Genomic DNA, 144,179 nt, shown 5'->3' with positions numbered 1-144,179 from the left:
TTGGGACGGGCGGGGGCTCGCCAATAAGCTTAGTTTGCAACGTGTCGGTTGTTAAATATCCAAAGCAGTTCCATAAACCGATGTTGAACAGTTTAGTCCAACTCCATGTTGTGATTTCAGCACATTAATGTTGTATGCGAGCACACACACACACACACACACACACACACACGCACACACACACACACACACACACACACACACACACACACACACACACACACACACACACACACACACACACACACACACACACACACACACAGTCCTCTACAGAGAGAGAGAGAGAGAGATAGACTATTCAACGCTGTATGAAATGAGCTAATCAACTGCTGCTAAGGAGAGGAGACACATCTAAAGGTGGAAAAGTAGATGTCAGCGAGGCAGAAGCATTATTATTATTGATTTTTTTTTATTGATTTTTATGTTGTTTTTTTATTTATTTTTACATTATGTTTTTTATTATTATATTTTGTTTTTACTGTCTTTATTAAGGATTGCACAATAAATAATTTACAAAGACAACAATAAAACAAAAACACATACAAAACACACACAAAGACAGAAAAAAAATAACATTGGGGTTTACACTTTTATCACCTTCATATCAGCATCTCACCTCTTCTGAATCTATCTATCTATATCAACCATTGTTCCCATCTTTTATTAAAATGTTCTTCAGTTTGAACGTTAACTGTTCCATATCCTGTATATTGTCCATAATTGTCCTCCATTGTTTATAGTCTGGAGTGATGTCCTTGAGCCAGTTCTTAGTAATTGCTTTTTTTTTTTTTTTTTTTTGCAGCGATCAGTAAAATATTAATTAGATATTTGTCCCCTGCTTGTACAGACTCCTCTATGAGATCCATGTATAATACTAGGCATGAATTAGGAATGTCATATCCCAATACTTCACAAATAACTGAGAGTATGACATACCAGAAAGGCCGGACCTTCTTACAGTTACAACCCCAGAATATATGCGTATGATTGGGGATTTGCCACATGGCGCTCCACCCTTCCTCAGGGATGTCCACACTCAGTTCTTTTTCCCATTTGTTCTTAACATAATACTGTTGAATCTCCTTTGGAGTCCATTAAGCAGGAGTAAAACTAAGAAATCGCTCTTGGTATGACCTCTCCATATGCCCATGTGAATATTTTTATTATGGGGTGAATTTCATTTTCTCTCCTTGTAATGTCTTTGTCATAATAGTCTCTTATCTGAAAGTATCTAAATAAATCTTGATTTGTCAAATTGTATTTGTTTTTTAGCTCTTCAAAACTCTTCATTTCCCCCTTTTCAATCAATAGGCACATAGCTGTTACACCATTACGATTCCATTGTTTAAATCTTGGGTCCATTCCTCCCGATTTAAATGCTTCATCATATGCAACCCATTTCAACAGACCAAGTTCTTTCCCTAGTTTCAGTCGTTTTACAATTGAATACCAGGTACTCAGGGTGAAGTTTGTTATCGGATCTAATTCCCTTTTACTTTTCACTTTTGCTGGAATTTCTTTATCACCTATAATTGTTTGAATTGGGAATGTAAGTCCAGGTGCTTCTATTGTACTGTATATCCTTCCATCGGGCAATATAGTCGTCACTACACCAGTTCAATAGCGGACACAGTTGAGCTGTATGATAATATTCTTTTAAAGTTATACCATGTAACTTTTTTTATAAAACAAATCTTAAAATTGTCCTAACTGTTAAATCGCTAAAGTTTTAGAACACCCACTCCGTTATTTTCAGCTTCTAAAGCCTTCTCTTTATATGTTTTCTATGAGCCGTGAGGGGGGGAGAATTTCGCGGCAAAATTGCGTCATCACACTACCGGCCAATCACAGCGAGGGTTATACACTGCCGGCCAATCACAGCGCATCTTGAAGTGGGGTCGCTATGGCGGCCATATTTGTAGTCGCCCGTGTGTCTCTATACTCAAAAGGTAACCTCGCCTACCAGGCAGGGTGAAGGAGTCCGTTTCTCCGGAATGCCTGAACGCACAGGAACCAGGGACCCCTCTAAAGATAGATCTCGGCGAGGTGGAGGCAGACGAGGTGGAGGCAGACGCGAAAAATGGCCGAAAGACGCGGACGCGACCGTGGTTTGCTATAGGGCTACTGACCACTAGTTGAGCATCTTACACAGTATAGCTTTTTCTTTGGTTAACTGCAAAGTACTATATCTCACTCTCGGTCGCTTTCCCTCCCAAACAAATCTAGATATTAGTTTATCCCAATTAGAGAACTGCTCCTTTGGAACTGGTATAGGTAGGGATTGGAAAATATATAAGAGGCGTGGCAAAATGTTCATTTTAACTGGATTCATCCTATCACTAAAACCCATCGGATATGTAGACCATCTTTCAATGTCTGTCTTTATATTGCTGTCACTTACTCCATAATTGCTTTTATACAGGTTTGATAGGTTCTTAGTATGTTTATACCTAAGTATTTGATAGACTTTGTCTCCCAATTCAATCCCGTCTCCTTAAGCTTTAGATTTGGCAAACAATTGAGCAATGTTCCGCCCTAGGATAATGGATGTTGGGGGTATTTTGATTATCATGATAATATTGTAAATCGCAATTTCTTTGGTCACAATAATCTTGACATGACATTTTCATATCATCCCATCTGTCTGTCTCTCTCTGTGTCTCTGTCTCTGTGTGTCTCTCTCTCTCTCTCTCTCTCTCTCTCTCTCTCTCTCTCTCTCTCTCTTCCTGCAATAACAAAGTACCGCATCGTTGCTGTCGTTACCATGACGACTGCTGCCCGAGAAACTTTGAGGAGCCACCTACCTACACGCACACACCATGCACGCGCACGCACACGCGCACGAGCGCGCACGCACACACGGAGCGTGAACACTCTGGTGAACAGGTGGTTCAGCTCTAAGTAAAGACAGACAGCGTGAAATGGAATTGTAATAGATTAGAGCGAGGCAGCCAGATTCCTGCACAGAGTCACAGACTGACAGTCACACTCCCACTCGCCCTGCACACGCACGCACGCACACACACAATCACACTCAAGGTGGACAGATGGTCACGCAGCACGTGCACACACATAGACATCAAAGGGGGCTTGAGCTCCTGCCGTTTTATCCGTCTGTAAAAGGGAATTTAAAAAAATGAATTCATTGATTTCATTTGTCTTTTTGTGTGTGTGTATATAATATATATATATATTTATATATACCGTGTATATATATATATATATATACTGTATATATATATATATATATATATATATATATATACATTGTTTCAGGATATACAGTATGTACGGTAGTAGTATTATCTTTTTAAATGTTGACCATATTCTATTCTTTTTTCTCTCTCTGAACTCCCCCCCCCCCCTCTCTCTCTCTCTCTCTCTCTCTCTCTCTCTCTCTCTCTCTCTCCCCTTCTCTGTCTGTCTTTCTGTTTCCCCTTCCGTCTCCTTCCCCCATCTCCCTCTCTCCTAGTTTCTCTCAAATTGTTCCAAGTAAAAATGTTAACATTACCATTTTGACACATTTACCATGACATACGTAGGTGTGTGTGTGTGTGTGTGTGTGTGTGTGTGTGTGTGTGTGTGTGTGTGTGTGTGTGTGTGTGTGTGTGTGTGTGCGTGCGTGCGCGTGCGTGTGCGTGCCTGCGCTCCCTATCAGCCCTGTCTGTGGAGGGAAGACGACCACATGTCTCCTCCGACACGCATGGAGTCACCTGTCTGTCCCGTGCTTTTCAACTGACAGAGACAGAGAAGACTTTCACCTCATACAGAATTTGTGCAAGTCTTTGAATATTTCAAATCCTTCTAAGGTTTTTTGAAAAACATGTTTCTTTGTCAGTGGTGCTCAAACATTTTCATGTGAAGCACCCCCAAAATGATGAAAAGGTTGCTTAAAAAACATATATTCAAAAGATCTGCACACGTTTTCACAACTTTAAAAAAATAGCACATCTACAAGCTCGCAGTGCGGCACTCTGTGCCACGCTGTGGCTCAGTCCCACTTTTCCCCCCCTTGTGACGCACCTGGACGGCGTCACTCCCACCTCCTCTCCTTGCTCAACCTCAACTTTCTCCAGATATCTTTTGGGCAGCAGTAGCACTAGTGAGCAGATTAGTGAAACATACAGATGTGTCCACTTTGCTGCACGTTTGGAGAGAGATAGAAAAGGGCGAGTTTATTGCGACCGTCAGGTCGCAGTTACAATCAAAACCTCCACCGGCTGTCCGTCAGTCCCTCCGTCAGTCAGTCTCTCCATCACGTCACGTCACGTCACATTTTTGGCCCTACTCTTATCTCCGACACTGTTTCCCCTATCCATGCCAAACTCCCCCCCTCATTTCTCACAGGGCCCTCTTCTAGCGCCACCATCAGGCTGCTTTTTGCTGACAACATTAATGGACTCTGCTCCTACAGATCTTGCCTAAAAATAACGCAAAGTGGTTCACACTATCTCGCAAATGCACCATTTCCCATATTCCCTCCCTCCTGATAGGCTACGATTGCCTTCTAAAGTTTGCTGGATTGCTCCCTTTTCAAAAAGAATCCGCAAAACATGAACACCACATGCCTTTTTCTTTGCAATTAGCCACGCACATTCCCTCAACACATAGTCATACATGCCACTTAAAATCTTCACAACTCCCTGCACATGGGCCCAGGGACATGCTGGGCCCCTGATTCAGCCCGGGAAAAATAGTTGGAGAGGCCCTCATTGCGCGCTATAGAGAGAGATCTCTCTATAGCGCTGCTGCTACTCAAAGATTTGCCATTTCAGATCATGACACGTGACAAGCCAGTGGGCCAATTACATGAGTTATATTTCGTCGTTGTCAGGTGGGAACCTTGTATGTCCAAAACCGTTTGTTTTGTATTTACCATTTAAAAAAATATTTAAACTAGTCTAAACAGCCGATCTACAAGCACACAACGCCTCGCACCGCGAGGCGTTGTGTGCTTGTAGATCTGCTGTTTTCACTACTTTTGTGCAAACAGTTTAATTTTTACTTTTGTGCAAACAGTTTAATCTTTTCCTAATGGCCGGCCTGGACCGGCCGGGAATGAACCGGCCATTCGGGAGTTGTCCCACTTTTCCCAATGGCCAGCACGTCCCTGCATGGGCCTCTTCTAGCGCCACCATGTAGCCGATTTTTGCAAAACACATATTTTGCCACTGCCCCACTGACTTTTCACATTTTTTTTTATCTCACTACTTAACGCACAGCCCAGAAAACAGTGCTGCTGATCTTAAAGGGAATGAAAACAGTGCTGCGTCTTGCACTGATCTTAAAGGGAATGGCAGCTGTGTGATGCATGTATCTGGAATGTCGTTGGGATACCAACTAATTCCTTCCCTACACTGGAGGCAAGGAGGGAGGAGGCCACTCAAAGAGAAGTCAGTCGACCACTGAGAGAAGGGACCGGTCATGATCCAGAGCCTGTCTACAAATATGTCCATCCATCCATCCATCCATCCATCTATCCATCTATCCATCTATCCATTTATCCATCTATCTATCTATCTATCTTAGGGACCGGTCATGATCCAGTGCCTGTCTACAAATACAAATTCATTTTAAGAATCATATTCTGTAATCATACTTGCGCCAGCAGTACTTGTGCGCTCTGCACAAGTACTGCGATCGGCTGGAATGTGTGATCCTTCTTTGTTTAGGCCTGTAGCCCAATCAGGGAGGCCATACATGGGCCATACCTCGACAGAGTGAAGTTGTAGTTCATATTGTTATGCAATGATATTTTCTAATAAAAACGTTGATGGATGTCTGCTTCGTAAGTTAATATTAGAGAAAAAGCGCTCCAGTTCTGCTGGCTTTTTAACCATACAAGTCAGCAGTAGGGACGGAGCTTATTAGTTTTTATTGATAATGAGCACCTTATCCATCCTGCTTATTGAGCCGGGCTTTTATCAAGCCCACTATTGAGCATTTTCTAATATTTTGTGGAAAGATATGAGACGACAAATTATATTTTTTATTGGCCAGTTAATGTGACCGAGTTTGTTGCTGACCACAATATGGAGATGACAATTGACATATGGAGACCCCTGGTACCCATATATAGAGGTCCATGTACTGAGATATGCTGTGAGACCCCAAACATGCTTACTCAGTTATTCGTTTTGTGAAAATCCTATGACGTCTAATCTATGACATCTGACATCATACATACAATCCCTTTTATGCCCATACATGGAGATCCCTGTCTGTAGAACCAGTCACCCAGATATAGGCTGTCTTGGCCATATATGGATTATGTTAGTGTGGTATGTGGCCGGTGTGGCATCCAATTCCCCCATATATGGGCATTCCCATATAAAGTCCTGTTAGATATGGACTTAATAAATATTAATGTCATCAGGGATCTCCATATAAGGGCATACAAGGGATTCTGTTAGTGTGGTTCCCCTGACATCTCAGTGGTGTCAGAGGGTGATGTCAGAGCATCAAACCGAGCGTAGACAAGATGTGACTGTTTTCATAAATTACCAGCTTGTAGCCGTGCTAATTTCATTATTTCTGAAAATGTCTGATTCTTTTTTGGAAATGTTCTAAAAACAGACCAGTAATGCATTGATATATTAAATATATCCTACTTTGTCCACAACTGCAAGGCTGTGCTTTCTCACTGACAGCATGCATATCGATGGCCAAAACACAAAACCTCCTATCTGAAAAATTCACTTTGTTGGGAAAATGAAAAAGAAAATGTGTGTTCAACATTATCTACTATTTCTAGTCACATGACAATTTTTGGCAAAATGAGGGGCAGAACGATCTTGCAGACAGACTGACCATGTGCAGCATAGCCTGTTGTCTTCATTTCAAGTGAAATCCAAAAATCATGAAATTTGCAGATAGGAGGTTTTGCGTTTTGGCCATCGATATACAGTAGGCCTATATACAGTATCCCTCATCATCGTAACTGCTGCATCACACTGGGTTTCAGTTGGGCTGTAATGTACTTTATTCTCCCCTTGGGGAGATGTGTCCTCTGTGTTTGACCCTGTCCTGAGCAGTGAGCAGAAACAGTGCAGCGCTCGGGGGCCATAACTCCACTTGTAATGCTTGTGCAATTTACAATGTAGGCATTCAGCAGACACTCTTACCCAGAGTGACCTATACTGTATGAGAGTCAATGACATGACCGATCGCATGCACACTCCCAAGGCCAAGGAAGATCCTCCAGCCCAGCGTTTTCAAATCCTATCTCATGGGTTTGTGTTGGCACTTTTTGTTATAGGCCTACTACTCCAAGAGATTTTGTCCAAAGCTCTGTTATCTCTGAATTGTTATTAAGATTCCATTCCCGGGCCTATTGGCACACCTGGCACATAGCACCTGGTTGGTTCTGGTTGCATCAAAGCTAGCCCTATAGGTAGAGTGTCTATGCCCTGGCCCTCACGTTAATGTCGGAACTGATATGTTAATTTCAGCTCTTAGAAATCCAAACATACAAACCTGCTTTAATTACTTCAGTCTAGCTTAATGACTATTACCAGTCTTTTTTTCATGCCCAAGTTAACATAAGAACATACAGTAAATGCATTTCAAATTATATAAAAAAATGTACTTTCCAATTAATAAATAGCTGAAAAAAAGTCAGGATTCCAATTCAAAAATAGCAAAAATAGCCAATCTACAAGCTCATTTGAGCTATTTTTGACTGTATATGCATTGTGGCCCTCTGGAGTGAGTGAAATATAGTGGCCCTCTCCATCATCAAAGTTGCCCACCCCTGCCCTATGTCAACACAATTGGCCCATGTTTGGGGTTGGAAGGCCAGACGGGGAGTATTCCTACAGGCTGGGTTGGGTTGGCACCTGCCTGGCACAGGCTGGGTTGGCACCCTTCTGCAGGGAGTGTTGGGTGGGAGGAGTAGGACTATGGTACTATGGGCTCCTCACTGGCAGGTGAGTCAGGAGTCAGACCAGTGGCAAAACTAGCCCCCGGCGTGCCCCGATGCAAGATTTTCCCCAAGTGACCCTCAACAACAAGAACCCCCCCCCCCCCCCCCCCCCCCCCCCCGACATTAGTCTTCACACTACAAACATCACAACGCTGTTTTTCCAAAACAGCATTATAAATATCATCCATTAAGACAAATATAGGCCTACATTAATGACAGCACACAGTTTAATTGACAACGATGCATCACTGCAAAACCTGCATTATTTATATTAATTACTTAACTCACCTGCTGAGTAAGGAGGATGACAACAACAACAGCAGTTGGGCACGTTTTGTTCCATATTCCACATGCATTGTCTTGGTTCCAGAGAGCATGGCAAATATTAACTGTTGCCCCAAAGTATTGTGTTGAAACTTTATATTCCACTAGCCCTTACCCGTTCAAAGATATGAGCTCCGAAATGATGTGCAGTGTGTGGGCTATGGGATGTGCACTGTGCACAGTATATGAGGGATGGAAAGTAACTTTAACTGGTGCTTGCATGATAATATGTAGGAGCATCAATGTAAGAAATACCCGTTTTGTTTAATGGCTACAGAGATACTGTGTACCCCCTACCTACCCCCCCCTGAAAGTGGTCGATGGATGTACAGTACATGCATGGTCGCACTGTTGCAGACAAGACAAGGTGTGTGTGTGTGTGTGTGTGTGTGTGTGTGTGTGTGTGTGTGTGTGTGTGTGTGAACTCACATTCCCCTGAGTCGGACCCAGACTCTGTCTTGGTTCTGGTGTTGGAAGGCCAGTCCATCCACCTCCAAGCAAAAAGGATCAGGTGATCAATGCATTATTCATTAGTTGGGACAACCCGTGGACCGGGTATTTCCGCTACTTTTTTTAACAGATGAATTCATGATTATCGTAACGATTCTGACAATCCTTAGAAGATAATTGCAAAAAAAAAAAAAAAATGTAAATAATTGCACGTATCTCAGATAATTCCAATTGGTGTGTAAATGTGTTAATAACAATCAAAAAAATCTATGTGTGCAAATATTTGAATAAAAACTCTATTTGTAAGATAATTCAGACTGTACCTCCATGTGGTGGATGTGAGCAGACATCTGAGAAGGGTTCACCTGAGGCCCATGCGGTGGTCTGGTCGCGCTGCCACACTCAATACACCCACAATGCTTTGCTTTGGTGCCAAATCTGTCCTGCCTGGTTGGTTGGTTTCAGAAGAAGATGTAGAACAGATGGAAGGTTGCTTGTCCAAACACAGACCTCAATGCTTGGCTCCACAACAAGTGCTCAAGTACAAGGACCGAGGACATCCGTTGACTTGAACCAGGAAAGAAGTGCCTCCATTTCCAGATACTTGGCTGTTTCGAAGAGTCTGACAGGTTTGTTGTGTCGGGGAAAAACAAAAACAAAGCTGCAAGTTTGATACTTGGATCGAATCTCCAAAAACCTCAGGACAGCAGTGCAGACAGAAGCAGTCAAATGTCCTCTTGCCCTGCAGATGTGATGCAAAGGCACACAAACAGGCTGCTCTCTCTCTCTCTCTCTCTCTCTCTCTCTCTCTCTCTCTCTCTCTCTCTCTCTCCCTCTCTCTCTCTCTTGCAGTAGAATATCCCCAAATGGTCTCCCTGGTTACTGGTCAGGAATGCAGTGATGTGTTGTCAATGCGACAGACAGACAGACAGACGGAGTGCAGCAGCAGCATATAATGGAGGTATATGAGAGTGAGAGACGAGTGGAGAGATGGAGAGAAACGGTCCTAAACGGTTACCGTGGTAACTCACCGCTGAAGGAATTCAAACGGAGGGAACTTTATCCTCCAGAATGATCTGAACACACGCCTGCTCCAAATATTTATATTTCACATTAAATACCTATGCAGGTATTCTGTCTACAGTATCTATCTGTTAACAGTACAGTACAGTATCTATCAGTTATCAGATAATACAGTCAAAGGTTATGTCAAAAGGATAACACGAAAAGCCCCAGCGGGCTTGTTTCCATTGTGCTCCATTGTACAGTTACGTTTGATCAAAGCATTATCTTTATTCATGGTTTTGGGTGAGATGTGAATGTGTGGCAGTGTTGTTGAAACAGCCGTTCAGCCCGTTCCAAATGTTGACAAAGGAAGGGTCCAGATATGAACAGCCATTTACCCCTTTTAAAGAGTCTCCCAGGGCTCTATAGGCTATACTGTGCATTTTGGCCATTTGAAAACAGCCGCTACTACAAGCTCACAATGTGTGTCAATGCCACACAAGGTAAACTTAACTACACAAGGTAAACCTACTACACAAGGTAAACTAACTACACAATCCAGACCTCTGCCATAGTGGTTAGTAAGTGTTCAGCTGGAACAAACATTCTCTGCATTCACAGCTTTTATATAGCAGTACAGTAAATGATTAGGGGGGCACGGTGGCATAGTCAGTGGTCTTTTATATAGCAGTACAGTAAATGATTAGGGGCACGGTGGCATAGTCAGTAGTCTTTTATATAGCAGTACAGTAAATGATTAGGGGCACGGTGGCATAGTCAGTAGTCTTTTATATAGCAGTACAGTAAATGATTAGGGGCACGGTGGCATAGTCAGTGGTCTTTTATATAGCAGTACAGTAAATGATTAGGGGGGCACGGTGGCAGTCAGTGGTCTTTTATATAGCAGTATAGTAAATGATTAGGGGGGCACGGTGGCATAGTCAGTGGTCTTTTATATAGCAGTACAGTAAATGATTATTTAGGGGCACGGTGGCATAGTCAGTAGTCTTTTATATTCATGGGTTGCAGTCACGTGACTTTTTTGTTGTGGTCGCCATCTTTAGGACCGCAGGCGAAGCAGCACAGCAGCGCATCTCGGTCCCACTCAATGAAAAATGCCAAAAATAGCGCATCTTACCGCAGACGAAAAGCAACGCTATTTCAACAAAATTTACATTATGGGTTGCGATCCTTATTTACTACCAAGTCAACTGTTGACTCCACTTACGTCCGCTGGAAACTTGCCAAATTTATCTTTTGGTGATATTTATATCTACCTGGTCCACAACCCCTCTCAATATACGGTAGTGAACAACTCAAGGCATTTAAGAGCACGGAAGCTTACCGTTTCTTCACTTCAGGATGGGTTAACGATGCTAACGTTTTTCATCTGGCGATACATTTTTTTTTTTCCTGATCATAGGAAGGGTACTTTTTTTTTTTTTTCAACAATATCACACAAGAGAAATGTATGTTGTGTGTGCTGAACGTGCATATCACTATCTACCTTTGTAACCATAACTAATGTAAACCTAGTTGTCCTTTATCATGTTATGAAATGTATAACATAATTATGGACATGTTGAAAGAAATGCACTATAGTATATAATACATGCATGTCTTAATCAAGATAGCTAACCTACACTACTTGTTTTGCAACTTGCAGGTAAAACATTCAATGAGCATCAATGAGACCCCAACACACCCCTGGATCACAGTGCAAGAGGATGGAACAGTCCTGATGGCTCATTGCACTTGTAAGGCAGGCTTAGGAGAGGTGTGCTCTCATGCTGCAGCTTTAATGTATGCTGTTGGCTGCTGTTGATAAAAAAGATGGGCTAGCTTGCACCCAGATGCCCTGTGCATGGACTCAGCCAAGCATGGAGTCTGTCCGAGGTGTCCCATATGAAGAGATCTGCAGCATTAGTTTCAGTCACAAACAAGAGTCCCATCATGTTCAAGGCCCTGACTTGCCTGATATTAGGCCATCAGATGAAGAGTGTAAGAACTTTTTTGAAATGCTTCATATTAGTGAAATGCAAGAGTCCAAGCCAAAGAAAAGTGCCATTCTTTCCGTCATTGATGGGCACTCAGATATCACCAAAAATTATGCAGCTGAACTTGCCCCCTCCTCTTACAACCTTGTACTCGAGCCCGGCTGGGGATGGACTTGCCCTCGCTATTAGTTGAGAGTATAAAGGTCTTTGATGACCTTCATCTAACACAGGAACAGGTAAATAATAGGAACATGCCTGTTTTAAACATAGCCTTGTTCCAATTTTTTCTTTTTTCTTTTTGTAAATAGCTACATTATAATGATCTGACATTCTGTTAAGTTTCATGGCAAGCTACAACATTAAAGTTGTACTAACTCACTTTTCCCCCAGTGTTCTGTAGTTGAGGAGGAAAGCAAAGTAAAGCTAAAGATAACATACAGTATGGTTTGATCAGAGAGCAGGAAGATTCACAGCATCAGGGGCATAGTTCCGCCGATTTAAAATGACTCCAATATGGAACTAAAACGTCCTATGATTGGCCGCTAGTTGCGCTGTTCACAGGCTAGGAAGTTTTCATCCAGCGGATCCCATATGATCCTGTCTTCTTCCACGATGCCTACTCCAAAGTGGTTGAAGTCATCAAGACTGGAGTACTACCAGAGCTGCTGGGGAAATGGTTCACAGCACCACGCCACAGTCCAGCAGCCACTGCAGCCACAGAACAGACACCTGGAATGGGATGCTATACTGCGGTAAAGCTGATGATACTGATATGAGCTGCATGTCTGGACACTGTAGACGGAAGCACTTCCATAGTTCTTGTCTTAAGTTTAAAAGAGTGCCCAAGTCATGGAAATGTGTGGAGTGCAGAAAACAAGTTCTGCTTATTTAACAAGGCCAAACATAATCAGTAACATGGATTAAAGAAATATAAAACCTCAGTATGAAAAGGAGCCCCCCACAAACGGTAGCGCTGCTTCCTAAACAATTAACACAATATGTAACATTTTAGTAATATTGTTGCAAGACCTCCTGATAACATAATATAAAACAAATAAAAAGGCCATGTATTTCACTGCCAACTGTTTTATTAAAAGATTAAATTAATATTGTTGCATTGATTTAAAACTTTCACATTTTTTAAACCCATGTTATTCTGAAGGGACAACAGATGGACAAATGTTGCACAATGTACAGCAAACTCTGACCATCTTGTCAAGTGCTGTAGGCTCTCCTGAGCAGTGTTGCCAGACGTACGATAATTATCGTATTTGTACGATAATTTGACCCTCTGTACGATCAATAATTCCAAAAATGCCCAAATGTACGATAATTTCGGCATATCACCAAAAAGAGCGTGAATTCGCTATTTTCCCTGGCTGCTGATCTGGGATCTGGTTTGGCTTCTCAAAATAAGCCAGGAAATCTGTCAATCTGACCCTAGATCTGTACTTGGAGGCATTAAAAACACCGGTTGCATCTTTCCAGACCAGTTTCAGGCTTTTATTTGTGTAAGCTCCAGGAAGTTGCCTACCTCCACGTAGCATATATCTGATGCGTTTTTGTCACGCAGGAGTCTCAAACAAGGTAGTTTCTTACACTAAAGACGCATTTTTTGGTGAAATTACGTTTTTACGCAAGTGATTTCTCTTTTTTTGGCTGTGTACGATAGTTTCATGTCAAATACGATAATTCTGAGGCTCCGGTACGATAATTCAACATTTCCCATCTGGCGACACTGCTGAGTTCAGTGTCTTGCTCAAGGACACTTCGACACAAACCCAAGAGGAACAGGTGATTGAAAAAAGAGACAACAAGGTATCTGCATATTTCCACATAGCATATCCATTCGAACAGTATGCACACAATGTATTAGTATTAGTAATAAGGTGCAAGCAGATGGTCTATACTATTCATAATTAAGGTGCAAGAAGGGTATCAGTGTGTTATGCATGATATTAAGGTGCAGAGTAACAGCGATTGTCAAGTTTAACCATAGTTTAATCCACAAAAGTTGCTTTTACAGGTAAAAGCCACAGGTCCATGAGGAAAGAAAATGTCCTAGGCCAGCCTTATGACAGTGGTGGTCCAGCGAGGCAGGTAGTGTGGAGTAGATGTATTATCTCAGCTTCTCAAAGCATTTGCTGACTAAAAGGTCTCATTCAGACATCTCAACTTGGATTTTTGCATCATTATCTCAGCCTCTCTTCCAAAGAAAGAGGAAGGAAGATTACATCTGAATTAACTAATGCAGAAGTTATAAAAACATGAGCTCATGCCTTGAAGTGTACTTCTCTCTTCCCCAGGCGTCCTCCCCCTCCCCTCTGCAGCAGTTACTTCAATAGGAAGTAGCTTTTCAGAGCCGTTCCTCACAGTAGAGGATGGATCGCACTCTGCCATATGTTCTACTCTGTGAGTACTAATTTCTCTATTATATCACTATTATAACTAATTATAGCTCTGGGCATATACCGGTATGAATATCAGCTGGTTGTCCAACCACGATCCAACCAATAGGCCCATACATGTCAATAATATACAGGTATGCAGCAGTGGCTACCTCCTGAGATAGAACAGTCGCTTGTGACATCAGGAATCTGCATATAAGGGCATAAAAGGGACACAGGTTAACAGACAGATAGAGATTTCCATTATGTGCACAAAAGGGACACAGTAAGACGGGTACAACAGGTAGGGGGAGAACGGGGTAAGATTAACCACTTTGTGCTTATGTTGCCCTGGAAGCAAGACAAAGTGAGATGGCAGTAAATTCAAAACATCTAGACATATTTCAGGATGACTGCTATCATTTGAAATTATAAGTAAGTGTCTATGACAAAGGACCATAAAAATATGACTTATTAAAAAAAGTGGTAATTTGGTTCAACTTGCCCCAGGTGAGGGGTAAGTTGATCCAAGTAAAGGGGTAAGTTGACCCATGTGATATTCTAAACTTTAACAGTTTAAACTTGAACAAAGAATGTATGTACTTATCAGAAATATTTTAATAACACATTTCCCTTTTGCAAATAGTCTTATTTCCTTTCTTACGGTTATTTAAACCGTAAGAAAAACTATTAAAACCAATTAAATGAAGTTTGTTATTCAGAACCTTTTAATATTTGCAATTATTAATATAATATTCTAAAACGGCTTGTTCCATTCCTTGATTCTGATTGGCTGGTTGCCGTGGTATCTGAGACGCCTCGTGTTTCCCAACGCCTCTCAGCCGGTGTATAATACCCCGGTAACCACTCGCCTCTTGTGGCTTATTGCTTTATTAAAAACTTCTCTTAAATTAGTGTATTCATCAAAATGAAAGATCATTCAGCATAATGTGAGTAGCAAAGACCTAATAAAAAATATGAATGGTGATTCACATAGTTCAATTTACCCCAAGGCATTTGGTTCATCTTGCCCCACGGCCACCATTTTGACAAAACCTGGCAAGCTTAATGCTTAAGGCTCATCTTTAGCTAATGATTCGCATAGTTTTATACATGCATGATATATAAGTTTAGACCTGGGTACATTTGCTTTAACATAAAAATCACTATACCATGAAAGTAAAAAAATTACTTCGACCAGCAAAAAACACTTTTTGGGGTAGAAATATGCTTTCCACTTTGCCCATGTGTCTGTCAACTCCACAGCCAGGTAGAAATGATGTTTGCGTTCTTATTTTAAAGCTATACTGTGTAAGTTGCTCAACTAGTGGTCAGTAGCGCTATAGCAAACCGCGGTCGCGTCTGCTTTTTTCGGCCGTTTTTCGCCGCGGACCGGGCCTTCAGACCCCCGCGTCCGCCTCGCCAAGTCGCCACGCATCCGTAGTGTCCCTCTGCGGACCGGCGTTGGGGAGGTTTACAGGCTAGACTTCTAGACCAGTGTAAACAAAGCTGTTGAAGCAAGCTATTTCCTGAAGAGACCTCAAGATGCACTGTCATTGGCCGGTAGTGTATCATGTGTGTATGATCTGCAATGTGATTGGCCAACGTATACACAACGTATACGGATGATGCAGATGACGTCATTTTGCCGCGAAATCCCGCCCCTGTCACGGCTAAGTAGAAAACATATAAAGAAAAGGCTTTTGGGGCTGAAATTAACGGAGTGGGGGTTCTAAAACTTTAGCGATTTAATAGTTAGGACAACTTTAAGATATGTTTTATAAAAAAAGTTACATAGTATAACTTTAAGGTCAAATGACAACTCATGTGTATAGTTTTAAAGATAAAGGGGGTGGTTCATCTTACCCAGAGGTTCATCTTACCCCGTTCTCCCCTACTCTGACAAAGCCCCCAACATCGGTTTGATGGGCATGGTGTTGGTGTGAGGGCCACATAGCGGCCCAAACCTCTAGTTTTGTAAAATAGGCCCCTTCCACAAACTGAAAATTAAGTCAATCTGATTAATACTGCTACTGTACATCACATGACTCCAGAGATAATGTGTTTTGAAGAAAAGTAGCCTAGAATAGACAAAATATGGTTTGTTATTTAAACTGTTTATGTTGATGCCATGTTCATAATGAATAAATAGAATGTCAATTATGAATAATTAAAATGCAGATATTTATGTTTAACTTGATATTGTCTCATTAAATGTGTTTCAGTGCTGAGCAGCTTCCTCTGCTATGGACACAGTCAAGGTGAAGATTAATTATTATTATTATTATTGTTGTTGTTATTATTACCCTTATTATTAAAATAATAATAACAACTAGGAAGATGGCCACAGGCTGACTAAATATTAAAATAATAATAACAACTAGGAAGATGGCCACAGGCTGACTAAATAAGCGGATTAAACGATTCTTTCAACCTGTGGCCGACATTTGCCGGTGCCGTCAACTGCCGGCACCCGAGAATGTGGGACCTATAGGAGCTATATCGGAGGGAGAGGTTCCAATTGGGGCTAACCCAGTATCATGTCAGTGATGAAAAGTAATTTGATTATGTAAGAAATGTTAATGTGAAACGTTATTGGGCAATGTTAATGTAAAATGTTTTGGGGTCCAGAATCCAGAAATGTTGATGTTCAATGAATCAGTTGTTTGCAGAAACGTATACAGTGTCAAAAATGTTGTCCGGCTGGGTTGAGTTGTTTGCATTTTGGTTTGATGCTACTTGTTTTGATGCTATGTTTGTTCTATGTGTTTGTGTAGAGAAACAACAAGCTGTTCTGACCCTGAAACCCAACCCGGCATTTACTGGAGAAATCGTCAAAATCACATGTGACATGAAAGAAAGAAAGAATACTGACTGGTGGTACCGGTACACTTACACCCAAAACGGTCACAAATTTGTAATTACCTCAAGTCTTGGTCATGAATACTTCAATCAGAATAACATAAATGTTCAAGCAGAGCCAGACTGTGTATACCAGTGTACTGGTGTTCTTAAAACTGATGACCGGGTTGAAAGGCATAGTAATAAGGTCGGATTGTTAATATCAGGTAAGTCATATCATACATACACATAACTTAGCCTGACTTCCGTCAGATGGTGGCAGTAGTGCGTAACGCCCTACTTTACCGTCTGAGTTCTCTCGGCAGAGAGTTGATAACACTCGTAAAGCCCCGGGCCGGACCAATCAGCGGCAGCTACGGGCGGGCTCTGAGCGGCTCTGAGCCAATAGAGTCTGATTGCAGACCACGTGGAAACCCAGGAGGCGGATTCTGGGTGTAACGTCATGCAGACAAGCCAATATGAGTGGTTGGAGTTGGCACTCCCAGACTGTGATAGACAGACGGCCCCATCCAATCACCTGCTTAACAATTCAAAAAAATGTTTTTTTTTCGACATCGAGTGTGCCGGAGCAGTACCAGATGCTAGTAGGCAGAGCGGACGCACTGCTACTATCATCTGGCGCAGTCAGGTTACACATAACTGACATTAGGTTTAAGATCATCTACAATGTTCATAAAACTTTCATTATGTAGGAAAGGAAATTAATATCCTGTTTCAAGGATGTGGGAATGGGACTTTCCCGCTGTATCTCTAATTGTTGTCACTGTCTAAGCACTTTGTAACAACTTCAAGTTATTTAATGGACAACTTTGTTTTTTTTATGAACCCTTGTTGTAAAAAAAACAAAGCTGTCCTTTAAGGAGCATGTTTTGTTCAAAAATGACCGCCATATGAAATTCATAAAGTCTTCAACCTGTTGAGCACTGGTTCAACATCTGAGACAGAATGAACATTAGTGAGGACCGGTTAGCCAATGACAATAGTTTGAAAATGGGTGAAGTGGTCCTTTAATATAGGCTACCCAAAACAAAAAACAAAAATCAAATAAACATTTTCTCAGTAGGCCTAGTCTTCTGTCTCTCTCTCTCTGTCTTTCTTGTGTGCTGTTAATTTACAGTACCGTTAGTATTACTATTAGACAGTTCATTTATTTGTTCATTTTGATGTGCACTGTTAATATCACTATCAGTTAATTTTCAGCATTATGACACAGTTCATTTTAACATGCACTATTGTACCATGCTATTTTGAAAACAGATAATTTACAGATAAACATGCGTTTGATCATGTGATAATTGTGTGTCCACAGCTCTGCCTACAGCTACTATGTGGTTTTCACCAGACCCTGTTTACACTGGAGAGACACTGACTGTTACATGTACAATACAGTCTCAGTCTCGATTATACTGGACTTATACATGGTTCAGAGGTGAGACTCAATCTGAAGTTATCACCTCTGGTAGACACAGTATAGTTAGAAACATCCTCACTATCAGTGAAGTAGAAGATTCTGACCAGGATGACTACTGGTGTCTGGGTGAGAGACTGGTCCATCCCAAATCCTCAAAACTCAGCAAGAAAAGACTTGCTGTTCTTGGTAAGAAACCACAACAATGACACATTATGATCTTTGGGTTTCCAAAAAGGCCTCTTACCTAAGTAGATCTTTCATATAAAATTTTCAAGATTTATTTTTTATATATTTGTATATAAATATTGTAGCCCTCATCAGTCACTATATTATTGTCCTGGGGTGTTTCCTTGCAGACAGACCCATTCGGTAACCCTTTACTTTCCGGTACAGTAATTACATGGTAGTTACCACGTAATTACAAGGTAATTACTTGGTAACCACCCCGTATTTACTGAGTAATAACTAGGTAATTACAAGGTAACTACAATGTATTTTACATAGTAATTACCTGGTGTTACCTGGTAATTCCCAGATACATTCCTGAGAACTACCAGGTAATTACTAGGTAATTTAAAGCATGTACCTGGTAATTCCATAGTAACTACCTGGTAATACACTTAGCAATTACTTAGTTTATTACCCGGTAGTTCCCTGGTATTTTCTTAGATACTACAAGGTAATTATTAGGTAATTATAAGTATTTTATTATGTATTTAGCATGTAATTATACTGCAACTACCTGGTAATACACTTAGCAATTACTAGGTTTATTACCCGGTAGTTACCTGGTATTTTCTTGTATACTACAAGGTAATTATTAGGTAATTATAAGTATTTTATTATGTATTTAGCATGTAATTATAGTGTAACTACCTGGTAATACACTTAGCAATTACTAGGTTTATTACCCGGTAGTTACCTGGTATTTTATTGTATACTACAAGGTAATTATTAGGTAATTATAAGTATTTTATTATGTATTTAGCATGTAATTATAGTGTAACTACCTGGTAATACACATAGTAATTACAAGGTATATTGCCTGGTATTTACCAGGTATTTTCTTTGATACTACCAGGAATTTATGAGTAGTTGCTTATGCAATTACTATATAATTACATGGTAACTACCATGTAATATACCTATTAATGTCTAGGTAATTCCTATGTATTTTCTTAGAAATTACTAGGTAATTACCGTTTAATTTCATGTTAACTATCATGTTATTTACCTGGTCCTTACCTTGATAGGTAAACCATTATAATCTGTGCATATACAAAGGTACTTACCTGGTATTTACCCAATAACTCCAAAAAGTATTTACAGGGAAATTACCCAGTAGTTACTGTTGGTTTGTACTGTAAAGTAAAGCGTGATCAATTCCATGACCTTACCTGGTAATTACTCAGTATTAACCCAATAACTACAAAAGTATTTACATGGAAATTACCCAGTAGTTACTGTTGGTTTGTACTGTAAAGTAAAGCGTGATCAATTCCATGACCTTACCTGGTAATTACTAAGTGTTTACCCTGTAACCAGAATAATTATGTGCCTTGCATTTAGCCAGTGTAAGTGCAACTACTGAAAAATAAGTACTTTTTTTTGGGACCAAATGGCATCATGGCCATGGGTGGATAAAATAACCAGGCCTCAAAAATGACCAGTGTCGTTCATTTGTGTTCAGTGAATGCTTCTCCGGTGTCCGTGAGTCTGCTTCTCCCCTGGACAGCACACTGCATCTGAAATCCAGTTCCCACCCCAAGCACCAGCAAGCAACCCCACCATAACCAAGGCATGATACAACACAAATATAAATTCATTACATTAACACCTCCTCAACCACCACCAACCTTGACATAACACGCAAAAAAACAGGTGAGCTGGCAAAGAGATTTCTTTATAAAATGCTGTAATGCTTTTCAATAAACAAACAAAAAAAATCACATGTTCGACAGTGCAATACTATAAAAAAACTATTTACAAGAAGTACACAAAATGACAGTTGATTCTTCACACATTGGTTGCCAACCCCGAGTTCCCCGAGTTTATAATGGTACCCCCCAATTGCCAACCCCGAGTTCCCCGACCAAAAAAGAAAAAAACATTTTTGGACCTCTAGAAATGTATTAGGCATGATCGCGATTTTGCATGTTTAACCCCCATACAACCCCCATACAACTCAGGTAGCAGACCTCCAAGCTCACAACAGTGTAAAACATAATGGCTGCTATCTCATGAATGCCTGAACGGATTTCCAATCGGATTCTTTGGGAGCATTGTGCACACACATGGTGCATGATCTAGGCATGGGCGTGCATGATCCGTGCACTATGAATTACATGGAGTCTATGGAGACCTTGGCAACTTGGACCCTCAAGAGATTTTTTTTAAGGCAACAAATGTGTTCATATATATATGAGTCGAACCGCTGAGATAATTTTAACACAGTTCTTATATGAAATATATGAAAAGGGTCTAGGGGAATTCAGAATGGGGGAAGAAAATGACGAACCAGCTAGGATGGGTAAATTACGTCACGCTTTACTGTTCTAAGGTTTAAGGCTGATGGCTCAGACAGGAACAGGGAGAACACAGCTGAAGGCACTCACCAGAGGGATATTAGGGTAAGACTTCGACACTTTAGAACTTGTATTTAATTATAACAGGGTTGGTCTCTGTGTTGAATTTAATTAGAACACTTTGTTAGCTTAGTATCTATGGGGGTTTTAGCAGCCACTCCACTGTTCTCACCTCTGCCTAAGCTGATTGGCTCACCACTGCACACTCCCCTAAATATGCTAACCAAGTGGCATATAAAGGGAGACAGTGGAGACACACTATCACTGATGGCTCAGACAGGAACAGGGAGAACACAGCTGAAGGCACTCACCAGAGGGATATTAGGGTAAGACTTCGACACTTTAGAACTTGTATTTAATTAGAACCATTCAGTGAGTTAAAACATCAGCATGCGAACCATTCAGATCCGGAAATCTGAGCTATCAGTCGGGGCGGGTGGGGCTCTTAGCCATGGTAGGCAACCCACCTAGGAGAAGGTCACTCTGAGGTAAAAACCAGGACTGTGAGAATTTGCGACCCCACAGTCCTTAAACTAGCATTGTAAAGCCAACCATGAAGAACAAAGTCATCCCAAATCCTATACTTCCAGCGGCGGGAGTCCGCAGGAGCATCGCGGCGGATGGTGGTGCTGGTCCGCCTTCCGGAGGACATCATGACGACAGGACCTCAAACCCACGGGAACGAGGGAGGGTTCTGTCTGACCACAGCATCCCACCCAATGCACTCATGCGTTGTCGGAGACCATTTGTAATGGGGACCTTCAACGCATGCACAGTGAGAGAAGAAGCTAGACTGGTGGAATTGGCACATTGTGCTGAAGAACAGGGGGTAGAGATCCTGGGAGTCCAGGAACACAGAAGAGTCCACACTGACGACCAGATAGTTTACCACACAGTGGAGAAACGCACGTTCATCACTGCATCTGCGGGGCGAAACGGGGCCCAGGCTGCAACAGGGGGAGTAGGGCTATTGCTAGGTTCTCTGGCGCGCAGGGCCCTCCGACGGGTCCACAAGCACACCGAAAGGATCCTCATGGCTGAATTCGCAGGTAACCCAGTAACAACAGTCTTAGTGGTGTACTCGCCCACTAACACGGCATTACCTGAGGAGGTTGAGAAGTTCTATGAGGACCTCACAACAGCAGTCCGAGGTGTCCCAGCGCACAACTTCCTGGCAATCCTTGGCGACTTCAACGCCAGGATTGGACAGGAGGATGCACCATTCCCATACCATGAGTCTACCAACCGCAACGGCGCATACCTCACAGCCCTTCTCATGGAACACCAGCTCCTGGCAGCGAACACCATGTTCCGGAAGAAAACAGGGAAGAGGTGGACCTTCCAGGACCGAGCCTCGGGTATGCAACGCCAGTTGGACTATATCCTAGTGAGGCAAAAGTGGAGGAATTCCATCCTGAACGCTGAGCCATACAGCACGTTCAGCTCTGTAGGCTCTGACCACCGTGTGGTCTCCATGAGGGTACGACTGAGCCTCAGGGTCCCCAAGCCAAGCCCCAAGATTCGGCATGACTGGAAGGCATTCACGACCAATCCGGGCCTCCAAACCAGGTACTCGGAGGAAGTCAGGAAGCGCTTTCGGCAGCTGGATAGGGGAGAGGAGCCCAGCCGTGAATATGGGAGATTCATCACAGCGAATGAGGAGGCGACCAGACTGTGCGTGCCAGTGCTGAACAGAGTAAGAGCACCACCACGGTCCAGACACCCGAGGGTTGTAGCAGCGCGAGGCAGGATGGAGGAAGCACGACTCAACTTTGAGCGTGAACCAACAGAGGAGGGTCGCGAGACACTGAACGAGGCCAAACAGTCTCTCTTCAGCACCTACGACGCCATCAAAGGGGAAGAAGTGATGGAAAGTGTGCGAAGAGTGCAGGCAGCGCAAGGTGAAAGGCAATACGGGGAGGCCTGGAAGGTAATAAATGAGATGACAGGGCGGAAGAGGGCCAAGGAGGGCCAGGTGGAGGGACACAGTCCAGAGGAGAGGGTGGCAACATGGTTCGACCACTTCCAGAGGCTCCTGGGAACATCAGTGGAAGAGGGAGAGGAGGAAAATATACCGACAGTCCTCCAGGGCCTGAACATCGACGATGGACCCTTCACAATCAGCGAGCTCGCCAGGGCAAAATCCACCCTAAGAGAGGGAAAGAGTGCTGGGCCGGATGGCATACCCCCAGAGGTCTTGAAGAACTGCGACCTAGACAACCTCATCCTAGACTTTTGCAACAATGCTCTACAGCACAACAAGCAACCTGAAATATGGTCTCTGTCTAATATCATCCCGGTGCCTAAAGCTGGAGACCTCTCAAAGCCAGACAACTACAGAGGCATCAGCCTGACATGTATCACTGCTAAGGTCTTCAACCGAATGATACTGAACAGGATACGGCATGCCATCGACCCTCACCTGAGAGAGAACCAAAATGGTTTTCGAGAGGAGAGAACAACCGTAGCACAGATCCTGGCATTAAGGAGATTAATAGAGGAGGTGAAAAAGAACAACCTAGCAGCTGTACTGTGCTTCATTGACTTCAAAAAGGCTTTTGATTCTATCCACAGAAGCAAGATGGTGAAGATCCTTGAGGCCTACAATGTCCCTCCCAACATTCTCCGGGCTATCGAGACCATGTACGCAAAAACAAGGGCCAAAGTGGTGACCCCAGATGGCAGCAGTGAGGTGTTTGACATCCGAGCTGGGGTAATGCAAGGAGACACCCTAGCCCCCTACCTCTTCATCATAGTTCTAGATTATGCGCTCAGGAAAGCCATAGGGGGACGGGAACAAGAGCTTGGCTTCACACTAACACCAAGGAGGTCAAGACGGCATCCCGCAGTAGTTCTGACAGACCTGGACTATGCGGACGACATCAGCCTGCTCTCCGACAGCATGGAACAAGCACAAGAACTCCTGAACAGGGTGGAGATAGAGTGTGCCAAAGTTGGTCTCAGGCTAAACGCTAAGAAAACTGAGGTTATCACCTATAACCTACCTGATCACTCACCTCTGACAACAACAGAAGGAGCTGTGTTGAAGGAAGTCAAGGACTTCAAGTACCTGGGCGCATGGGTCGACTCAACTGAGAAAGACCTTAAAGTAAGGAAGGCACTCGCTTGGAGGGCCCTGAACGGCATGAACAGTGTATGGAACTCTAACCTCCCCCGCCAAATCAAACTTAGCTTCTTCTTTGCAACGGTGGAGTCTGTTCTCCTCTATGGCAGTGAATGCTGGACCCTGAAGCCAACCCTGCAGAAGTCTCTAGACGGGTGCTACACTAGAATGTTGCGTGCAGTACTCAACATCAACAGGAGTGCACATGTTACAAACGAGAGCCTGTATGAGGGAATACCAAAGGTAAGCGAGAAAATTGCCACCAGAAGAATGAGACTAGCAGGACACTGCCAAAGACACCAGGAGCTTCCAGCCAGCAAATTGGTACTGTGGGAGCCAACACACGGGCACCGGCCGCGAGGACGTCCCACAAAAACATACGTGGACATACTCAAGGAAGACGTAGGGACACAGAACACCAATGAGCTGGCCAGATGTATGGAGAACCGAGATGACTGGAAACAACGATGGAGGGCTCGTCTGAGGACGACCTAGATAGTTTAAGGCGCTTATGAGACCAGATGAGACCAGATGCAAGTCACTTGAGTTGGCCGGCTCAATTTTATATTGAATGAAATATCATTAGTAGGAGTAGAAATAATAGAAAATAAAACAATGTGCACAAACATACAGTACAATAATGAATGGAGATAGGTATACCATGACTCAGTGAATCCGGTTTTCAAGATTTTCTTTTCTGAGGGTTTTAATTCCTAGGGTGCACCCAACTATACTGTATTACTGACTGAATAATACCTCTCTGCCCCTGCAGAGCAGAGAGAATGTGAGTGTGAGGGTACTAATTGAACCACTAATTGTCCAGTCCTGCACTGTTCCTCACAGGGCAGTGTATGTGGTGAGTATGCGTTTGTCAAAAAGTCCAGTTCTTCTGTGTGCAGTCTGTGTGTATCACCAACCAGTACTGCACTGCCAGGGCAGTTGGTGTGTGATAATTTCCTACCACGCTGGGGACACAGACTCTGGCTCACTGACTATGGCTCTGGGTCTGCCCAAGGAGAATTCTTAGATCAGGTCTGGGTCCTTCCAATCTTGGGTTGCTTGCCACTCCTTGGTTGACCAGAGTCAGGCTGAATCAAACAGATGTGTCAAAAAAAAAAAAAAAAAAAATGACCTGCATAAAGCAAGGCCAGAGGCATCTCTGTGTTAATGTCTAAAACAATATCAGTGACACAGTTGTCGTTACATAAGGTTTCACTTCAAATACTTAATACATAAATTCAACAGTTGTTCAAACAACAAAATAAAAAATAAATCTTCCAGTACAGGTGAAGGGCTGATAGATGTTAACACAGGCCTGTATTGAGTGGTAATTCTGTAAACAGAACAAGACAATAGAATCATTACTTAAACAGTACTTAAAAAATTACATCATTGAACAGGCTTTAAATGCATTAGTATTACAGATTACAGAATGCATTACATTAGAGAAAGAAATGCTTTACAGAAATGCATTAAAGTAAATTGCATTACACCAGGGAACTAGCATTCCATATTATGATAATGGCATAGAACAATCACAGGGCCATGGAAGTACTGCTGAGGCCTTTACAATAGAATGCTCCAAACTAGCTAGTTAGGCTAGCGAAGATTAGCATATGAACTAAACAACACAATAGCAACCCAGCAATTGACTACACATTGTAATGCTCCCAGCTAGCTGGCCAGGCTAGCGAAATTAGCATATGAGCTAAGCAACACAATAGTAGTACAGAAATTCCCATTAGACACATTATGGCCAAAACGTCATGTACTACATTATACAGCATTCTCTGCACATAGAAAACAATGCAGTAAGAACTTACTCTTCACAAACACACTCTTATTGAAAGTTGCAGGATTAAGGCACTGTGTTTATGTCCTGACTTGTCCTCACTCCTCACTGACCTCTGAAACATCAGGCCCCCCAAACACTCAGTAGAAAACTGAGCTGCCCAAAAAAATGCCTGAACAAAATAAACATAATAATAATAATAATAATAATAAACTGAGGACACAAGGAGGGGAATTTATAACATAGCCCATTTTACTAATTTATTGTAAAGGGTAATTCCGTCCATTTTAACCCATTTTCTGGAACTGGGCTAAATGATCCTTCAACCAGAAGGGGCCTCCCCAAACCTGTCTGCCCTGAATGACAGCCTGCTGCCTGTGCAGGGACACCAGGTGAAACTAATGCCAATCAATCAGAGTGAGAGCAGAGATCACAGCAGAGCACAGAGGAGAAGCTGCTGAGAAGCATTCAAATTTCAGATTAAGACTATTATTTTGTCAGTTGTGTGCAGGAAAGCACAACATTAATGACTTTATCTTGCTGTGAGGAGCAACACATAGTCATCTGAATAGCACTGGTGTGCTGGTGCTGAATTCATGTGCAGGCCTTGGTGAGTGACAAGCAGTGTTTTGCCTTAGCGGCTAGGTGGCTAACTTGTGCTGGTGTTTCAGAGGTCAGTGAGGACAAGTCAGGACATAAACACAGTGCCTTAATCCTGCAACTTTCAATAAGAGTGTGTTTGTGAAGAGTAAGTTCTTACTGCATTGTTTTCTATGTGCAGAGAATGCTGTATAATGTAGTACATGACGTTTTGGCCATAATGTGTCTAATGGGAATTTCTGTACTACTATTGTGTTGCTTAGCTCATATGCTAATTTCGCTAGCCTGGCCAGCTAGCTGGGAGCATTACAATGTGTAGTCAATTGCTGAGTTGCTATTGTGTTGTTTAGTTCATATGCTAATCTTCGCTAGCCTAACTAGCTAGTTTGGAGCATTCTATTGTAAAGGCCTCAGCAGTACTTCCATGGCCCTGTGATTGTTCTATGCCATTATCATAATATGGAATGCTAGTTCCCTGGTGTAATGCAATTTACTTTAATGCATTTCTGTAAAGCATTTCTTTCTCTAATGTAATGCATTCTGTAATCTGTAATACTAATGCATTTAAAGCCTGTTCAATGATGTAATTTTTTAAGTACTGTTTAAGTAATGATTCTATTGTCTTGTTCTGTTTACAGAATTACCACTCAATACAGGCCTGTGTTAACATCTATCAGCCCTTCACCTGTACTGGAAGATTTATTTTTAATTTTGTTGTTTGAACAACTGTTGAATTTATGTATTAAGTATTTGAAGTGAAACCTTATGTAACGACAACTGTGTCACTGATATTGTTTTAGACATTAACACAGAGATGCCTCTGGCCTTGCTTTATGCAGGTCATTTTTTTTTTTTTTTTTTGACACATCTGTTTGATTCAGCCTGACTCTGGTCAACCAAGGAGTGGCAAGCAACCCAAGATTGGAAGGACCCAGACCTGATCTAAGAATTCTCCTTGGGCAGACCCAGAGCCATAGTCAGTGAGCCAGAGTCTGTGTCCCCAGCGTGGTAGGAAATTATCACACACCAACTGCCCTGGCAGTGCAGTACTGGTCGGTGATACACACAGACTGCACACAGAAGAACTGGACTTTTTGACAAACGCATACTCACCACATACACTGCCCTGTGAGGAACAGTGCAGGACTGGACAATTAGTGGTTCAATTAGTACCCTCACACTCACATTCTCTCTGCTCTGCAGGGGCAGAGAGGTATTATTCAGTCAGTAATACAGTATAGTTGGGTGCACCCTAGGAATTAAAACCCTCAGAAAAGAAAATCTTGAAAACCGGATTCACTGAGTCATGGTATACCTATCTCCATTCATTATTGTACTGTATGTTTGTGCACATTGTTTTATTTTCTATTATTTCTACTCCTACTAATTATATTTCATTCAATATAAAATTGAGCCGGCCAACTCAAGTGACTTGCATCTGGTCTCATCTGGTCTCATAAGCGCCTTAAACCTTAGAACAGTAAAGCGTGACGTAATTTACCCATCCTAGCTGGTTCGTCATTTTCTTCCCCCATTCTGAATTCCCCTAGACCCTTTTCATATATTTCATATAAGAACTGTGTTAAAATTATCTCAGCGGTTCGACTCATATGTATATGAACACATTTGTTGCCTTAAAAAAAAATCTCTTGAGGGTCCAAGTTGCCAAGGTCTCCATAGACTCCATGTAATTCATAGTGCACGGATCATGCACGCCCATGCCTAGATCATGCACCATGTGTGTGCACAATGCTCCCAAAGAATCCGATTGGAAATCCGTTCAGGCATTCATGAGATAGCAGCCATTATGTTTTACACTGTTGTGAGCTTGGAGGTCTGCTACCTGAGTTGTATGGAGGTTAAACATGCAAAATCGCGATCATGCCTAATACATTTCTAGAGGTCCAAAAATGTTTTTTTCTTTTTTGGTCGGGGAACTCGGGGTTGGCAATTGGGGGGTACCATTATAAACTCGGGGAACTCGGGGTTGGCAACCAATGTGTGAAGAATCAACTGTCATTTTGTGTACTTCTTGTAAATAGTTTTTTTATAGTATTGCACTGTCGAACATGTGATTTTTTTTTTTTGTTTATTGAAAAGCATTACAGCATTTTATAAAGAAATCTCTTTGCCAGCTCACCTGTTTTTTTGCGTGTTATGTCAAGGTTGGTGGTGGTTGAGGAGGTGTTAATGTAATGAATTTATATTTGTGTTGTATCATGCCTTGGTTATGGTGGGGTTGCTTGCTGGTGCTTGGGGTGGGAACTGGATTTCAGATGCAGTGTGCTGTCCAGGGGAGAAGCAGACTCACGGACACCGGAGAAGCATGCACTGAACACAAATGAACGACACTGGTCATTTTTGAGGCCTGGTTATTTTATCCACCCATGGCCATGATGCCATTTGGTCCCAAAAAAAAAGTACTTATTTTTCAGTAGTTGCACTTACACTGGCTAAATGCAAGGCACATAATTATTCTGGTTACAGGGTAAACACTTAGTAATTACCAGGTAAGGTCATGGAATTGATCACGCTTTACTTTACAGTACAAACCAACAGTAACTACTGGGTAATTTCCCTGTAAATACTTTTTGTAGTTATTGGGTTAATACTGAGTAATTACCAGGTAAGGTCATGGAATTGATCACGCTTTACTTTACAGTACAAACCAACAGTAACTACTGGGTAATTTCCATGTAAATACCTTTTGTAGTTATTGGGTTAATACTGAGTAATTACCAGGTAAGGTCATGGAATTGATCACGCTTTACTTTACAGTACAAACCAACAGTAACTACTGGGTAATTTCCCTGTAAATACTTTTTGGAGTTATTGGTTAAATACCAGGTATGTACCTTTGTATATGCACAGATTATAATGGGTTACCTATCAAGGTAAGGACCAGGTAAATAACATGATAGTTAACATGAAATTAAACGGTAATTACCTAGTAATTTCTAAGAAAATACATAGGAATTACCTAGACATTAATAGGTATATTACATGGTAGTTACCATGTAATTATATAGTAATTGCATAAGCAACTACTCATAAATTCATGGTAGTATCAAAGAAGATACCTGGTAAATACCAGGCAATATACCTTGTAATTACTGTGTGTATTACCAGGTAGTTACACTATAATTACATGCTAAATACATAATAAAATACTTATAATTACCTTGTAGTATACAAGAAAATACCAGGTAACTACCGGGTAATAAACCTAGTAATTGCTAAGTGTATTACCAGGTAGTTACACTATAATTACATGCTAAATACACAATAAAATACTTATAATTACCTAATAATTACCTTGTAGTATACAAGAAAATACCAGGTAACTACCGGGTAATTAACCTAGTAATTGCTAAGTGTATTACCAGGTAGTTACAGTATAATTACATGCTAAATACATAATAAAATCCTTATAATTACCTAATAATTACCTTGTAGTATACAAGAAAATACCAGGTAACTACCGGGTAATAAACCTAGTAATTGCTAAGTGTATTACCAGGTAGTTACAGTATAATTACATGCTAAATACATAATAAAATCCTTATAATTACCTAATAATTACCTTGTAGTATCTAAGAAAATACCAGGGAACTACCGGGTAATAAACTAAGTAATTGCTAAGTGTATTACCAGGTAGTTACCATGGAATTACCAGGTACATGCTTTAAATTACCTAGTAATTACCTGGTAGTTCTCAGGAATGTATCTGGGAATTACCAGGTAACACCAGGTAATTACTATGTAAAATACATTGTAGTTACCTTGTAATTACCTAGTTATTACTCAGTAAATACGGGGTGGTTACCAAGTAATTACCTTGTAATTACGTGGTAACTACCATGTAATTACTGTACCGGAAAGTAAAGGGTTACCACACATTCCTCTGGCTGTATTTTGGTTTTGTTCCACTGTTTATGTTGAGCTCGGCAGGAGCTCTTATCAGTGTGGTTGCCCCTGCCCCCCTATAGTACTTGACTTTATTCCATCTTTCCAGATAAACTTTATTTTTTTGCCACACTACTCCTCCCACAGTTTGGGTGGCACGCACTTAAAGGCCCACTTCACCTCTGGGACAACCCTATCTTATTTTATTCTTGTTTGGGACACGATCAAGACAATCCTGAGTTATTTTTTGAGTTCAATCTGTGTTTTTAGATATTTTATTTCAGCATGTACTAGTGATGCATTTTGCATCATCAGTGATGCGTTTTGCATCATATGATGTAAAATGCATGACTAGTACATGCTGAAATACTAAAATATCTCAAAAAACACAAAAAATAACTCAGGATTGTGTTGATCGTGTCCCAAACAACAATAAAATAAGATAGGGTTGTCCCAGAGGTGAAGTGGCCATTTAAGCCATATGTCAATCGACCAGCTTTATGGGACAAGTATACGTTATATATATTATATTGTTTAATTTATATACATTTATCTGTGAATTAATTTTCTCCATTGAATTTAATTAAAAATGTAACTTTTCCCAAATATGGAGATGACTGACATCATTGACCACATGCGACTGACACAGTGGGCCCTATTTTGATTGTCTTACTTAAGACCTGGAGGCGTGGCAAATGATGTTTGGCCACTCAAAACAGCCAAATGGCATTGGCCACGCCTCCAGATCTTAAGTTAAGTCATAAGACCTGGTACTTAAGACAATCAAAATAGGGCCCAGTATGTCCATATATGGGCATTCCAAGATATGGGCTTAATATTGATGACATCAGGGATCTCCTTATATGGGCATAAAGGGGACAAGGACTGACACAGATATCTCCATATATAATAACAGGTAAACCAAAGGCCACACTAAAAGCTGAGCAGACAGTCATACCAGCAGGGGGCAGTGTACTGAACTGCTCTGTGGAGGTTTCATCTGGATGGAAATACTACTGGTTCCAAAACAACCAACCACTGATCCTACAAGATGATCAATACTCTACTGGACCAATCAGAGAGTCAGGAGGCGATCAATACTCCACTGGACCAATCAGAGTGTCAGTAGGAGGAGTCTACAGGTGCAGAGCAGGGAGAGGAGATCCAGTTTACTACACTGAATACAGTGATGCTCTGACCTTGATCTCTACTGATGGTGAGTAATACTGTGATCGCTACCAGACTGAGAGGCCAGGGGTAGGCGAATGTTTTCACCCCGTCCGTGATCTGTCTGTGCTCATACACCGCTGGACCAATCGGTTTGAAACGTTGTATTAAAAATGCCTAAAATCTGATCTGCCTCACATTGTAATTAGACATTGAGGAGCCTCTAAACAACACAGAGAAAAAACGCACAAATGTCCCCCTGTGTCATGTGACAATTATCATTTTTTTGTAATTGCCTTCAGATATTTATTTGTAAAAGAAATGTCATGAACACAACATCCATTATATATTCCATATAGGCCTATTTACAACATGGCTGAAGACCTTAAAGGACAGCTCCTCAATAAATAACATATAGGCTCCTTTTCCTACTTATATTGATCCTAAATGACCGTCGATTCGGTCTATTAGGCAGAAATGCCCCCGTCGTCCAGCAGCAGACCTCAGCAGCCCTCATAGCATATAGAGTGGAGCCCATTAGCCAATTACTACTTAACAATTTGTTGTGGTCAAAAGTTTGTATCTTTTTCATGAATCTGTTATTAGTTATTACACACACATCAATGCCTTGGTTGTCTCATACAAGCCACTGTAGTCTGCTAAACAGATGTTATGCTGTTATGTGTTTTGCCAAGTCCCGGAAAAGACTGTGTAAAAGCACGGTGCTGTGGTTAGCCAGTGACAACTGTGTCGAATACTCACCCTGAAACATAATTTCCGAAACTGTGGCGGCTCGTGTGGGACAACGAAGGCATGGATATGTGTACAATGACAACTAATAAGACATTCACACAGCAATAGGCTTATGGGCTCCACTTTATGCTATAACGGCTGCTGGGGTATCCTGGGGAAACTGGCCGACAGGGGCTTTCCTGCTTAATGGACTGTCATTTGGGATCAATATAAGTAGGAAAATGAGCCAAGATGTCATTTATTGGGGAGTTGTCCTTTAACAATCTAGAAATTGGTTACTTACATGCATATTTATTACATTTCATTTCGTTTTGTAGTCTCTATGGTATTTATATGGTAATTATAATGTGATTCTGGTTTCAGTGTCTGGATCAGAGGAACAGCATTCTCTAAATGTAGTGGCTCTGATTGTAGGGCTTCTGTTTGTCATTCTACTGGGCATCCTACTGGCCTTGTTTTGGCGATACAGAACATCTATAGGTGAGAAGAACCACACAATTATTAATTAGAGCTTTAAACAAAAATACTCTCTCCTACAAATTATGTTGTGACACTGACTGTACACAAGTAGGACTGAGTGTAAAACACTATTTAATATATTTTTACGGTGTACGCTCTTTATTACAGATCCATGTTGTGTCAGGTAGGTGCAACTCTCTGCCTCTAGGTGTGTGTGTGTGTGTGTGTGTGTGTGTGTGTGTGTGTGTGTGTGTGTGTGTGTGTGTGTGTGTGTGGTGCGTGCGTGCGTGCGTGCGTGCGTGCGTGCGTGCGTACATGCGTGCGTGCGTGCGTGCGTCTGGCGTGCGTGCGTGCGCATCATGTCAGCGTGTGTGTTTTACATTACATTAGGCTATAGTACTGCTTTGCTAAAACATTATCTTCAAATAGATCCATCGAGTCCCAGGGAACCAATCAGAACTCAGCAACAGACCAGACTACCAACCAGAGAGGACGTCCTGATGATGGACACATCCCACTTCAGCAGGGTCAGCCTTTCAACCAATCACATCAACCAATCAATCAATCAGTCAATCAATCAATCAGGCATTATTTTTTGCATAAGCAGAAAATGTAATATGTTTTATTTTGTTTAATGTGTTCTACTTAAGTCCATTTAAAATCATTCACCATGTTTACTGATATTGTCAACCAACTTCACGTGGATATGAAATGATCAAGTTTTCCTTCACCAGATGTGGCCCATGTCTATGAAGTAATCGAAGGCTTTCAAGTGACTGGACATGGTACAGTATTATATACAGTACTTCATGATAATGAGTTTTCAAAGCAGCTGTTGATTTGACTAACACGGTGGAGATTCATTTAATTGTTCATATGTTACATACTGTATGGCTACTGTGTACTTTCAGACAAGGCTGCAGATGAATCCAGTGATGTGACATATTCACAAATATGATGATTATGGTGCAAATGATGGACTGTACAGTCTTCTTGTTTTAACACATCCCACTTTCAGGTGTATATGAGTGGGTTCATGTGTGTGGTGTGTTGTCATTCATGCATATGAGAACATAAGACATACATTGTGTGAGTGAGCCTGCAGATTAGCTTCACAAAGTAGGTCATTGATCACACTGTCCATCACATACTGTAAAGCATGTGTTATGACAGACTGTGGATATGACAGTGATATGACCAATAGTCTAGTTCTCGAAACTTAATTTCTAGCGTTCTTAACAGAGAGTTTCATCTACAGAGAAACCTGTTGATCCAGTTAACAGCGCTTTGTATTCTGAAGTGAAGCCTGGACCATCTACAGGTAAATTATATTATTATGATTGTGTAGTTGTATAATATGGATGATGGATCCTATACAAGTACTTTATCATTATTATTAGTCACCAGCTATATGTGTTTGAATTTAGAATGGCTGCTGAAGTTGTTCAATGTATGATTCACTTCAGTAAGAAACCAATTATCTGACAGAGGTTGTCTGTCTGTCTGTCTGTCTGTCTGTCTGTCTGTCTGTCTGTCTGTCTGTCTGTCTGTCTGTCTGTCTGTCTGTCTGTCTGTCTGTCGGTCGTAGGCGCAGGAGAGCCAGATGTGACCTACGCCCAGGTTAACCACCAGAACAAAGGCAAAGCCAAGAATAAGAAGGGTAGGTTTAATATAAAAATCACACTCGTGTGAACTGAGCGGTGGTGTGTGTGTGTGTGTGTGTGTGTGTGTGTGTGTGTGTGTGTGTGTGTGTGTGTGTGTGTGTGTGCAACAGCGCCCCTCCCTTAACATGTGTGGTCAGAAAAGGTTACTGCAGGCTACAGACCCGGAGACAGACATACAGACAGACAGACAGACAGACAGACAAACAGACAGACAGACAGACCCACACACACGGCCACGTATAGGAGCGTTGTGACCACCGCTCAAAAACACATATAGCACAATAAGTAAGGTATAGGTCAAATACATGTTCATCTACCAAGTGTCAATCAAAAGGATGTTTTTTTCCTAAACAATGAATGTGTTGCATTGAAATAATTATGAAATGCTATCTATCTATTCGTGAAAGCTCACATAGGCACAGATGTGTGGTTGAAGACATAAGAATCAACATACTGTGGAGTGGGGATTCAAATGCACTACTTCATCATTTCTGCTAAAATATTTTCATTTACAGCATCAGCAGCTCCAGAAACCACTGAAGACACAGTCTATGCCCAAGTCAAACCAGGAACAAACCTTGGTAAGATTCTATTTTGAAACAAACAAATATAATCAATAAAATAATAGGTTTTTTAAATTGTAATTTATTTTCGAGTCAATAATCTTTTTTTAAACAAACCAAAGAAAATCAATTTGAAAGATTCTTCCTTAATTGAAAAAAATGTATAGACATAATAATGACTAAAAAGATAATAATAGATAGTTTCATGATTCGTCTGATGTTGTTTTGTTTCAGGATGATAATTGAAGATGTCAGGAAAACATGGTCAAGACAAGTTAACATGGAACAGAGTTTGTTTTTATATCCACACTCATATTAAGAGTTATCCTCACAAACTGGATCCTATTTGAACTAATTTAACCCATTAAAAGCGGAGAGCAAGCAGATATGCAAGCTCACAGTGCGTCACTTAATGCCGTGCTGCGAGCTTGTACATCTGAAAGTGTTTGAAGATTCAATTTGTACATTCGCAATTACAGATCTGTAAGGGTCCATTTAGTTCCATTTGTGCACTCTGAGTTACAGACCTGTAAGGGTCCATTTGGACCCCTAATGGATTTATATAGATACTGTAGATAGAATTATCCTCTATGTATGAATTCATTCTCTATGTATATACCGGTAGTTGTAGATAAAGGATTATAGTAATAATCTACTTTTGATAAACCCTCATAATTGATATACTGTACATTTGAAGGTATAGTGTAAGTGATATTGTTTGGTTAATGCACTGTTCTTTTTAGCTACTGTAAAAAGTTAAAGCTCTATATTAATATACTAGTTAGTAAAGAGAATGTACATTTTCAGGTTGGTCAGCATCAATTTTAAAATATTCCAGCTGCAATTTTATCTGCAAATTTGTTCTTTCATCACTTCTAATTTCACTTGTTTATCCTATATCCTGTTGGAGTTCTTTGTCCTGATTTGATGAAATTAGCAACCCACATGGAAATATATGTTATGTTTAGAACTGGAGAGATTGTCGGTGGAGAGACTACGACGGGTGCTGGACCAAAAAATAAGAGCAGCAAAAAAGAAGTGAAGGACCGCACACCGTCTCGAAGATCCCCAAATACATTTATTATAGAAAGTCAGCGGAATAAAACACGTTTCAGCCTACATTGGCCTTCTTCAGGTGTAAAACTGAACAATGAGTCACATTGAAGGTATAAATAGGGCATGCTGGGTAGAATTCAGAAATATCATGACTGAAACAAACCACGAGACCTATGGAAGTTGCTTAACAACCAATTAGGCTTAAAACCAAAAACCATATGCCACAGCATAAACATCAAAACGGACGCCGCTCTCATTTCTGACAAATGTGAAGTGGCTACCCATCTTAACAAAACCTTTACCACCATGGCCCGTTCACTGGTTGAAAGACTGGTCGCCCCATCTGGGCGGTACGGTGTAAAATTTGTTAAGAAATTCTACAATAAACTGGGCGTCAGTAAAGACAGTTTTAAACTTGCCACAATGACAACTGATGAAGTGTTTAAAAAACTGAGCGCCCTACCTCAACACAAGGCCACTGGCCTTGATAAAATTCCAGCTAGATTTCTCAGAGATTCAGCCGCCACCATTGCTCCAATCATTAACCACATAATTAACCTTTCCATCGAACAGGGTCATGTCCCACAGGACTTCAAACTAGCAAAAGTAACCCCCCTGCATAAAAAAGGTAGCAAACTAGACCCTGGAAACTACCGTCCCGTTTCCATTCTTAGCTCCATATCCAAAGTCATGGAGAAAATTGTCTACGAACAGATAGCAAGATATCTCGATGAGAATAATCTGATTTACGAGTTCCAATCTGGATTCAGAAAATCTCATTCCACTGACACATGCCTTCTCTATTTGACTGACCAAATCAAACGCGAAGCGGATGACGGCAAATATAGCGGCATGGTCATGATGGACCTCCAGAAGGCATTTGACACCGTAAATCATTCTATTCTGATTGAGAAACTAAAAGCCATCGGTCTTGACAGCGCAGCAGTGAGTTGGATGCAGTCTTACCTGGTGGGGAGGGAACAGGTGGTGGAGATTAACGGTACCCTGTCCCCCCCCCCTCCCAGTAAGCTGTGGTGTTCCTCAAGGTAGCATACTGGGACCTCTGTTGTTCCTAATATACGTGAACGACATGGCATCTGTTTGTGACTGCAACCTGTTCCTGTTCGCGGATGACTCGGCTCTCCTAGTCTCGGGCAAGGACCACTTGCAGGTTGAAAGGACACTTAACTCTGAACTAAGTAAGATCTGCACATGGCTTAATGACAACAAATTATCAATTCACCTGGGTAAAACTGAGTCCATCCTCTTTGGATCAAATCATAACCTCAAAAAAGTCGATAACTTCACAATCAAAGTGGGTGACAAGGTCATAACACGAAAAAACGAAATCTCTTACTTAGGATGTATCCTTGAAGCTAATCTTTCCAGTGAAAAGATGACTTCTAAAGTAATAAATAAAATCAATCAACGAACTCGTTTCCTACAGAGGATCGCCCCAATGGTCAATTTCAACACACTGAAGACCATAGCTGGTGCAATAATCCAGCCCCTCTTTGACTACGGAGTCCACGTATGGTATCGTGACGCCCCACAAGCCCTGAAAACAAAACTCCAAACAGCCCAAAATAAACTAATTAGGGTTCTGCTCAACCTTCCCTATCAGACTCACCTCACCGCTACACACCAGTTAAGAGTGGGGTGGCTCAGAGTAGATGATAGAGTACAGCAACTTGCAATGGGCCTGGTGTACAAGATACACTACACCACTATGATACCCAAGTACCTGTCAAAATACTTTATAAACATTAAGGATGTCCATAATTATAACACCAGAGGCAGCGCCACAGATCACTTCCAACCCAGAGTAAAAACCAACAAAGGGTCAAACTCGTTTTTCTGCTATACCACCAAAATGTGGAAAGCCTTACCGAAGGCCATAAAGGAGTGTGGATCACTAGCATCCTTTAAAATTGCCCTGAAAAACCACTTACAGGCAGCAGCCGTTCGCAACTGGTAAAAAAAAATCAACCTAGCCCAACCCTACCCTCCCCTGCCCCTTCTTTGTATATACTGTTTGTTTAGACTTACTGTTTTCTTTTTTGTTTTTCTTTACATATCTACTGCATAGTACTGTGTTCTATTTGTCTGTCATTCAATGTTATATGAGATACTTCAATGGTTTCCAGTGGAAATAAGCTTAGTCTTTTCATGGATCTCCTTTTAGTAGACCTTGTACCAGTGAACTGTACCGTCATGAAACTGTACCTTTTCCTATGCAAACTTCTAATAAAGTCTTCAATCAATCAATCAAATCAGCCAGGGACTAGAACTGGAGAGATCACTGTTACTATATTCTGATATAGCAATGATTGCTATCAGAATATAGAGCTATTTAACACTTATTAAAAAAAATATATATATATATACATATATATATATATATATTTGTCAGAGTAACAGACTTGTGTGGGTCCATTTAAACCTCCCTAAAGGAAACCACAGAGTCCCTGCCCACTCCCTGGAATCCACTTTGAGAACCACTGACCTACAACACCTGTAACTAGACATTAGCCTATGCTGAATTTAGCCTTTTTCTTTGTCAAAATTCAGTTACTATTTGAATACCCTAAAATAGCTGATCTACAAGAAGGGGGACAAGTACAGAGCCCTGGGGGTCGGGACCGTGATCAAGAATGTATAAAGGTATCAAGTGGTTAAAGAAGTATCTGTTGTAACCTGACTTTTACAAACAATAAATAAAGTTGACCACTAGATTTAATTCTATTGCTTTTTGTGTGATAAAAATGTTCATCTACATTCATTTTCTTAATATAGATGAAGGATTATAGAAATAATCTCCTTTTGATATAGAGCACATATTTATTTTATTTTTTTCCAACTTGGATTTAGCTGCCATGTCACCTTTAAGTTACATTTTGGGCAGAATTAGCATTGTTATGCCCTTGATTACATTGTATCTGTTGTATGCTGTCTTTTACTATTAATCAAAATAAAAATAATGTTGACTCCAGGATGACATTCTAATTTCTTAAGACCTACAGTAGTTGTTTCCTTGTGCATCACATTAAACAGCGAAAAACAGCAGATCTACAAGCTCACAACGCTTTGAGTTAAGAGCTTGACGATCTAGTGATGGCAGATTGTCGATTTATTACTTGTCCATCCTGTATACTGTAGTGTCAATGCATGCAATGATACTCTGTTAAACGTTTTCTGGGGGAGGGACCCCCAGACCCCTATGGAGGGCGGGAACGAGTGAGTGAATCTACAGTACATTATCATGCCAGGCTATGATTGACCATCCCTCCGCGGTATGGGACTTGTTGTCCCCGACATGCCTTCAATAACCCTGTCTGTCTGTCGGACTGCAGAAAAAGAGTTCTTGATATAGTCGAGATAGAACATCCACTTTTCATCAATTCAATTCCCATTAGCTGCTTTTCTGTTCACTAATGTCCTGCTCGTTGTTTATCCTGTTCTTCTATCACAGTGGTTCTCAAACTTGCAAGGACCCCCAAATTAATGTATTTGGCCCTCTGCCCATCATTGAAAAGATCTTGGCACTAGGGACCCATAAAAGATGTGTTGTTAAAATATTTTCATATATTTGAAAATAGCTGATCCACAAACCCACTATGCCACGCAGTCTTTGTTCATAGTCTACATACATCAATTATACTGCAGGCAGACAAAATGGGCTGCATTAAAATGTAGAAAACATCTCATTACAGTAATGAGAGTATTGTGATTAGTTACGTACAGTAAGTCGTGTAAGAACCCAGGTCATGCACTTCATTGTAATAGATCTATAATTATGATTATTTCGTGTATTTTTCCACAAACTCTTGTTGCCGCCCTAGGCCCAGTTTAACACACAGGTCTTCATTTGCATACAGTATAATAGGGTTACGTTTCCCCAAAGGTCCCGGATCATGGCAGGATGAACAAGAACATTCATAAGACTACAATAGGAGACACACAGCTGTCAAATGGGAGGATTTTGTACTTTCAGAGATGTTCATTAAAATGTAACCTGGAGTAAAAACGTCTATCCCATGTGGCAGCTTTTATAACTCAAACATGATCGTCACTGTTGGATGGGAACCTCGTATGTCAAAAACTGTCACTCTTCAGGGTTCAAAATTTACAAGCTCACAGACTATTCTTTGAAAAAACGTGAACGTTTGTGCAAGTCTTTGAATATTTTTGGACCAGATTCTAAATCCTTCTTCTAAATCAGTGGTTCTCAAACTTTTTCATGTCAAGGACCCCCAAAATTACATGTATTTGGCCACAGAGCCCCATCTGAAAATATGTTGTTCCAGGGACCCCCCACAAGCAAATATTTGAGTTACAAATGTTTGCTTTTAAAAAGATGTATTCAAAGATTTGCAAAAAAGATTTCTCAAAAATAGCTAAAGCATAAAATAATTCCAGGTCTGGGTTAAGCAAATAGCATGAGTCTGCATCAAACTAATCTCCCAAGACAGATTCAGAGCTCCGCAAAGTCAAAGGAATTTTTTTTTTTTGTTTTTGCCGATGGGTTCCCAGGTTGGCATCAAACCTACGGAATAATCTTCAGGCAGGAGTCACCTGGGGAGCGAGGTGTGCTTTGAGAGCCTTCCTGACACTTTATTACTTGGGAAAATGACTATCAAACTGCGTTTGATATTGATACACACAAAAACTAAAATACAATGAAACCACATTTATTGTCTTGACTGACTGTACTCAAAAAATAAAATGTATCGTCACAGTTTTATAAATCATTCAGTATGTTATTACAGTATATACACAGTAATATTCACAATTTTGGTTTCAGAAAGTTTTCAACCCGTGAGCTATATATTTTTTTAAATCTATCAGGTTTTAACTCAACATTAAAGGAAGGGAAATAAAAACACTAGCTTCAAGTTAGGCAATTTTACTAAATGTAAGAAATTAAACAACTAAATAATTGCATCAACAACTTGCTATTGCTGTAAATCCAAGATTAAAGCAGTACTCAGGGATGAAAAAATAAATGTACCAATATTCAATATGGTCTGGTAACCAAACAAGCAGTACCGCACACTGTGCTTCAAAGGAGCATAACAGCACACCTAATCAAAATGTAAAAAAATTTTTTTTTTTAAATCAGCTGTCTCAGCACTATGCTAAGCGGCAACTTCATGGGAAGTTCATAGCCTTGTAAACCACCAACTTAGGAAGTTCATGACATATAGCCGGGGATCCAGTCCCTCAAAATGGGAGAGGACCCGTGATGTTCTGCCGCACTTTTTATTTCTGTTTTATCTATTAGTTTGGTCATTAAGGTGCCGGAAACATCACGAAAAAAAGTTATGGCCATTTGTATATTCACTGTCCCATTGAATCCACTACACAGGAAAGGAAATATTTTATAAAAACGAAAAAATCTGCTTTAACTCATATGCTGCCAAAAAAATACCCCTTTGTACCCACTTCTCTGCCATGCCCGTAGAACCCGTAAATGTAATAAAAATTAATAAAAAAAAATGTTTTATCGAAGCGGAACTAAAATTCCGGAACTAATGTTCCGTGATCATCGTTTCTACACGGACACATTATTGAGCGGACCAGTTTAACATTGAGCCCTAAACCGGAAGCGGGTGGTCCGTCCTCTATTTTGGCCCGTTAGCTTACTGTGTGAACTCCGCGGCTTACAGATGGAGAACGGATTGATCAATTTTCAAAATTTCAACGGATTTGAGAAGCTGATGGAATACGCGAACACACGATGCATAGCAGTGTCCGATCGTGCACGATGGGAATTGGATGAGCGCCCGCGTTAACAGGTAGGAGAAGCCAGCAGTGAAAGACATAGAGAAATCTGCGGGATTTACGGGCGAAAACTACGAATGAGTTAAGTAGCATGTGAGGGGTCAAACTGGAGGGTTTTCATGATTCTGAATCCATTGCAAGCATTTGTTTTGCACAAAAACATTCCTTGGGCTAGAAAACGAAACAACAAAAGTGTGAAAAGTGATGAGTCATCACTTTTCACAGTCATCACAGTGATGAGTCTCTTTTCACCGTTTTTTTGGTTCGTTTTCTAGCCCAAGGAATGTTTTTTGTGCAAAACAAATGCTTGCAATGGATTCAGAATCATGAAAACCCTCCAGTTTGACCCCCCACATGCTACTTAAAGCAGACTTTTTCGTTTTTATAATATATTTCCTTTCCTGTGTAGTGGAGTCAATGGGACAGTGAATATACAAATGGCCATAACTTTTTTTTCGCGATGTTTCCGGCAGAGCAGGCCTCTCATTCTGTGGACCTTAATGACCAAACTAATAGATAAAACAGAAATAAAAAGTGCGGCAGAACATCACAGGTTCAACCCTATTCCTTGAGCTTTTGGGCATGTGGATCCCCGACTAATAGCATCTAAATTTGGCATTAAAACATTAAGAATTTCTATTGAATATCTTAATTACAATGAAATTGAGTAGATTTTTTAGGATAACTCTTTTATAAGCGCAATATTACATTCGGGGACGTGCTCTGCTCCGCCTTGTTCCCGCAGCAACAAGGTCCTGCCGATACCCCTCTCGTCTAATATTGCTTAATTAACCATTTAAACCCAATACACTCTGTCAATAAAAAATAAAGGAAAAAAATAAACCAAACCACAAGCTCACAGCGTGTCAAGATTTCAACTACTTTTGAAATTCACCTCAATAACATGCCCAAAATAGGAACGGCCATGAGTAATGAGGTTAGTGAATGTCTCGGTGCAGTGACCTACCAATGCCACCATTACTTCTGCGGGCTCTGATGTAGGGATGGGACGATACACGATATTATCGTTTATCGTGATAAAAAAACACTCACAATAATCGTTATCGTGGAGATTTAATTTATCGTGATATCCTCCTCCGTCATGCACTGGGATCAATTCAACTTTTATTTGCAGAGCTGCATATCCGGTACCACTTAAACCCTCTATAATAGGTAAAAGGTACTTATAATATACATACTCGATACAGTCTTTTTTTTTTCACTCTATAAAATGTATTTGCCAATAAATAGCAGATCTACAAGCTCACAACTGACACGTTGTGAGCTTGTAGATCGGCAATTTTTTGGTAAATGTTCCGGCCCAGGATAATGGATTTTGAATTGATTATCGTGATAATATCGTAACTCGCGATTTCTTTTGTCACAATAATTGTGATATGAAATTGTCATATCGTCCCATCCCTTCTCTGATGCAAGGACGCACAGTAGAGCAAGAATAACGGAAGATATAAAATGTGAATAATAATAATAATATAGCAGCAGCAGCTCTGTGAAATCTGTCCTTTTGCGAGCCATTTTTAGAAGTGAAAAGCTCTGCACAGTACCATGATGAAAGGTAATGTAATTTAACAAGCAAAGCAAAAAAAAGGGAAAGAAATCTGGAATTTAAAATGTAAACATAATCACTGTATATGTATACATTTGTCCTCATAGGTTTAACAGGTAGGCAACTGTCAGAAATAACTAAAGGCTACTGTACAATCCCAGACTTGTTCTAATGAATAAAACATACTTTAAACAAATCTGAAATCTGTATTTAATACAATATATTTGGCAAACATGCAGTGGTTGGAGGGGGTCTCCCTACTCTCCTATTGAGAGATTTCAACCCTGGTGTCGGTTTAGTATGTCAATTAAGTTATTTGAAGCAAATGAAGATGTGCACATCAAATGCCATTTACTGTAACTCAGACATCATTATTATTACCACCCCCCGTCAGCAGAGGGCGACAACGGATGTAAAACGAACATAGCTTTAGATTGTTAATGAAGCAAACTCCATGACAGTGACAGACTCCATCAGATTCATTTGAACTAGAATGGATGGATTAGTAAAGCAAATTAAAAAAGAAATCATGTTAGTTGTACCGCAAAGTTAAAGGGATAGTTCACCCCCAACATGACTTTATTTCTATTGATTACTCACCCAATCGAGTCTTGAATTCATGGATTTCTTTGTTGCATTCCTAAGCCAATAATTTGATGACCAGCAGTGGTTCCCTATGGAGACACAAAGAGCCTCCTTTGCTCCCTATGGAGACAACCTCTCCTCAAATGATTAGCTTAGGAATGCAACAAAAACAAAAAATATCCATGCATACTATTTCAGTTTACCTACTGAGGCTGAAACCATCAAATGATATGCTTTAAGAAAATGCTTTGCCCTTTTCTCCCATTCTTATTTGTTAATCAAGGGAGCATTGTATTAAAAGTAATCAAATCAAACGACAAAATGTTGTAATAAACGCAACGCCGTATATGTACCAGTGCGTCAAGGCGTACAGTACCTCTTAACAGACTTTTTTTTCCTCTTTTCCACCTTTAGATCAATAAAAATAAAAACACCCTTTGAGAAAGAAGTATCGTTTAAATGCCCTCATAAATCCTTACAGTGCAGTTACAGTAAGTAGTACCAACTAGTTCAAGTACCTTAAACCCTGAATTAACCCCTGTGGTTATTATTACTTTACGACACATTAGTTATCGCGCTGATATTCAGAAGCCAAAATCAGAAACCCACTGGTTATTATCATTATTGGCTGAATAGGAGGGGAATGCTACACATGCATGTTTTTTTGTTTGTTATTTTTTTTTAGTTTTTTTTTTCATCACGTTTTTTTATCTGAATAAAGAAGGCCACTGGAGCAACTCGGATGATTGGAGACTTTTTTCCTTTTAACCGTTAAAACCAGGAAAGTGCCTGTGATTTTTTTATTTTAGCAATATAATATTATATATAATATAATAAAATATATTCAACTTCTGCCTGACCAAAGGATGCCTGAGCACTAAGCAGGGCCGCCTGTCCCAGGGAGAAGCAGTTGGGAGGTCAACCAATATGTAAACACCACCGTGGGGAAATTGATGGTGAGGAATGATGAAGGGCATGATCCTGATTCCTGAACACATTTTTTTAACAAATCTTCTCTTCTTGGGGTCCCTGGCACGAAACAGAACAACCGATTCAGAGGGCATTTGTAGAATCAGCCTCAGGTCTTAATGGGTAAATACGGAACCGGGTGTAAGGCAGAAAACGTTTCAACATTTCAATGTCTGATTACATCTTCATCTGCCCCAATCCGAGTTGCTCCGGCGCCTTCTTCGTTCGTTCAGCTAAATGCGTCTTGCTCCTGAGATGCACCGGACCGGCCTGACTTAGGCTCGAGGTGAGCGGAGGAACCTCCCTTTTTATTATCTGCTGTACAGGATCTTGCATGGGTGTGTTTTTTTTATTATCTGTTGGATCTCCTGCTGTTGTAGAGGACCTTGCGCTGGTGCAGCTCCCCCAGAACCCGGGCTCTGAACTGGGTCCAGTCCTCGTCCTGCTCCTGCTGGAGGCCCAGGGCCGCGTGGAGCTCAGGACAGTCGCTCCGCAGGAACGGGTTGTACCGCTTCTCCTCCCCGATGGTGGAGGGACTCTGAAAAGCAGGGGTTGCAACAGTTAACCCATTATTACTTTAACCATTATTTTATGCTTTAGCAGATATACAAGCTCAAAGCACGGCACCGAGTGCCGCGCTGCGAGCTTGTAGATCTGCTATTTTTGGGGGGGGAAAGTATTTTGAAAAACGCATTTTTCTGTGTCAGTGCTTCTCAAAGTTTTTCACGTCAAGGAGAATTATATGTATTTGGCCGCCGACCCCCATCTCGAAATATTATGTATCAGGGATCCCCAATAACGTTCAAAAAATATTTTCAAAGATTTGCAAAAAATTACATGATTTTTCAAAAATAGCAGATCTACAAGCTCACAGTGCGGCACATAATCTGCTATTTTTTTTAATAGTAAAAGCATAAAATAATGGTTAAAGTGGTTCCAGGTCTTCGAACAACTCGATTTAATTGATTTGAAAAATATAGATATCGTTGCTGTCGGGCAGAAAGCTATCTCCGTATTTTAACTTGTGTTTTTTTCTTTTCGTAAATGAATGAATGAATGGGCACTCTGCGAATAGCAGGCCAGCCATTTGGTCTACAATCAGGTAGTGTCCCTCTCCACTGATCTCAACCAACTGAACAGAATATAAGCAATTGGTCAAGTCCCTTGTTTACAGGGTGGATTTGTGTGCAAACAACAAGGTCCTGGACTCCTGGCAAATGAAACACAGCTTTGCATCTCTATTCCCTCGCTGCTACACACCTAATCAAGTCTTTTCTGTGCGTGTGTGCGTGTCCTGCGGTCCGTGTTGCCACCAACCTCCACAGTCAGGCACTCGGTTCTCAACCAGTGGTCCTTGAGGGAGTTGCAGGTGAATTAAACGAACCAAATGCACCCTTACGTGTCCATTTGGTTTTATTCTACGCTCTCAAGAGTTAACATTGTTAAATATCTGTAGTTACTTAATTCACAAGAAGTCTACAAAAGAATTGTTATTGTTTATCAACGTTTGCCTGCTATCTCTCCTACCACATCAATACAACATGGAAGTGTGGACAAAATCGTAACCAACGACAAACAAAATATTTTAAGCCTTGCCCAAAAAATGGTGTTCCGTGGCTCAAATGCCCAATAAATAATGGACCTTGATATGAAAAGGGTTGAAGATAACAGACAACCCCATGCCACGTGGTGGCTTCTTCTTTTAAGCCGACAGCGAGGAGTTTCCCCCTGGGAGAATGAACGGCATGCAGAGGTTCACCACTACTCCACCTGCCGCCAGGAATCTGACCCACCACCCATATTCTAAACCACTTAAAACCTCTCTACACTTAATTAATTTGTTTCCCTTTCTTTTTAATTACTTCATTTTGTCCTTCCCTTGCAATTTGGCTGCGGACACCATCTCAAACATATTTTGCGCCAGGGACCTCCAGAAGCAAAGATTTTAGGTTAAATGTTCTCTTAGAAAATAAAAAATATAGGCTAATATAGGACCCCTGGGGGTCCCCATAACCCAATTTGATAGCGACTGCCCTGACAAGATCCACCAGATACTTCATTTGAACATTTCAGATAGTCTTTTGCCCAAATGTGAGACTAAGACAGGGGTCTTCAACAGGGGGCCCGGGACCCCTAGGGGGTCCTCAGAGTTACTACAGGGCGTCCTCCACATCTTTGTGTGATAGAAACTTTTTTTTTTCTCCTTTTTTATATTAACCACTTGAACCCAAGTTTTTATATTTGTATATACCATTGTAGATCGGCTATTTTTGGCAAAGAGCTTTGGTGTAGAGGGGGAAAAGAGCAGACTAAGTACAGAGAGAAAGGTCAAGTTTTTTTAAGTATTGACGGTTCAAGTGGTTAAATATCTGAAAACACAAATTGACATGATTCCAAAATACACTGATGATTGTGCTGGCAAAAGATGAAACTACTGTATAAGGAATCTATGAAAAGGTTGTGGGGTCCCTGCTTCATCTCTCTCTCAACTAAGGGGTCCTTGGCCTGAAAACGTTGAAGACCCCTGGACTAAGTTCCCCCCCCCCTACTATTATGTATTTGGAGAGTGAAAGCACAATGCATTCCGACAGAAGCATTCCAACAGCACACTATACGCTGTGGACGATGTGTTGTTAGCTCAATGTGATGAAAAGCCCTTTGGGAACAACGTGTTGCTGGAGTAGAATAACAAGGACGGCAGGTGGTTCTCAGTACCGTGCACAGCTTCTGGCCACGCTGCTGCGTGACCCACTGGTGTTTGTTCTCCCGGGCTGTGTTGCGTGGCTCCACCTCGGCCGCGAACAGCAGGTTATCCTCAGCATACTCGTGGCCTGTGGACAGTGGGCGGGGAGTTCCACCCATGCAAGCATGCATTGTACAAGCACGCACAGACACAGAAAGACAGACAGACACAATCCTTTCAGTATTGACTGATCTGTAAATGATCGGTCAAGAATGCCATCTTTATCACTAATGCTGCTAGTGGCGACAAAAGCTACAACACATGCAAGCGTGGTAATAATCTACACTGTTGATGCCGCTGAGATGCAGCTGAAGTTTTGCTCAGGCCACACGGCGTAAAATGGAAAAGTGTTAAATACTGCAGCACAGAGAACTGATAATGGCTATAATTTGTTTGTTTTTTCGACAAAAATGAAAGGCCGCAGACGCTTCATAAATGGTTGAATACTTGATTGCTTGGGAAGACGGTGGTTAAGTTCCGCTAGTCTGCTACCACGTTGATACACAGGACCACTTTCACCGTGTTTACATGTTGTGGCGAGGCTGTTGGCGAGTAGCAGACAGTATGAATGCTCAAATGTCAGAAAGTTGTGAGGCATCGCATGACACTTGTCGCTCCAAGCATCAGGCACGTGCACACATAGACATCAAAGGGGGCTTGAGCGCCTGCCCTTTCATCCGTCTGTAAAAAGTGCCCTCTCCAGAACCATGAATGCAGTTTTTACTATGGTGAAAGAAATGCAAATGCCCTCTTTCTATGCCATACCTGAAGGCAGCATTCAAGAGAATTGCCTTGTTCAAGCTCTCCTGAACTTTAATGCGGCATCTTATGTTGAAAGAATTGTCCTCTCTGTGTAGAAATCCATGCCGTTACAGCAACATTTCCAGTATTCACTTGATTATGATTAGTTCAGTGTGATATCACGCACCGAAAATAGCCGAACTCCAAGCTGCGACGTGTTGTGAGCTTGGAGGTCTGCTATTTTCAATATTTCCACCAAAAGGCCATTTTAGAAATTTCAGCCCCTGCCCCTCTAACATTCTCTGCACGTCCCTGCCAAGCATAGTGTGAATGCAGCATAACTGCTCTCTCTTTTTCACTCACATTAACAGCAAAGAGTTACACCCCCCACCAAAACATTAGAGTCACTCACCACGTCCAATCTCCCCCCCCCCACACACACACACACACACACACACATACCAGGCCACAGTAGCGTGTCATCACTCAAGGCTCCAACGCTGTCCAGAGATGACAGCATGGTCGGGGCAGAGCCCTCAAACATCCTGCCTGGAAACACAAGAGCATGATGGGAAATGTCAAACATGCAATCTAGGCCAAACTGGAGCTCCTCAAATTGACATGTATTTGGCTGCGGACCCCATGGGACCCCCAGAATAAATTATTCAACCCCCTCTGAAAATTAGGTTCATTAGTGTAGCCACTGTTCCTTTGACTTTTAACTTGTGAACAACCGTTATGCTCAAAACTGTACTATTAGGAACATTCAGTGCCTTTTGCAATTGTTTTATATCATTTTCCTCTTCCTTTTTGGAGCTGTGTGGAACACAAGCTCCCTATACGTGGCCGTGTGTGTGGGTCTGTCTCCGTCCGTGTCTGTCTGTCTGTCTGTATGTAGCCTGCAGTAACCTTTTCTGACCACACGTTAAGGGAGGGGCGCTGTTGCACACACACACACACACACACACACACACACACACACACACACACACACACACACACACACACACACACACACACACACACACACACACACACACAGCTCCGGTTCGATTTGTTAAAGCTCTTTAAAGGACAATGGGTCAAACTATTGACGCACTGATTAAAGGGATATTTCACTTTCAAAAAAACTTTTGGTCATTTTATTATTTTATTGTTTAGTCAGGGTTTTATGAACACCCTGAACAGTTTTTAGTTAGCTTGATTCAATATTTAGATATTTGATGTAAATGTTACCAGGCCCTCCTCCTGCAGGAGGCCTCCACATACACACCCATTGTAACTTCAAACTCCATTTTAACCATGATAGATTAATTAAAAACACCCATTATTTTTTCTGGTGACTCATAATACCCTCCTAATACGTGAGCAGGCTGTTTTTTCAATAACTTTTTTCATTTATTTTTTAATAATATTTTATTGTATTTAATTTTTTCCATTTTCCAAAATAATTATTAAAAATAAATGAAAAAAGTTATTGAAAAAACACGGCCTGCTCACGTATTAGGAGGGTAATATCAGTCACCAGAAAATATAATGGGTGTTTTTAATTAATCTATCATGGTTAAAATGGAGTTTGAAGTTACAATGGGTGTGTGTGGGGAGAGGCCCAGGAGGACGAGGGCCTGATAACATTTACATCAAATATCCAAATATTGAATCAAGCAAATTAAAAACGGTTCAGGGTGTTCATAAAAGCCTGATTAGACAATAAAATGACCAAAAGTTTTTTTGAAAGTGGAATACCCCTTTAAGTATCTTTATTTTTTGATTAAAATGATATGGCAACATTTTATTTTATTTTTTTACCCATTAAGACCTGAGGCCGATTCTACAAATATCTTCTAAGGTTCTCAAACTCTTTCATGCCAAGGACCCGCAAAATTATATGTATTTGGCTGTGGACCCCCATCTCAAAATATATTGTTCCAGGGACCCCCCTGAAGCAAAGATTTGAGTTACAAAAGCGAGCTCTAAAATATATAATGTATATTCAGAGAAATGTGACTAAGACTAAATTGAAATGCATTTAAAAGACTATGACCAAAACCAAATGAAAATGTGCTCACCACATCCGGACAGGAACACCATGTCTCCAGAGAACAGGCTGCAGGGCCCTCCCAGGGCGCGGCCGTCCAGCAGGTAGATCATGTGACCCACGGTGTGTCCGGGCGTGAACAGAGCCTTGAAGTGCATGAGGCCCACGCTGACCGTGTCCTTGTGTGAGAGGGGACTGCACGCCACGGTGACAACACAAAGAGAGTACTGAGCACTGACTGAGTACAGTGAGTGAGTGAGTGAGTGAGTGAGAACAAGGGCAGGAGCGATTTCATTGTTGCATGCTTGGTTTTTTTTTTAGGTGTTGCATGAATAACATAAGTCAGGTAGCTCAATTACACACGTTTTATGAAAAGGGTAAATTGTGTGATCTCAACTGTCAACAGAGGAATGTGGTGCCACCTTGTGGATTCATGTTTCAAGGAATGCTTCTTAAAAATATATAAATATGCAATGAGCCAAATGAGCCAGTCTTTTGAACGGTTCTTTTAAGTGAGCCAGATCTACGGCTCTGGCTCACTTCAAAGAGCCATAAATCCCATCTCTAGGACGGACCACTGTCTGAGATTTCTAATCTCAAGGGAACTATTCCTGCCAAAATAAAGCTGAAATAAAAATAAAGAAAGAATTCAACAAAACTGTTGAAAATAGCCAATCTGCAAGCTCTGGGTGGCAGCACGCTGTTGTCCCAAAAATGGAATGCGTGGCACTAGCACTAGCAATAATTATTAGGTCAGAATGTCCACCTGCACAAAAGATATCTCAAAGTCTACTGGGCACTGTGGGCAGACTGCCATGGAATTTGCAGAGCGCATTCTTGCAGAATGATATGACTGAAGCTAATCCAGCTAACCACTGGACCACTCATTGTCACATTTACTGTGCACACACTGCCAGTAGGGCTAACTTTAGCACCTCCCCATAAATATTTATTTAACTTTAATTGTATAATTGATGTGAAAAGGGGGCTTTGATCGGGCTGAAACCTTGCCCATATTTGGAGTCATACATCATAGGCTGACCAGTGGCCGCATGAAGATCCACATTGAAGACACACCGTTCTGATGCAACGCATTGTGAGCTTGTAGATCTGCCATTTTCAAAAAGATTTGTATACATTTGAAAAGTTGTGAAACAGGACATTCTGCATAACGATGCTATTGGTACTTCAAGTACATTTTGATACAAATAACTTTGTACGTTTACTCAAGTGCATTCCGTTTACTTGTAACAGAGCATTTCTACATTACAGTATTGATAATGTTATTAACTCAAGCAAAAAGCATGAATACACTGCAGTTAGGGTGTATCGGCTGGCACAGGTTTTAGACTTCATGTGGTTGGGATATCGTCATGTTCATAGTGTCATAGTTAAGACATGTGACCGTGGATAGATGAACCAAGCAAATCCTCTCTATCGGGTGGAAACCTCATATGTTCAAAGCTGTTGCTTAGATCTACAAGCGTTTCGAGCTTGTGGATCAACTACTTTGGATGCTTTTGTGTGACGCTTTAGTGTGCGTGATCAAGTAGTAGGGTATTCATTTACAGGGAGAAGAAAACACAAAATTTGAATATGGAGATGAAGTAAGAGGTTTCTGACCGACATACCATGACAGAGCTGATCAGAATGCTACACTAGCCCTGATGTTATCCATGAATTTTTTTCCCAGTGGGACACAGAGTATGGGCGATGCTCAGAGAAGAGTCTCAGTGAATATTATTCTATCGATAATGATGGATCACAATGATTAAATCCATTTAGTTCCATTAACTGTTGGAGCCCTGCTTATACTGTATTATCGTTGCTGTTCGGCAGAAACTCATCTCCATACTATTCAAATATTTTGTGTAATTTTACTTCTACTCCACTACATCTCTGATCCAAACATTGTACTTTTATTCCACATTTATTTGAAAACTTTAGTTACTAGCAGTGTTGGGCAATATTACTTAGGAGAGTAATCGTTACTTATTACTCCTTGGAAAAAGTAATAATATTATATTACTTATTACTTGGAATCAAGAGTAATATGTAATATATTAAGTTATATTACTTTTTTTTTTTCCTCCTGCAAAATCTGTTTAGCCAGCTCCTTTTAGAACTGAATCCAATTTATTGGAACAATAAGAGTCTCTGGGATGCGATTAAAGAAATTATAATTGCAGGCTTTGTAATTAATTCATCTCAATGAATCACATTTTAATCACACATCAATATTTGACCTGGGAACAGTTAGAAACTTTTTTTAATGGATTTTGGTATAGGCCTACAAGCGAATCAATTAATAATTAAGACATATAATATATAACCCAACAAAACATTGCTTATTTTTTATTACATTTAAAACTCTCAGCTCTGTTGAAGACGCCTGCCTATATTATCCTTAAATAATATGCTACATATTTTCTTTTCTGCCTAAAAAGTGTAGGCTATTTTAGACGTGAGGTGCAGGGGCTCTGGGTGTTCCCACTAAGGAAAGTAGGCTTTCAACTCCCTGAGGGTGCTGAGGCCTGCTTTGCACCCTCATTTTGGCCAGGGAGCACCCCCACCTCAGTAATTCCCGAAATTTACATTATAATACAGTAGATCAGCATTGGCTGGCCACAACTGGTTTGGCACACACTCCCATTGGTATGCAAATTTACTACTACTACTACTACTACTCGTTACTGGAAAAAGTAATAATATTACAGTAATATATTATTAGTAATTCGTTACTGCCCAACACTGGTTACTAGTTACTTAGTTTGTAGATTTTGATTATTATTACAAAACATACATTAACCACTTAAGGCCGCCGTACACTACAAAATGGCCTCTGACTGAAACGGGCCCGACAATCGGGCGTCAATGTCGTCTAGCGTGAGGGCTCACAGATTCAATCTGAGCCCCGCCGAGTGGCTCGGAGGGCGATCGGGGCCAGCCCGATTCTTTTCAAAAATGTTTGATATTTTTCTGGGATCCCTACTACTCGTCTGGAACAGCAGCGGGTGACCGAGAGAAAGACAGCTGCTGATCGACAGATCTCTCTCTCTTTTTCTCTTTTATACTATTTTTTATACTACTCAAGTCAATTTTGAATTCTAGACTTTTACTTTGTATAGTAAGTGGTAGTACTTTTTCCACCACAGAGTGTTCGGCAGCCTGGGACTTACTGCGTGAGGCCAGGGATGTTATCCGTTGCATTTCCATAGACCGGGCACGAACTGTGGAGCTTTTTCAGCCCTTTGTTTCCCCCACTGTGGTCCCTATAAGAAAAGAAAAGTATTATGGAAAGGTTTTATCATGGCACAAAAATATGAGCCACAGGACATTTTGATCATAGTCTTTTGATTAAAATGTGAATAGTTTTAGTCATCTGAAATGTTTTAGTAGTTTCAGTCTAGTTTTAGTAGACTGAATATGATAACATCTGCTAAATCTACAGTTTATTATGTCGACAAAAATGTATTTCGGCAGGCCTTGATGGCGTCATAATGGCTGATTTTACACTTGGTTGCATGCTGAAAATAGCCGATCCACAAGCTTGCGAAGTTGCGAGTGTGGTGAGCTTGTAGATCTGCTATTTTCAACACCCGAGCGCAACCAAACATAAAATGACTTGTCTTGTAGTTCTACTGGATCTGTCCCTCCCTAACAAGTTAGCTTTTATTTGTTGACAAATTGTCAGTATATTTAGTCTACTTTTACTCATCATAGTTTTTATTAAAAAAAAGGTAGTCGTCGACGAACATTTTTCATCATACTTTTAGTAGGAGAAATGGCTCCAGATATGTGAGAAAACTGAATGCTGCTTCCCCCACGTTTATCTTTGGTTTTCAGGGACAGAAAGCAGACCTCCCCCAGATGACCCAGCAGTAGGGATGGAACGATATGAAAATTTCCTATCACGATTATTGTGTCAACAGAAATCGCGATTTACGATATTATCACGACAATCAAAATCCATTATGCTGGGGGCGGAACATTTGCCAAAAGCTCACAACGCGTCACGGCGTGACGCGTTGTTGTAGATCGGCTATTTTTTGGCAAAGACATTTGATAGAGAGTGGAAAAAAGACTGTATCAAGTACGTATATTATAAGTACCTTTTACCAATTATAGAGGGTTTAAGTGGTACCGGATATGCAGCTCGGCAAATGAAAGGTGAATTGATCCCAGTACATGACGGAGCACAATATCACGATAAATGAAATCTCCACGATACGATTATAGTGTTTTTTATCGCGATAAACGATAATATCACGTATCGTCCCATCCCTACCCAGCAGATCTGTTCTCATCTTCATACAGTATGCATCCCTCCACCAATGCATGCATGCCAAATGCGTGCACAATGCACATTTCTGTCATATTTCACATAATCACCCACCCACCCATGTCGTTCACTGTGGAATTTGCTAATGGCCCTGAACGTTCTCTACATTAACCCTGGCGTCCCCATTTTAGGCATGTCATTATAAGCAAAGATAATTAAAAAAAAGAAGAGCCTAGGCCTATTATCCAAACATAATCATTTATACTAAATCGTATGGAGGTGTCGGTTAGTGGTTAGAACGTACAACAGAATGCACTCGTGCATTAAAGCAAAGTAAAATCCCACGACTTGCTTGTATGACCACCAAGTCTGAAACTCTGAATGTGTGATTTGTGAGACAGCCCCACACACCAGCACTGATTCCTATAAACAATTAACATAAACTAGTAAGACGCCTCAGGGTGACAAGCGCCCTGAGGCTAAAAGGCAAGGTCGCGCCATGTCTTGGCCATCTGGCCAGTGATGTATATCGGACCAGTTACCTCCATATATGGGCATTCCCATATGAAGTCCAGTTATGGGCTTAATATTGATGACATCAGAGAACCTCATATATGGGCATAAAGGGATTATGTTATTGTGGTTCCCCTGACATCACAGTGAAGTCAGAGCACGAGTCAGAGCGGCAAACCCATAGTCCTTACAAAAGTGACACAACCACAGTGTCAGGCGTGACAGAGATACGGACACGATGTGCCGGGTTTTCATAGTTAACTGCGACAATTATGTAAAATGATGCTTTAGTAATATTGTTCCTGCTGTTGAAGGGTACATACTGCCTGCCAACCAAGGTGAAGAAATCACAGATCGAGGCTTTAACCTTTGCTTTTATGACATTCCCCAGACCAAAGACGATTCTATCATTCTTCAAATGCTCTAATCTTAAAATAATAACCGACAATTAGCCCATCTACAAGCTGCATTGAGAGCCTGTAGATGGAATGAAGTATATGGAATCCAAATGACTGAAATATGTTGTGGCAACTGAAACTTGACAGTATTCCCATGTGTACAGCCGGTGCAAACTGCAGTATCATACAGTACTAGAACAGGGGTTCTCAAACATTTTTGGCTCAGGTCACCCCTGTAAATAACCTTTTCATCCACGGCAGCCCTGAATTACATTGTTACTTTACAGCACCTTACATTCATGTCAAATATGTACTGTATGTACATCTTTACCACTAAGATACAGTTTGTCACAAACTTGATATAATAGTTGTTTCCATTACAACAAATTGAAAATAACTTATACTTGACATTTAACTACTTGAACCCCAGCGTCCCTATTCTGGGGGGAACATTCAGCAACAATAGCAGATCGACAAGATCGGCTATTCTTGGTGAAGAGATTTGGGGTAGATTGAAAAAGAATGCACCAAGTACAATACAATACAAGTTACAACTCAGGTCTGTTTGCCTAATTACAGTATAGAGGGTCTAAGTGGTTAAACTGATATCGATGAATTCCAAATATTATCAAAGCATTCTGCGGCGCCTCGGGCCTTGCGTCACGGCACCCTAGGGTGCCAAGGCACCCACTTTGAGAAACCCTGCGCTAGAAGATGCTAGATGTAGATGCTCTCACCAGTGTTTGTGTGTACAGAGGATTGCTTCCAACGCCGCTCCCTCCTCCTCGAGGACTGCCTGCAGGGTTACAGAGGTTTGTTTAATCCTCGGCATCAACAACGGCTACACTGTTTGTGGCCTCCTGTGATCACAAGCTTATTCAAAATCAACAGCTTTGAGCGCCGCCGGTTGATTCAAGTATCGGAGAAGAGAAAAAATAACTAAATTAAAAAACAAACATCTGACTGTAATGAGATCAGGTCAGCAGGAAACAGAAGCAGAAAAGTTGTGTTAAATGATGATTATATAGCTACTAAAAAGAACAAACAGTCCATATATCACTGTGGAGAGGTGCAGAATAAATGGAACAGAAACTGGATCAGGACATTGACGTAAGATGATGAATTCGGTACGCTGCTGCTACTCTTGGCTCTCTGATGAAAAATTACAAACAACAAAACAGGACCGCAGCAAACATTAGAGGAACCCTGTCATCATTAGCAGAAAGAGCTTCCAAAAATGCCACTGTTATTTCAGCTTCAAGTGAGTTTAACACCGTTAATACTCATTTAAAGTCCACTCTGATACTCACTGATGGCAAATCTTTGCTTTTTTGAATGCCAACCGGATGAACTTCACTTTACACTAACCTCACGTCACCAGACTTTCCACCTCTGAGGAAAGTCTGGTATTTGTTCTAAACTGGCCTGTGTGATTCGGCCGCCTGATGACCACAACATGACGTAGCGATATTTCCGTATTAATGTGAATCAAAAGATGAACATACCAAGCGATTATTATACCGAAAGAAACTAAGCGATTGTACCATTTTAAACATTTTGGAGGTGCACGGCACCGGTGGTTCAGGTTCAGTGTTTCTGGCTGCTTTATGATTACAACATGACGTAAGTTATTTCCACTCCCGACCGGATCAGAAACCCGAAAAGGATATTGATCCCAGGCTAATTCACACTAACAAAGGATCACACCTTTCTAGAATAGAATAGAATAGAATAGAATAGATATTTTATAATATAAAAGGTACAGTCACCTGTACTCTTTGTGGATCTGCAGGATCCACCACCACCGCCACATTGGAGGCCGTGTCAATCACAAGATAGCTGTAGTTATCAGACAGAACTGGGATGGGAATTATTTTAATACCTGTGGAATGAAAATAATAATGTTTCGTTTTCACTGTTGCTAAATTCAATATATACAGGATTCCCACACATCTTTACCAATTAATTTCCAAAACTTTTCCAGAATATTTAACCCGATTTCCAGGACTATATAACAATAATTCAGCTCAATAACGAGTCGCTTACTCCTATGCGCAAGACAGGTAGTGTATGGCAGTGGTTCTCAACCTTTTCTGGCCGTGACCCACGAAATAATCATATTTGAACTGGGGACCCCGGCACCCCGACGAGCACTAAGTTGCGAGGCGTTGTGAGCATGTAGATCTGCTATTTTCACAATTTCTGCCTCTAATATTTGACAATTTGGCCAATGTTTAATTTGTCATTTCAGAGGTATTAACAAACTCAATAACCAAGATAATGCTTAGGTATTTTTCCAGGACCTTCCAGGACCCTTGATCAATTCCAAAACTTTTCCAGTACTGGAAAGATATTTTTTTAATTTCAAAATATTTCCAGGAATATCATGACCGTGGGAACCCTGTATATAAAATAAGTGTGTAACTATAGTCATTATTATATCTCTGCTGTCGGGCCGAAACCTCCTAACTCCAAAATATTCATTTTCAGGAAGATGAGCTCAAGTGGAGTTAGGAGGTTTTGACCGAAGGGCTTTTTACTACTCTTCATCGGTTCAATATTATTTTAACCAACACACAGACGTGAAGGGTGTTCAATAGCACATTATGAAATAATCGTGTGGAGTTAACTGGTTTGGCAGAAAGTGTGGAGTTAGGAGGTTTTCTCCCAAGCACTTTTTACTACTTTCCATTAGTTCAATATTATTTTAACCAGCCCTGATTTATGCCAAAAAATCAAAAACCTAAAAAATGGAGTTAAGAGGTTTTGGCCAGACAGTGATATGATATATTATCGCTAACCCATTTCGGCCTAACCTATAGAATAGGGCTAAATCAGAAATTAGCCTACAAAACAAATATGTTGCTACATACTGTACATGTACTGTAAGCCCCTCCCAAACAGCAAAATGTGTTCCCGGCCTGAAAAAGATATTTGGCATAACTAGTGAAGTATGACTCGAAACCCGGCGCGAAGTAGTATGGGAACGCAGTCTCGCGGACACGCACTGGTGGAACGCTGTAGTGGCACGTGAAGCGAGCGCTACACGACTGCAATCTAAAAGTCAATAAATAACAGGTTTTCCTGACTGAGTGGCTGGCCACAGTAAATGAGTGTAGATTTAACCACTAAGACACAACAGAGGGGCCTCTAATAGCATTAGAGCTTTTCAAAATTTGTGACGGGCATTAGTGGGGCGAAGAGATTTGTGTCCTGTCCTCACCCGTTAGCTATAATCTGCTATGACACACTATTAGCGGCTATGTATAGCCAGAAATAATGATATCAATGCAACGTCTTTGTCTCCCATGCATCAGACCACATGTCAGAGGAAAATGGGAAACAACCGTTAGGGGTCAACCCCTGAGTACGGTTCAGAATCAACTTCAAGATTCTACTTTTTGTCTACACAGCTCTAAATGGGCTGGACCCATCCTACATCGCTCACTCTGACCTCTTAGGGGTCCAACCTATGTTCCCCAGGTTCTATGTTCCCCGCTCTATGTTCCCCACCTCACAGCATTAGTTTTAGTGAGGTTAGGGTTAGGGTTAGGGTTAGGGTTAGGGGTAGGTTTAGGTTTAGGTGGTAAGAAAGTGGGGAACATATGGAGCAGCATTCCCTTCACTGTTAGGTCTGCCCCTCCGTTCAGTCTGTTAAATCCACTTCTATAAACACGCGTTTTGCATTGAATTTGCACACCATCCTATTATGTCAACAAGGGCCTGCTTTCCTGCTTTCAATGTTTTTTCTAATGTTTCATTACTATGACCACTATGTTGTTTTACTATTGATTGTTCTTTGTTACTGTTTATTTTTACCTGTAAAGAACTTTGAGACAATGCGAGTAGTTCACCCAAAAGATGACTGGTGGAGTCTTCAGTAGGCGACTCAATTGACCAGCATTTGAGCCTCCCACCAGAGACTCCGTCACCAAATTATTGGCTTAGGAATGCGACAAAAACAGAATCTTTATGAATTCAAGGCTTCATTGGATGTGTAAGGGGGGTAGACTACTCCTTTAAATGTGATGTAAACAGCATTACACTACACACTGTGATAAATGTTAATACAATGTACAATTGTGGGTACATTTTAGCATGTGCGCTCAATAATACCCACGATTGTTGTGACATTGAGTTACAGTGGAAGCAGGTCAAACAGTGGGTCCATACATAACACAACAGTACCATTCAACTCCGTGCACTGGGTTCGGGAGTGTCCGGAAGGATACTGCTCGCGGGCTTTCCTCATCTGCTGCTTGTAGTACATATATCCCAGTCTGGTCCGCGTGTACAGCATGTACCTGGGAACAATTACAACACCTTTTTTAAAAATGTGTACTGTATATAGCCCTAGAATGGCTGTGATCTTTACAAGTCATGTATTCCAAATACCCAGCCATAGATGGGTCCTATGCACGCACAGTGGGTTAAATCTTCTCCGCGCTACTATGTGTGTACTCACCCAATAATGGATTCCTAAGACTTGGACTCAGATATTGTCCTCTAGTTTCATATCCCTTTGAACGGTCTGGCAGAAAACGTGTGTTTAGTAAGATATCTTCACTTTTTCACAAGCTTCACATGGACGACATTCTCTGTGAGTGAAGGGACCGGCCGGCAGCCGCACCCGAAATGACTGCTGTAGTGAACATATGAAACCTTCCTTCGAGAACACACGTTTGGGAAGCACAAACATAGGGGGCACACAATTGACAGGTGCGTTGCGATTGGAGGTTTTGATATATTCAGTCCTGTGCTCATTCCAGGGGCCCTCGCCCAGAGACAATGTCGTCCGTGTGAGGCTCGTGGAAAAGTGGAGATATTTTACTAAACGCATGATTTCTGCCAGAACAGAAGGGATATGAAACTCCTACTAGAGGACAATATCTGACTCCAGGTCTTAGGGTTAGGGATATTCATTTTTCTTTATTATTATTATTTTTTTATTAATTTGAGTCCCAGAGGGTTTTTAGCCAATTATTTTTTTTTTACCCTTTTTCGCCCCAATTTAGTTATTAAACCAATCGATTCCTCCCCACACACATTTCTGTGTTGTCACTGCTGTTGTATCCTACAGACTCACCTGCCAGTGAGGACCCCCACTAGGAGGACGTAAAGCTTTCGTCCTACTCCTCCCGCTCAACACTCCCTGCTGACAGGTGCCGCCCCAGCCCGTAGGAATACATGACCAGTATCACCCTCCCGGTCCGGCTTCCCTCCCCCGAACACGGACCAATTGTATTCGCACAGACGCCCGACATAGCCGGTTACACCACAGAGGATTCAAACTCACAACCTTCCGTGGTGGTGGGCAGGGACTTTGCCACTGCGCCACCCGAGCGCAGGAATTCATTATTGGGTGAGTACACACGTAGCGCAGTTGACATTTGTGCTGCGGAGATCAGTCTGCTAACCGTCCGCGGATAGGACCAATCTATGGCTGTGTATGTGTGTATTTGGAATACATGTAATGTATGTAAGATCACAGCCATTCTAGTGCCAATATACCCTGTGTGTATAAATAACATCTATATAACGTTGCAATATGACATACAGTAGCTCTGTTTAACACAATGCTGCTGTACCCTCTCAACTGTACATAGTACTTTCCCCATGCCAATGCTTTGCCAATGTAAACAACGTACGTTTTCTAATGCCAATAAAGCTCCTTTGAATTGAATTGATTCTCTGAAGAGAGGTCCAGGGGGGGCCCCCAGGTGGTCAGCAATCTTTCGGTTCTCTCCCTGAGTGGATGATATTATAGTATTTGTAACCCACCTGAAAATGTATTTTCTGTTTGGTAAAGAGCTGGAGAGATAGGGAACAACTTTTCCAATAGCTCTTTTCTTTTAATATATATATATATATATATATATATATATATATATATATATATATATATTATGACACTTGCTTTGGAAATTGCAATGTAAAAACGTATATTTTCTCATGCCAATAAAATTAATTTGATTTGAATTGAATTGAATTGACAAGAGAGCTACAGTACATGGGTTTTACAGCTGCAGTGGTTCTCAAAGTGGATTCCTTTAGGACCCATACTTATGATTACTCACCCCATGGAGACTTAATAATTGAATTCAATAATATTGTTTTGTATTTGTTGCATTCCTAAGACAAAAAAAAAAATTAAGTAAATGTACCCCCATTGATTCCGGGGACCCAAATGCATTCGGTCCCCATCCGGAATCAATGGATTTATTGTAATCAAATTATTGTTTTAGGAATACGACAACAAATATTGAACTCAAGTCTCCATGGCATGAGTAATCATTAGAGAGAGAGAAAAAAACATTTTGGGGGTGAACTATTTTTAAGGGGAGTCCTAGAAATGTTAAAAGTTTGAGAAACCCTAGGTTATAGCATTGTGTTTGTCAGTGTACAGTACAAGTACAGTAAGGCTGTAAGGATTGATTGATTGATTGAAGACTTTATTAGAAGTTTGCATAGAAAAAAAAGTACAGTTTCACGACGGTAGGGTCTACAGTTCACTGGTACAAGGTCAACTAAAAGGAGATCCTATGAAAGCACTTGGCTTATTTACACACTAAACCATTGAAGTAGGATATGGGTGATGCTGCTGCTAAGCTAATGCATGTAGGTCAGTTTACAGTACTACAACGACAACAACAACAAAGCAAAGGCGAAAGCGTTCCTGCAGTGCTGTGCGACAGAGACAAACAGACAGACAGACAGACAGACAGACAGACAGACAGACAGACAGACATTCCCTACTAGCAGCACTCACGCGATTCTGAACAGCGGTGTCTCGGTGCGCGCCATGCTGGTGCTGTTCCTCCTCCACCACAGCCTGCAGCAGCGGGCAGCAGCAGCTCGTCTGGAGGAGCAGCGGCGGTACAAGCAGCACGCACAGCCCAGCGAGGAGAGCACCACCGCCGCCAGCAGCACACACCACTCATTCAGCACAGCCATGGAGGTGGAGGCCGGAGGGAGGGCGCTGGAGATGGGAATTTCGCCAACGAATCGAGTCTTTTGAACGGCTCTTTGAAATGAACGACGGGGTCCGGTTTGCAGTAGGAGGCCGTTCCTTTCTAATGAACAGTGGTGGGTTGGGAAAAAGAATACAGGAAAGGTCGACCTAAAACTAAGTCGACCCAAACTTGTTTCCCAACGGGTCTGTGGCCTTAAGCTAGATGCAGAATAGACCGAAATCTAATCTTTGCCTCTGGGGGTCCCTGGAACTATTTTGCGATAGGGGTCAATCCGTGGAACAAAATATTTTGAGATGGGGGTCCGCTCCTCCGTGGCCAGAAACACATTCTACTGACTTCTGACTAAATCCTAACAGTTTTCTGAAAATAAACTTATGTTGCTATCATTTTTTCTCAAACTTTGTCATAAGGACCCCCAGCATGATATGTATTTGGCCACAGACCCCCATCGCAGAATATTTTGTTCCAGGGATTCTGCATCTAGCTTAAGGCCACAGACCCGTTGGGAAACGAGTTTGGGTCGGCTTTGTTTTAGGTCGGCTTTTCCTGTTACCGGGAAAAATACTCAATTTCTTTACTTAGGTAAAAATATCAATAAATGCAATCAAGTAGAAGTTTGGAACATTAATGTACTTGAGTAAAAGTAAAAAAAAGTATTGGTATCAAAATGTACTTTAAGTACCAATATTAGAACATACTCATTATGCAGAATGTCCTGTTTCACAGATCACAATGTGTCGCGTTGCGACTCATTGTGAGCTTGTAGATCGGCTATTTTCAAATGGCAGGTAGGTACCTATATATATCCGAAATAAATGTAGCCTATATAGGGTTGAAGTTATTTGTAATTATAATCAAAATCTACAAAGTAACTAGCAACTAGAATGAGCCAGTCTTTTGAACGGCTCTTTGAAAGGAACGGATCCCAGAGATCCGGCTCACTTCAAAGAGCCATAAATCCCATCTCTAGAGGAGGAGGAGGGAGTGGGCGGCGGCCTCCGAGTCACGTGTCATTTACACACTCAATTGAATTCAATTCGAAGGAGCTTTATTTAAAGCCCTACTGTTCTCATACTTGGATTATTGGATAGATACCTTAAAACATTGTACTAACACTAACGCTATGAAAACCAGAAGAATATGTGATGAATATATTACCTAAGTAACCCAGAGCTTATTTATTTTATTCTATTTTCTTTTCTTTGTATTCCTGATTAGATTTTTATTGTAATTGTGCTTTATGTCCTGTTCTATTTGTATGTAAAGTGATATTTTGTCAATAAAAAATAAAAATAAAAAGCTTTATTTGCATGAGGAAAAAAACATACGTTTACATTGCCCAAAGCAAGTTTTGATTAATTGTTTGAAGTATTTATTTGAAGTTTGCATAGGAAAAGGTAGTTTCACCAGAGGCAGTGCCACAGATCACGTTCAACCCTAACCCTAAGTCAATCAAAGGGTCAAACTCGTTGGGCGCCTGGTGATTTTCCGGTTCACCAAAATGTGGAACGCCTTACCAAAGGCCTTAAAGGAGTGTGGATCCCTAGCATCCTTTAAAATCGCCCTGAAAAACCACTTACAGGCGGCAGCCGTTGGCAACTGGTAAAAACAAACCTAGCCCAGCCCTATACCCTCCCCTGAGTCTGTATAGGCCTATAGGCCTATATATTTTGCACTTTTCCCCCCCTTTTTTCTGACTATATCTACTGCATAGTACTGTGTTCGATCCATCTGTCATTCAATGTTATATGAGATACTTCAATAAATGGTAAATGGTGCATTTATATGGCGCTTTTATCCAAGGCGCTTTACATAGATTGTGCATTACATTCACCCATTACACACACACATTCATACACCAGTGGCAGAGGAAACCATGCAAGGCACCAACCTACTCACCGGGAGCAACTAGGGGTTCAGAGTCTTGCTCAAGGACCCTTCGACATTAACTCAGGGGGAGCCCGGATTCGAACTGGAAACCCTTCGTGCTCTAATAACGGTTTCTCTACCCCTGAGCTATGCCACCCCTGGTCAATGGTTTCCTGTGTATAAGCCAAGTGCTTTTCTAGGATCTCCTTTTAGTTGACCGTGTACCAGTGAACTGTACCGTCAAACTGTACCTTTTCCTATGCAAACTTCTAATGAAGTCTTCAATCAATCAATCAATGGCAGGGGGGAGGTAAGGTTAGGCTAGGTTTACTTAATACCAGTTTCGAGTGGCAGTCGCCTGTATCGTGGTTTTTCAGAGCGGTTTTTAAAATTACGCTTCTTAGGCAAATACAGCGAAAATGTCAAATCTTACAACTTGCATCATTAGACAATCTTTTGTAGACCTCCTATTGACCGATGAGCCAGTCATCAAATTATTGGCTCAGGAATGCAACACAAACGAAAACACTCCATGAATTCAATGCTTCAGGGGTGTCTAATTGATAGAAAATAGGAATTATTTTGGGTTTCATACTGTTCATATTTTGGGCATATCAGGGCAATGATTAGCAACAACAGTACAATCATCTTAGTTCTATCCACTTAGGTGCTTGTTAGTCATCATAATAAAACCATTATAGGTCCAGTATTGCCATCATGTGGCCGTTTGGTTTCACTGTATCGCTGCTACTGCCGGATTTAAGCCAAGATAGCTCTAAAGAATCAAACCAGGAAGTTACCAGTTATTTTAGCCAGCAGCAAGAGAAGACACACCGCAGCGTTTCATCTCATAGAAACACTGTAGCAAAGTAGACCTATAGGTTTAGTGGATCTTCTGCATGTGGAATACATAACTGTAATCCCTGTGTTTATTAACTTATTTAACACAGTATTACTTATTTACCACTTTATTAGCCAGTGTGAACTGGAATTTACGTTGACACGTGACGCTGTAACAAACAACATCAAGATATTGAACAACTGTCACGGAACTACACTCAAGAAGGTAGGGGGCTGTCACGATTATAACATTTTACCTGACGATTAATTGTCACTCAGATAATTGCAATTAACTAGGCTATTTAATTGTGTTTTTGTCATTGACAATTACATTTTTGTTAAACTTTTAGGCTTTGAAGTTGCACATGGTACTACGACACATAACCTAAATAGGCCTATACAAAGAAATGACTGACATATTTGACAACTTTATACTTGATAGTGGAGATAGCCGATCTACAAGCTCACAACGCGTCGCATCGTGATTAGATGATTATGTAATAATTATGACAGGCCTATATACAGGTAAGAATAATAGGCCTACACAGAAAACAATACACACAGTTCATAATACAACTCTATGATAAAGTGGGAGGAATAGCCTACAGATGTTTCTAATGATTGTAGTGTATGATAGGCTATATTGAAAAATAAAAGTGCAAAACGCCGGTTTACTTTTTACTTTTCAGTAAAAAAGAAAAAACGAATTCTTTAGTCACAGGCTTGTGTTAATACGTATGTATTAAAGAGACATGTTAACTGTCTAATAAATAATAAAAATTAGCAGATCTACTGCAAGCTCTCTGTGTCTTTTCGGTTAACAATGGTTATCGGTTAAGCTTTTGTTTTTGCTCCCGAGAGCAACCCCCCACCATACTCACATAATGGATTCATCATTACATGTTTTGTCTGTCTATCTCTTCCTCTTTATTGCATCAGCTAGCTACTTCCTCATACAGTGCGCTCGCTCGCACACACACACACACACACACACACACACACACACACACACACACACACACACACACACACACACACACACACACACACACACACACACACACAGGTGTTTTTCAACAAGACGCACAAACGCACGCGCACACACACACATGGGGGTGTTTTGCAACAATGCGCGCGCACTACATTTCAAAAACATATAGGCCTACAAAAAAGTGCAATATGACTTATGAAAGTAAATGGAAAAAAAATAAAAAAAATAAACAAACAGCCAACAGACATTAGGACGACTGTCACCTGAAACACTAGACTTCTAAAATGTTACACAGTATGTCTTTAAGGTTGCCAAATGAAAACTAAAGGTTATTTCTACTGGTGATTTCCACAGAGCACCCCAGGGAGAGGTCTACAGTAGAGAGATGGCCTCCAGAAGATATTCAACATTGCCAGAGGAACAGCGAGAGATGGATGAGGGACTGTTTGATGCAAGGATGCAGCCTGTCGTAAAGTTGTACAGGATAGGTATGTGTTTGGTCCATATTTGGACTTCAGCCTTATCTCCTGTGAGGATAAAAAAGCAGTTTCAAAAACTGTTGGGTGACAAGTTTTCCTCCAATCAGGATAGAGTGGGGCCTTCCTCCAATCATGGTCAAGTGGAGGCGGGCCTTACGCGCACCAAGGCCTGCCCCCACTTGATCATGATTGGAGGAAGGTCCCTAGCCTCGCAACAGCCAGACTCTCCCAGGGGAGAGTCTGGGAGTTCTCCATAGACGATGCATTACGCGATGACGTATGTTACTCACTTTGACTGACAGGTCCATTCAGTAGTCATCAGCGCATCAAAACATCGTCGGGAGAACATCAAAAACGTCTTTTCCAGACAGAAATTCCAAAGGTGCAAACTGTTGTTCGTTTTTAAGTTATGAGATGCCGTTGATTTCAGATAAAACTTCGCTTAATGCAGCTTTTATTTGCGATTTGTGAACTCGCATCGGACATGGGGTCCGCCATGTTTGTTTGCAAAATGCGAGAGCTGTAGCGGTGTGAGGCGGGTTCGCTCGAAATGCAGCCTTTTGATTGGAACTTGAGAACCTAAATTCTCTTAAAGAGACTCGATGGGAGGGACACCAGACCGAGAAAGGAAGCACATTGGTGATGACGTAACTCGGGATGGCTTGCGAGGCTAGAAGGTCCCTGCCTGTCACCTACATGAAAACTAGAACTTGAGTGAAATCACTTACTCTGCCTTCAAATGTTCTTATTCTACACCTTCATTCCAGACCAGTGTACGGAATCCAGTCTGCAGGTGGAGTTGAGTTCTCCAGCCAGGACAGTTTCTATTAAACCAGAACCTGAAGACCACCAGGATATCAGTAAGTTACAAGCACTCTCGCTCCTTATTTCTTTCATTCTATTCTGTTGTACAGTTAACACCAGGGCTGAAAGTGAGACAGTATTAAGGGGTGTACCCTTACCAATACAAATTGGTAAGGGTGGGGTGCCCGCTGGACTTGCAGTAGGGGTGTGCGATATGACGATAATTATTGTCTTGACGATGCTAGCCTGGGGCCAGCCTAGATACTAATGCATCTAGCTAACTAACTGCAGTATCTACCCTACCTTGTTTTAACATGGCTGGGATGTTCTAGCTGAGCTAGGCTATGACGATGCAGCTTTGCCACGATATGCCATTTCAGACTATCGTTTTGCTTGTGATACAAACAGTCATATAGAAAAGGCTCTGGATACAGCGAGTGCACATTCCATGAGTCGCAGCTCTATTGCTTAATTTATACTTCTATAGTACAGTGGTGTAATTCGCCCAAAAGAACAGATCTACAAGCTAACAATGTGTCGCGTCTCAACGTGTAATAGCTTGAGGATCTGTCCCCTTGTCTACACACAAAGAGGGGCTGCGTGTTCTCCCTCGGTCTATGGAATATGCCAAACCCGGCATGATGAAACTAATTATTTGCAAAGTTTGCAATGTTTGTTCGAACGTCACTCGATATAACTTTTAAACAAACGTGAGTGAGACTCTCTTCACTACAGTCGTGACTGCAGGAGCACGGCAGAAGCTGCACCACTGGTCCGCGATTTTAGTTTCACTTTCACGGGACTTTGTAAAGCAGTGATGCAGCTTGTCTTGCTTTCTGTGAAGCATATTTGTAATAATAGATGCATTAAACTAACAGGACGCAAACTACTTTATCCGTCCTGCTATGTGCTATCAGCCATTTCACTCACTGCAAAGCTGAGCTGTGCTGGAGTCTCCACTCCATCGAGGTGATTGCCTTGTAAATCCATGCTTCTGTTTTTTATTAACTACAAACAAGTAGCTATTTGCCGCTATTTGTAAAGTCCTTTGTTTGTTATGTTTTCACCACTGATGCATGCGTGTGTCTTCGCGTCTCGCGGTGAAATCGTCGTGTCTATTTTGCGTCTATTTCATAATTGGCTTAGTTATAAAACCATGACATTTTTGTTAAGCTAAAATTAGACCCTACCGCGTGATTATGGATCCCACTGGGAAAGATGGATAACCACGCCCCCGGTGATCCAAACACCGACCGCTAAAATACACTTGATGGTGATGATGATGATTATGATGATGGATGATTCATGATATTTCTTCTCTGCTGGCTTAAGCACAAGTAGTGTGGAAGAAGATTCTACTTCTACAAAATACCATCTATCTATCTATATATAATCTATATAGTCTATTTATATACACACCACCTGAATGAGATGAGCCCAAACCATTTACACCTCCTCTTATTATTCATCATAGTGATTAGTAGAGATGATTGATGAAGAGTTATATTCATCGATAGCACCTCCATCCATTCACATGCACCTCCTCCTAAATTATTCTATAGGCCTACTGCCTGAATTACAGTATAGTGAGTAGTAGCCTGAGATGATAGATGAGGGGTTACATTAGACCAGAAAAATAAGTAGGCTATATGAAGGATCTTTATTTGTTGCACTAATACAAATGCTGTTAAATAACTGTGTCAACATTTTGTGTGTAGCCTATTTTATATTAGGGAAAAGTAGCCTACTCACATTTTACTTATACAGAAATACTCTGTTACAAGTAAATGTCCGGAATTCAAAATGTACTTGAGTAAAAGTATGAAAGTGTTGGCATCAAAATATACTTAAAAAGGTAAAGGTACAAAATAGACGATCTGCAAGCTCGTGTCGCGTCGCAGATGCAACTGTTGTGAGTTTGTAGATCACACTGTGTAACAAATAAAGATCCTGGTTTGCTGAATGTGTTGTTATTTCATATAGGCCTACTTATTTTTCTGTAACTCATCATCAATCATCTCAGGCTACTACTCACTATGCTGTAATTCAGGCAGTAGGCCAATAGAATAATTTAGGAGGAGGTGCATGTGAATGGATGGAGGTGCTATCGATGAATATAACTCCTCATCAATCATCTCTACTAATCACTATGATGAATAATAAGAGGAGGTGTAAATGGTTTGGGCTCATCTCATTCAGGTGGTGTGTATATAAATAGACTATATAGATTATATCTATACTATAATTTTCCGAATGTCTGTCTGAGTGAGTGAATGAGTGAGTGAGTGAGTGTCTGTCTGTCTGAAACAGCGTTTCTCCTCAGTGGCTGGAGCAATTGATCTGAAATCGCATCACCATTAGCATATGAACACACCTGACATAACTGTGAAGCCCGTTTGTCACTTTCACAAATCATATACTGTATATTAGCATTTTTATGGTGTATCTACTATCTATTCTGCATCTAGCATGAGGCACATCTATTCTGCATCTAGCATGAGGCAACATGTTTAACCAGCTCTCTGTGTGTGTGTGTGTGTGTGTGTGTGTGTGTGTGTGTGTGTGTGTGTGTGTGTGTGTGTGTGTGTGTGTGTGTGTGTGTGTGTGTGTGTGCAGGCAGGCGGGTGTGTGCGCAGGTGCGTGGGCGGGCGGGCGGGCTGGGGGGGGGGGGGGGGAGACACAGTATCTCTGTAGCCATTAAACGAAACAGGTATTTCTTACATTGATGCTCCTACATATTATCATGCAAGCACCAGTTAAAGTTACTTTCCATCCCTCATATACTGTATGCACAGTGCACATCCCATAACCCACACACTGCACATCATTTTGGAGCTCATATCTTTGAACGGGTAAGGGCTAGTATAGATAGATAGATGGTATTTTGTAGAAGTAGAATCTTCTTCCACACTACTTGTGCTTAAGCCAGCAGAGAAGAAATATCATGAATCATCCATCATCATAATCATCATCATCATCACCATCAAGTGTATTTTAGTCCAAATGAACAGTAAGAACAGACTCAGAGTATTCACACACTCTTTTTAGAACTTGTAGACTATTATTATTCAGCCTTCTTAACACACACACACTAGTGCTGGTATTATAATATTATTCAGCCTTCTTAAACACACACACACACACACACACACACACACACACACACACACACACACACACACACACACACACACACACACACACACACACACACACTAGCGCTATTATAGTATTATTATTCAGCATTCTTAACAAACACACACTAGCGCTGTTATAATATTATTATTCAGCATTCACACATTATTTTATGTACTATTCAGCCTACACTAGAATACACAGGACACGGCCAGGAAGTGCAGGCAGCCAATCGCGACGGTCGCGGTCTGTGTTTGGATCACCGGGGGCGTGGTTATCCATCTTTCCCAGTGGGATCCATAATCACGCGACCCTACCCTACCCTAACCCGAGGGACAAGTGAATAATTTAGACCCGAAACGGCTCGGGTCTCGGTTCGGGTCTCGGGTTATCGGGTCCTGGAAGACCCATGCTACGCCCTAATTCAGATCCTTAACTAAGTGTTTATTATATGAGTGGAATTTGGATTTCGTCCGGGTCCAAATATGGCGCTTGTGAGGTCAGACTTAATGAGATATGTCGGGTATCTCCATATATGGGTAACCACGGCAACCTGTCAACTGCCTGTATTATGTGAGAGCCTGAGAGAGCCTTCATAACAGACCCTTGTATGGGCATATTGTTTGGATCTGCGGTTCTACTGAAAAAAAAATGTTTTGTACAACTGTACATCATCATGCAAGTACAGTAACGGCAGGGGAAGTAGCTAAGAACGTAGGCAAAGATCCGAGCTATCTGCGTGCGAAAGTTGGAGTCTGTAGAACCAACCATGTGCTGTGAGACCTCTTTCATGCGATTCGGGCCAATTCAGCCTCGGCTGCAATTAGTGGTCAGGAAGGATGTTTTTTAAATGGTAATGGCCCAGCCCGCCACTGCACGAAACCAATTTAAAGTTCAGACATTTAAAAGGTTTCTCTTCTTTGTTTCCCTAGACTTCCTGCACCTGTCTTTGTGTAAAGACGTAGTTTCCCCTGCACATCAGGAGAGGAGCCGCAGTCTGGTCCAGGATGAACCAGAACCTCCACAGATTAAACAGGAACACGACAAGCTACTTCAAAGACCAGGGGAGGCTCATGGGTCAACGTTGACATTACTAGCAGTAATAAGTAAAGATGATGATGAAAACAGAGAGACAGAGCCTGTAGCCAGCACCTCAACTCATCACATGAAAACACAACGTGATGTAGAGGACTGTGGAACATCACAACCAACTTGTGATGACCAGCTCCTCTCTTCACACTCCCTTTCTGAATCTGAATCTGATACTGAAGACAGTGATGAGTGGGATGAGACCAGGGAAAACCAGACAGCTTTAAACACACTGAAATCACACAAGACAAAACATGTGAAAGGACAAAGATCTTTGAGCCACAATTTGTCTCAGGACCTTAAATCATCAAAACAAAGCCATTCTTCAAGGAGTCACAAAGGGACTAAAAGCTTTAGTTGTACAGAGTGTGGCCAAATGTTTAATCGATCGGACCTTCTGAAGAGACACACACTGATTCATACAGGGGAAAAGCCCCTTTCTTGTACAGTTTGTGGTAAACGTTGGTATCACGTTGGACATCTGAAAGATCACATGAGGACTCATACAGGGGAGAAGCCTTTTACTTGTACAGTTTGTGGTAAAGGTTATGGTCAAAGCAGTAATCTAAAAGCACACATGCGGATTCACACAGGGGAAAAGCCCAATGCGTGTACAGTTTGTGGCAAAGGCTTTGGTCACATGGGTGATCTAAAAAAACACATGAGGACGCATACCGGAGAAAGGCCTTTTGCTTGTTCAGTTTGTGGTAAAGGATTTATTGAAAAGGCTAAATGTAGAAGACACATGCATATTCATACAGAAAGTAGAGGTGTAGAGCGAGTAGAGCTGTTTACTTGTACAGTTTGTGGTAAAGACTTTAGAGATATAAAGGCCCACATGAGGACTCATACTGGGGAAAAGCCCTATAGTTGTACAGTTTGTGGTACAAGCTATCGTACCACATCGAATCTAAAATCACATATGAGGACCCATACAGGGGAAAAGCCCTTTACTTGTACGGTTTGTGGTAAAGGCTTTGGTCAAATGGCTCATGTAAAACAACACATGAGGACTCATTGTCGGGGTGAGTTGACACATGTCACACAGACAAAAGTATGATCATTCAATCTGATCGAGAGTTACAACAGGAGTTTACTGAGTACCATAGCTTCATCCAGTGCCATATGACTATGCTTGCCCTTCAATCATGGTACTCTAGCAATGCCAAGCTTAAGAATACACAATTAAGGACCTCTTAAAAATAAACTTATATTAGTCGCATCTCCTCCAGAGTAAGATATGCTCATGATTGTATCTGACCTAAAATCATTGTTTACTCAAATTGTAATTGGTCTTAGCTAAATGTGTTCTCCATCCATTGTGTTCTCCATCTAGCCAACTAGGGTTACAAATGACTCTCCTTCCAGTAAGCTTCAAAACTTCCCTTGTGAGTGGCATCTTCCATGTGCTCGCAACCCTTGTCCCCACCTCCGTTTAAGTTATCATGAATTGTTTTAACTGCATTTTTGTATGGTTGGTTGTTTGATTTTTTTGTATGTTATGAAAAAAAAGCCTCTGGATTTTTTATAATAAAAAACTCACTCATATACCTAAATGTGTTTTAATTGAAATAAAATTGATTCTCAGATCAAGTATTTATAAGTGATTAAACATGTGATTCATTTTGATTAATTAAAAAAAAACATTTCAGGAACGCCTTCGTAGCCTACGAAGGCTCTTGTCAATCAAGAGCCTCCGTGGGCTACGACGGCTTTCGGGAAACTGGTTGAGAGTGTACAATGGAAACAAATGGGCTGCTACAATAGGTGAGCACACCTTACGAATGACCAGTGTTGGGCAATATTACTTAGGAGAGTAATCGTTACTTATTACTTATTACTCCTTGGAAAAAGTAATAATATATTACTTATTACTTGGAATCAAGAGTAATATATAATATATTATGTTATATTACCTTTTTCTTTTTTTTACCCGCAAAAGAATAGATGTACAACAACACAATCTGTTTAGCCAGCTCCTTAGAACAGAATCCAATTTATTGGAACAATACATCTCCAATCAGCCATTCATGCTTTATTTGACAGCTGTGATCAGTGCATTTACCAGACATGTGTATGGTCTGCTCTTTCCCCTACACTCTACCCTCTTCCCCTCAGAATAAAGGGATATAGGGATTTACAGTGGATTTAAAGTGGATTTAAAGTGGCACAAAAGTGGCACATTTAAAGTGGCACTCAAACTTTAAGTCCAGAGCTAGGTTCATTTCATTATAAACAATTGGTATTAAAAACGACAAATAAATATATTAAATGGTTATATATTACATGGATCTAAGGTAAAAACTGATGTGCCTGTCATCTAGAGGGTGTACGGTAATTAGCGCAGGGAGTTACACCTGGTCAGAGTGAAGCCAGTCAGTCAGATCAAATAGTAAGGTAAAGTTAGCCGAGTATTAGACCAATCTGGGAACTAAATCTAAATTAATAGCTTTCTTCACAAATGTGTTCATAACGGTGTCTACTATCACCTCTGAACTTTCTCAAACCCAACTCCCTTCGTAAACTTTGTGGGAGCCAATCAAAGTTGGGGGTATCCCGAGGGCCTGGGATTAAAGGGGGGGGAAAATAAGAAATGGCCAATGTGAGCGTATGGGGTGTGTAATTAGGGTATTTTGGGGCTGCTGAATCCATTCCAACCATTAGTTATCAGTAAAAATTACTCCTTGGCCATAAAATAGGCCACAAGACATATAATATTGGCAATTAAAAAATGGTTGGAGTAGGGTTTTAATTCATGAAAACTATTTAAGATCAGGCGGGTAAGCGCACATCATGACACACAGGATAACATGATACAATCTGACAAGGAACACTCAAAAGGGTTTAAAACATAGGGACTAACAGGACACAGGTGAACTCGAATGACATGATTGGCTAAGCCTTAGCCAATTAGGCCTATTTTATGGCCAAGGAGTCATTTTAACTGAAAACTAATGGTTGGAATGGATTCAGCAGCCCAAAAATACCCTAATTACACACCTCATATGCTCATATTGGCCATTTCTTTTTATTTTATCCCCTTTAATCCCAGGCCCAGGTATCCTGATACCCCCAACTTTGATTGGATCCCAAAAAGTTTCCGAAGGGAGTAGTGATTGAGAAAGTTCAGAGGTGATAGTAGACACCTTTATGAACACATTTGTGAAGAAAGCTATTAATTTAGATTTAGTTCCCAGATTGGTCTAATACTCGGCTAACTTTACCTTACTACCCCTTTTCTAGACCAACCTTCAATCACACCCATTCTTGCTATGAATACACCTTATAAGTATACCGGTAATAGAATACATGCAGTGATTCCCTGCCATTCCTTTACTGACAAAGCAAACAATCCATTGACATGCACATCAACCCAACTAAACACCTTTCTTTCATTCAAAATGTAAGAAGATTTAAGCATTCACAATCAAGAGCATTTGGTCCAATCCTGTTTTCAGGCGTGAACGGAAGATTCCCAAACCATGCAGCAGCCTAATTGAAAAACAAGAGTGGAAAATAAGATCAGGCAGAAAAAAACAAACCCATGACAATTGGCTCAGAGGAGCGTGAATGGAAAAGCAGAGTAGATGGATTTGCTCTGGGCGGTCTGCACACCTGATGACAACACCGGGGAATCCCCAAGTGAGGATTTTGCCTGCTAGAGAAATGCTAATGTTGGCTCACCAGCAATAAAAAAAGAATCTGCCACTTCAATTAGCTGTGTTGTGTATCTAAGCAACTAAATAATACTTCTACCACTTTTTCGAGTCACGTGTTCAAATACTGGATTCTGATTGGCTAAATTCCGGAGGTTATGAGAGGACAACTGCCGCAAAGTTGTGTGTCCGAGATCAATGCGCCTCAGTGTACATCCGGGGACTTCAGGAGGTAGTCCCCCAACCAACAAATGAAGGTCGCAGCGGTCCTATGTTTACTAACGTGCGTACTATCGTCGCCGATTTATTTGGATCCAATGCAATCCGCCAACTTTAAAGCCCCTTTTCTCTGAACCTATGCCTTTCTGGAAGCGAACAGCCTCTATTTACGGCCGGAACGGTGCTTTTAACTGACGTTAGCTTAGCTGTAAGCTAGACGCATGGATTAGTATGGAGTTGGCGCCATCTGTTGGTGAGTAGAAGATGTTGTTGGTGGAACTATCTGCTGTCTCGCGGAAGTTTTATAGGCAATAATGATTGTAACTTAAGATCCTTGCAAGTTACAACTATGTGTTTTCTTTCATGTATACGGGAAAAAGTGGTAGAAAAGCTATTTACCACTCGGGGTCGGACATTATGCTCTCATAATGTCCTGAGTGAGTGTGTTATCGGACTCGGCTGCGCCTCGTCCGATAACACCCTCACTGCGGACATTATGAGAGCATAATGTCCTCTCACTCGGGGTAAATTGCTTACTTCAGTTTAGCCAATTCAGTTTGACAGACATTACACAGACAGGACACCCGTTTCTCTTGCCACCGGGGGGCATCCAGTGGGAAACGGAGAGGTACGCATCCGATGTCAGGTTGACAGAGAAGAGACGACAGATCCTCTGAGGAAGGAAGGAACTTCAGTCACATCACAGAGAGTTGACAGTGGAAACAGTGAGTGTAAATTGCTGCTGCCTAGAACCATCATCATCATCATCATCAACTCTTTATTGACAGACACTAGGTCCAATAAGAAGACAAACAAAAACACAACATTGAAAACATCACACCATAAAAAATAAATAAAAACAGAGCAATCAGAACACTAAAATAAGGTACTATACCAGTGTTTCCAGATGCAAGAGTGGTATTTCACATTACTGAACTGGGGTTTAGTCAGCAGCATGATAATCAAATTATTAGACACATTCAGACGACAGATAAACTTGAACGTCAAATTTCTCAAAAGAGCATGAAAAGTGCACACTCCTACTTCACAAAACAACTGACTGGCACTCGACCATCTTGGTTTTCTGAGTAGAATCCTCATACAATCATTGTAAGCAACCTGCAGCTTTTGGATGCTTGTCTGCTTATATTTTACCCACAAGGGGGCAGTATACAGAGGAGTGCAGTAGGCTCTGAACAAGTTTATCTTAACATCATTAGAACAAAAGTAGAACTTCTTCCTAAGCATGTTGGCTTGTGCATAGAGCATACGACGCTGCCTATATATGTCATCATCATCACTCAATTGGTCAGTAATGATGTGACCCAGATATTTTGCTTTATCACACAGTCAGAACCTGACCTGACAAATAAGGAAAAGAAAGGTCCTTGTCCTCTCTTGTTCTACAGACCATGATGACACTCTTTTTAGCGTTATATTTCACATCACATTGTACACCATAATCTGAACATATATTCAGTAGCTGTTGGAACCCAGTACTGCTAGGAGACAGGATGGCCAAATCATCAGCATACATGAAATGATTAATCAGAGTGTTGCCAAGCACACAGCCAGTTCTACAGTTACTGAGCTGTACAGAGAGGTCATTAGAAAACCGTCATTAGAAAAAAATGTTTCAAGTTAAAGCTCCATGTTCTAATCCTAATCATTGCTATGGAGTGTTTGTTCAGTAACAGGGATCTCTACATCTCTTTGAAAAAACAGAAAATAAATTTTCAGGTGGGTTGCCAATTTTAATAAAATCAGGAGAGAGAATCCATTTTTCAGCTTCAATTTCAAGTCGGTTCCAATTTTGCCTGCTCATTTTCCTTTGGTTCATCACTTCCAGTTTCACTCGTTTATCCTGTATCCTATGAGTTCTCCCTCCTAATTGGATGAAAATGGAATCCCCACCTGAAAATGTATTTTCTGTTTACTAATGAGTTTGATAGACAGACAGACCCCTGTTACTGAACAAGCATTGTATAGCAATGATTGCTACCAGAATATAGAGCTATTTAAGATTTATTTATTTTGACCAAACACATATCACATACATCACTTTTAAGTCAACTTTACAATGTCGACTCGACTAAATCCTATTAATGACATATATCCAAGGCAAGTGATACATGGAAGTACAGGTGGAACAGATCCACAGGATCAGGTAATAGACAGACACACATGGCCTGGGCTAGTGGTCAAGGCACCTACAGTAGGCCTATAGGCTGCGAATGCTAATGCAGCTTGACAACTCCCGATCCCAACAACCTTTGCTGCGTGTCACTCCACATCTCTCATCTCCCTATCAATAAAGGCAGAAAAATCAAAAAAGAAATAAAAAAGAAATGGACACACACACACACACGCACACGCACACACACACACACACACACACACACACACACACACACACACACACATAGATTCCTCACTTACAGTGCAGGAACTTTCAGCTCACCACAATATCCCATAATGCTCCATCCCTCCTTCTTTTCCTTAAGTGTAGGCAGATCAGAGCCCTGCAACGGGTGGGGTACCCGTGGGTACCCGACGGGTACCCGTGTTTGACGGGCGGGTACGGGCGGAATATATTCAACTATAAATTTGCGGGTACGGGGACGGGCGGTGCGCGACTAAACACGGGCGGGTGACGGGCGGATGACATTTTACTGTGAAAACCAGACAACTGTTTCTGCCTAAAACAACGTCACAAGAGCGCACACATGCAGTGAGCAGCAGGACGACAGAACCACGGCATGCATACAGCACTGTTTCCACCTAAACGTCAAGTCACACACATGGAGCGGCGGCAGCCGGCTGGAGCTCACACACTCACAGTGAGGACACCGACACACAACTGAATAAAGTGGCCGCGAGTGATCTGCTTGCCTAGCGCGCGATGTAGTTGAAAGGTGCATGATTGTATAATATCCACGTGATTCCACGACTATTAGGAGTTCCTTTATTATCGTCACATCATGGGTCCGGTTTGGTTTAGATTACCTCGGGCTGTTTATCATGAGAGAACCAAGACAGACAGACAGCGAGTGGCGTTCCCTTCAGCTGTGAAAAGCTCGATATGTGCTTCGCCGTATGACGGTGCGTGTCGAGCATAGCAGACATGCAAGCTCACAAAGCTGCAAGTTCCGACATGTTGTGAGCTTGTAGCTCTGATATTTTCAATGCGCGACACCGTCGTATGACAAATACAACTGCACAAAGCAGCGGAGGCAGAAAGCAGCAGCAGCAACAAGCTGTCGCGACAGTGTCAGATCATGATACAATTTTAAATTAGTATGATTGGTTTTAAAGGTTGTTCTACTTTATCCAAATAATAATAGACCTATTAATAATAGGCTTAATAACAGCATTTTCCGACGGCGTGCAGTAGGATTCGCAGGGGGATCAACTATGGAGTGAAAATGGAGTGCGATGCCATTGAAAGAACGCACGCACGGCTGTAGGCTATTTACTTTAATGCATGTAATCACGGGTAGCGGGGCGGGCGACGGGTCCATTTTTTGACGGGCGGGGCGGGTCTGGTTTTGATTTTTTAATAATGACGGGTAGCGGGCGGTCCACGGATCTGATTAATGACGGGACGGACGGGCGCGGGTTGTCAAAATTGGACCCGTGCAGGGCTCTGAGGCAGATAGATACCTCTTCTCCTTTTGGGAACAAGCTGTTGCTAGGTAACTCAGGGAGGGTCACAGCTGTCAGAGATGCCAGACACCTTATTGTCCCTTTATGGCAGAACTATACGCAATTTATTAGTTTGATAGGCTATAGGAAGTGCCAGACAAGATGGTCTGAGGACGTATAAGACCTTTTGGTCACACGTTATGGCCAAATACAATATCAAGTCTATTTGTCATGGCCTCACCGGCTGAGAGGGTCGGAAACACTCGGCTGTCGCCTCGTGTTTCCCAACACCTCTCAGCCGGTGTATACTAACCCCGGTGTATACTAACCCGGTAACCACTCGCCTCTTGTGGCTTATTGCTTTATTTTATCATTATTTTATGCTTTTTGTGGTCCTTTTTCAATAGAAACACATATACTGTATGAAGCTTAATCTTTTTTATAAAATATCTTCGAAACATTATTTTTATTTTAGCGTCCGTTTTTCAAGAAAAAGTTGACTATAGCTCCTTTAACGTAAGTATTTCCATTTTTCTATAGCCAACTTTTACTCCACTATCATTATCAGTACTTTTACCTTTGGTACTTTAAGTATATTTTGATGTCGATACTTTTGTATTTTTACTCAAGTAAATTCTGAATTCTGGAGTACTTTCAGAGAACAGTATTTCTACATTGCAGTATTGATACTTTTACTTAAAACATTGAGTACTTTTTTTTGCTCCACTTGAGCAGAGTCACACATAGGGATGGGTATCTTCTGCGATACTTTTAATGGTATCGATTGCATGACGTCGATACTATCGGGTATCGGTTCACGTAAAAACGAACGATACCTTGTTTCGATACTCTGGATCTGTAACAGTTGGGCTACTGAGAGTTTAATGACTGCTTTAGTAGGCTACACTCGTTACTGTGGAAAATAGCCGACAATAGCCTATAATGTTTATTATTATGGCGATTATCCAACGTCTATACTCTCCGCTCCGCCACATGTGTGATCATCATCATCACCTCTGCTCTACCGCAGCAGGGGTAGAGCAGTTAAACTTAAATAAAAAGTATCGAAAATGGTATCAAAAAGGGTATTGTATCGATTCCCAGGTATCGAAAAATGTATCGTATCGATTCAAAGGTGAACGATACCCATCCCTAGTCACACAGGAAGCAAGTTCTCATAGCCTACTGTAGCTATAATATACAAATAATAACCCATTCTAGAAAGAAGCCATTTTTCCAGCTGGTGCACTGTCTCTAGCCAAACTGCCATGAATTGAATTAAAGGTACAGTATAAGTGATTTTCCTTTGTTAACTACTATATTCTGATAGTAATCATTGTTTGTGTGTGTGCGTGCGTGCGTGCGTGTGTGTTTAAAGAAAGTAATTTGCGGCCAATTTTGACAGGCAAAACACACACCCACCCACCCGCACTTATAGCACGCACAAACAAAATATTCTGTTTTGGACATGCAGCAGCATCCACTCTTTTGACTTTTTGGGACATGTTTTGACCAAACGTCAACATGTGACATCAATAGATTCATCACGGGTAATAGTTATGGTACTCATCATGACTTGTTGACTGCCAAAGACGCAACTTCACGTATGTTGTTTTCTTACACTGGCGCTCTTCACTAAACTAGCAAAGAGCTATGTCACCATTTGTCTCCTAGAATATCGCCCAATCAGGGGATCACGTGATTAATTCCCAATGCTATTGGATTTGGAAAATGTCATAATGCATTCCTTTCTTGTTTTCCCGGAAACTAAAGCGAAATCAAGTTCATTCAACTCCCCATAACTATGTGACGGATTATAGTGACGGCACAATTTTTATTCTCAGATCGTCCGAGACTACTACGTGTTTTAAAGTGATCTGTGTGTGGATCGTTGTGAAGAATAATATTCTTTGATTCTTCAAAGGTTAGTGAAAACTCTCTGAGACAATGTTTTTGGCAGTTAATTTAACAAGGTTGGATGGTCTTGGCAGAGAGGAGGAGAGTAGGATGTTTTTATATGAGGCCAAAAAAATATCCGATTCACTGGATCCGTGTAGACAGGGAACCCGGATATCTCTGAAGACTTTACTGTGTGTGTGCTTGTTAGACCTAGATATCTTTGTCGTGTGGACCTAGATATTTTTCTATGTGGATATCTGAAAAACCGGGATATACACTGTATGAAATATCCAGCTCCGTGTAGCCATGGCCTAAATGTGTTACCCCCGGCAGACCATGGCAAAGAAGAGGACACTGCCAGGGGCTTCAGGTGCTGCAGAATGGAGGGGCGGAGGAATGTTTCAAAGATAGGTAGCTTATAGCCTAGTCATTGGCCCCTTTTCTACCTAAAGAACTTTTGGTTCTAGAAATGGTTCAGTTTCTTTGAACCCTGGTCCTTTCACGGAACCAGCCACACACCGACTTGTGCTTGCTTTGTAGCATGCTGTTTATATGAATCGCATCTGCATCTTCCAACCTGTAGAATAGTGACATGCCCAATTTTGTTCCTAGTTCAGGGCAAGAAAACATAAGTATTTTTTGGTTCTGGTTCCGAACCAACTTTTAGGGTTCTGAACCAATTCATTTTCAGTGGAAACACTCTGAAGTGGTTCAAAATTAGGCAGGTAAAAAAGAACGTAACCGGTTCAACCCCGGTAGGAAAGGGGCCATTGCAGCACTGGAGCCAAGGGGACATGATAATTAATCTTGACTAACAAGTTATACAGTAGGCCTATAACTGTGGATAAAACCAGTCATATAGAACTATCTGTGACTGTGAGCATTTGAATGCCACACAGAACAATACCACATCACAGAAAAGGTGTCTGTTGACTTTATGGTAAACTATTGAAGGCCACATCTGTTTCAGAAGACATTAATGTTTAACAGATTACATTTGTATGATATCATTTATATTTCAGTAACTGAAATATAAATTATCTATGTTATAAAAAAAACATATTGCTTGCTTTGTATCTGGTATTGTTTTTGTGAATGACACTGTTATTGTATCCTACCCAACTGATCCATTTTAAGCTTATTATCCAACAAAATGAACAAATGTGCACCTGGTACCATGTATGAATCTGACACAATTCTTAGAGAAGTTATCAGATAGGCCTAATTCTGTGAACAAGCATATAGGAATAGTGTTTTGATTTCATAAGCTGCAGACGATGATCCTGTCTAAGAACAGATTATGCTGCTCCCTGGTGGAGCAACATATATATCAAATACATTAAGTTAATATCTATTAGCTGTGATAACTAAATAAAAGAGGAACAGATATTGTGCCAAAGATTTTTGTCTATCTGATCTGAATAACTGGGGAACTTTTTAAATGTGTATGTCAGCCAGAGAGGCAGTGTGTTCAGACTGTGCCAAATTATCACAGTAAATCCTAGAGCAGTGTTTACTTGTGGTCATTACTGTGATTACATCAGGGGAATTAATCTATTAAAGAGTGTAGTTTGCATGCCGAACAGTGGAACCGTTCTGCCAATATAGAGTCACTCACAATTCATGACTCGCCATCTGGCTAGCGATTACTCACGTTGGCCTTATAACCTCTTCACGGGATGGCTGATAATTACCAACTATTTGATTAAAGTTATACCATGTAACTTTTTTTATAAAACAAATCTTAAAATTGTCCTAACTGTTAAATCGCTAAAGTTTTAGAACCCCCACTCTGTTATTTTCAGATTCTGAAGCCTTCTCTTTATATGTTTTCTATGAGTTGTGAGGGGGGGAGAATTTCCCGGGAAAATGATGTCATCTCCCACATGATACACTACCGGCCAATCACAGCGCCGATCATACACCACCGGCCAATCACAGCGAGTCTTGCTGTCTCTAAAGGAAGTAGCTTCCCTCAGCAACTGTGTTTACATTGGTGAAGGAATCTTGCTTGCTACTCCCTCAATTCTGGTCTAAAAATGATGGGAGACGGCTCTACAGAATCGTATCGGCAAGGCGGAGGTGCTCGCGACTGCCGCGGTGGTCCGCGGACCCCCGTTCCGGTGGTCCGCGGCGACTCCGGCCGAAAAAAGCAATACCGCTACTGACCACTAGTTGAGCAGCTTCCACAGTACAGCTTTAAACCATAAAGAAACACCAAATCAAATCTCGTGACTAGAGAGCACTGATGTTCTGCCTCCCTCTAGTGGTAACCTGGAGGAAGTGAATAAACTCGTAGAGATGATTCAAGTCTGAAGACAAGCAAACAACCAACAGATAGAATTTTCCTAACCTCGGCTTTACAGCCAAAAGAAAAAGGGAAATATATATTTTCTTCTTATATCCTACCGTTACCGTACCTTACTTACCCAAATGTCCCTTCATTTGCTCTATGTTCTTCTTATATTGTTGTCTTCCTCCACCACGTGAGATGCGCCAGCAGGTCATATTTCTCGCTGTAGGCAGGCCTGCCTGGCATGCCTGGCTGGGCTTAAACAGATTCTCATTCTGATTATTAAATTGACAGACACAATAACTCTATGGTCATTGGTCAACGACGCACACATAAATACATAGACCATTCACTTGTCTTGTCTTGCACACTTTCCCCCTGTGTGTATTCCACTTCCACATAGAACAAGGAAGTGTACTTCCTTGTACTGGCCACATGATGGCCCTGTTGACTCAATCTCATTGGTCCAAGCGAGGTAGTGGCTGCCATACATTAATTAATAGCATGGTTGTGTGGTTCTACAAGTTGCTCCTAAGCAGGTGTAGAGCCAATGCTGCTTTTGTATTGTTACTCGCTTGCTGTTGGGCAGAATGAAACCTCTATATGACTCCATTAAAATTGAAATTACATCACCTACCACAGTGGTTCTCAACCTTTTCAGGCCGTGACCCCCAAAAGAATCATATTTGAACAGTGTTGCAAATTACGTTAATCATCTGGGGACCCCCACAAAATCATTTGGGGACCCCCCCGACCCACAGGTTGAGAAGCACTGTATGGAACATTAGGCCTATTTTATTACCATTTCTTGGTTTTGGAGAATATTTGATTTATTTATTGATGTTTTCACAAAACAAAGTAGGCTACATATAGGTGTTAAAGCTACACTGTGTAACTTTTTGTGAGTAAAATGTCATTTTGACCACACAAACAACTGTGGTGGTTGTATTTGGTCTCATTGCTCTTTTATTGAGAAATGTAGATCCCGTGGTCATGGTATGAACAGTCTTTACAGAATGACATGGTAGACCTACTGCCCAAAGGTCCAAATTCAATATCTCCTCTAAGTAAAAGAGGTGTGTGGTAACAACAGTGGTAACAATGTCAGCACTTGCACAGGAGACCCAGGTTCGAATCCCCGCTAGGACAAAGTTGTATACTGTAGTATAGCTTTTAAGTGTCTTGCTCATGGGACACTTTGCACATTGTTCAGGGCCAGCCCAGGGGTCAAACCTGTGACCTACTGTTTCCTAGGTGGCTTCTATACCCATTCAGGTGGTAACCGGAACCCCATTTTTCTGCGGACCGCTCACCCCCAGTGTTTCTTGTATTCTTGTATTTGTTTTACTGTTAGAAATAAGTTTAGGGGGGCACGGTGGCGCAGTCGGTAGCGCTGTCGCCTCACAGCTAAGGTCCTGGGTTCGACTCCCACACCCTAGGTGGGGTTTGCAAAGGCCGGGGCCTTTCTGTGTGGAGTTTGCATGTTCTCCCTGTGTCTCCTAGGGTATATAGCCTCACAATAACATGCAGTAATCTTGGTCTATATAATGCCAGCCAGGGCACCTGATGGAGGGGAAAGGAACTGGTTGGAATAATGTGTTCCTTCCACGCGCTACGTCCAACGGGGGAAGCTCCCCCCTGTCAGGTGAAAAGAATCAGCCTGCTCACTCCTCATGCACTGAAGGAATAATGGGCTCAGTTCGGGGCCCTCCCCAAGCATGGCAGGGGGAGAGCAGAGCCCAGGATTACAGCTATAGGCAATTGGCATTGGTTAAAAAAATGGGTAACAAAAATCATATAAAAATGGGATAAAAATGATAAAATAAATAAATACATTTAGGGTTAGGAATAGTTTTACTGAGGTTAAGTTTCGGAATACGGTTAGGTTTTGGCACCTCTTACTGGGGTTACGTTTAGGAATAAGGTTAGGTTTAAGTATAGTTTTCTGAGGTTACGTTTTGAAATACCAGGTGGCAACCGTTTCGAGGTTGCCGGATTTGCCCCGGGGCGACTGTGTTTTGGGGCGATCATTCAGGTAGGTCTGCAATGCAGAAGGGCCCAGGGGCGTCACACCAAATTCTGGGCCCTGGGGGGTACAAGGATTCACTGCGGGCCCCCCATGAATGTTAACTATTGAAAAATAGCACATATACAAGCTCACAGCGCGGCACCGAGTGCCGCGCTGCGAGCTTGTAGATCTGCTATTTTTTAAAAATCGTGAAAATGTGTGCAAGAAACTTATGTTTCTATGTCAGTGGTGCTCAAACGTTTTCATGTGAAGGACCCCCAAGATGATATGTATTTGGCCACAGCTAGACCCCCCATCTCAAAATATATAGTTCCAGGGACCCCCCCAGAAGCAAAATTTGAGTTACAACCATTGGCTTTGAAAATACATATATTTAAAGATTTGCACACATTTTCATGACTTTTTCAAAAATAGCAGATCTACAAGCTCGCAGCGCGGCACTCGGTGCCGCGCTGTGAGCTTGTATATCTGCTATTTTTCACTGGTTAAAGCATTCAATAATTCTAGGCCTAAATGGGTTAAGCACAGCATTAACAACATACTTTATGAGTGGCTATACTCTACTAGTGTAGGTCTATATCCCAATGGGTTAAGAGTTGAAAAGAAGTTTCACAGACAAAAGATTGCCTGAGTACCATAAATTATAGGGCAAACACAGCGGCAGTGGTGCTTAAAGCTAACAATAATTTCCCCAAATACTTGTGACTGAGAAAGTACTGTGTTTTGGTTGAAAAACTGTCTCCATATGTCCCAACAATGTATTCGACGGTCTCCAAGAGAGATGACATCGAATTGTTTGCATGCATGTGGGCCAATGTGCTAATGTGTAGCAGTTGTTCATTAGGGCCCCTCACCACAGCACAAGCGCACGCACACACGCACGCACGCACGCACACACACACACACACACACACACACACACACACACACACACACGCTCACTCGTATTACTATATTTGTGAGGACATAAAAATCTGTATTTATGCCATTTTGACCTTTTTGATTCCTATAACTGAAGCCTGAGTTATATAATACTAAAGCTCACAATGTGTTGTGAGCTTGTAGATCTGCTATTTACAGTGCACTGGTGCTTAACAAACAACCTTAATGTCTAATGTCTCACACACTCACATACACATGCTCTCTCTCTCTCTCTCTCTCTCTCTCTCTCTCTCTCTCTCTCTCTCTCTCTCTCTCTCTCTCTCTCTCTCTCTCTCTCTCTCTCACACACACACACACACACACACACACACACACACACACACACACACACACACGTGCGCGTGCACGCTCAGAGGCAGGATAGATGGAACATAGTTTAACTTTTTTGGCCTCAGATGTGTGCAACAATCAGCTCTTCCCTTTGATGCTCACTGCTCGTTGGTCAGGGTTACTATTTGTTTTTTCCTTGTTTAATCTTTCCTTTTACAGGACAACACCCATTATTGGGTATGACCACATGCAAGATGTTGCTTGAAGGAAAAGTAATAGTGAGTAAAACAGAGCTGAAATGTGACAGCAGCAGAACAAAGCCTATCCTTCCCAGCACGCATCATGACGCATGGCACACAAGTCACGCGTACTGTATACACGCAGACAAGCAGGCACGCATGTACATGTAGGCACGCATTCAGGCACGCACTCATGCACACACACGCACACACGCATGCACACACACACACACACACACACACACACACACACACACACACACACACACACACACACACACACACACACACACACACACACACACACACACACACACAGGGAATCTTTCATTAATTGTAACATTAGGGCTAAAGATCTTTCTTTGCGTTCACACTGGTAGATACAAAATATAGACATCTACACGGCATATCTGCCGCTTTGTTAACTACAAAGCTACACATAAGTTGCTTTGTAGTTGTTTTTGTAGCAGCTACAAAAGTTTGATGTATCTTTGTCGCTGGCCTCCATTGAAAATGAATAGACTTTGTAGCTGGCAGTGTGAATGCAGCATTAGCCATAAACATGAACCTGGGGACTTGAAGAATGTCCCCACATGGTCAATTTTGACAGGTTTTACTAGCCTTGTGGGGGATATGTAGTTGTCCTATGTGACTAGTAATGCTGTACCCATGCACACGCCCGCATGCACGCACACACACACACACACACACACACACACACACACACACACGCGCGCGCGCGCGCGCATGCACATACTGTACACACAAAGCAGGTTAAGAAAATGATCTGATGAGAAAGCACCCAAATTAGACTCCTTGACCTTCGATCTACTAAGCTGATTAAGTTGAGTTTAAGGTTTTATTATTTGTTTTTAAAGCATTACATAACACATAATGCACCTTATATTTCCGACCTCCTCTGCCCCTATTCCACCTCCAGGCCTCTTAGATCGTCTGGCAAATACTCTCAACTCTCAAGGTTCAAGGTTCTTTATGGATGGATACATATTGTATATGCTACAGATAAGAGTAAACATTACTTTTGTTCTTTGGTTCCAGCTTATATCTAAAGGTGATTGTGCCTTTTCCACTCCTTCCCAGAGGCTTTGGAATAGATGACCCTTTTCTATGACCCCCTTCCATTGATTTACAATGAAATCTACAATCTTAACTCACACCTTTTTTCTGTAATATATAAATCTGGTTAAGATTAGCTTAATGTTTGCCATGTGTTTAAGCCTTTCTTGTATTTTTTAATTGTTTCCCACTGATTCAGCCTGTATTCATTGTAGCCTATACTAGTCAACCTTTCAAAACAATGCAGCACTGGTTCAACAACAGACCTACAGACATTTTGAATCCACCCCAGCTGGACAGGTTGATTCATTTGATTGATTGCTTGATTGGTAGACAGTTGTGAGAGTGGGAGTGATGTGTGCATAAAAGATCTGCCTTCAGTCATGAAGCATTTCTGTCATTTCCATCCTCCCATATTGCAACTGCTGATTTTTAGCGCATCGTTTTGACACTGTGATTGAGGATGGGTGAGTGGTCTGCTTTAGTTGTTTGACTTTAGAGCTTTTAATGGTGTTTGGTTTGGTGTTCGGGACTCAACATATTAGTTTGGGGTCGTGGCTACTGGCAATGTTCTGATTCTGTGTTTTTGTACTTTAAAAAATAATAAAACACTTTAGTAATTTTTCAACCATAGGGCTGAGGGAACATGCATAATAAGTATGCTCTGTTTTGTATGAGTTTCATGTTTTCATATTGAATCTGAACTTTTTACTTCAGCAGAAGCAGCAGCAGCAACAGGAAAGAAGGTACTGATTGTGTACGCCCACCAGAGCTCTGGTTCATTCAGTGCTGCCGCTAAAGATGCTGCTGTAGAGGTTCTATCTGCTCAGGGCTGCACAGTGGAGGTTTCTGACCTGTATGCCATGACGTTTAAAGCCACTGCTACAGCTGAGGACCTCACTGGTGAGGCTTTGAGCTCTTTAAGAAGACAACTCAAATCTCAAATCGGCTTGTGCAGGATTGCATTAATACAGGGGAAATAAAATGTGCTCTCATCTGCAGGAGAGATGCATAACCCTGACAATTTCCAGTATGCAAAAGAGACCAAACTGGCATGGGAGGAAGGAAAGCTGTCTGCAGACATCACTGCGGAACACAAGAAACTCACTGAAGCTGACCTTGTCATTTTCCAGGTGAGTTCTGAAATTGGAATAACGGCTTAAGACTAAAGGACTAGGCTTTTTGAATTTTACAAGACGAAGGCTAAATGGTGTGTTCAAAAGACTAAATCTTTGCTGTAAAAATTGATACCACATTAAGACGGACACTGCATTTTGATTTTAAACAAACTAAAACCGAATTAATGTGTTATTCAAAAGACTTAAAAACGAAATCAGAATTTGCTGTCAAAATTTACACTGGTAACTTGTACCTTGTTTCAGTTTCCCATGTACTGGTTCACTGTCCCTGCCATCATGAAGGGCTGGATTGATCGGGTGCTCACACTGGGCTTTGCGTACACACCTGAGAAGAGGTACAGTCAAGGAATCTTCAAGGTGAGTACTATATTTCATACCTCTGCATTGGTTTGTATGGTTTGTTGGTGTGTCTTTGTAATTTGGCTTCCTTTTTCTAATCTAGGACAAGAAAGCCATGCTGTCTTTCACCACCGGGTCTCTGGAGTCTATGTTCAGTTCCACTGGCATCAATGGAGACATGAATGTCACCCTGTGGCCAATACAGGTATGTTTCCTGGACAACTCGACTGTACACTTCTAACTATAAATGCAATACATTTCAAACAACAAACTGACGTCACTTGTCCCAATCTCCAGAATGGAATCCTGCATTACTGTGGTTTCCAAGTCCTGGCCCCTCAGATCTTCTGGGCGCCCTCATGTGTTGCACCTGAGGAGCGCAACACCATGCTGGAGGCCTGGCGCTCGAGGCTGAAGGGTCTCCTGGCTGATGCGCCGCTCTCCTTCACCCCCTCTGACTGCTTTGATGGAGAGACAGGCTACCAGCTGAAGCCTGAGGTCCAGAAGTTGCATGCAGACAAAGAGTTTGGCCTGACGGTGGGAACTCACTTGGGAAAATCGCTTCCACCCAACAACCAGATAAAAGCTGGGGTCTGAGTAACTGTACTTCCCTGAGTGTCATGCCTGACTCTGAAATAAAGTTTCATTAATATAAAGTATAAAGTTTCATTAACTATTATAAGTTTCATTAACCATTAAACTTTTTATTTTATTTTAATTTTTTCTCAAGATCTGTCCCTGGTGTAGAGTTCCAAATGTTTTGACAGACTGTCAAAGTGACTTCAGTCATAACGTAAAAATGTGTGCTTGTGCCGCAAGTTCCACTAGTGACTAGAACATTGTGGAAAGTCATGTGGGATTATAACATGTGACCACTTATGTTCATTGCCTATGCAACAGTAGATCAGTGCTTGCACAGGAACCCCAATGCACAGGAAATGATGGCTGCACTGACGTGCAGCCATCATGTCAAATGGAGATGTAGGCAACGGGCCAACGGCAGGAATGTGACTAATTAATCTTGAGCTATCTACTACAACCTACTGTTCAGTTATATTCTGAACAATAAGCCAGTACTCTCCTGCTACAAGCTCTTTAGCAGTTTGGTCACTGGATTTGTATTACAACTTGACGTCACTGCATGATGATGCCAAATGCAAATCCTACAGAGTAGCCTAGATTTTTTTTTTTTTAATTAACAAATATAACTGGCTAAATGGTAAAAAGGCAGTGCCCTTGTTCATGTACATTTGTGACTGAGAATTCCTTTCCCATTGATTTGCTTGAGAGGTATCGAGGCATGCCAAGTGGGATGAACAAACAAATCTCCATATTAGAATAGCTAATAAAGGGGAATTTAAATTTTATGTTTTCAACATTTAGATCAGACATGCCCCTCCTCGTCCATTCAAATTCCTACTCATTGAAAACGCATGTCCCTGCGAATGGGCATGCATGCAATATTACCAGACAGAACTTTATTGATCCTGAAAGCACACAACTTGCAGTACTGAGTACACTACACAGCTCTGGCTAGGCAACCCAGCCTTGTTGTGCAATGCCTGGTGGAGCACACTTTTCTAATTTTATACTCCCCCCCCCCACCCCCAGTCTTCTGGGAAGTCGCTTTTTCCACATTTCAATCAAAAGGTTCAGGCATGGTGGATTTTCTGTTTTTAAATGGCCAGAAGTGGACATTTTTTTTTTCTATAATTTTTTTATCCCACAATTTTTGTAACCCATTTTTGAGCGGTGGTCACACCGTCTCCATAGCGTGGCCGTGTGTGTGTGTGTGTGTGTGTGTGTGTGTGTGTGTGTGTGTGTGTGTCTGTCTGTCTGTCTGTATGTAGCCTCTGGTGTATGTAGCCTGAGTACCCTGGGTGACCAGAGAGGTGCTGTTGAGTCTAGTCTGCCCTGAGCATCAACTGCAATAGCAGTGGCGGCCTGAGTGACATACATGCATGCATGCATGTATGCATGTATATTTGTTTTGCTGTTGCGCAGCCTCCACGACCACCGCTCAGTTCACACGGGTGTGATTTTTCACCCAGTGCTAATTGCCTATGTAGTCCTGGGCTCTGCTCTCCCTCTGCCGCGCCTGGGGAGACAACGGACTGACCTCATGCTTCCTTCTCTGCATGAGGAGTCCAAGTTGCTTCTTTTCACCTGACAGTGGAGATTTCCCTGGTTTGGACGTAGCGCGTGGAAGGAACACGTTATTCCAACCAGTTCCTTTCCCCTCCATCAGGCGCCCCGGCTGGCCAGGGGGAGGCATTATTGAGACCAGGATTACGTGCATGTTTTTGTGAGGGTATCAACCCTATAGGAGACACGGGGAGAACATGCAAACTCCACACAGAAAGGCCCTATCGCCAACCCCACCTAGCCCAGCCAGCACGCCCACATGGGTCCCGCATGGGTACAGGGTGGGCTTCCCTACATGGGCCCCATGTGGGAATGTCCGCGGTTTCCACAAGGGTCCCTCGTGGGTTAGCCCACGTGGGCTCTGTGTGGGTTCTACATGGGCCCTGGGTCGGCCCCACCTCGGCTAATTTATATGGGACCCAGGTGGGAACCACTTGGGCTAGCCCACGTGGGCTCAACGTGGGTTCTACATGGGCGCTGGGTGGGCCCCACCTCGGCAAATTTATATGGGACCCATGTGGGAACCGCCTGGGCTAGCCCACGTGGGTTCTATGTGGGAATGTCCGCGGTTTCCACAAGGGTCCCTCGTGGGTTAGCCCACGTGGGCTCTGTGTGGGTTCTATATGGGCTCTGGGTGGGCCCCACCTCGGCTAATTTATATGGGACCCAGGTGGGAACCACTTGGGCTAGCCCACGTGGGCTCAACGTGGGTTCTACATGGGTCCTGGGTGGGCCCCACCTCGGCAAATTTATATGGGACCCAAGTGGGAACCACTTGGGCTAGCCCACGTGGGATCAACGTGGGTTCTGCAGGGGCCCTGGGTGGGCCCCACATCGGCAAATTTATATGGGACCCAAGTGGGAACCACTTGGGCTAGCCCACGTGGGATCAACGTGGGTTCTGCAGGGGCCCTGGGTGGGCCCCACATCGGCAAATTTATATGGGACCCAAGTGGGAACCACTTGGGCTAGCCCACGTGGGCTCTGGGTGGGTTCTGCATGGGTCCTGGGTGGGCCCCACCTCGGCAAATGTATATGGGACCCAGGTGGGAGCTGCTTGGGCTAGCCTGTGTGGGCTCTAGGTGGGTTCTACATGGGCCCTGGTTGGGCCCCACCTAGGCAATTCTATGCGGTAACCATAGGGGATAAACGTGGGATCCAAGTGGGCTCAACCTTGCTCCTAGGAAGATTTTAATGGTAGACTAAAACAGTGTTTGACATGAACTGTGTTAATTATTGAAACACCTAAAATACATTTTGGATGAAATAGACAATATACTGTATATTTGACAACGTTTATTACAAAAATAAACAAGATAATAAAATACAATATAAATAAAGATAGCAGCAGCATGAAGGCAAACAGATCAAATGTGCAAGTGTACATACAGTACATTTAAAAAACACTTGAAATGCAAAAAGAGATATTCCCATAATGCTCCACAGACTGCTAACAGAACAAAATAAAGGATAAAAAATTTCCAAAAACATAAATTGTGTAAGAGGTGCATCAAAATCTTGATTTTTTTTTTACAAAACTGTTTTAGGGCATAGGTTTTCTGGAATCCAGTGTTCATTCATGTTGCATTCATCAATCTGGGTCCGCTGTGCTTGTGGGTGTTTTTTTTAGCCAACCACAGGGGAGAGAGAGAGAGAGAGAGTTTGTCTATTGGGATGGCACATCATCCAGTTATTTTTCTGTTGTATGTCCTTACACTCCGTTGCAGCAATCCAGTCGAGTGTGTCATTGTCTAGGTCATGATCATTCTCGTCCACGATCACCATTCAGTGGCTGGTATATAGGGCAGCTGGTCATGACATGCTCCACAGTCTGTGATGGATCCTGTGCTGCACTGAAACGTCCCACACCTGTCCTCAGGTGATTGAGGGTTGTCCACTCCTTATGGGGGAGGTGCTGGTCAGGAACATATGTGAGATCCTTGATGAATTGGTGAAGCCTGGACGGTTCTGCTGCCTTCCACTGCTCTGTCCATCTTGCCTTCACCCAGGAAGCCTTAACCTTAGATATCTCCGACATGGCAATTCCTGAGTTTATGGCAAAAGTCAAAGAAAGGATTAGCCACAAGATATGAATGTAAAGTAGTCATTCTATCTTTAAACACACTTACACTGGCGTCACCAGGAATGAGATTTTAGTAGGCGAAATGCCAGTGAAGTGCATTGCGACGCATTGTGAGCTTGTAGATCGGCTATTTTCAAATAGACAAAATGTATAGGGCTGAAGAGTTTAATGTAGGCCTATGTTTTATAGCCTAATAATATTCTAAATAAGTAACTAGTCCAATAGGGTAGTACACAGGAGACAGACCATTTGGCAAGCGTGTGCACATTTGATTCTTTGTAAAGCCAGGTGACGATGACCCAAAGTAAACCCCCACAATAGCAAAAATTTGCATCTCTATAAGCAAGTTTAGTAGGCCTATGCTATCAGCTGCCTACTGTCTACGTGCCTGCTGACTGTGGACAAACTGGTTTTGCATGCTCAATGTTTTCAGGCCACGGACCCCTTAGTTGAGAGAGATGAAGCAGGGACCACCAAAACCACATAGATTCCATATAGTTTCATCATGACAGGAAAATCATCATTGTATTTTGGATCCATGTCGATTTGTGTTTCAGATATTTAACCACTTGAACAGTCAATACTTAATAAAGTTGACATTTCACTCACTACTTGGTCTGCTCTTTTCCCTCTCTACAAAACCTCTTGGCCCAAATGTCTGATCTACAAGCTCACAACGCCTCGCAGTGCAAGGCGTTGTGAGCTTGTAGATCTGCTATTTTTGGCTCAAGTTCTCAGAATATGGACGCTAGTGTTCAAGTGGTTAATATAAAAAATTAGAAAATAAGGTTTCTATCACACAAAGATTTGGAGGACCCCCTTTAGTGACTGAGGACCCCATCAAAAGTTAAAGCAATGTAAATGTCAATGTAGGCCTACACATCTTTGAGGAGGGAAAAAGTTATGTTCTGGCCCACCTTTAAGCATCTGGCTGTACTAAATAATTAAATAATAATAATAATTGAAATAATTGGTTACAATGTGATAACAAATTTAAATCTAGAGCTAAAACATGCAACTTGTTTAAGATAATGTCCTTGGTTAAGCTGACAAAAACAACAAACCTTGAGTTAAAACCAGCCTGTCTCTGGGCTAGTTTGAGAACATTTTAGAATATATAGACAATGAGGCTACTTACCATACTTTTAGATGTTTTAAGGTCCATCCGTGGGTTAAGCCAAATCGCAAGACAGTACAGTACAGTACAGTAGCCTAGTGGAAAATGAGTTCCTAATTCTATCAGTTACTTTTCAAAATCTGAGAAGGAAAGTGATTGGTTAGATGGACTTCACAGTGACGTGTGAACTCACCCTGTATTCAAATGGTAATGAGATTCTGTCCCTGGTTGGTCTGTCTGCCCTCTCTCTCTCTCCCTCTCCCTCTCTCTCTCTCTCTCTCTGTGTGTGTGTGTGTGTGTGTGTGTGTGTGTGTGTGTGTGTGTGTGTGTGTGTGTGTGTGTGTGTGTGTGTGTGTGTGTGTGTGTGTGTGTGTGTGTGTGTGGGTGTGTGCGCGTGCGTGCGTGCGTGCGTGCGTGCGTGCGTGCGTGCGTGCGTGCAATGTGCCTGTCTGTCTGTCCAAAATGCATCAAGTATAATCAGCTACTGACTTTTAAATAATGTGTATTATGTATTATTATATTGTAAAAGTACCTATCAGCACATAAAGCAGACATGTCACAACACACAGACATGCCACAACACGCACGCGCACACACACACGCACGCACGCACGCACACACGCACACACGTACACGCACACGCACACACACCACCAGTGGTTTTTGGGAGCGTTCCAGGTGGTCCCTAGCTAAATGATGGCGAGTTGGTGACCAAATGGACCCTCATAGATCTACAGTTTCATTTTACACTAAATTATTGTTAAACATCTGCATTACTTAATTTACAACAAGTCTACACAATTAGAGAAAGTAGAAGTGTTATTTTGGTCAACATTTTGCCTGTTATCTCTCCTACTGGTACCGGTACAGCATGGAATTGATATAGCATTAAAGTCATGGATGTTTTTCTTTATTATTATTTTTCTTCTTTATACATAACCCCCTGAATAGATATGTTGGTCAAGCTGTTGTTAACTCACTTACTGCCAATTAAAAATGCCCTCGAGTGGCATTAGTGCCAGCCCTCTCCATAGACTTCCATGTAATTTGTAGTGCACAGATCATGCACACCCATGCACAGATCATGCACCATGTTTGTGCAGGCTGTTCACAGCTTTCAAACAAAAAAAAAAGATTGGAAATCCGTTCAGGCATTCTTGAGATAATAGCCATTATGTTTTCCTATAATGTAAACAAAGATGGCTGCCATGTTTGATAGATGGGGTTGCTATGGGGGTTAAACATGCAATTTCGCGATTTCTATCATGCCTACTACATTTTTTGGGGTCCAAAAAATCTTTTTGAAAAAAAAAATTTTTTTGAAAATTTTTTTTTTTTTTTTTTTTTTCTAAGTAAAAGTCGCCCAAAGTCGCTTGGCAGGGAAGCCCATAGTGAGAAAGTCGCCCTAAAAGTCGCCTGGCACTGTATGAGTTAATAACTATAGGCTGGACTTCGTAAGTCCATATGGAAACATTCAAAGGAAATAGTTTTCCCCACTCATTGCCTAGGCCAATTCACAGCCAAAAAATAACTGAAATAAAATAAAAAATACATTTAACACTTATGTTGCAATGATTTTTTCTCTTCAATGTCTCGCGTTGCCATGGTTACCATAGACTTCCATGTAATTGTGCAATTGTGTAAAAAGTGCACGCCCCTGCCTAGATGATGCACCACGTGTGTAGATGCTGTTCACAGCTTTCAAACAAAAAAATCCGCTTGGAAATCCGTTCAGGCATTCATGATTTATCAGCCATTATGTTTTCTTCAGATGTAAACAAACATGGCTGCCATGTTTGAAAGAATGAGTTGGTATGGCGGTTAAACATGCAATTTCGCGACCATGCCTAATACATTTGTGGAGGTCCAAAAAAAAAATTGAAAAAAATTTTTTTTGAAAAAAGATTTTTTTTTCTTCCAAAAACGGCCCAAACTCGGGAAACTCGGGGTTGGCACAGCGGTAGTACCAATACAAACTCGGGAAACTCGGGGTTGGCACCATATGTGTTAAAAATAGGCCGATGTGGGAACCAGTGATTGACGCTTGAAGTTGAAAACTCTATGTAGACCAATGTGGGAACCATGTGGGCCTGCCCACTTCCAACCCATGCCCAGTTAGCCCACATGTAGCCCATGCGGGAACCACGTGGGCCAGCCCATGTCCATCCCATGCCCAGTTAGCCCACATGTAGCCCATGCGGGAACCACGTGGGCCAACCCACTTCCATCCCATGCCCAGTTAGCCCACATGTAGCCCACGCGGGAACCACCTGGGCCAGCCCACTTCCATCCCATGCCCACTTAGCCCACATGTAGCCCATGCGGGAACCACGTGGGCCAACCCACTTCCATCCCATGCCCAGTTAGCCCACATGTAGCCCATGCGGGAACCACGTGGGCCAGCCCATGTCCATCCCATGCCCAGTTAGCCCACATGTAGCCCATGCGGGAACCACGTGGGCCAACCCACTTCCATCCCATGCCCAGTTAGCCCACATGTAGCCCACGCGGGAACCACCTGGGCCAGCCCACTTCCATCCCATGCCCACTTAGCCCACATGTAGCCCATGCGGGAACCACGTGGGCCAGCCCATGTCCATCCCATGCCCACTTAGCCCACATGTAGCCCACGCAGGAACCACCTGGGCCAGCCCACTTCCATCCCATGCCCACTTAGCCCACATGTAGCCCATGCGGGAACCACGTGGGCCAGCCCACTTCCATCCCATGCCCAGTTAGCCCACATGTAGCCCATGCGGGAACCACGTGGGCCAACCCACTTCCATCCCATGCCCAGTTAGCCCACATGTAGCCCATGTGGGAACCACTTGGGCCAGCCCACCTCCATCCCATGCCCAGTTATCCCACATGTAGCCCACGTGGGAACCACTTGGGCCAGCCCACTTCAATCCCATGCCCAGTTAGCCCACATGTAGCCCATGTGGGAACCATGTGGGAAAGCCCACTTCCAACCCATGCCCAGGTATCCCACATGTATCCCACGTGGGACCCATGTAATTTGCCCACATCAAGCCCATGCCCACGTGGTACCCAAGTAGCCCAACTCGTACCCATGCGGGACCCATGTGGGCGTGCTGGCTGGGAGGGTGTGGGCGCTGATGACGCGGAGGAGGAACGCGCCGCCAGCGCCCACAGCGTCCCCCGGCGGGAATCGAACCCAGGAACTTCTAGCTGTGAGGCGAAGCGCTAACCACTGCGCCACCGTGCCCCCATGCCCCCAGAAGTGGACATTTTGACAGTCATTGTGAGAGCATTCAGATTTCTAACTTCTCTTAAAATGTGAAAAAGTAAAGAGTAATTATCTTCAATCCAGCTTCCTGTAAAACCGAGGTTGTGGTGTGCACTGGGATGATATTGAGGTCAATAGTATAGAATGTTAATATGAACTTGAGTGATGAGCTTTGGGATGTTCTTTAATGGAAGTCAGATGATGGACTGTCTCATGGTTCAATGATACTGTATTCAGAACCATGTTCACTGAACAGACATTGAAACCGCAGCTACCCACACAAACACAAACAAAGCCAGGGCAAGCATACTGTACGTAGCTCATTGAAAACTGAAGAGAAATTGTGCCCAATTTCCTGCAAGGGGTTATTTGAGGAGCTTTCAAACAGGAGAAAAACATACTTAGCGTTGCATAGCGTTTACTCGTGCATTACCGGTACTTTCCTTATTTGGATTACTTTCATGAGGACTACTCTAGTTTATGCCTCACCTGCATGTAAGAGTCTTTGCTATCTTTTCTATCTTTGTTTTTTCTCTCTATCTCTATTCCTATTCCCTATCCTGAATGGAATTTGTACAGAAAATATATTATTTCACATGAAAAGCTTTTTTTTTGTTTTGTTCTTTTTAAACCATGCTAGTGTCAACATTCATTGCAGGCCACCGGTTTTTCAGCTTGGAAACCTCCTTTTTTCTGGTGGTGAACCCAGAGTGGTATAAAGACAGAGTGGCGACAACTTCTTGGCACTTGATCGTCTAGCTGCTAGACGGCTTGCCTTATTGTGTGCAGTGACCCTCACAAGCTTCAAGGCCACACTACTGTCTGCCTGCGTCAAATGTAAAAAGCACAACGATGGGGGGCGTGGTTTGTGTAATGTGTTGATGCAAAATGCCTACATGCGGTTCACCCTTGTGTGTTCCCTCTGATGGCATGTTCCACCATGTTGATGGCCTGGCACTCATGGCTGCAGGGGTGGAATGTTTGAATTAATTAATTTCGCTAAATGAGTGGACAATATTACCAGAAACACATAAAGATCTAGCCCTGAATGGCCATAATAAATACAAATAAAACAATTGAGAACCACTAGTGGACTCCTTATGTGCCATATAGTGTCATAACAAATCAGTGTCATATTCTGAAGAAAACCTGGAGACTGACATTCAGTATTTGGGTCTTATGAACAAAATAAGAATATTATAATGGTGTATTAAAACAAAATCTAAGTTTCCCACGGACAAGGTTCAAGTCTTGCCACGGGCACATTTGTCCGTCTATGGACATATTGATGTGCAGGGTCTCCTAGCTGAGGCCCCTCTCTGCTTCACTCCTTCTGACTACTTTAATGGGGGAAAAGGCTATGAAATTCCTGATGAAGATCCTTGTATGATCGAAACATTACTAACAGTGGAGCTTATTTTGCCAGTGTGCTGGTTTTATTTTCAAGTAAGAGGTCCGACCAGAAACATGCACACAATGAGTTCGGACTGACAGTGTTTATCTAGCTGGGGAAACGGCTTTGGCCTCCAAACAACCAGATCAGAGCTAGGGTCCAAAGTGCTGATTGTTATTCTTCATAACCTTGTGCAAAAGAAAGTACATTTTGTTCAATTCTCCTTGGAACTTTAGTCTTTGCTTTTGAAATAGAGTTTCTAAGGATTAAATGTATTTGTTGAGACATACATAGTCTGGTACAATTTCTTGGTCCTCATATAAACCCTTTGCACTCACAGACAAGCTGGTAATCCTCTGCTTCTGCAGGTTTTGGGTTGTCAGTATACTGTAGGTTGAGTGAGCCAGCTTTCATTCCCAGGGCCAGTGGTGGAAAAAGCACTCACATTTATTAAGTAAAAGTATCAATACTGCAATGTAGAAGTACTCTGTTATAAGTAGAAGTACGATAGAATTCAGAATTTACTTGAGTAAAAGTACAAAAGTATTGGTATCAAATTGTACTTGAGAACCAAAAGTAGAAAGTACTCATTATGCAGAATGTCACATTTCACAAGTATAAAATGTATAAAAATCATTTGAAAATAGCAGATCTACAAGCTATAACAATGCGTCAGATAACAACGCATTGTGAGCTTGTAGATCGGCTATTTTCAAATGGCCGAAATGTATATATAGGGCTGAAGTGGTTACTGTACAGTATGTTTTGTAATATAATATCTATATATTACTATATATCTACAAAGCAACTAGTTAGTAACTAAAGTTATAAAATAAATGTAGTGGAGTAAAACTCCACTACAAGTACAACATTTGCGTCTGAGATATAGTGGAGTAGAAGTGAAAGTAATGGAAATTAGAAAATACTCAAGTAAAATACAATTACCTCAAAATTGTACTTAAGGAAATGCACTTAGTTACTTTACCACACTGGAGAGGGGGTTTTGTTTGGGTATGGAGGAAACTGAGGCAGGGGGCACTTGAGCCTCGGCCTCCGGTCAGGACAGAGGAAATGGCCTTGCACTCTCAGATGTACAGACAAAACAGCCCGAGAGAAGTGGAATTCCAGGACGACTTCTGCACAGCCAAAGTCTTACGAGGTCACCAGGAGGAAGAGCTACCAATCACCTGCATAATATCCTCGTTGTCGGGTGGAAATTCCTTGTATGTCCAAAACCGTTCGTTTTTCACGATTTCATAGACCTGAACGCAAGAAATCTGTGTCACCCTAAATTTGAACCACTTTAACCATTATGTTATGCTTTAACTATAAAAAAAATAGCAGATATACAAGCTCGCAGCGCGGCACAGAGTGCTGCGCTGTGAGCTTGTATATCTGCTATTTTTGAAAAATCGTGAACATGTGCAAGTCTTTGAATATATGTTACCCAATTCTATAATGCCTTCTGAATCCTTCTTCTAAATCAGTGGTTCTTAAACTTTTTCATGTAAAGGACCCCCAGAATTAATTAGTATTTGGCCTCGGACCCCCATCTCAAAATATGTTGTTCCAGGGACCACCCAGAAGCAAATATTTGAGTTACAAATGTTTGCTTTTAAAAAGATATATTCGAAGAAGAAAAATCAAGATTTTTCAAAAATGGCAGATCTAAGCTCGCAGCGCGGCACTCAAATCTTGGAGTTACGAGGTTTCTGGCCGACAGTGACGATATGCCTACACTGCTAAATCCTGAGTGTTAATTTAACTCAAGTGTACAAATGGACCCCTCAATGTGTCAGTTCTTATACAGTCTTTAAGTTACAGTAAACTAACAGGATACTGAGTGCAGTCCGTAAATATTCAGCACTGGTCATTTTGTCTTACTGTTGAATTCTTATGGCAGCTGAAATCTTGTTACACAAGAAGCCCAGTGATCCTGAACCATACCCTGTGATGTGTTTGAGTAAGAGTTATTGAGCGGTGGTCACAACGCTCCTATACGTGGCCGTGTGTGTGGGTCTGTCTGTCTGTCTGTTTGTCTGTCTGTCTGTCTGTCTGTCTGTCTGTCTGTCTCGGGTATGTAGCCTGCAGTAACTTTTTCTGACCACACAGGGGCGCTTTTGTTCAGGATAGGCCAGGCATAGGCCAGGCACACTCACACACAAACACACACAGGGGGCACACACACACACACACACACACACACACACACACACACACACACACACAGGGGGCACACACACACACACACACACACACACACACACACACACACACACACACACACACACACACACACACACACACACACACACACACACACACACACACACACACACACCACCGCTCAGTTCACACGAGTGTGATTTTTTTTCTATACGGCTTGCAAGCAATGTTTAGATTTGATCCCCGGGGAGGAACCATGTTTCGGGTGAACGCACCTCTGAGATGGTGCCCTTCTCTGGTTTACCACATGGTAAACTGTAGCAACAGACAAGCCAACCTGGACAAACTATTTTCGGTTCACATGGTGAACAATAGTCGGCCTGAAGTCTGGATTGTATGAATCCGATTTTCATCTAAATTAACGTTTCAGGGACCAGCAGGGGCTTGATGGTGTGGCTGACTGCTGCCTGAATTGTTCCTTCTATAGTATATGGAGCAGTGGACAATGTAAATGGCTGGGATGAGGTGCATGTGTGGGTGTTTTATGTTCTCAGGGTGATCCCACTTTGTGATTCTGTGCCCATCCTGCTCTGCCATTGTCCATCTCTGTTGTCCCTCGCTAGCTGGTGGAAAGACCCATTCTCTGCTGGCTCAATGAGAGGAAGTGGGCACTCTCCTCCCACGCAGACTCTCCGGAAGAGCAGCTCCGCTTCACTTCAAACTTAAATACACACATTCATTCAGAAAAACATGCCAGGGCTACAATGTTAAATGGCTGAGCCTTGAACGGCAGGTGCTTTTCGGAGCATTACGAAAGTCTGACGTCCTATTCACATACAAAGACAATAACTAGTGTAATACCACCTACCTTTTAACTTTTCCCACACAATATTCATTTGATAAAAAGAAAAATGAATATTGTATAAAAAATAATATTTTGTAGCTGTTTGTTTGTTCCTTTGACAATACAAAGAGTTGGAAAATAGCTGTTTGAAGACATTAAAACAATTTTTTACTTTACTTTTGTTCCTTTTGCTATACAAAAAGTTGGAAAATAGCTGTTTGAAGACATTTTTTTTTTCTTTCTTTTACTTTTTTTGGCAGTTTTGAGAATAAAATGGCATATTTCCCAAATACACTCGATTCTCCGATATTGATGACATGTTATTAGTGATATAGGCCTATGCATGCTGAGCTAAACATGTGTCAATGTGATTGATCTGTTAACCATTGACTCTTTTTGTGTTTGGACGGGGCAGTAAATGACTCTCTATGTTTGTGCCAGATGTGACAGGGTTAATGACAGGTCAACCATTAAAAGCAAGACCCTCAACAGGGTGCCACTAGAGAGAGAGAGAGAGAGAGAGAGAGAGAGAGAGAGAGGAGAGGGAGAAGGAGAGAGAGAGAGAGGGGGGGGGAGAAGGAGAGAGAGAGAGAGAAGGAGAGGGAAGAGGGAGAGAGAGAGAAATGTTTTTGGAAATACAAAGAGAGATAGGGTTTGATTGATTGATTGAAGACTTTATTAAACTAAAGGGGAGACATGAAGGGGAAAAAGAGTGCAGCAGTGATAGGGAGGCAGAGTGAGAGATGAGGGGTTAAGGGGTGAGGACTGAGGGAGATTTATATCACCCATGTGTTATCCTTTCACTCTGTCAGAGGATACATTAAAACCTAATCTATTATCCCTCAGCAGAGAGAACACCGTTCATCTACCAGCGGATGCACGTGTGCTTCTGTGTGTGAGTGTGCGTGAGTGAGTGTGAGTGTGCGTGAGTGAGTGCGTGTTTGTGTGTGTGCAAGCGCGCAGTGGTGGAAAAATTACCGGTATTCACATTTTCTACTAAAAGGGGAAGACCATCCATTTTCAATATTGAACTATGTCATTAATATACCTTAGAGGAGTTGTGTGGAAATAGAAAAAAAGTCTCCCCCCCCCCCTTCTGTGTTGCCTACAACTGGAGGATTGATTTTGGGGTTTGTATTGTAAAGTACAACTTGATGACATCACACATTGTACTTTACAATACAAACCCCAAAATCAATCCTCCAGTTCTAGGCAACACAGAAGGGGGGGAACTTTTTTTCTATTTCCACACAACTCCTCTAAGGTATATTAATGACATAGTTCAATATTGAAAATGGGTGGTCTTCCCCTTTAAGTAAAAGTATCAATACTGCATTGTAGAAGTACTTACAAGTAGAAGTCCAGCATTAAAAATGTACTTGAGTAAAAGTACAAAAGTATTGGCATCAACCTTTTCTTAAAGTACTAGAAGTAAAAGTACAAAATGTTTGAAAATAGCAGATCTACAAGCTCACAAGGAGCTTGTAGATCGGCTATTTCTAAATAGCCACCGTATAAAATAGGGCTAAAGTGGTTTATGTATATGTTTTAACATATTATAATTTATATCAGCAAAGTAACTAGTAATTATAGTTTTCAAATACATTTAGTGCAGTAAAAGTACAACATTTAGATCCCAGAAATAGTGGAGTAGAAGACTAAAAGTATTGGAATTTGGAAATACTCAAGTAAAGTACAAATACCTCAAAACTGTACCTAAGTACAGTACTCAAGTGTGTGTGCACACACGTGTGTGGAGGGGGTGTGTACATGCATGTTAGTGTAGGTGTGTATGTGTGAGTGTGACTGTTGGTGAAGTGAGACATAGTTCAGGGCAGCTCTAATAAGATTGGCAGCAGGAAAGGCCTATAATAAACCCCCACGCTGATGCATGCCTAACCTTTTTTTGCAAAGCCTCTCTACCCAACTGTATAGGACAGGATTATGCTTCCCTTTCCCCCCCTAAACTGAAGACCCGAATGCCCCCTTCTCCCTCTGGCTCATAGTGTGCCCATTGTGTATGGGTGTGTGTGTGTGTGTGTGTGTGTGTGTGTGTGTGTGCCACCATTCTGGAACTGAGGAATTCTCGCACTCTGACACCTGAGCACAACGTTCCTACAAAACTAGGCCAGTCGCAGAAGACTGGCCTAGTTCCCCCCTAACAGAGTCTCCATGAGTTCAGGGGAAATAGCTGATCTACAAGTTCACCCGTTCAATGGCTATTTTCGGCATGCAACACTTATGTACGGCAAAGTACAAGTCAGGCATTCCATCTTTTCGGAACAAAGACTGGTTTCACATCTTCTTAATGAGATCAGGGGTGTATAGCACCAAATTCTGGGCCCTGGGTACTTTAACTATTGAAAAATAGCAGATATACAAGCTCGCAGCGCTATTTTTTAAAAATCATGAAAGTCTTTGAATATTTCAAATCCTTCTAAGGTTTTTTGAAAAAACCTATGTTTTTATGACAGTGGTGCTCAAACCTTTTCATGTGAAGGACCCCCAAAATGATATGTATTTGGCCACGGACCCCCATCTCAAAATATGTAGTTCCAGGGACCCTCCAGAAGCAAAATTTGAGTTACAAATGTTCACTTAAAAACACACATACGGTACAGTATATTCAAAGATTTGCACACATTTTCACGACTTTTCAAAAATAGCAGACCTACAAGCTCGCAGCGCGGCACTCGGTGCCGCGCTGTGAACTTGTATATCTGCTATTTTTCAATAGTTAAAGTATAACATAAATAAGGCCACTCCACCTTGGGCCCTAGTAACTCAGTCCCACTCCCCCCCCCCCTTGTGACGCCCCTGATGAGATGAGTTATATGCCCCGTAGCTCAGAATATAGCAGTCTCTCGCACAAATTGAAACCGACTGAAACTTAAACGTGGCTTAGTTATTATACAGTCACATGAATATGTCTTTCAGAGACTTCAAGCCAGTCATTTCTCTTCAGGTATTAACATGTTACAGGCATTATTCACTGTAGCATGGAGAGGAGACACATATGTTTGATGGATGGCAGACACAACACTTTCAGACTGCCAAATTTACTGCCTGGTGCATGACGGGGAGGCATTTTTATAGACTTCTTTTCTTTTGGCAAAATGTTTTAGGGCACAAGGTGCATGTGTATGTTCGCATGCATGTGAAAGCACATGTTTATATGCACTTGTGTGTGTGTGTGTGCGCACTTGCGGGTGTGTGTTTGTGCGTGTGCGTATGTGCGTGTGTGTGAGTGCATGTGTGTGTGTGTGTGTGTGTGTGTGTGTGTGTGTGTGTGTGTGTGTGTGTGTGTGTGTGTGTGTGTGTGTGTGTGTGTGTGAGTGCGTGCGTGCGTGCATGCATGTGTGTGGCAATGCTGTTGATTCTCAGAGCGCCAGGGTAGCTCTTACAGTCTTGCATGATGAATGTTTTGCTTTAATGCTTAAGAAGTGGGCAACAACAGCTGTGGAGGAATGCGACCACAAGTATAGTAGCTCTTCTTTCAAAGGCCCTGAGAGAAATAAGGGAAAATTAGGGTGAAAATAACAAACAAAACAAAAAAACAACAAACACTACCTCCTTCCTTCCTCTCTTTCCTGAACTTCTGGAGGACATGTTTATCATCGTTTAGCCTACTCCTGCCTTCACAACTCCATCCTCTCTTTGTGATAATCTTCCCTTTTCTCAGGTGTGGATTTGAGTGGTTACAACATTTCACACACATAAGAGTTGCTTACAATTTACAATTTAGGCATTTAGCAGTGAGCCTGTAGTTCTAAGTGCGACAGGGAGCTTTGCTTGTTCATTGGCCTCCTCTTGCAGGGTAAAACTGTACTTCATAGAACGACTCATACACAGCAAAATGTGTAGTGTCGATTTAACTGAAACTTTAAAGCCTACAGTACTACCTACTCACTCAGATCAGGTCCCTGACAGGCACTTTACTCGGGTGAGTTAGCAGTGATAAAACCCAGGCAAGCCTGCACTTTGCAACTCTGAAACCCTCACACGGAAGGCCCGCCATTACGCCTCTGATGAATTGTGGGGGAAGGGGCACATCGCGCTGGGCCTCCGTTGTGGCTCTGATGGATCGAGTGCCTGGTACTGGGGAGGCTGACGTGAGACAGCAAAGCTGTTTCGTATTTGCAGAGAGAGCGAGTAGAGGCGCTGAGTATTATGACCGGGAGGCTCGGGGAGCGCTTGGTGGTTCGGGGGTGTCGGAGCAGGGCTTGGAGTGACGGGGGTTAAGACTGAAGTCAGCCATTACACTCCTCTCCAAATCCCCTCTATGTTGTAATGAGAAGCAGGCCCCCGTTGCTATCTCCACCGCAGCGGACAGACTGATGGGAGAAACAGACACAGACAGGGGGACGCTGTACAACCTCCCTCCCTTGCTCTCTCTTGATCCCTCTCCCTCGGTTGATGGCTCTCTCTTCTCCTTATCTTTGGTCGAATCTTCCAGCCAGCTCCCTGCCGGCTTTTCTCACTGTCAAACATTTGAAGCATAAACAACGGAAGGCTACAAATGGCTCATATATATGCCCTTTTTGCGTTCGCACTGTCACAGATGAAACTGAGTGAGTGTGTTTCAGGGGGGTTCCAGAGTGAGACCACGGGGAAGAACAGAGAGAATGGATGAATGGGGCGTGTTTGTGTGAGTGTTCCTCACCGGGAGCTCCAGGCACACAACCACTCAGCTCCAGATGCCGTCTGGGTTGCCACATCCTGGCCGTTGTTCCCCCCGCAGCGATGCGTTCACTCGCGTGTATGCGATTTGGTGGGTATACCGCGAATGGGAACCACCTGGGACAGAACAAAACAACCAGAGGTAACTTTCCATCACATGTTGCACCGGGTAACTTACTTCGATCCATCATGCTCTGCACAGAGAAGTTTGAAAACTATATGGCCATTTGGTTCTTGTTCCGCTGAGAAGAGCCAGGCCTACTTCGTTATTCTGTTCGAGAGAAGTACACTGGAACATAATAATGAAGTTGATAGAAGCTGATAACATAAATAACATAGATAAACAAGTACTGTATGTTTACCGCCGTTATTTATTCTAACTTGCTTCTGTGATGCGGATTTATGGTTCTTATCATAAGAAGCCTGCGATGTTTGTTCTTCCCTCTGTGCTTATGTTGACTCTTGAAGAACTTCTCATTCCTTGTTTGCGTTTGTGATGTTGCTGTGTCTACGTTGCGTCCGTCTGTGTACTGGCATATTTGGAAGATTCTAGACGAGAGTTGAATGGTGAAGTTCGTGTCACTGAGTGCGCTTTCGACCGGCAAAGAACCAGTTCGGGTTATTTCTCCCACCTATGGGATGAACCAGAGGTGAGCTTTTCCACCGAGAACCAAGTTGGCTCCAAACCGTAAAAGTTGGTTCGGAACGGGAACCACAAAATCCTTGGTTCCTCTGGTTCAATCTGGTTCAATCTGGTGGAAACGTAAGCCGGTTCGCGGCCGGTTGACAAGAATGAACCAAGGTCCCAAGAAAGTTGAACTGCACTGGTTCTTGAACCAAGGTTCTTTTGGTGGAAAAGGCCCCTGACTGTAATGCAACATTGAACTTGTCCTGCAGTCAGTCTCATTGCCTATCAATGCAACACCTACAGATTACATAATTATTACCGCCACGGGGCTGTTCAAAATCCCAGCGCATTCCGAATGGACCATTTGTCATTTAGTGTTTGACAGCATGACAGAAGAACAAGTCAGTCACCTTATCTGAGAAGGTTCTGTGTCTGCAATAATGGTATATAGCAGCATTCTCCAAACCAGACGTCATCATTGTCAGGATTTCAGGATAGGATTACCAGATTAGTGCCGCGGGGGCATCAGCGGGATGACATTGAGCCGGACCTCCAGTCATGTACTGCAGAAAGCCATGTATACAGGCCAGGGTTCAGCCACCAGTCCACATTGGACACTTTCTGCCCCCTCAGGGAACACCTGTGCTGGCTACCGCTCGTCAATGTCACCCACATGATTCCTCTGTGTGTGTGTGTGTGTGTGTGTGTGTGTGTGTGTGTGTGTGTGTGTGTGTGTGTGTGTGTGTGTGTGTGTGTACGTGCGTGCGTGCACGTGCGTGCACACGTGTGTGTGTGTGTGTGCGTGTGTGCTCACGGAGCATAGATACAGCTGATCTCAATCTAGTAAAGTGCCTAGCCTGAGGCAGGCAGAGTTTGCTTTTGTTTGACTCACTATGCAGAGATGATGGACAGCTCTGCAAAGTAAATGGGCTGCATGAGCAATGGACATTCGAGGCAGCCATGTATGAGGCACTGATGGATTCAATACGCTCACAGTAGGGATGGGACGATATGAAACTTTCATATGACGATTATTGTGACAAAAGAAATCGCAATTTGCGTTATTATCGCGATAATCAAAATCCATTATCCTGGGACGGAACATTTGGCAAAAAATAGCAGATCTACAAGCTCACAACGTGTCGCATTGCGACGTGTTGTGAGCTTGTAGATCCGCTATCTTTTGGCAAAGGCATTTGATAGAGAGTGAAAAAAAGAACATATATTATAAGTACCTTTTACCAATTACAGAGGGTTTAAGTGGTACTGGATATGCAGCTCGGCAAATAAAAGGTGAATTGATTCCAGTGCATGACGGAGGACGATATCACGATAAATTAAATCTCCACGATACGATTATCGTGAGTGTTTTTTATCACGATAAACGATATTATCGCGTATCGTCCCATCCCTTGCTCACAGAGAGAGAGAAAGACAGAGAGAGAGAGAGTGTATAGAGATACAAGAGTAAGTATTTCACAACATGCATACCTGTTTAACAAAGCCTCTCAGTAAATTCTGACCTTTTTTCCAGCATGTCTGACATTTAGTCAGCTTCTCCGGTTTCACCTGCGGTCCATTCATGGGGCGGTGTGTGTGACGGATGATGCCCCGTCACGCTATGATGGAATGTTCTGACCGCCGCACTATAGACGTGATGGATAAGCGCTTTCCCTGCCAAACGCACACCTGTATATGAACACAGCCACCATCAGAGAAACAACGAAGGATCACAAGTCATCGTGAGCTTGCAGAATATCAGCAATAATTGCACTGCACACACGTCAAGCTGAACTTATTCTCAACCTTATCTAAATGTCAAGGACAATCTCCTCTCCCCCCTCGATCCTTTTAATCTCAGTCAGCTGTGCACAAAAAACATGTACAGTGCAAATTAGCTCAAATGGAAACTTTGGAGGAGGGGGGGGGGGGCAGGACCCTGAGAGTGGGGCTTGGAGGGGGAACCTGTATTGAATACAAGTGAATGGAGCTTTTCAACAAAATGGACCCTCCCCCCGCAACCCCCCGCTGTGATACGAAGTACAATGGCAAGATGTGGAGCAGTCATTAGGAATAACTCTTTCAATCTTTCTCTGATTTCCTCATCTCCTGCAGCCCACCCACCCACCTCACTCTCGCTCTCACAAAACCCCATCCCTCTCTCACTGTCTCCCTTCATTCTGTCCCTATATCTCTTGATCATTCTGTTCAGCTTGTGTGTAAAACATGTGTGGTACCGGCAGGGCAAAATGCTGGACAGTTTCGGAGCTGTTGAGGCCATCCTCATGAAACTCATCAACATGAATTAGTTGTGCGCTTTAAGCAGATTTCTACTTCAACTTAAAGATATTTTGGGGCTTTTCTGCCTTTAATTGATAATACACCGTGGAGATAAACAGGAAACAGGGAGAGAGAGAAAGGTAGTGACACGCAGCAAAGGTCGAACCCACCGCAACACACTGCCAGGTTGCACCAGAGCCTATATGTGGTATGCGCCCGGACCGCTAGGCCGGCAGGTGCCACTTGAACTTTTACATTGGCTGATGTCATCTTACACAATCATTATAGTTTTATTTTATTCATAAAGACATTGCAGATGCACACATCTCCTTCTCAGTTCAATACACTTCAATTCAATTCAATGGTGCTTCATTGGCATGGGAAACATCCATTTACAATGCCAAAGCAAGTGTGAAATAAATCAAATAAAACGGAGAAATGTATGTACAATTAAATAGAACTAGACTGGTGCCCGTTGGGCAGAATAGTCCCCAGTTGTGCAATACCCGTTGTGTGTGTCTGTCTGTCTGTCTGTCTGTCTGTCTGCCTGTCTGTCTGTCTGTCTGTCTGTCTGTCTGTCTGTCTGTCTGTCTGTCTGTCTGTCTCTGTCCCTTTCATGCCCATACATTATATGGAGATCTCTTATCTCATGACCATACATTATATGGAGATCCCTTATCTCTGCCTGTCTGGCTGGCTCTCTTTTATGCCCATATACAGTATGGTGTTCCGTGTCCAGGCCAGTCTGTGACGTCAGTACTATGATGTCAGAGTACAGACAGACATCAGACAGACAGACAGACAGACAGACAGACAGACAGACAGACAGACAGACAGACAGACAGACAGACAGACAGACAGACATTCTGTAAATGAATAGTTAGATAGATAGATAGATAGATAGATAGATAGATAGATAGATAGATAGATAGATAGATAGATAGATAGATAGATAGATAAAGCAATGTGTAAACAGAGCTGTGTCACACTGGAACTTTGCAAAATTATATCCACAACTTTCCAACGCCCCATAGTGCATTGCGCAGACACTGTACCGAGCTTCCGGCCCCGCAGCCGAGTGTGATTTACAAGCTCACAACGGTTGCATCTGCGACGCGAAGTGAGCTTGTATGTCTGCTGTTAAACCGGAAGTGTGGTCCAAACAGGTCCAAATAATCTCCAGTAAACTCCAGCGGAAACAGGTGGATAAAGAATCTTAAAAACCAAACAAAACCATAAAAAATGCTTTTGCTGTTAAAAGAAAATACTTGTAAATGTGATGTAATTAAAGGTATATGCACTCTATTTGTTTTCCATTGTACATCCTTTTCCTGTCACAACTGCTCATAAATCCTGCTGCTATGTGTTTGCACATTTCTGTACTTCACCCTGCAGACATGGGTTTTTCATTATTAGTCATGTTTTCATACTCTCTTTGGGTGTTTGTAATCTTCGGGAAATGTGTGTCTCTGATGTCTCGGTACAGTTGGCGGGTTGCTTGAAAGTGCAGCAGTGTGTGTTGTTGTAACAGAGAGTGTGTTGTCACTCTTGGTAACACATATACACGCTCGCAGACAGACAGAAACATACACACACACACACACACACACACACACACACACACACACACACACACACACACACACACACACACACACACACACACACACACACACACACACACACACACACACACACACCAGTGGCGTCAGTTCAGAAAAAAGCTTTGTGCGCGTGCAAGACACCAGTCATGTTGCCATACCTTAGCAACAGTTATGATACATTTATTTTAAGAAGTACGTTTTATTTTTCCCCCTGTTTCTACGGTTTCTTGGGCTGGATATGGCAGCCTGGAACGGTTGTTCAAGTGCAGCTAAACTTGGCATGTTAGTAAATGTGCCACAATTAACAATAATGTATTGCACCTGTGCAGCTGACCTGTGGAACCTGGGAATATACCCTTTTGTCAAGATGGGGAGAATACAATTTTGAGTGACCATTTTGTAAAATTTTGCATTTGTAGTTATTTTACTGTAATTTAACAACATAATATTCAGCACAGATAGACAAAGAGACATTCATGGATTTATATTTAAAAGTAACTTTTATGTTCACCCCTGGACCCAGGGTATGGCAGCTGCATACCCCTGCCATACCCAATTGACGCCCCTGACACTCACAGGTACACACTCAAATGGACGGATGGACAGACAGACAGACAGACAGACAGACAGACAGACAGACAGACAGACAGACAGACAGACAGACCGAGACACACACACACACACACACACACACACACACACACACACACACACACAACTCTCTCACTCACTCACACACACACACGCACACCCCTGCTGTTCTCAGAGGAACTTCTCGTCTCGTGGTGGAACAGAGGTTGGCAGCAGTTTGAAGGGCTACGGATGCTTATCAGAATGGCTTACAAATCCCCCCCCCCTGATGCTCCTGATATGGAGGACAATGGCTATGCGTGCGTGTGTGGTGGAAGCGCTCTTTCAAGCCCAAATGAAATAAACCGTAATACTCTGATCTTGCATGAGGTCAGAGAGTATAGCCTTTTTTTTCCATCATTGAATTCAGGGAGTGTAATCATAATAAACCGCGGCCTGCTGTAACCTTTGCTATTCGCTGGTACCATTATCATAATAAAACACTTGGCTACAGTGGAGGTTTTTCTTACAGGATTTTAGGGTTATCGACGTGTCATCGCTTGCGAGCTTTCTGACAGTTTCTTGGCTCTGTTTGTCTCTTCACACCGGCTTGGGTCACCGTTTCGGTATATGTCACCGCAAATGATCGTCTCTGCATGGTCCCATTTGCTCCTACTTCAGAGTTTGTACCATGCACCGTGAAATTGTCGGTGTTAATTTATTCCTATGTAACTCATAAAGTGTGCATATGTAACACAAACGTGTTAGAGTTAGATTAACACTGTGCGACCTAGCATAACAATGAGCTGAGTGTTGAGTGTTCTGGTACAGCTGCACATGCAGGCAGCAGTGGAGCAGGTGAGCTTCCAGTGAACACATGAGGCTCCCACAATGCTTTGTGCCGCTTCCAAGAGGATGTGCTTGAAGTGCAACTGAATGCTGAGGCTCAACAATGCTAATGACAACAAAAACAATCCTTCTGCACCTGACTTTGTTATTTAGTTTCCCCCCCTTTTTACTGCTTAGAATTTGTTTAAAGGAGTAGTTCACCCCCAAAATGTAATTTTTTCTATCAAATACTCACCCCATGTTTTTGTTGCATTCCTAAGCCAATAATTTGAGGAGACTCTTTGTAGGTCCATTGATTCCAGAAGGAGACCCAAATGCATTTGGGTCTCCATTCAAAATCAATGGAGATACATTTATTATAATCAAATTATTGGCTTAGGAATGCGACAAAAACGGGGCACCTGCTGGCCTAGTGGTCAAGGCGCATACCACATCGGGAATCAAACCGGCGACGCCAGCAGGCATCATAGCCTAGATGCCTGCTGGCGTCGCCGGTTCGATTCCCGATCCGGACGATCTTTGCCACATGTCATTCCCCATCTCTCTCCCCATTTCCTGTCAGTCTACTGTCCTATCAAATACAGCGACAAAAACAAAAAAGTATTATTTAACTCAAGTCTTCATGGGGTGAATAATCGATAGAAGAAAAAAAAACATTCTTTAAAATACCTTTATGACAATGAATGATACCCTGCTACTAATTGGCACCATGACCCTCAAAGGACAATATAATTTTATGTTTTTTCATCCCTATAGTTTGTTTTGATGCAGCAATAATGGTCTTTCTCTTATTTTTGTGGGGGGTTAAAAAGGTCTTAAAAGTTCTTAAATTGTCACTTAGGGACCCCCCCCCCCAAATCATGTGTGATGGGACCCCTAGGGGTCCCAACCCACAGGTTGAGAACCACAGTGTGTGTGTGTGTGTGTGTGTGTGTGTGTGTGTGTGTGTGTGTGTGTGTGTGTGTGTGTGTGTGTGTGTGCGTGCGTTTGAGAGTTCGTTATTATAGAGGGCGTTTTCTCTTTCTTTGAGATGCTCAATTCAACATCCTGTGGTTCTCCACTGGGAGTGGAGGGCTGTGGTCGTGGTTTACTAAATGCTTACCGTCTGAATCTATGGATTCAAAATGAATCAACCAAGGGAGAGGCACTGTCTGATAGCTGCCAGATCGTTATAGCTTACGCCTTTACAATGCAGTTTCACAGGGTGTGTAGACTATGTGGTTCTCAAACATTTTCACGCCCATGTCAAATTTATATATTTTGGGCCATGGACCCCCTCTTAAAAGATTTCGTTTCAGGGATGTCAAATGTCAAAATCGCAATTTTAACATTAAAAGAAATTCCAAATTTGTAGATCGTCAATGTTTTACGACTATTTCATATTAACTTATTTTAATGCTAATGTTGTTGAGGACCCTCTGGATCTTGAACCCTCTCATCTCAAGGATCCTTTAGGGGTCTCTGGATGCCACTTTGAGACAGTGGTGCCTCCATGGATGTATTATAACCGATCAATTAATCAATCAGAAAGATCTTAGCATACTCAGGTCCATAGCAAATTAATGAAGAACAGTCACGGAAAGATATGGGTAAAAGATGCGTGCCTCCAAAGAACGCAGTGTTCATGGGTGAGAAGCGGCAGGCCTGGCAAGGGGCTTTCCTTGTAGCTCCACTCCTATGGTTGTTTGGGACACCCGTTGAACTGGGAGGGGAACTGGGGGAGAAAGTGCGAAACACCAAATTAAACCTGTGTCTTTAATTGACCACCAGAATGTAATGCCTCTTAGTGCTCGTCAGTGTGGGGGTCCCCAGTTAAAATATGATTATTTTGGGGGTTGCGGCCTGAAAAGGTTGAGAACCACTGGTCTCCATGATATTGTAGATTTGCTGGTTTCACTGAATGTTTGCCTGTTAAGACATGTCCAGAATAGGGATGCTATGGTTAAAGCTCTCCTGATGAAACTCCTTACTGTCAGGTGAAAAGTAATCCCTCAAGAACAGATGTATGCTTTTCTTTGACGATGCCTAGCCAGATTGGGTGAAAAGAAACGGCATGCATTGGTGACTCCATCGGACGAGGCATGTGGCATACAGTGGGGGTTTGACAGTGACATGGACTGCAAAACTCAACAGTACTAGGTATTTCTACCTTTAATGGCCACACCAGTCATTATTTATGGTGTAGTAGCTGCTATTTCAGTTTTTAATATTTTGGGCGGTGTACCACATCTGTTTTCAGTTGCCTATAGCCTAATGTGTGTGTGTGTGTGTGTGTGTGTGTGTGTGTGTGTGTGTGTGTGTGTGTGTGTGTGTGTGTGTGCGTGTGCGTGTGTACGTACGTGTGTGTGTGTCCACAATTTTTGTAGAATATGAGAAACAGAGTTGTCCACAAGAAAAGTGGTTGCTGGTTAAAAAGAATTGTTAGATGTTTACATAGGGAAAAAATCAGGTTGGGGTTGGGATTATAGGATCATAGACATTTATAAATTAGGTTTAAGGGTTGGCATTTGAGTAAAACATGAATTATAGTGCCTAGCTGAAAAATAGCTGATCTGCGAGCTTACAAGTCACACAATGCGTTGTGAGCTTGTAGATCTTTTATTTACAGGCTTATACAGTTAAAAATGTGTGTGTGTGTGTGTGTGTGTGTGTGTGTGTGTGTGTGTGTGTGTGTGTGTGTGTGTGTGTGTGTGTGTGTGTGTGTTTTGTTTTATTTAGTTCGTTAGTTAGTTATTAGTCAGTTAGTTATTAGTCAGTTATTCATTGCCAAACTGCATAATGCAATTTTAATGAAATTACAATATTAGAATAAACATTACATTTAGGAAAAGTCAGGGCTAAATGGATTTATCTTGACGCTAGGCCTATACATCCATCTAAAAATGTAAAACAATCAAAATGTCAGTCTATCTTGGCCACTCTAGTGTTAAAAGCCCTAGATGTACAACTTTCGTGCATAATAATTATGCAGGTCTTGAAATCCGATGCAACGTTTCTTGGCCGAAACTCTGCAGCTCTATGGTAGGTTGCGATCGATGAAGTGAAAACCTGAGAGTTGATATGCAAATGCACGCGTTTCAGGGGCCAGCCCTTCAGAGAATAACAGCAAGTGTAGTGGGAGTTACGAGCTCAGATTCACTGACTGACTGAGGACAGTGAGGAGAGAGACGAGAGAGAGAGAGTCAGATGCATTGACTGACTGAGGAGGAGATAGAATCGAACGGGCGCGCAAACCGAAGAGCAGAGGAAAGCTCACATCTCAAAAGCGAAAATAAGTTTTATTTTATTTTTCATTCTTCATCAGAGAGCAGACGTCAGAGGACGGGGACAACTCAAAGAAAAACAAGTAAGCTTTTAGACTTGGAATAGACTCAGCCGCTTATTAAAGGGCTTGAGATTCTCGGCTTAGTTTGTAGAAACTTTATAGACATGTCCTATATGATTGATGTTGTTATTCATGCTTTATTGTATGTGGAATTATTTCTGCGAATATCGTACCAATCGTATGTTATGTTATGTCTGTCTGGCTGTCAAAGCTGCAAAGTCAAGTGCTCTGCCTGTCTGCTGCTTCCAGCGCAGCGCGGCATGCGCCTACGACCTATAAGCAAATTAACCTGGCATCTGATCATGAGACAGTGGTTTTAAACCATTTTCGTACCAAAGTAAAGCCCTTTGCACACAGGACAGCTGTTGGTGGTTTAGTCCATTATGTATTGGGCATGTGAGCCGCGGACGGTGGACCACCATCTGACGCATCTCAGTCCCTATAAACGTAGGTAGCTCTATAGATTATTTTGTTGTCGTTGGATTTTGTCCACACTCCACAGTCCACAATTTCACGCATCACGCTGTATTGATGTTCGTAGCCTACGGTCCTACCATAGGAGAGATGCCAACGTTGATCAAATTTACAATTCTTCTACATTCTCAAATTGTATAGATTTCTTGTAAATTAAGTAGCCTAATGCAGATGTTTAACAATAATGTAACTCGAGAACATACAACGGGTCCATTTTACACTCTCGAGTTAAATATCTTCAATAAGGGTCCATTTGGTTACCAACTCACCATCATTTAGCTGGGGACCACCTGGAACCCGCTCAGAAAACAAATGGTTGGCTTCTAGCGTCAATAAATTGCGCACGTGCAAAGCATTGGATTTGGATGATAGCCTATCAGCTATCACTATACGCGTGCGTAACCGTAACCAGATAATTCCAATGGTTTCTTCACCCGGCAAAGAAACGTGAATGTAATTGTATTTGTTCTGGTGAAGTTCATTTTCTTAAGCCTTTTGGCCCCCAAACCATAACCTAAACCATAGCATAGCTCTGCCTGACCCTTTACTATTATTTCACCTGCAGGAACAATTCTCAAAAGAACTAATGCACGAAAACAGCTTTCAATTGCCCATTTGCAATGTATTGAGAAACAAGCACAAATTTTTGCATGCATTTAAATTAAACATGTGTGTGTTTGACTTTGAGACATACAGACAGACAATGGCGGGGATAATAATACAGAGATTATAAAGCCTGTGCTGTTTGTGTTATCTGATGGTGTGAGTGTGAAGGAGTTAATGAGCTTGAAACCTATATGAGGCTACCTGGCACCTCCAGGTATTTTCCATATAATAGAGGGGAATTAGACAGATACCAGCGTGTGTGTGAGGGTGGATTTTAGCATACAAAATCCCTCAATTAGAAGGGATCAACATCAGCTGTTGCAGGTTAATAACTCTGAGATTTCAGCAAGAGTGACTTTGCTGAAGTTTCTTAAGAACTTATTATTATGGACAGACACAGGGAGGGCAGGCCTCAGCACCAAAACACAACCTAAGAGCTTGTTTTCCCTATTAGTCTACTACTACATTGTTGCTGCAGTGGCTGAGGAGCTGAAACAAATACATTTTACTCTTATGTAACTGCACACAAGACATAACAATAAATAGCCTTGAACCCGAGGGGGATAAGAAGATGTCACCAATGCCTGTCTTTGTCACTAAGACATAGAATCACATCTTTGTGAGGAGGATGCTGTGCATATAACCACACATTTCCAATTCTCCTACACAGGCAGCTGTTTTAAGCGGTCGCATTTCACTGCACTCTAACCCGCTGTGGCATCCAGCGGCCAGTGACCCTTTTATGTAGCTGTGCACAGTAAAATCCTCAGTGTTAATTTATCCATTTGTATCTCTGAGCGTGTACAAATGTAACCAAATCGGACTTTAGGCCCCCCCCCCCCCGCTGATGTTTCCACACAGTTTCACTCATCTTGGCCGAAGGTTTTCATTCAAAAGCAACAGGAGGATTAAGGACCCCTGTTGTACTGGTTCTGACCCCTCACCTTTCACCCCTTGCCCCTCACGCTGAGGCTGAGAGTCAGAGGGGGCCAAGAAAGACATCACACCAACAAGTAAATAGTCCCGGCCATCCTAGGTCAGGTTTAGGCACCATGACCCCCTGAGCTCACTGTAACCACACCAGTCTATTACACAGTGAACTCCTTAGTGTTAAATGTACCTGAGAGTGCACAAATGTAACATTTGCACATTCTCTCAGAGTTCCAAAAGGATAAATTAATGAACACTGAGGATTCTAGAGTGTAGTACGTAAGTGTGTGTCCACCCCGTCTGTGTGTGTCTTTTATTAGTTTCAGATGTCCTAACTTGACGTAGTCAATGATATGAGGAGGCTTTTCTTTGATCCTTGGGGCGGTGAAAAGTCCTCTCTCACCCTCTCCTTGCTCGTTTCCAAAGAAGAAGGGGGGCATGGGAATTGTGTTCCTATAACAAGCAGGAAAAGCAAAAACATTCTTTATTGTGGCATCAGGTTTCCCACCCTGGCTCGTGCTATATCTCGGAATGCCCGGAACGCTCCGGAAATACACTCTGTTTGGGTTTCCAGGTCCCATTTCCTCACGTCTAATCTGCACTCTATGCTTTTTAGGGGGCTAATGTAAACATTTCTGGTGCTGCCCTTCTGCCCGCGTACATCAAAAATGGACTGCTCATTAACTCTCCAGTTATTACTTCACAATAGACTCTATTTAAAGTTTTTAAAACGGGTATCTATTTATTTATGATTTAACATTCTTTAGGATCTGGTAGCAACCACAAGAGGCTTTGTGGTTTTATTAGCATGTCACTCATTCAAGTGCAGAGCGTATTCCACAATATTCAAAAGAATGCTGTTTTGTGACAGAAAATTGTCTCCAGTCGACCTCTAAAATGATCAAATCATTCAAAAGAATGAAAACAAAACATGTGGATTCCCTGTGGCCAGTATATGATGTCAGTCACTTATGACTCTGGGCAAGCTTTCAGCCCGAGCTGACCGCCATTGTAGATTTTCGCTATTCACGTCCAAGTATGTAGGGTTAAAACTCTGGGTGGCTGTGTGTCCTTCAGTGCCAGTGGTGTTGATGCGTTCTAGTACTAAGCTGATGTGTTGGTTCAACAGGTCGTGTGTTCCAGTGAGAGGCGTTTCCAGGGCAGTCTGCTCCCAGGGCCAAAGAGAATGACGAGTCTGAGTGGCAGCGAGCTGGAGGACCTGTGGGAGTCATGGGGGGACATGAAGGGAGACATGAACTTCACCGACGAGCTGGGCAACATATCGAGCGTGGACGCCACGGTGTGTGTCACGGCGTTCAACCGCAGCTTCCTGCTGTACACCATGTGCGTCCTGTACATGTTCATCTGCATCATCGGCCTGGCGGCTAACGCGTTGGTCCTCTGGGTCAACGTCCGCTCCCAAAGAGACTCTGCCCCCCGCCACGAGACGCACATGTACATCGCCCACCTGGCGGTCGCAGATCTGTGCGTGTGCCTCACCCTGCCCGTGTGGGTGAGCTCGCTGGCAAAGGGTGGCCACTGGCCCTTCGGAGATGGGCCCTTTGGAGAGGCGGCGTGCAAGCTCACGCACCTGATTTTCTCCGTCAACCTCTTCAGCAGCATCTTCTTCCTGGCGTGCATGAGCGTGGACCGCTACTTCAGCGTGACGCGGCGCGGCGACAGCAAGGGAGGCGCGCGGCGCGCGAAGCTGATCCGCTGGGGGGCGTGCGTCGGGGTGTGGCTCTTTGCGCTGCTCGCCTCGCTGCCGGACACCTACTTCCTGCGCGTCGTCAAGTCGTCGTACGGGGACACCATGCTGTGCAGGCCGGTGTACCCGGAGGACACCCCGCACGAGTGGATGGTGGGCGTCCAGCTGAGCTTCATCCTGTTGGGTTTCGCCCTCCCCTTCCCCATCATCGCCGTGTTCTACGCCCTCCTGGCCAGGGCGCTTAATGGCTCATCGTCCTCCTCCTCGTCCTCCTCCTCCGCCTGCTCGGCGGTGGATCGCGAGCGGCGGGTGAGCCGCCGGGTGATCCTGGGCTACATCGTGGTCTTCCTGGGCTGCTGGGGGCCGTACCACGGCGTCCTCCTGGTGGACGCGCTGGTCCAGCTGGGCCTGGTGCCGCTCACCTGCTGGCTGGAGAACGTGCTGTACGTGGCCTTATACCTCACCCAGTGCCTGTCCCTGCTCCACTGCTGCTTCAACCCCATCCTCTACAACTTCATTAACAGGAACTACCGCTACGACCTCATGAAGGCCTTCATCTTCAAGTACTCCACGAGGACTGGCTTGGCGCGCCTCATAGAGGCCTCCCACGTGTCCGACCCCGAATACTCCGTGGTGGCTCTTGACAACCCGCCACAAATCTGAGCTCCGTTCAAGCCCCGGTATAATCAACCCCAGGAGAGCAGCTCTAAATAGCGATGACAAAAATGTAAACCGATCGCTTCTACCGATCACTTATAGACAGCCTTTCAAGTTAATGTAGATTTCTTTGCCCATGAATATTGGCAGGATGTCAATTTAGATTAATCTGACCAGGTTTTCGTGCTTGTACAGTAATATGTCTACAGACTGGCTCTCTCCAACCTTGATGGACAGAGGTGTAAAAAAGCACTTAGGAATGTTATGAAGAGTCTTCAACAGTGGCTGTAAATGTGTATCTCTCTACAGCAGAGGTATGGACCAATTATTAACTGTGTAGTATTTTGCATTGTGTACGTGTGCATTGCATGTGTGTGTGTGTGTGTGTGTGTGTGTGTGTGTGTGTGTGTGTGTGTGTCTTTGTATGTTCATCAGGCGCACGTGTGTGTACTGTATGGGTGCTTGTATATTTGAGCGAATGTGCCTTATTTGTGATAGAGCGCTAAAAAACGTCCTCCATTTTGTACATAGTCAGAGGGGCATTAGATACTGTACCATTACTATTAGTAGAATAATATTAGTCTTTTGTATTGAATCATATTTATATATTGTATCTATGCTTTAATCATTTTTGCCTATCCTGCGCTGTGATTCCAAGTGCATTTGATAATCTGCATTATGCTTCACTCAAAGCTGCCTCGTTGTTTTAGTTGAGTCACTGACTGGCTCAACGTTCCAGTCCTGCTGTCACATTAAACAATCACCTCACTTCCTAGCGATGACACCTTCAGATAAAGAACTCTATAAATCAAGTTTTCAGTTGTTTTAGGCCTCCATTTAATTGTATACAATACAATGTATGTTAATTGTATGTTACTATGTTCACAGATACACTGTATACGGTAAAATCCAGAGTACTTATTTGTTTTTAAATGGACCCTTTTGGGGTCGGTAAATATGTACTGGATTTTACTGCATTGTAAGTTGGGTCTTTTCCCAATGACGTATAAGTCTCTCTTGAAATGAATTGGATTAACTACATGTGTGTGCGGTCTGGTTGTCGACCGAGTCCTCTAACAGACTTGTATGGTTCTTTGCCTGAAGGCTCCAGTTCCCTTCCCTCATTTCCCCCGCCATCTACTGACCTGAAAGAGAGCACAGTATACATAGCTCCAGTCCTGTTTTGAAACACAGTATACAACCGACTCGTGATTGAACGTGCCAGCTAATTTTAGCATCAGCGCTAAAAGTTAATGGCGCAAAAGAAAGAAAGGACACACGTTCATATGGTATTAATCCTGCTGTGTCAGCAGCGCACCAGCCTCAGACAGCTAAGCCTTTATGACCAATAACTGAGAACAGCTTTACTGCTCTCTCATGTAGGTAGCAGCTGTGGTGTATACAGCTAAGTGTTTTTTAAGGACCGAGTAGCAAGGATGACTGAGCGCATGTGCAAGTCCAAACGATATTCCTCTATGTATTCTAGAGATTTCTGTGGGTGCGCGTGTGTATACATAGGGAGAAGAAGTGAGGCACCACGGCCTGCGTCACACAGCTCAACACAGAGGGCTGATGTTTAATCTGTCATAAACATGGAGATATACAGTTCGCTCACTGTCTGTGGTCGGAAACACATTTTGTTTGATATGTTTCAAAGAGCACATCGTATCATCTAAATCGGTTACGTATGTATACTGTTACACTGAAGAGACACTCTGCGTTGAGATTAGAAATGAATGAAGACATGACCATGTGCCTACAAGAACAGAGGCATTCCATTGGTATTGTAATGTTTACCATGTGTTTTGTTATATTAAATATGGAAAAGAAAGGAAAAAAAACGATTTTGCCGTGGTGTATTCTTTAACTTGTGTCAAACTCAATTCATAACTTGTAACAGACATTTCCCCTGATATTATATTAGATCCCTTTAATACGGATTTTAAACCACAAACCCGGACTGCATTCGTAAGACAAAGTGAGGCAAATGTGTTTCTCGTGACAACCTGGAGCTTGGACATGAAGTCATACAGACTAATGCCAAACATAAGTGTCACCTAATGCGCTTAATCCTATGTAATTGATGGGCTGTATCCTCGACACGTCACGGTCCACTCCAGTGATGGACCATGGCTTCAACATGGACTTCAGCTTGACACATATAGAGGGCGCATATTCTTTCAATTAATGTCACCATTAATTCATAGGCATGAAATCATCATGAGCTGAGAAAAGAGAAGGCGTTCCTGTGGATTTGAGGGTTGGTAAGACAAAGTGCCATACTGTGCATCATTGTGAGAAGCGGCTATATAGTAAGGGAAAGTTAGCAGAGTGTTAGACCAATCTGGGAACTAAATCTAAATCAATAGCTTTCTTCACAAATGTGTTCATAAAGGTGATTACTATCACCTCTGAACTTTCTCAATCACAACTCCCTCCGGAAACTTTGTGGGAGCCAATCAAAGTTGGGGGTATCCCGAGGGCCTAGGATTAAAGGGGGATAAATAAAAAATGGCCAATGTGAGCGTATGAGGTGTGTAATTAGGGTATTTTGGGGCTGCTGAATCCATTCCAACCATTAGTTATCAGTAAAGATTACTCCTTGGCCATAAAATAGGCCACGAGACATATAATATTGGCAATAAAAAAATGGTTGGAGTAGGGTTTGAATTCATGAAAACTATTCAAGATCAGGCGGGTAAGCGCACATCATGACACACACTCACACAGGATAACATGATACAATCTGACAAGGAACACTCAAAAGGGTTTAAAACATAGGGACTAACAGGACACAGGTGAACTCGAATGACATGATTGGCTAAGCCTTAGCCAATTAGGCCTATTTTATGGCCAAGGGGTCATTTTGACTGAAAACTAATGGTTGGAATGGATTCAGCAGCCCAAAAATACCCTAATTACACACCCCATATGCTGATATTGCATGGCATTTATTTTATTTTACCCCCTTTAATCCCAGGCCCAGGTATCCCGATACCCCCAACTTTGATTGGCTCCCACAAAGTTTCCGAAAGTTGTGATTAAGAAAGTTCAGAGGTGATAGTAGACATCTTTATGAACACATTTGTGAAGAAAGCTATTCTGCATAGACACATACAAAACAGAAAAAGTACAAAACTATGGCACCACCTCTTTAAGTACATTTTGATACCAATACTTTTCTACTTCTAATGAAGTATACATTTTGAATTCCGGACTTTTACTTGTAACAGAGTATTTCTACATTGCAGTATTGCTACTTTTTCAAGTACCTTTTCCACCACTTTACTGTATGTCACAGAACACTGTACATACGAGTTTTCAGAAGAACAGTAAACAATAGTTCTAATTGGGGCACTATTCTATCTAAAGTACATCAGAGGTCCATGTCCTCCAGCATGTGTCCAATAGACTGAAGCTGCAGCAGACAGACTGTATGAATGCAACACACCCCCCTGCCGCTCTATGATTGAACAGCTTTTGTTTTAGTTGGCTCGGTCTGGGGCTGTGAGCTGTTTGCTTCCCTTTACAATTTGTCGGCTGTGAATGATTCCCTTCTTGATATTCCTGTCGGTAGGACATGCTTACCCAGAGCAAGTCAAACAGTGTATTATCCCAGAGCTAACCATCCGCGCACAAAGTTAAACATGCCCAGTGTGAGTGAAATATAGAGCTTGGAACTCCGGGGCAAACTCCATCAAGTCTGATGTCAGACCAGTCGACTTTTGAGACAAGAGTTTCTCTCTTATCAGCTGCTTTCAGTTCCTCAACGTCAGGAGCGTACACACACACACACACACACACACACACACACACACACACACACACACACACACACACACACACACACACACACACCCTGTAAATCTCTGTGATGCTTGTTCAAATGCTGCCGCAACCCTGACAAATAATATATGTGGCACAGTAAGTGATGCTAAAGCTGATGAATTGGCACAAGTGGTGCTCAGAAAAGCAGTGGAAAGTATGGCACAGCAGATGTTACCGTATATGTACAATGAAATTATCTTGTTTTCTAACTCATAATCCTGGGTTTTATCAAGGCCCTCTTGTATACATGAGTTATAGTGCATGTTGGATGTTGCTTTCTCTTTTGATTTGATTTAATATGTGGAGGTAATGGGCCACAAATGAATGTAGTGGAGGGAGTATGGCTTTATGGTATATTGATGTTCCATACCTTACAGCGGACTGATAACATTTACAATGATTAAAGACACAGGGAGTAGAGGTAAAGAGCAATCTAGCAGGAATTTAGGGGGCAGGAGTCATGCTGCCCCTCACTAAGGCAAGCAACCCTTGTGCTTTCAGGGGTCCATAGAGGAAACTTAATGTGATTTAAACCTGTTAGCACATAGGTGTGTGTGTGTGTGTGTGTGTGTGTGTGTGTGTGTGTGTGTGTGTGTGTGTGTGTGTGTGTGTGTGTGTGTGTGTGTGTGTGTGTGTGTGTGCGCGTGCCATGCGTTAATGTGATTTAAAAATGTTAGCACATTGGGGTGTGTGCACTTTTTCTGTTTTGTATGTGTCTATGGAGTTAACAATACTCTAATAGACCCCCTGGTGTGGTTATAATATGCAAATATGTATTCCCTGTGTATGTTTGGTTGCTTCCTGAAAACCGAAAGCCTTTGAGTCAAAAGGCGCAATCGAATATCGAATTACACTGGCACTGCTTTAGTGAAACACTAAAATCATCCCCTCCCATATCATACAACAGCTGTGGGTGGTTTCTGTATACTTTCTGTACACTTTTTTGAAAAACATCTTCCTCCTAGTATAATACCTGATGATCATGTTTTATGGGGGGAAAGATCACGGCACCCCGTCTTTAATATTTTCTGAATACGCCTTTGAACCCAGAAGATGTTTTTGAGGCACCTTAGATTTGGGGAGTTGTGCAATTATCTTTGTTAGTATGAAAATTGGCTTAGTTCAACTTAATTTAGTTTCAACTTTGTGAATATCGTATGCAGCTGGTATCTCCAAATGTAATGACAATTTCATGTTTTTCATATAGTTAGAGTTTAGTTATTAAGTAACTGAGCAACCATCTCTCTCTCTCTCTCTCTCACACACACACACACGCACGCACGCACGCACGCACGCACGCACGCACGCACGCACGCACGCACACACACATACTAACAATAACATTTATACACAGCACGACAAGCTTTATAGCTACAGCTCGATTGTTTCTGGCCCATTCCCAGGGTTAATTCTCAATCAAGTTTGTGCTTGCTTCAGTGGATCTGGGATGAATTCCACGTGTATTGCAAATGAAAGGGCCTTGAATTATTAATGAAGCCGAAGGAGAACAGCAGCTGCTGCAGCTCAGAGGGAGTTTCTCGGTGTGAACACACGGAGCCGGCGAAGAAGTAGGAGGATAGTTCAGTGCTCCGTGACTCCTCTTCCCTCCCGGAGATGGGGACGAACGTTACAGACAGATGTTGGGCAGATGCTGAGCTGAAAGAAAGTAAAGGAACTGAGGTGAAAGGCCATCCAGTCTGAATTTGGATCAAACATCACCAATCAAAGCTCATCATTTGACGCAGCCAGAGCTTATTTAACTTTCCAACCAGGCCTGGTAGCGTTTCCTTCCTCCACGCCGCAGACTGATGGAGTGCAACCACAGGAACTGAGGTGTGACTTATTTTGAGTCGTGTTAATGTGTGCATGATGCATCGCGGAATGTCAGAAAGCAACGTTAGACAAAGCCAGCCATCTCGTGTGTTTACACAAATGGAAAACAGATTGTTCCAAATAAAGACGATCATTAAACACAACGCCACGAGCCCCACAAAAGGGGCATTCGTAGTCACATCATGTCAAGAGCGGCCACTTTGGAACTGGAAGAAGGTTCCCAGTTCGATCCTGGACTAGTCTCCAGAGTTAGTGTCGACGTGTCCTTGAGCAAGACTTTGAACCCCTAATTGCTCCCGATGAGCAGGTTTGTGCTTTGCATGGTTTCTTCCACCATCGGTGTATGAATGGGTGAATGTAATGCACACTCATTGTAAAGTTCTTGGATAAAGGACCATATTGTACCACACACGGACAAAGATTGACCTCTAGAGATTTGTCCCACATAGCTTCAAAAACAACCGTCAAATCTACCCTGAAAGATAACCTACGTCATGTGTTTTGATCACTGCTGCCAGCCTATGGCCTGCTGCAAACCTGAAAATGCTTCTCCCTCTGTGCTAAGTTTTTCCAGACCCAGCACTCACAGCCTTAAGCAGGACACACGGCTGTGAAGCCTCGATATTATGGAGGTGATTTATGCCATGATCCGTGCCTGAGCTGTGGATCCGGTGTTTAGGCGCCACTTAATTCATCTGACATTCCGTCCAGTAAAGTAGAGCTCAGCCTGACGCCTGCCTGTACAGCTCACCCCCCTGACCTGCAGCACGGCTCATGTCAGTGTTAATGATGGGACTTCAAAGACGATGTGCGGGAACAGGGGGCAGCTGTGTGGTGACTTACAGAACGCACATGACAACAGTGGTGTAAAGTAACTAAGTACATCTACTCAAGTACCGTACAATGTCGAGTTATTTTTACTTTACTGGAGTAAATAGCAAATATTGTACTCCAATACAATTATTTGAAAAACCTAAGTTACTCTTTACTTTGTAGCTTGTGATTATTACAAAACATACATGAACCACTTCAGCCCTATATCCACAACTTTCCAACATCCCATCTTGCATTGCGCAGAATGTGCAGGCAGCTTCCGGCGCCGCAGCCGAGGGGGATCTACAAGCTCACAACGGTTGCATCTGCGACGCGGCGTGAGCTTGTATGTCTGCTGTTAACCGGAAGTGTCCCGCAAATAATGCTACAGTAAATTCTCATGGAAACAGGTGGATACATTTCGGCCATTTGAAAATATCCGATCTATAAGCTCACAGTGCGTTCCATACATTTGAAACTACCTTCTACTTTTGTTACTTTAAGTACATTTTGATACCAATACTTTTGTACTTGTACCTTTTCCAGACTTTATACTTGTAACAGAGTATTTCTACATTGCCATATTGATACTTTTACGTAATTACGTACAACATGTGAGTACTTTTTCCACCACAGTATGACCCATACTAAACTATTTTCCAGTGTTATTATGACTCAGTCGTTGATGTATGTGGAGACAGGAGTTGGGTCATTAATATACGTTCTTGTGCACGTTATTGAGTTACTGGCATACAACTATTAACAACTATACGCTCCTTATCTTCTCCATTTGACATATCTCTCACAGGAAGATAATGGGAATTTGGTTGCCGAGTTTGGACGATAAAAGACACAAAGCTGTAATTAACCCAGAAACCCTGTTTGCTCTTCTGTGGATGTGTTTATCACAGCAGTCTGCCAATCATCCCTTTCATTCTTCACGAGATAATGAACACCCTACCTGCAATGCTTTTAGACACACATGGTTATACTTAAAAAGAAAGTTGAAATAAGGGTGAAGACAAACTTGGAACACACTGCTTATAGGTTGGGATAACAGGGAAATTCAGTGGCTCCTAAAAAAAATACAAAACTATTATTTGGCTTCTGTTCCCTCATTCTCCTGTGTTGTGTGCTGGTGCGTGATGGTGTTTGAGCAGATGAATGTTCTCTGTTCCTGTCTGGGGTCAGACTCTGGGGTTTCCGCAGTAAAAACACGACTGTTTGCTCAGACAAAAGCAGGCCAACCCATGCAACGCCTTTTAGACTCGTCCACACGACATCTCTGAACCAGAACCCTCCCTCCCTAATAAGGTTTATAGCTTTATAAACTCCCAGTCGCATTCCTTGCTGCGACGCAAGACATATACAACACACGCAAGAGGCCTCTCTGTAAAGAATAGCCAGATGGGGTGTATGCGTATTGGCTCACACACCACAATGTTTGCATGCACTTACAGTACAAACACATGCAAAATGGCCTATATGCACGCACACAGGCACGCACACACACACTGTACAGTATGCATGTTGTACATGCACACACATCTACAATATTGGTGATGCTCTCTGTTACATGCATTATACTGTACGTACACATATTCCTGATGATGAGATAAAGACCTCGGAACTGAATGCTTTAATTAACACACGTTCACGCACTCTCTCACCCAGGGGATACCGAAATCCATACACTGCGGTACATCTTGCCAAAAGCTTAATTAATTTCATTGGCTTTTTGCCTGGAAATCATTACCCGACATTAGGGGACACACAAACTCACAGTGCGTAAAACAATAGCTCCCAAATCAATCCAGGGAAAAATGAAGAAGCAGAAAAAGAAGACTAATAACATGGCTTAATGTTACATCACAAAGGTGGCCGATTAGGAGATTTAATCAGAGCTCGCATTGCCGTTGCTTGCATTAACGCGGGTGATGTTATGGGTTTACATAGCTGCAGATGTGATTACACTGAATTCGGCCGTCCTTGCCCATCAACCGTTCACATGCTCTGTCACAGACACCCCATTGTGTATATTCAGGCTTTCAACAAACTCTGTCACTGACGACGTGTCAGTGTTTAGGTTCCCTTGTCACCGAGCGAAAAAGAGTCTCTCTGTCTCGTCCTCGTTCTCTCTCACTCTGCCTCCTCCTCTGGATAGTGGGCTAGTGACAGATGCTGGTATCAGTGTGGCTATCACTTTACAGGGGAGTTTCTCTCTCTCTCTCTCTCATGCAATCTCTCTCTCTCTCACACGCACGCACACACACACACACACACACACACACACACACACACACACACACACACACACACACACACACACCACACACACACACACACGCTTCACACCCCGGGGTGGGAAAGACGGTCTGGATTTCATTCAACAAAACACCTCGAAGTGTCTTGACTGCAACAAGAGGTAGTCATCATCCCTCTTACAGGATCAGGCATCCGCAGTTGAAGGCCCCAACCATCGTCATCACCCCAGCACTGATACTGCACTTGAGAGCGCTCCGATCTGGCAACCTCTCTGCAGCTTGTGGCTTTGGTTGCAGGTCCATACTAGCTCAGGCAATACCGTGACGCCTCCAAGTGTGATCAGTGAGTTTTTTAATGCACAAATGCACATTATGCACACACGCATGCACGCGCACGCACACACACACACACACACACACACACACACACACACACACACACACACACACACACACACACACACACACACACACACACACACACACACACACACACACACACACACACACACGCACGCTCAGTGAACTGGATTTGAACTTTCCCTAAGTGCAGTAGTAGATAACTGAAAACTTGAACCTCTGCATGTCTCACTGGCTGAGGTCAGCTGCGGTCGGCCTCCATTGTGCACGGCATAATGATGCCTCAACTCCAGCAATGACCAGCTCATTCAGGTTCAACCCCCCACCCCCCACCCCCCCGGTGTGCCGTTTCTGTCACACTCCTCTTGCTTTGTGTGATAAAGGAGAGTTCTCCCTCGCCACTGTTCCTGCCAGGCTCGGTTTCACCGCGTTCAATACACTTTTTGTGCGGTATGACAAACGAGTTTGTAAAAAGAAAATGTCTCCTTGCGGAGTGAAACAGAATTGAATTGAGATGAATGGGTGCTAGGAAGTTGTAGTTTCCGGGTTCGGGGCAGGGGTGGGTGGGGAGGCATCGTGGTGGGGAAGCTGAGAGGCGGCACGCCCAATATATCTGACACCGAATCTCAGCGTTCACCGGCACAATTGACCCAATGAAAACACGCCAGAGTTTTGTATTCCCCCTCGGGACTTATATTTTTGAATAGAGCATTTTCAGAGGCTGAAGGGATTGTAGCCCCCGTGCCTCCCTTTTCACCCCCTTAAGCAGCACGGGTTTTAAATCACCTCATGTATCATTTACTGCTTTTCTAGCCTCGGGTCGTCACCGCAGTTGTCACAACTGTAACCTTGGATATTTTTCATTGTTAGAATAATACAGATTCGGTTGCAGCGAAAGAGTGTCTCCTATAATCCTTGCGGAAAATGTATATTGGTATTAGCATCAATGATAGTTGCAAAAACCATGTGAATATTCCATCAAACCAAAGAGTAAAATGGCATGGAAGGGATAATATTGATATGATTCTATGCAGGAAGCTCAGCCACGTTAGGGAGATTAGAGAGGGCATGGGCCTCAGCAGACCACATTCCTACCCTGATCTTTAAACATGGTTTTTATTTACTGGACACAGGAGGTCTTGTACTGGACATACTGGACATTCTTCCTTGTATTGAGAATCATCCTAGTGGAACTGGATAGATAGATAACCTGCACTTACCCAGGTGACATAGAACATGAACATCAAAGGACCATTGGGGTCCAGACAGAACCAAAGGAATGTCTGTTGGATTGGAAAAAAGATGGCGAGTTTGTGATATCATTTTTAATAATGAAATGAGGAAAGAATATATATACTCTGGCTGTAGTTCCTTGTACCGCGTGGCCACATTTCCGTGCTTCATTTGGCATCCATACAGGAACTCACACCTCACACACACTTCATTGTTGACATTCACAGGCCTGACTGCGCACCCTCAAGCTGAGAAATACAGCCACACTGAAAGGTGTTAACAGAAGACACATAGGGCCCTATTTTGGGGCGAGGCAGTGTCTCTTATTCAAGTCCACCGGCCCCGTTATGACTCAGCCATAAACAAACCTGATATTCCCAATAGGGCCCGGCACTATGACTCAGACATAACCATAAACAAAGTGTGCGGTTCCCGCCATCTGGATATACGGTTGTCCAGAACTGCCAATCCGACCGATATGTGGGTGTGGGAATATGCTGATGATATCAGGGACCTCCATATATGGGAATAAAAGGGACAAGGACAGACAGATACAGAGGGCTACATACTGTATATGGGCATAAAAGGGACAGACAAAGATATCTCCATAATACTGCATAGGTATGAAAGGTGTTCAGATGGGTCAAACGGGTAAGTCCCTGTCACTATGACTCAGATATATCAGTCAGATCAGCGGTAGGTGTGAGGGCCACACAGCGGCCCGAACCTCTAGTGGGCATAAAAGGGCCACAACAGACAGGCAGATACAGAGATCTCCAAATATGGGAATAAAAGGGACACATGCATGTCAAATAGACAGATACAGACAAACTGCTGTGCTGATCTGACTGAATTCCCACTCTGCACATCAACCCTCTGCGACACACATGCAAAGTGTGAAGTCAATCGGTTGGAGGCTTCTTCTCGATATTGATATACGGGGTAAACACAGACTCACAGAGATTCTGTGCATTATTGATGGATGTGTTGAATGATTAAAATCATTAAAATGTTTGAAATTGTTGCATGTTCAATTCTGAATACAGGTCAAACTTTTGAAGAGGAACATACACACAATACCGGTAACCACCAGTGCATCAAAAATGTTGCTTTTGAATATTGTAACTATATGTCTGAAAAGGTGTGATATCATCCTATGAGGGATGGGCCACGAAGTGGCATGAACACAATATAAAAGCCAGGTCACTGTCCTGAAGAGGTTCCCACAGGAACACAATCAAAAGACGTTTGTAACAACATGTGTCGTTGTAATACGAACAATCTTCTTGAAACTATATCCAGCATTATTCTCAAGATAAAGACATGGGTTTGTTTGGACCCTATTATGCCCACATGGTTTCATGTTTTTGCCCTGCAAGCATTGCCGGGCAGATTTCAACAGAGGCAAATGAGACGGTGGAGAAATCTTCAAATGTTCCTCCAGGTTGCTGGACCGGCCTGGCCTGTAAACCCATACCTGCCTCTGTCAGAGACTGATGAATGAGCACTTTCATTGAGTCTGAGCATGCTAAATAAAGGCTGCAACCCAAACCTAGCTTTCCATCTTGGCCTTAGACTTGGTACACGGGTCAGGCCTTGTTGCCGTAACACTATATGAGGAGTGGGGGTTCTGACAAACACAAGTTCAGGGAGGTGTGAGTGTGTACAGGTATATATATATTTTTCTACCGTTCTGCACTACAGTGGTGAATGGCTTTCCTTCGCATGTCTGTCACCTTGTAATCAATAATCCTAGAATGACACCTAAACCACAACAGCCATCAGTAACCCTGTCATTCAGTCACACACATGCAGACACGTGATCATGCACTCGCTCACACATTAGCACGTGCTAGCATGCAAATGCGAATGGATGCACGAGCGCATGCATGCATACTCACACAAACACACACACACACACACACACACACACACACACACACACACACACACACACACACACACACACACACACACACACACACACACACACACACACACACACACACACACAGGGACGTGCAGAGAATGTTAGAGAGGAGGGTCTGACATTTCTAAAAGGGCCTTTTGATGAAAATATCGAAAATAGCCAACCTCCAAGCTCACAACGCATCGCAGCGCGACACATTGTGATCTTGGAGGTCGGCGTAAAGGCATGAATTTCAACACAGAGAGGTCAATTCTCTCAACATAAGATGCTGCATTCAAGTTCAGGAGAGTTTGGACAAGGCAATTCTCTTGAGGTATGGCATGGAAAGAGGGCATTTGCATTTCTTTCACCACAGTGAAAACTGCATTCAGGGTCTGGAGAGGGCACTTTTTACAGACAGGTAAAAGGGCAGGGGCTCAAGCCCCCTGTGATGTCTATGTGAGCACGTGCCTGACACACACACACACACACACACACGCACGCACACACACACACACACACACACTCAAAAGTACCATCATCCATAACTGTCTAGAAAAAGTGCTCAGACAGCACACCTATGAACACACAGCAGCTCCAGTACTGCCAGGCGTCATCCATCACTTCAGTCCAGCAGAGCACGGTCCACAACTAGAACACACGCAGAGAGAGAACCTGACTCACACCAGGTCACACGATGGACACACACACACACACACACACACGCACACACGCACACACGCGCACACACACAGACTTGGTTACAGGGGCCTGGAGCAACGCAAACACACATAACTCACACACTCAACTGTGCAGTACTTTCCCACTTTCTCAGTGTCTCGCCCTGTCTTTTGCACGGCATTGAATTCTCCTCCACCTCCCTCGTTTTTCATTATTGTGGGTGAATGAATTTCAGCCTTTAATCTGCTTAATTAAATCTTACGTTCTTATACGTCACTTTCCAGCCATTCTCTGCAGATATACTTCCTGCTCTGCAGCTTATGTCCGTAGCATTGTGTATAAATAGCGCTGGAGTTGGTGGCCTCGTAATGGAAACACTGATATACACACATATCAAAGGGCTCCCTCCTCCCATTCACGTCGCACTCTCATTAATCAAGACCTGTGTTCCGCAGACGTTTGTTTGTGGGTGTGGATGTATTGTATGTGCATGCATGCGTGTCTGCAGTGCACATGTGCATAGTTTGTTTGCATACGTGTATAATGTGCTGGTGATGCATGTGTGCGTTAGGGCATTCACCAAATATTCGAATACTCGAATATTTGAATATCAAAGTCGCTATTCGACGTTGTTCACCGAAGTCGAATATTCGCTTAGTTTTATTTTTTTATTGTTTTGTCTTTAAAAACAAAATCTTCATGGTTTATAAAGCTTGGCTAGATAGGAAGTCATAAGAACCCTGACAAGCACTTGGAATTGTAGGTATTACATATTGTGAAAATAGCAGATCTACATGCTCACAACGCCTAGCGTTGCAAGGCGTTGTGAGCATGTAGATCGGCTATTTTCACAATGTTCGCCTCTTGCTGACTTAATATTTGACAGTTTGGCCAGTCCTGTCGAATAATCGACTATTTGAATACTTTGAGGTCGAATTATTCGAATACTAAAAATCACTATTCGTGAATGCCCTAGTGTGCGTGTGTGTTTGCTCACACGTGTGTGTCTGCAGTGCATGTGTGCATACAGTAGTATCCTTTGCATGTGTGTACAGTGCTGTGCTGGGTGTGTGTGCGTGCTCACACATGTGTGTGTCTGCAGTGCATGTGTGCATAGTATCCTTTGGATGTGTGTACACTAGTACTGTGCTGGGTGTGTGTGCGTGCGTGGCTCCGTGCCTGTGTAAAATTGTATGTCATGGAAGTTGGCGAGACCATATGGCAGAACAGTTTATACTTTCTCACGAGGGCAGCCTCGCTAAAAGCTTCAGGTGGCCTGAAATCCGTGATTTAAGTGAAAGGTTCAACCTTGGTCTCAGATTTGTGCTTCAGCGGCAGCGCTATACCAGAAGTCTGTGCTGTTTTTATCACAAAACTGGATTGTCATATTTAAAGAGAACACAATAAGGTGTTCATGACTTATGTGTCTGCGTTACAGTATCAGCTTTTCTATGCCATTAGCATCCGTCATGAGAGTTTCAGTGTACATTAGAGCACCTTCAGCCCACCACAGTTCCTCTCCCAACGATGATTCGCATCACCTGGTTCTCCTCAGATGACACGGAGCATTGGACTTTTTCTCATTGATAGCAGAGCCTTGCTATCAGCAGTTTAAGTACATGATTCCTATACAGCACTCATACTGGAAATATGTTAATTAAAATAGGCAAACAATTAGGCAAAAATAGTCAAACTACAAGCTGGCAACGCAACGCATCGCAATGCAATGGATGGTGAGTTTGTAGATCGTCTATTTTTGTCAGTGAGATTTGGTGTGGAGGGAAAAAGGGAGCAAGTGCAGACTCTTGGAGGACCCCAGTCAGCAAAGTACATAGGATTTAAGTGGTTAAAAAAACTCTTATTTAGTTGAACCTGGGAAGAGTCGTTGTTGCCTGTCAATCTCTATTCTGCGAGGGTCCCAGTAATTTGTGGGCCTGTATCATGCACAGCTGAGGCACTTTCTCGAATGTCTGTGTCCTTCTTGGGCTTCCGGAAGGCAAATCATTGTTAAAAATGACTGGCAGAGGCATGATCGCATGTTTGTGTGTGACATTTGAGGCGAGCATGTTGGGGTTATACAGTGAAGTCCCATGCACTGTGATTGACAGGGGTTGTGGTGGTGAGATATATATACGCCCTCCACTAGAGATAGAAGTCTAGTGGAGGGGGCCAGAGGTTTGAGTTCAGGGTCAGGTCAGTGCAGTGGTTCTACAGGCCTGCAGCATTACTTCACCCTACTGGGAACCTCTCTGAGTGTCAGGTAGGTCCTGAGAGAACTGCCATAGCTGTCTATAATGCCAAAAGACAAATAGTCCAGTGGTTCTCAACCTATTCAGGCTGTGATCCCCCCAAAATAATCATATTTGACCTGGGGACCCCACCACCCTGACACGCACTTGAAATTGTATTACATTTAGTTTGACTCGGCTCCATCGATAAATATTCTGAAAATTGCAGATCTACAAGCTCACAACACCTCGCATTGCGTTGTGAGCTTGTAGATCTGCTTTTTCTTTTCTTTTCTTTTTTGTACAAAAAAAGGTCTTAAAAGTCCTAAAATTGACCCACCTGGGGGTCCCAGCCCACAGGTTGAGAACCACAGGTCTATGGTGCCCAAAGATAAATAGCCTGTCTCATGAGAAAGGGGGTGTCGCCACCGTTCAGTCGACAAGTAGCAGTCCCTCTAGTAAATCTCATTTTGTTGTTTTAACCCCCTACTCTTACATCATTTTGTGTTTTTGGCTTCTGTGGTTGATTTATAGGCCACAGGGATATGTGTCAAATTTGCACCAAAGAGTGACATTTGAGGCTATATAAATGTCTGTGTTACAAGAGCATTGAGATAGATAGACCTGTATTGATCCCACAGGGGGAATTCAGTTGTCATGGCAGCATCACAGTTATGAAACACAGGACAGATTTCGGTCCCATCCTCTTTTACAGTACACTTTAAGACATAATAAGACAGAATAAGACAGAATAAAGCCATAATAAGAAATAATGTGTTGGTAATTAGAGCTAATATATTTTATTAGACAGAAACAAAGACAGAATAGTAGAAAGAGCGAATACATTCTCTGGCACCGTCACCTGCCGCGGAACTGCAGCGGCAGACACTGCCGCACGACTGGCAGTTCGACCAGCAGTCGCACTGCATCGCCGGCGATAGGACCAGCAGTCCCGCCAGTAGGACCGGCGGCCGCCGCACGGACCGGCAGGTCCCGTAGCGGTAAACTGCCCAAGAGCGAATACATTATCTGGCACCGGCATCGCTGGTAACTGCCGCGGCAGCCACCACCGCACGGACGGGCAGTTTACCGCTACGGGACCTGCCGGTCCGTGCGGCGGCCGCCGGTCCTACTGGCGGGACTGCTGGTCCTATCGCCGGCGATGCAGTGCGACTGCTGGTCGAACTGCCAGTCGTGCGGCAGTGTCTGCCGCTGCAGTTCCGCGGCAGGTGACGGTGCCAGAGAATGTATTCGCTCTTTCTACTATTCTGTCTTTATTTCTGTCTAATAAAATACATTAGCTCTAATTACCAACACATTATTTCTTATTATGGCTTTATTCTGTCTTATTATGTCTTATTATGTCTTAAAGTGTGCTGTAAAAGAGGATGGGACCCAGATGTCTACCCCCTAAAACATGATCATCAGGTATTATGATTAGGTATTATGATCATACTTAGAGGAAGATTGTTTTGTTCAAAAAGGCGTACAGAAAGTGATTATGTTTTATGTGGCCACACCCACCTGTTCATTAAAGTACATGTACAGTATACCTGGTTTTCATGTGGGTGGTGGTGACCCAGTTGAAGTTAGCCACACCCACAGCTGTTGTTGTATGGTAAAAAAAGGGGAAGGGATGATTTTATTATGTAAATGGTAAATGGTGCATTGATAAAGTGCCTTTATCCAAGGCACTTTACAGAGATTGTGTATTACATTCACCCATTCACACACACATTCATACACCGATAGCAGAGGAAACCATGTAAGGTACCAACCAACCTGCTCATCAGGAGCAATTAGGGTCTTGCTCAAGGACATTTCGACAATTCTGGGGGAGCCCGGGATTGAACTGGGAAGTTGGGAACCCTCTGTGTTCTAAGACGGCAACTCTACCCCTGAGCCACTGCCGCCCCTGTATGTCACTAAAGCGGTGTATTTCGATTGGGCCTTTTGACTCAGAAGCTTTCAGGAAGAAACCAAAAATACACAGGGAAGACATATTTGCATATTATAACCACTCCTGGGGGTCTATTAGAGTAAGGTTAACTTACTAGCATAGACACATACAAAATAGAAAATCACACCCGTGTGAACTGAGCGGTGGTCGTGGAGGCTGTGCAACAGCACTACTGGGTTCTTCACACACTCTAATTTATTTGACCCTAAAACATTCAGTTTGTTAATAATAATAATAATACTTGACCACACATGCTGACCCACCCTTCCCCCCTGTGTGTGTGTGTGTGTGTGTGTGTGTGTGTGTGTGTGTGTGTGTGTGTGTGTGTGTGTGTGTGTGTGTGTGTGTGTGAGAGAGAACAACAGCGCCCCTCCCTTAACATGTGTGGTCAGAAAAGGTACTGCAGGCTTGAGGCTACATACACGGACGTCCGGCCGGCCGGACGGTCCCGGACGGACGGATACCCACACACACGGCCACGTATAGGAGACGGTGTGACCACCGCTCAAAAAGTACAAAGCTGTGGCACCACCTCTTTAAAATACGATAAGATCATGATAGGGAATCCAAATAAATAAAAACTGCAGGCTTTCTATAACTGGAAAGTTATCATGCTATAATCGAAGCCATTGTTCTCACGTTAATAAAAATCAAAACATCTAATTTGAAATCTTGTTTGAAAAAAAAAGAAAAGAAAAAAAAAAGCCTAACTATGATGTCACTGGTAGGTTGGGTTTCTGAAGTGTCCACAGCATTGCTCTGAGACAGACCAAGACACATTAGTAAGGACCACTTATATGAAGAGAGGTTGAAAATAGGTGAAGTCGTCCTTTAACGGGCGGTGGATTTTATACCCAGGTCTTCAATAGATATCAATCCTCCCACAAGCTCAGCGGTTAGAATTGCACACAAATTCACGTGTCATTCGACATATCCAGGTAACAACAGTCAACACCGATATCCAGACCAAGCTGATGAGATCAGAGACTGACTGAGGCAACGCACGAGCGCACGCCATACGCGTGCACGCTAACAGCCACACACACACACACACACACACACACACACACACACACACACACACACACACACACTCACACACACACACACACACACACACACACACACACACACACACACACACCACACACACACACACACACACACACACACACACACACACACACACACACTTGCAGCCTACTTGCAACACAGGCACCAACAACAATATAGCCTATAAAGATCAATTAAACTCACCATGGTTGGTAATGTGTCCATCAATGCCAAACTTGTCTTTAAGTCCTACTTGAAAAAGGTTTCCCAAATTGTCCAGTAAATCCACACCAAATCTGTTTATTCTCCTCCTTCAGCCATGTATTGTTATTTGTGCATTTATTTGTGAGTCAATTTAGCGAACTGAACTCATCATCATCAGCTCAGAGTAAACAGAAGAACATGAAAACAAAGGTTTGGTTTGGAGGAAGTGGTTCCCATTTCTCATTGGACAGTTCTTTCAAAGAACGGAAACGGGAAACCACTTCCAGGGATGGGATCTATATAGACTGTAGGGCTATGGGAAGCTATCAACGCCAAAATAAAAGCCTTAGGTTTCTGAGGCAAGCAAGCAACCTCATCAGGGCCAGCTTGAAAGCTCTGCTATCTGAAAGAATACGCCCAGCAAGGCAAACTCGAGATCGTATTGGTTGGAAGAAGCTGACAATCTAAATGTCAGCCCCATTCACTTGTACTGCGGCTGGATTAATGGACATTTTGAAGGCCCAGGGTGGAGATTTCTACCTGGAGACAACACAACAAAAATTCTGATTGGTTAAAAAAAACAGGCTGTGTTTTTATACCTGCAGAGAGTGGAAGCAGAGACCAGCCTGACTGAGTGAATGAGAGACAATGATGGCAGTAAAATAAATACAATACGTTTGTGGAAAAATAATTATATATTATGAAATGTACATTTCAAATCAGGCAAGTGCAGGGCCAGCAGAGAAGGCCTTGCAGGCCCTGCCGGCCCACCACTGCCTTTAACCAAGTTAGCTTTTTAATCCACCAACAGGCACACCTCCATGCCTTCAAGCCTTATTATAGCAGAAGGATACCTGAGATAGCTCCCGCCCACTCAAAACAACTCTCCTCGCACCTAACCTTGGTCATCACTGAACATATTAAATCCTCAAGGAGGATTTAACACAACCTTATTGAATTGAGGTGATGCCGATGATAGTATTATGTTTACCTACGTATTAATCACTTAGGAAACAGACTAAAAAGTCAAGCTCTCGATTCAGCCTCGGACGTCACTATGAAAATGGGTCCCTGATGGCGACGAGTTGGTCTTTCCTAAAAAGAAAAAAGAGATGGAGAAGAAAGAAATTCCAGCACAGAACACAGAGCTGTTGCCAAGACAATGACAGAGCTCTCCCTGTCTTTGTGATGTAGTTTGGTGGTGTTATTCAATTGCATCTCTTATCCTGTGTCTGTGCTGAAACTATATATCCCCAATGGGCACAGCCATAACAGTAACAGTTATCATATTCCTATGACCGTACATATATGTATCCATTCGTAAATGGGTGGTTGAACATTATGTTCTGCCTTTATATGCCATAATGGGTTCCACATAGAATGGGTTTGACTACTCCCATTGTAAATCACACACACACACACACACACACACACACACACACACACACACACACACACACACACACACACACACACACACACACACACACACACACACACACACACACACACGCACGCACGCTTTTTTTTTAAAGTTACCTTTTACCCTTGACATTGAAAGCAGAATGCTGCAATCATTGTAAACCCACAGCATATTATTCAGAAGCTTTACCACTTTCAACCTGGAATCCCTATTTTAGACATATTTTAGTCATCATAGGTGAGGTGAGGCAACCTAACAAGATAACCTGATGAAGGTCTTCGGACTGAAACGTTGTGTTTCCCATTAAAACTTTACTTTTGCATTTGAAGAGAGTGTGTGGGTGTTTTTCTTCTGCATGAAATTTGTATTAATAAAAGAAAGAAAAGATTAAAACAAATTCCACACAATTTTCGTGACACATTGTGAGCTTGTAGACCGACGATTTTTGCTATTTTTGCTGTACGACGAACTATACCTGTATATAGGGCGTAAGTGGTTACGATGTTTATATACACAGCATTTACAATTGTGTCTGTCCGACAATCTGTTCCTTCACGTACGAGAGCTACTGTTATGAGGTTATTATTTGATGTTGCAACATCAAACGACAACAACAGCACCACTGTTGGGAGACAAAGGAGGTTTGTCTCGTTCCTTTTCCGATGGTTGTCAAGATGCTAAATTTTTTTTGTTAGTACATTCCAGTGGTATTAAGACACTTGCAGGAATCTGTTTTTACTGCTCTGTTCGTGCCCTGACTCCAGAGGTGACGGAAAGTTCAATAACACTGACTCTGCATTATCAAAAGGTGCTGTATCTATGAATTTATTGCGACCGTCAGATCGCAGTCCACCGGCTGTCAGTCAGTCTGTTAGTCAGTCACCTCACACTTTTCCCCTACTCATTTCTCCACCACTGTTGCCCCTATCCATGCCAAACTTTGCACACACACTCCTTCGCTGCCAAACCACAACCTCCACCCATTTCTCGCATGGCCCTCTTCTAGCGCCACCATGAGGCAGATTCTTGCAAAACACATTTTTGGACACTGCTCCTACAGATTTTGCCCTAAAATCACGCAAAGCTGTACACAGTATGTCTACAGTCATGTCATCAACATGGATCTGTCCCATTTAGCGGACACTGCTCCTACAGAACCAATGGCACTTACAGGCCTATTTGTGTATGTGACCTGACGGTCACTTATCTCCCGATTAGAGAGTCTTACAAGTGTGTATGTACAGTATATTCCACTGTTTTGTTATCTTCTTCTCCTATTGGGCATAAGGTGTGAGTTAGACACGAACAGAGAGCTTTGTGTATCTTGCCTGATCCGATGATATGTGAGTTTGTGTGAGTGTATCTGTGATATGCAACATATTCTTCTGAAATGCAATAATACTGTAACTGTCCCCAATATGTGAGAATGAACAATGAAGCTGTACTTATTCTACTGTAATAGTGGTAATGAGTTATCCCCAGCACTGGTCTTGGGAATATCCACGCTGATACATCTGATTGCACGTGCACCTCGTTTCTCCTGCGCTGCACCTTATATAACCCAGCGAGGGAACACCCAAATCACAGCCAAAGAATGATCAACAAAAACACATGTGATTTCAAACGCTGCTGAGTGTTTCCCTATACTCTGCCGGAAAACTGTCTGTGATTCTTTTTGTCTTTGGAATATAGTGTATTTATTGATGATTTTAAGATGCGTTGAGACGTGTGGGATAGCGTTTTGTCACGCTTCATACTTTGTGTTTCCAGTCCAGTGTCTTGGCAAAGGGCCCGTTGACCCTCTGAAGTTGTGATCCAAACTTTATCAGCCTCTCCCATCGTCACAGGATGTCCCGTTGAGATGACAGAGCACCAGTTGTTTTCTCCATAGAGCTCTTTTCCAGGGGACTGCTGTGCTTACAAAAGTCAAATATGACAGTTAAGACCTCATGGAAGTTTAGTTATGATTTGAAACTCTCAGAAACTGATCATTTGATCTCAGTCTTTGAGTGCCTGAGTCACAGACAGTAGCCTGGATTTCTCCTCTAGCATGTGTATCTGAGGAGAATACACGTCACATTTCCCATCCCCAAACAATTTATTGTCTGCAGGGGTGTCGTACCAAATTCTGGGCCCTGGGTACAAGTATTCATTGACTGGGAACGCATTATTTTGTGCTTTAACTATTGAAAAATAGCAGACATACAAGCTGCATGCTTGTAGGTCTGCTATAATATAGCAGATTATTTTGAAAAATCATGAAAATTTGAGTCAAAGTCTTCTAAGGTTTTTTGAAAAACCTATGTTTCCCATCTCAAAATATTGTGTTCCAGGGACCCCCACAGAAGCAAACTTTGAGTTACAAATGTCTGCTTAAAGAATACATATATTCAAAGATTTGCACACATTCTCAAAAATAGCAGATCTACAAGCTCGCAGCGCGGCACTCGGTGCCGCGCTGTGAGCTTGTAGGTATATCTGCTATTTTTCAATAGCTAAAGTATAAAATAATTCCAGGCCCCTCCACCGTGGGCCCTAGTAACTCAGTCCCACTCCCCCCCCTTGTGACGCCTCCGATTGTCTGCTCTGATGAGCGTACCTGCATACTACGCTGCAGTCCATCATTAGCCGCTATACGTACATGTTGGCCCTCTGCCAGGTGTCTCTGGTAAAGCGCTCGCTGCGGTCAGCGCCAGCCCAACAACTCGAAGCGTTCCCATGCCAAACAAAAACACATCAGCAAAGTCAATATTAGCCTCGTATGCTGCCAACCAACCAGCAGGAGGAAAAGGCGAATAAACGAGAGTGAGAGGGGGGTTTGGGGGGTACCTCGCAGTCACAGGATATCTAGGGGCTGAATAAAAACACTCAGAAACCATAGGAGCACAGTCATAATAAAAGCCTAGGCCCAGTGAAGTGCCCTGTCAGGTCTGGACTGCCCCCAGAGAGCTGTAACCCATCACACTCCCGCTTCCCGACTTCCGTCCATTCTCTCTCTCTGGGGTTAATTGGACTGTGGGCTGCGGGACGACCGCATGTCAGGATGTGTGTGTGTGTACAAGGTTCTATGGAATCATTTACGCAGGGCTCCTCCAATGAAACAAGCAATGTCCCCTGATCACGGACGCCACGTAGTTGTATCACTGAGGAGGCTCCGCTCCACAGGCTCAAGGAAAGTTTGCAGCACAGTATGTTGCATGCCTTTACCTGCAGGATCTGCAGCAAAAAAAAGAGAAGCTCCACTTCTTTCATGTGCAGTGCATGTGTGCATGTGAGTGTCCAGCCAGGTATAGTGCATGTACTGCAGGGGCGTCACAAGGGGGGGGGGGGGGGGGGGGGGGGGGGAGTGGGACTGAGTTACTAGGGCCCAAGATGGAGGGGCCTTAATTATTTTATGCTTTTGAAACTATTAACTATTGAAAAATAGCAGATCTACAAGCTTACGGTGCCGTGCTGCGAGCTTGTAGATCTACTATTTTTGAAAAGTCATGAAAATGTGTG

The 144,179-nt window shown here is 42.6% G+C and overlaps 3 protein-coding genes across 3 annotated transcripts; 2 read left to right on the top strand and 1 right to left on the bottom strand.

Annotated features, from left to right (window-relative positions):
* Positions 1 to 42,119: 42,119 nt before the first annotated feature.
* Positions 42,120 to 62,605, bottom strand: pnkd (PNKD metallo-beta-lactamase domain containing). Its single transcript, XM_080753765.1, has 9 exons — positions 62,422 to 62,605; positions 59,841 to 59,956; positions 57,422 to 57,534; positions 56,390 to 56,448; positions 53,639 to 53,731; positions 50,491 to 50,654; positions 48,884 to 48,970; positions 47,653 to 47,768; positions 42,120 to 45,475 (listed from the first exon to the last, which is right to left on the bottom strand). The coding sequence occupies exons 1-9, from the start codon at positions 62,454 to 62,456 to the stop codon at positions 45,290 to 45,292; spliced, it is 969 nt and encodes a 322-aa protein (XP_080609891.1). The 5' UTR covers positions 62,457 to 62,605; the 3' UTR covers positions 42,120 to 45,289.
* Positions 62,606 to 65,362: 2,757 nt separating this feature from the next.
* On the top strand, positions 65,363 to 90,177 carry LOC308307557 (ribosyldihydronicotinamide dehydrogenase [quinone]-like; the record flags this gene model as incomplete). The annotated part of the gene is made up of 9 exons (XM_080752824.1): positions 65,363 to 65,561; positions 66,681 to 66,814; positions 67,573 to 67,665; positions 71,677 to 71,850; positions 88,820 to 89,005; positions 89,105 to 89,235; positions 89,485 to 89,598; positions 89,684 to 89,785; positions 89,878 to 90,177. The coding sequence occupies exons 2-9, from the start codon at positions 66,712 to 66,714 to the stop codon at positions 90,175 to 90,177; spliced, it is 1,203 nt and encodes a 400-aa protein (XP_080608950.1). The 5' UTR covers positions 65,363 to 65,561; positions 66,681 to 66,711.
* A 26,195-nt stretch (positions 90,178 to 116,372) lies between these two features.
* On the top strand, positions 116,373 to 122,676 carry LOC308307850 (atypical chemokine receptor 3-like). Its single transcript, XM_080753153.1, has 2 exons — positions 116,373 to 116,535; positions 119,654 to 122,676. Exon 2 carries the CDS (start codon positions 119,711 to 119,713, stop codon positions 120,893 to 120,895), a length of 1,185 nt encoding a protein of 394 aa, XP_080609279.1. The 5' UTR covers positions 116,373 to 116,535; positions 119,654 to 119,710; the 3' UTR covers positions 120,896 to 122,676.
* The last annotated feature ends 21,503 nt before the right edge of the window (positions 122,677 to 144,179 follow it).

Source organism: Nannobrachium achirus (assembly GCF_963921795.1).
Source record: "Nannobrachium achirus genome assembly, chromosome: 22".
In the NCBI taxonomy this organism is placed as follows: Eukaryota; Metazoa; Chordata; class Actinopteri; order Myctophiformes; family Myctophidae; genus Nannobrachium; species Nannobrachium achirus.
Note: the sequence above shows the minus strand (reverse complement) of the source record. Positions and strands in the feature narration are given on the sequence as shown.

Excerpts from the sequence above, each read along its gene's own strand:
- pnkd (XM_080753765.1), bottom strand. The coding sequence starts at position 62,456 with ATGGCGCGCACCGAGACACCGCTGTTCAGAATCGC. Across the intron at positions 47,769-48,883 it reads TGACACGCTACTGTGGCCTG|GCCACGAGTATGCTGAGGAT; the intron begins GTATGTGTGTGT and ends CACTGTCCACAG. Across the intron at positions 45,476-47,652 it reads GTGGCCAGAAGCTGTGCACG|AGTCCCTCCACCATCGGGGA; the intron begins GTACTGAGAACC and ends CCTGCTTTTCAG.
- LOC308307850 (XM_080753153.1), top strand. The coding sequence starts at position 119,711 with ATGACGAGTCTGAGTGGCAGCGAGCTGGAGGACCTGTGGGAGTCATGG.